The sequence below is a fragment of the Mus caroli genome, unplaced genomic scaffold (assembly GCF_978045245.1).
Source record: "Mus caroli unplaced genomic scaffold, Mus_caroli_1 scaffold_19, whole genome shotgun sequence".
Taxonomy (NCBI): Eukaryota; Metazoa; Chordata; class Mammalia; order Rodentia; family Muridae; genus Mus; species Mus caroli.
In genome coordinates this window covers 34,279,524-34,423,702 of record NW_028227274.1, presented here as the reverse complement: position 1 = coordinate 34,423,702, position 144,179 = coordinate 34,279,524, and the positions used below count along the sequence as shown (strand labels likewise).

Below are 144,179 nucleotides of genomic sequence, written 5' to 3'. Positions count from 1 at the left end.
GCAGCGGCCTGTCCACGATCACCTCCAGGTGGATGCTGCACTCCGCGCTCCGCCCACACAGCTCCTCCCGGTCGATCCGAGAATTCACAAACAAAATGCCATTCTGCAGATTTACCTCCAGAAGGTCCCCGCGGTCCTTGGACGCCACTCTGAACAGGCGGGGCACCAGCTCCGTCAGCTCGAGCCCCAAGTCCTGCGCAATGCGGCCCACGAAGGTGCCGTGTTTGGCCTCCTCTGAGACAGAGTAATGGAGCTGGCCGCTCCCTGCCTCCCAGATTGAGAACAGGAGAAACAAAAACAGCAGACCCCGGGAATCCGGACCTCCTCGCCGAGAAAACACCATGTCAAGTACTCCTTTTGTTTCTTTGAGAAAATCTGGTCTTGATATAAAGATCAACTCTTGGTCATCTGGAATCCTTTAATCCAGTTGAGCGGCTAGTTGAGCGGCAAATGCCATTGTTCGGCTTTTAAGAGATAGACTGCTATGAGAAAGTCTTGAGATCTGAACGAGGCAGACCTTGATAGACAGCGACATCATGTGGTTCGAAAAGGTAATGAGTCCAAAGATTTAACAACCTGGGCAATAATAGGGTTCTTTCATAATATAAATATTTTCTTTTCCTTTTTTATTATTTAATAGTAGACTCTTAGTGTTACAAGTGCGTATACGTTTATCTTCTCTCTGCTACAGAGATACCGTTTCAGTGAGAGATCTCTTCATAAGTAAAAATGTTTCTTCCCGATATTTTAAATACTGATCTACCAGTGATATCCTAATATTACTCTGAGTTCTGACCTGATAATGACATGCATATCACAAGTATAAACTTCCCTTCACACTTGTCTGTGAAAGAATTTGTTCATTGGCAGCTGGTTATTGAAATATATTATTCTATATAAACATATAATTCTAATTTTTCTTAAGTTTATATGTGTTCTTGTGAATTCTTGTTAAATCACTCTTGATGTTTTCAGTGAACATAATTTTTTTAAATATTTTGCTTACAAAATATTGGAAAATTAAGACACATTTTTCCAACAATCAATATATATATATATATATATATATATATATATATATATATATATATAATGTATCAAATGAGCCTCTCACATTTTCCTTTATAGATTCCTCAGCCATTGTAAATCCAAATAGTATTTCAATTTCTGGTCTTTGTTGGATTTGGATCCTTCTCTGCTCCAAAATATGAGCTTAATTCCAAAATTATTACTTTATCCTCTTCATACTCTTTGCTCTTTTCTTAATGAGATTCTTCTCTATGTCAGTGTCTTTACACTAGTTTATCTATTGAAGCATGTTTAAACTTATAACTACAAAAATAGTGATGGTGGTTCATGCCTTCCATTCTAGCAACAGGGAGGCAGAGGCAAGAGGATTGCTGTGAGTTTAAGGCCAGCATGCTCAGGACAGTCATGGCCATATAGAGAAAAGCTGTCTCAAAAATTCCAAAATAAATTTCAATACTTACCACCAAATCTAAATATTTGAACATCACAATTTCTATACCATTGACCATTCTCCAAATTTACTTAGACATATTCCCAAATTTATTTTTATTATTGGCTTTCTGTTGCATACAATATTTAGTTTCCCAAGACCCTTCCCATTTTATATATCACAAATGTTCTTCTTATGACTATAACTTCTACTGGAGTGCGTCGATGCCTCTAGCACACTTGCTTTCTATGGGACAAGTATGAAGACCTCAGACTCACATCAGGTCTTCTCCTTTTGTCTCTGACCACTTTCCACTGTGAATCATAGTTTACAGAAATACACCACATCTTCCTAAAAACCTTCTGTTCAAGAACTTTTACTTCATTTTTACCCATGAAAATGCTACCCTCACAGAAGTAAATTCTCCAAAAACTCGTTGTATTCTTTTTAAACTGGATTCAATAAGATGTATATTAATTGGAAGTCCTCTAGTGGCCTTATCACTAAACTGCTGATTATTTCAAAGAAATCTGTTGTTCTCTTATAGATTTCTATCCTTGCAATCTGTGGAGTACCTACAAAATTACATCACATTGAAAGTTTTAGTGTTTATAATTCTATGTAAATGTAATTCTAACTGAATAGTTTGAAATTCTAAAATTAAAGTATAACCTATGACTTTTTACTTGAGTTCTTAAAAATCTGAATGTTTGGGGATATGATAAACATGTAATTGTGTAATATTAATTGCTTCTTAGCACTTGGAATAAGAATATGTCAGAAGCTACAGATGATGTTAACTGTACTGAAAATGCACAGACAAGAAGATAAAACAGAATAAAGGAATAGAGTTTTCTATGACACTATTAAATTTATCCTCATTTTACTTACAAAAGACTATCTCTATAAATAGCATTAAAGACATCATTAAAATGGACTTACAAAATCTCTGTGAATTTTACAAACAATAAATATATCCCATAGCCAGCAAAGAAAAACTTGAAAGAGTTTATGATCTCCCAACAAAAAATCGTGATAGCTCATGAATATAAATGTTGTGGTAAGGAGGTTCTCCTGTCAACTTCTGAGGTGTCCACAAAATGAATGTATTTTAATTTTTATTAATTTGTTAGGAAGGCTTTAAAATGGTATATCCATGTAAGATAAAACAAAAAATTTAAAATCAATAAGACTATAAAATTATTATCACTATAAAAACCACAAATGTTCTCCATATGGACTATTCTTTAAACAGGATCAGAATTCGGTGTGTTTGTGGTAGGCTTGATGGTTACATCTCCTATGAGACCTGCTCACGAGTTGAGCACATTTGCTTTTATTTATACTGAAAAGAGAAAGAGCAAAATATTCTAAAACTCATCTCAAAGCATATATTAGAATTTAGCCAACTTTGAAAGTTGACATTCAGTGGAAACTAAACAAATACTTCAAATTTTAAAAATAATACAAGTTGCCAAGCAGTGGTGGTGCATGCCTTTAATCCCAGCACTTGGGAGGCAGAGGCAAGCAGATTTCTGAGTTCGAGGCCAGCCTGGTCTACAGAGTAAGTTCCAGGACAGCCAGGGCTACACAGAGAAACCCTGTCTCGAGAAAATAAAATAAAATAACACAAGTTTTGTGATCTACCTTGTGCACTGTGGATGTGTACGATGAGCAACTTAACTAATAAGTCTTGATTTAAATCTGACCAATGAAGTAAGATGCACATACTTGACATGATGAAGAAACAAAAGATGATGTATGCCTTGCAAGAGAAGTGCAAATATGCAGGAAAGAAGGTTTTAAAGTGTCATTATTTTTCTAAAACCGAAAGGCACGTTGCATATGTATTCATAGTTTTGGAATACAAAACAAGCCAAAGCCTCTCAGAATTCAGAGAAGTAAACACTTCAGTTTAAGAACTGAGAATAACTTTCGCTGTACACTAGAGTCAATTGGTCTGCAATTTGAATGTAAATATTACCCCTATATAAACAAGGAGTCAAACAAAAGAACTACTTAAGTCCTAATAGGACTATATTTTTCAATAATACTAATTATCACAAACATGGTAAGTACAATCCTACAAATGAGGTTTAAAAAAAAAAGAAAGTGCTACACAAATATTGTTGGAGAATATAAATTCTTGGAATAAGAAACTGAGATAATTCAACTTGTAAAGAAATTAAACCAATAATGTTGAAACCCATGTTGTGGTAGAATGTGCACAATACAAAGAAGGAGTACTAGGTGCGCATATATATTTAAATTTACTGTAAGATTTATAAAGGATTTTTAAAAGGTTTACTGCCGGATTTATAAAGGTGGATAAGCATTGGAACTCGTTAGAAGTGCTTGCCTAGCATGCTATGGGAACCAGCGTCTATTTAAGAAGTGTAGGCATTGAATAACACACTGGATATGCAAACACCTAATTTTGGGAATCCAATCGGTAAAGAATGTAAAGATGTTATTCATCTTAGCAAATTTTTATCAATATTACTGACCAACATAAATTACCAAATTTAAGAAAAAGAAACCCAAACTAGCCTGAAACTCCCTATGTAAGCCAGCTTGAACTCAAAGCTAAATACCTTTCTGCCTCAACCTCACTAGTGTTGCAATTAATAGGTTACATCATGAAAAATAGCTAAACTATTTTTTGCACGCCTGAAGAAAAAAATATTGAAGACTCACGTTATCTGTAGAACTGGGACCCTGAGGTAGACTGGGGCTGAAGGCCATGAGGTCGGTCTTGGGTGGACCCTCTCCAGAGCACACCCTCTGTCGCCTCTGCTGCGAGTATGACCAGCTCCCCACCGCGCTGGAGCACACCAGCATGGGCTTCCCTGGAGCACAGGCTCCATCGGTGGGCGTCGCGGAACAGCGCAGCGCTGTGTACAGCAGGAGCGTGAGCACTAACAGGCTGGACACTGCGCAGATGGCGATGATCAGATACACGTTGACATCCACCAGCTTCTGATCCACGCTGGAGGCTCCAGCTGACACCTTAGATGAGACCTTCTGTGTTTGGCCGCTGTCTACCAGAGAAAGCAACACCGTGGCTGTGGCGGTCAGAGAAGGTTCTCCGTGATCTTTCACCAACACTAACAAGCACTGCCGCAATGCATCTGTCTCCTCCAGAGCACGTGTCGTGCTGATTTCTCCTGTGTACAGGCCTACACGGAAGGGACTACGAACTCCACCTGCAGCTGGCTGCAGCTCATAAGACAACCATGCATTGTAGCCAGAGTCCTCATCTACGGCCCGGACTTTCGCCACAACCTGACCAGGCACCAAAGCCCTTGATACTACCTCATTCATTGTGCCACCAACCCCGTTAGCCAAAGGCCCCAGCAGCGTGGGTGCGTTGTCGTTCTCATCCAGCACAAACACCTGCAGAGTCACATTGCTGCCCAGGGCAGGCACACCAGCATCCCGCGCGCTCACCTGGAACTGCAGCAGCTCCAGCTCCTCATGGTCCAGAGGCTGCAGCGCGAACACCTTGCCGCTCTCCGCGTGCACAGACACATAGCTCGACAGCAAGCGCTCGCCCACCCTCCGCTCCACCAGCGAGTAGGACACCAGCGCATTCTCCTGCGCATCCGCATCCACCGCTAACACTGTGAAGATGTGCGCACCAGGGGGGTTGTTCTCCTTCACGAACACTGTGTATTCGGGCTGCGCAAACAGTGGAGCATTGTCGTTCACGTCGGCCACCTCCACGGACACGCTGGCTGTGGCCCACAGGGAGGGCGAACCGCCATCGCGAGCGGTCACAATCACATCGTAGTTAGCGATGGTCTCTCGGTCCAGAGCACTATCCAGCACGAGCGAATAGTAATTTTTGAATGTGGACACCAGCTTGAAGGGGATGTGAGGAGTCAGGGAGCAGGTCACCTGCCCGTTGGCACCAGAATCACGGTCAAATACGCTAATTAAAGTGACGACTCTTCCAGGTTGACTGTCCTCGGATACCGGGAGAGACAAGGAACTGACCGTCAACTGTGGAGTGTTGTCATTAGCATCTACAACTTCCACAAGAACCGTACAATGACCAATCAGTGGTGGGAGGCCCTTATCACGTGCCTCTAATGGAATCTTGTAAGCTTTACTCTCTTCGAAATCAATCATTCCTATAACTGTAATCTCTCCACTCACAGCGTCCATGTGGAACTTGGATTTTATATCTGAAGAAACATCACTAGAAAATGAGTACATAACGTCCCCATTCACGCCCTCGTCCAAATCTGAGGCATTGACTTTGATTACCAATGTTCCATTTGGAACGTTTTCTGGCAATTTCACGGTATAGAGAGATCTGTCAAAAACTGGAGCATTGTCATTGACATCCAGCACTGTGATGAGTAATTGAACGGTGCCGGTCAGCTCCGGTTTGCCTCCGTCGGTGGCCGTGAGCAATAAGCGCATCTCTGCAGCTTCTTCTCTGTCTAAAGGTTTCCGCAAAACGAGCCCAAGAGGTTTCACCTGCTCGTGGTTGGGCGGTACATCCAGAGAGAAATGTTCATTGGTGCTCAGTCTGTAAGTCAGCAGAGCATTGGAACCGACATCTGCATCTGACGCGCCCTCTAGTGGAAACCGCGAGTCAAGCAGTCTGGACTCCGGAATAAATAGAGCCTTTTGTGTCGCTGGAAACATGGGAGGGTTGTCATTAATGTCCCTCACCTCCACCTCCACGTGGAAAACCTGCAGCGGCCTGTCCACTATCACCTCCAGGTGGATGCTGCACTCCGCGCTCTGCTCGCACAGCTCCTCCCGGTCGATCCGAGAATTCACAAACAAAATGCCATTCTGCAGATTTACCTCCAGAAGGTCCCCGCGGTCCTTGGACGCCACCCTGAACAGGCGGGGCACCAGCTCTGTCAGCTCCAGCCCCAGGTCCTGCGCGATGCGGCCCACGAAGGTGCCGTGTTTGGCTTCCTCTGGGACGGAGTAATGGAGCTGGCCGCTCCCTGCCTCCCAGGCTGCCACAATTATCAGGAAAAGGAGTAATTGTTGGCTCTTCCAGTTGTATCCTCTCAGGTTTACCATTTCAAATTGCTGACGTTTTATTCTCATTCACGACAGTTTTCTCAAATTCTGGAGGCTTTTTATTTCTTCATTCCAGTCCCGAGATGCTGGCCATTGTGGAGCAACTGAAGAGTGAAGCCCAATGGAATCTTTCTAATGGAAATCGAATGGACTCTTCGTGACCATTTAGTGGCTAAGAGCGACATCATGTGGCCCAAGTAGTAAGTAGAATTTGCAAAATTTACAGTTATGCGTTGAAAAGTATATTCTAAATTGAAATTTTGTTCTTTCTTGTCAACATGTAGAGCAACGTTTCTCGTGCTTCTTCATGGTATTGAGTGCTTAACAGCTTTTAAATATTTAATTTTGACCATACTTTTCGCTTTGAGTACTAGAAAAATCTTTTTCCTACACTGTTTTAATATACAAACAAACCTAAAAGGATCTCTTCAATTTAAGACAAACCTAGTAAATAATTTTAATGTCAAGAAGACAAAGTGATAAACAAATTTCATATACTTTTATTGACTAGAGATACAGAAAGTCTGGGAGTCTTTGCGACAAGATTGTGTCTTAACGTAGCTTCTTAAGAAACAAGTATTGTAAATTTCTCTTTATAAGAAGTATATGTTCCGTTGTAGGAGTTCATGGTTCTCATGTTTATTTTCTCTTTCCACCCAAAACCTTGATTTTATGATTACATGTTTCTTTTCAATCAATATCATGTAGGTTATTTCTTTCTTCATACTATAAACCCATTTCATAAGCTAAATATTGGTGCTGACCCATCTACATTTTCCACAATCCTTTAAATCTTTGAATATTTTAATTTTTGAGAGTTAGTTTAGCAAGTGTAGTTTTCTTAAATGCTTCACCCCAGTGTTCCTAGATGCAAGTAAAACAATTACGTATGTTTTTAATGCCTCATAATTTTGATATTTGCCCACGTCAGTTTCTTAATGATTGGCACTCTGCTTGACGCCGGCAAACCCTTTTGTTATAACGCCTTCATGACTCGCTTAGTCCGTGTGGTTGGCTTTATGAACATTGCCTCAAATGTTCAGCACTTTTTAAATGACTTTACAGAAGAATAAAAAAATCTAATACTTACCCATGATATTCTCTTTATAATATTTTTCTTCTCTCATCTCATACTCTCTCCTGTGCAAAACGTACCCTGCAGCCCAAGTAGATTACACCCTGCTTTCAGAATCACTTGGAATTTTGTTGCACATCCATTTACTTAAAGTTATTTCTTTCCCAAAATACTGATTATTGTCAATATTCTCCCTAAGGAACTTCTCCATTATATAACCATTAATTAACCAAACTTGCCATTAATCTGGACATTTCCTTCATCTAAAGGGATAGGTGGACAGTTACATTCAGCCACACTAGGATGTACTTATTTATTCATTTACCTTTTTGTGACTCATAACACTGTTTTCTCTGACTGTCACATTAATATATATATATATATATATATATATATATATATATATATATGTCAACACAGAGTTTCTTTGTGTAGCCCTGGCTGTCCTGGAACTCACTCTGTAGACCAGGCTGGCCTCAAACTCAGAAATCCGCCTGCTTCTACCTCCCAAGTGCTGGGATTAAAGGTGTGCGCCACCATTGCCTGGCATATATCTTTATTTTTTTATACAAAATTTTGAAGCCATGGGTTGGGTTTTGACTCATTAGTTTTAAACAGAGACTGGACAATGAAATCCTTCTATACATTTTTAAATGTTTTACTTGGTGGATATAGCCATAGTACTTTTGTGAGCTATGTTCTGGTTACTAGATATAATTATCTATACAAATTGTCACTTTTGCTGTTGTTGTTTTCAAGACAACATTTCTCTGTATAACCTAGCCATCCTGGAACTTAGTCTGTAGAATAGACTGGCCTCAAACTCAGTGCTGGGGTTAAAGATGTGAGCCACCATCACCTAGCACAAATTGTGTTCTTTATCGATTAGAATATGCAGGATTAAATTTGTTACTCAAGTTTATAGGAGAGTTTAGAGCATTTTAAATATCATGATGTTATATTAAGTATTAGTTAAAATCACTCTGAATTCCTTTATGAAGAACAAAGAAAACTCGATTAGTGATTTATAGCATTTCAAGAATGAAAAAGAAAAGACAGTAGAAGCACAAATTCCAACTTGGTCATCTTACTGATACTGAGCGCTTCTTAAGTCGAAGAAAATGTAATGTGGAAGCTTAGGGTGCTCTATTTTCTGGGGGGAAGTGCACAATACAAAAAGTTAAAACGTTCTTTGGGAATCACTTCTATGTCTTGGATGTCTTTTAAATTCAAAAGCTTTTCTATTGCTAAAGTCTTCAATATTGAAAATTAACATTAAAAATAATTAACATTGAAAAATAATTGTTTTCAGAATAACGCATGGCACTAAAATGTTAGTGATAGCTCAGAATAATTCGGTAATACTGGCCTTCTTGAAATGAGAAAAACAAATAACTTCACATAAATGGAAATGATATGGAATTCATAATAAATATGCAGCTACTATTTGGCACACGCTATTATAAGCACCTTAGAAGTATCAACTTAGAAATTTTTTATATTTTTTCTGTATGACAGATATTATCATTATTTATATTCTAAATTTTGTAGATTCAGAGGAGGCCCATTAAATGAATTTCAAAGCAAGAGAACTGCAACTCACAGAGGTGCATTGACCTTTATGTTTGTTTCTTTATGGTTTTTCTTGAAGTGGGTAGAATCTAGGGTCTTGAACCTGCTAGGCAAGCCAACAACCACTGAGCCTAACACTGAGGTATTGACTTTATGTGAGTTTATTGGGTTAAAATGTAAGATTTCCCCAACTGCTACTATAGTGTGTGAAGTGCACTGATGAACTCATAGTAACTATGGGTGGGACAGGTTTCCTAAAGAGTACAAAATCTCCTTCACCCATTCTCTTTCGACCAGAGACACTCAACCTAGTCACTGTTCTTTATCCCTGAATGGCTGCAAAAATCAACAGTTAAAAAAGAGCTCTAGTTCCTCTAGGAATAGCAATGACTATGGAAAGAATCAGAAAATAACATAGTATGGATATTCGTTCGAAAGAGCAAAAAATTTGATATTGTTATATAGATCATTCATAGAGTGCTTGCCTGGCATGACCTTGGTTTCATCTTATGTACACCACACAAACACACACACAAACAGAGAGAGAGAGAGAGAGAGAGAGGGAGAGAGAGAGAGAAAGAGAGAAACAAAAAAGCAAGGAGAAAATGTGTGACCCAATTGTGTCCTATAAAATGTCCTATTAAAAACAATATATTCAAAATAATTCTCCTCCTAGTGTTAAAATACAAAAATGTGAATATCCTATGTAACTGCTCAGAAAAATATTAACACCAATATAAACTGTGTGGTAGAAAGGGACAAATGTAACAGATTTTTTAGCTTAATTTTTAAAGCTGTACAGCGAAGAATGTGCATAATAATGCTTAACTCCATTTACATGCAAGACCAAAACCCAATGAAGATTATGAGGAAAATAATAAAATTAAAATGCTTAGCACAATGTAATAAAAATTTTAAATGAGAAAATATGAAACTATAGAAAAACGCAATACAAATTTTAAATAGTTATGAAATCTTGGACTTACTCTTGAGCAATGATCTTCGTTTAAATCCTGCTCACCCACAACCGGACAAGGAGGAAGACTCGGGCTGAAGGCCATAAGATCGGTTTTGGGTGGTCCTTCTCCAGAACAAACTTTCTGTCTCCTCTTTTGTGAGTAGGACCAGCTCCCTACCGCACTAGAGCACACCAGCACAGGCTTGCCTGTCCCGCACACGCCCTCTGTAGGCGGAACTGAGCACCGCAGTGCGGTGTATACCATGAGGGTTAGAACTAGCAGGCTGGACACCGCGCAGATGGCAATGATCAGGTAGACATTGACATTCACTAATGAAACTTCCTGGCCGGTGATGCCTGCCGCTCGCGAAGAGGCTTTTGGAGTCTGGCTGTTCTCAACCAGAGACACTAATACGGTGGCTGTGGCCATCAGTGCTGGCTCCCCATGGTCCTTTACCAGCACTAATAGGCGATGGCGTGGTGAATCAGTCTCCTCAAGGGCACGCGTGGTACTGATCTCGCCCGTGTACAGTCCAACCCGAAACAGGCTCCGCGTTCCACCTGCTAAAGGATGCAGCTCATAAGACAGCCAGGCATTGTAGCCAGAATCTGCATCTACTGCACGCACCTTAGTGACCACCTGGCCAGCACCCACTGAAGGTGACACAAGCTCGCTCACTACACCACTAGATCCTTGTGTCCAAGGTCCAAGCAGCATGGGCGCATTGTCGTTCTCATCCAGCACAAACACCTGCAGAGTCACATTGCTGCCCAGGGCAGGCACACCAGCATCCCGCGCGCTCACCTGGAACTGCAGCAGCTCCAGCTCCTCATGGTCCAGAGGCTGCAGTGCGAACACCTTGCCGCTCTCCGCGTGCACAGACACATAGCTAGACAGCAAGCGCTCGCCCACCCTCCGCTCCACCAGCGAGTAGGACACCAGCGCGTTCTCCTGCGCGTCCGCATCCATCGCCGACACCGTGAAGATGTGCTTGCCCGGTGGATTGTTCTCCTTCACAAACACCGTGTATTCGGGCTGCGCAAATGCAGGAGCATTGTCGTTCACGTCAGCCACCTCCACAGACACGCTGGCCGTGGCCCACAAAGAAGGAGAACCCCCGTCCCGCGCTGTCACCACCACCTGATAGTCAGCTGTGGTCTCTCGGTCCAGGGCGCTGTCCAGCACAAGCGAATAGTAATTCTTGAAGGTGGACACCAACTTGAAGGGGACATGAGGATTCAGGGAGCAGGTCACCTGCCCGTTGGATCCAGAGTCCAGATCCGAAACGCTAATTAGAGCAATGACAGTACCCAGTGCAGCGTCCTCTCGAACAGGCAGGGATAAGGAGGTCAATGTGATCTGAGGCACATTGTCGTTCTCATCCAATACCTTCACTAAAACAGTGCAATGGCCCACCATCGGAGGGTGTCCTTTGTCCATCGCATCAACGCGGATTTTATAGACATCTACTTGCTCAAAGTCCAAATTCCCTTGAATTATGATTTCTCCTGTATCTGCATCTATGCTAAACTGCTCAAGAGTCTTGGGCGGCACCAGTCTATTAAAAGAGTACGAAATTGCTGAATTCGTCCCTTCATCCCTGTCAGAAGCATTCAGTCTAATAACTGTCGTTCCATTGTCTGAGTTTTCCAAGATTCTCACTTCATACTCAGGGTGCTGGAAAGTAGGGGCGTTATCATTCACATCCAGCACAGTGACCAGCAGCTGAACAGAGCCTGTGAGCTCAGGTTTGCCTCCATCCGTGGCTGTCAGCAGTAGCTTATGCTCAGGAGCATCCTCTCTGTCCAAGGATTTTTTCAACAAGAGTTCAATTTGTTTGTTGCCATCGCTGTTTGTTTTCACATCTAGCCCAAAGTATTCGCTGGGACTGAGTTTATAGGTTAACATAGAATTTAATCCAACATCAGCATCTGATGCGCCCTCTAGTGGAAACAAAGAATCTGGCAGCCTAGATTCGTAAATTAACATTCTTTGCTCCTTTACTGAGAACACAGGCGGATTATCATTAATGTCTCTCACTTCCACCTCCACGTGGAAAACCTGCAGCGGCCTGTCCACGATCACCTCCAGATGGATGCTACACTCCACGCTCCGCCCGCACAGCTCCTCCCGGTCGATCCGAGAATTCACAAACAAAATGCCATTCTGCAGATTTACCTCCAGAAGGTCTCCGCGGTCCTTGGACGCCACCCTGAACAGGCGGGGCACCAGCTCCGTCAGCTCCAGCCCCAGGTCCTGCGCGATGCGGCCCACGAAGGTGCCGTGTTTGGCTTCCTCTGGGACGGAGTAGTGGAGCTGCCCGCTCCCTGCCTCCCAGGCTGCAAGGAGCAGGAGCGAGAGCAGCAGACACCGAGTTCCCAGTCGGCCTTCAGTGGTAAAATCCATTTCAAATACTTCTTGCTTTGTTTCCATTAGAAGATTTTTTTCTCTGCATAAAATTCTGTATGATTCAAAATCTATCGATTCAGTTCTTCTGCATTCGCCATCCTTCAGCAGTCTTGGAAAGATCCAGCTACCAGAAAAAAAGGGCTTTGTGTGGTGGTAGATGGAACTCGGTGGTAGACAGCGACACCAAGCGGCTCCAAAAGGTAAGACGCGAATTCGTATAACCCCAATGAAGAGTTATTCTTTTAATTAATATCCTTTACCTTACCTTGATAGTAAATGATCCAAATATTTATACTTTTCAAGGACAATGTCTCCTCGTATAATTTTTGTAACTTAAACTAAGTATGGTCTTTATTCACAGAGAAACAACATTCTTAGTAATGTATTAGACATTTTTATTATCCAGTTTAGAAATAGTAAATGTAGTAAATTATCTAATCTTGGAAATCAGAAGGTAAGCGATTCTCCATAATTTGGGTACACATTAAACTTCTCTGTGTGTATGTGTTTGTAGAGGAAGAAGAGATTTTAAAAGTTTATCTAAACTTGAGATTATTTAAATTTTTTCAAGTTTATCTAAACTTTTTAACTGTTAAAATATTGTTAACGTTTATTGTTACTTTGCTCCACAGATAAATACTGCTTACTGTTCCTTCATACGATGTTTAACATGGTTTTAATGCATTTATGTTCAACATTTTAAATTTATGTGTGTTCTCACTATAGGTCAGGTTTGCCTTAAACTGTGCATCTCAGGATGGTCTCAAACTCAAAATGGTCAGATCTCAGAATTGAGAATAATGAGTAGGATACAGGAATATGCCTCTGTCTCTACAGCATTTCTTGATTAACATTCAGTTTGTACTGATTTCACATTTGTGTATCTTAAACAAATTACAGTAATTTCTGCTCTTATTTCTCGTTTTTGTTGCTCTCTTCTGCTCTTCCTAAAGACTTGATCTTTTTCTCTACACCTCAACTTCATCCTATATCCTTTGTTTTTTCAGAGTCTCATCTTCTCCCATGTTTCAAGAGAGACCTTTCTGTACATTCCCCAACCCACCTCTGTATTTCCCCTCTCTATGTTTCTGCCCATTTTATTAATATATACTGACTCCTAGAAAGCAGTTAGTTTAACATGAAAACTAGTAATTATTAGTAAACTCATAATTTCAAGGCTAAGAAATTGTTGTTTTGTTTTAATGACAGAAACACTCTCTTTATTACTATGATAATTTTTATTTTATTTTTATTTCTGTCTACTTATTGGTCTTATTCAAAGTCTGACTACAGTTTGTCTTTCACATATATCATATTTATCTTTATGAGTAAATTTATTAAATTAGTAAAACTAGAAATTTAATATTAGAACCACTTCTAGATGACTTGCATCTTGATCATAAGCCAACTTTTCGTTTTAATCATAACATTTTCTGTTTCTCAACAGTTTCTCCTTGTTAAAAATTAATTGTATTATTTTGTAAAGTATTTACTTTATATAACGTCTTCAGTAGGTGGTTGGTTTCTAGTAATGCATTGCCAATGTTAAATTCATAAGCCAAATGATTATTTTCAATTGTTCTTTAATATGGATTATATTTTTTAGATAATATAGATTATTTGCATTCTTTTGCTTAAACTTGGTTTTTATTGGCTGAAGATTGAACCTAAGTAGTTGAAAAGTACCCTCAGTCTCAGATGGGGCTTTTAATACTTTCATCTTTCCCTGTAAAAACATTATCATCATACATTAAAGTCATGTCAAATGTAAGCTTTACCATTACTTCATTTTTAATGTCATCAGCTGGGCATGAATGGACTTCTTTTCAAACTTAAGCGAGTCACCAATAAGACTTTTCCCATGAGGCATGTCATGCCACCTTCTTCCACTATTCTGACATACATTAAGCCTCACAATAATGCAGAGCTGCCCCCTTTGTGAGTATCTATGATCAGATAATTAACTCAGATCTATTTGATATTCTTTCCCAGAAACTTTCCATTACAGTAATTTGTGCAAACAAAAACTGCATTTGCTGGCCCAGGAGTGGAAGTGCATGACTTTACTCCCAGCACTTGGGAGACAGGCAGAGGCAGAGGCAGAGGCAGAGGCAGAGGCAGAGGCAGAGGCAGAGGCAGAGGCAGAGGCAGAGGCAGAGGCAGAGGCAGAGGCAGAGGCAGAGGCAGAGGCAGAGGCAGAGGCAGAGGAGGCAGAGGAGGCAGAGGAGGCAGAGGCAGAGGCAGAGGCAGAGGCAGAGGCAGAGGCAGAGGCAGAGGCAGAGGCAGAGGCAGAGGCAGAGGCAGAGGCAGAGGCAGAGGCAGAGGCAGAGGCAGAGGCAGAGGCAGAGGCAGAGGCAGAGGCAGAAGCAGAAGCAGAAGCAGAAGCAGAAGCAGAGGCAGGCAGATCTCTGAGAGTCTGTCTGTCTACAGAACAGAGTTCCAGAACAGCCAGGGTTGAAAAAAGGAAAGACAAACAAACAAACAAACAAACAAAAAGTTGTTTGCTAGCCAATAGCAAACACAAATAAATAGAAGTTTCTTTTTTAGAATAATATAAGCCTCACACACACACACACACACACACCTTTGTCAAAGGTTTTCTATAGTAACTAATACATGTATATTAGTGCAAGTAAAGGTAACTTTGACTGGTAAAAATTAATTAGCATTAAACATATTTACTTTTCAATGTAAGACTTCAAAGTTTCCTGGAGCTTGCTTATACAATCCAACTGGAATAGTTGTGATAATCATATTGGTTCCAAGTTAAAAAAAAATAAGAAATTACTGAAATCCTTTAGTGTGGCTGACAAATTGCTTACCTCTTCTCAATTTCATTTATTCAAATAGTTTATTTGAGTCCAGGGGAGGTTATATGAAAAGATGGTTAGTTGATATCATTGTAAATAACTAGATCCCTCCTCTATACATCTTACAGCAATCATATAAACAGATAAAATAACCAGATTTTTAAAAGTCAGTAGATATATTCAACAGACTAATACTGTAGCAAAAACTAATTCTCAATTCTAAGATATCCCTAAAGCTGGTCAGTGTATTATAAATATCCAAATAGCATGATAGAAGGGATAGCAATAAAAGTAAATACGGACAACCCTCTTCCGGTCAGAAAAGCACCTGAGCAGCTGGGGCGCAGGGTCTGCTGACACTCGCCAACTGCCCACAACACCCGCCACAGGATCTTAAGACTTCTGGTGAGGGGAGCACAGCTTCTGCTCCAATCCAATTGCGCGGGACCTGAGACTGCATTAGTTAGGGAAGCAGAAACCGGCCTGAGTAGGACCACAGGCCTCATCCGGCTGGATCAGCGCCAGGGTAGCGGGAGCGCAGGGTTGCCTGACACCCGCCAGCTACCCACGACCCCCGCCGCAGGATTTTGGGACTGCTGGTGAGTGGAGCACAGCTTCTGCTCCAGTCCAATTGCGCGGGACCTGAGACTGCATTAGTTAGGGAAGCAGAAACCGGCCTGAGTAGGGCCACAGGCCTCACCCGGCCGGATCAGCGCCAGGGTAGCGGGAGCGCAGGGTTGCCTGACACCCGCCAGCTACCCACGACCCCCGCCGCAGGATTTTGGGACTGCTGGTGAGTGGAACACAGCTTCTGCTCCAGTCCAATCACGCGGGACCTGAGACTGCTCTGGTTGGGGAGAGAGAAATCCGGCCCACACAGGGCCACAACCCTCTTCCGGTCAGAAAAGCACCTGAGCAGCTGGGGCGCAGGGTCTGCTGACACTCGCCAACTGCCCACAACACCCGCCACAGGATCTTAAGACTTCTGGTGAGGGGAGCACAGCTTCTGCTCCAATCCAATTGCGCGGGACCTGAGACTGCATTAGTTAGGGAAGCAGAAACCGGCCTGAGTAGGACCACAGGCCTCATCCGGCTGGATCAGCGCCAGGGTAGCGGGAGCGCAGGGTTGCCTGACACCCGCCAGCTACCCACGACCCCCGCCGCAGGATTTTGGGACTGCTGGTGAGTGGAACAGAGCTTCTGCTCCAATCCAATTGCGCGGGACCTGAGACTGCATTAGTTAGGGAAGCAGAAACCGGCCTGAGTAGGGCCACAGGCTTCACCCGGCCGGATCAGCGCCAGGGTAGCGGGAGCGCAGGGTTGCCTGACACCCGCCAGCTACCCACGACCCCCGCCGCAGGATTTTGGGACTGCTGGTGAGTGGAACACAGCTTCTGCTCCAGTCCAATCACGCGGGACCTGAGACTGCTCTGGTTGGGGAGAGAGAAATCCGGCCCACACAGGGCCACAAGCCTCTTCCGGTCAGAAAAGCACCTGAGCAGCTGGGGCACAGGGTCTGCTGACACTCGCCAACTGCCCACAACACCCGCCACAGGATCTTAAGACTTCTGGTGAGGGGAGCACAGCTTCTGCTCCAATCCAATTGCGCGGGACCTGAGACTGCATTAGTTAGGGAAGCAGAAACCAGCCTGAGTAGGGCCACAGGCCTCACCCGGCCGGATCAGCGCCAGGGTAGCGGGAGCGCAGGGTTGCCTGACACCCGCCAGCTACCCACGACCCCCGCCGCAGGATTTTGGGACTGCTGGTGAGTGGAACACAGCTTCTGCTCCAGTCCAATCACGCGGGACCTGAGACTGCTCTGGTTGGGGAGAGAGAAATCCGGCCCACACAGGGCCACAACCCTCTTCCGGTCAGAAAAGCACCTGAGCAGCTGGGGCGCAGGGTCTGCTGACACTCGCCAACTGCCCACAACACCCGCCACAGGATCTTAAGACTTCTGGTGAGGGGAGCACAGCTTCTGCTCCAATCCAATCGCGCGGGACCTGAGACTGCATTAGTTAGGGAAGCAGAAACCGGCCTGAGTAGGGCCACAGGCCTCACCCGGCCGGATCAGCGCCAGGGTAGCGGGAGCGCAGGGTTGCCTGACACCCGCCAGCTACCCACGACCCCCGCCGCAGGATTTTGGGACTGCTGGTGAGTGGAACACAGCTTCTGCTCCAATCTTTAAATAGTGACAACGATAACAACTAACCCCAGAGATTACCAGATGGCGAAAGGTAAACGTAATAATCTTACTAACAGAAACCAAGACCACTCACCATCATCAGAACCCAGCACCCCCACTTCACCCAGTCCAGGGCACCCCAACACACCGGAAAAGCTAGACACGGATTTAAAAGCATATCTCCTGATGATGATAGAGGACTTCAAGAAGGACGTTAATAACACACTTAAAGAAATGCAGGAGAACACTGCTAAAAAGGAAGAAGACAATAAAGAGGAAGCACAAAAATCCCTTAAAGAATTGCAGGAGAACACTGCTAAAGAGTTACAAATCCTTAAAGAAAAACATGATAACATAATCAAACAGGTAGAAGTCCTTACAGAAAAACAGGAAAACACATCCAAACAGATGATGGAAATGAACAAAACCATACTAGACCTAAAAAGGGAAGTAGACACAATAAAGAAAACCCAAAATGAGGCAACACTGTAGATAGAAACCCTAGGAAAGAAATCTGGAACCATAGATGCAAGCATCAGCAACAGAATACAAGAGATGGAAGAGAGAATCTCAGGTGCAGAAGATTCCATAGAGAACATCGACACAACAATCAAGGAAAATGGAAAATGCAAAAAGATCCTAACTCAAAACATCCAAGAAATACAGGACATAATGAGAAGACCAAACCTACGGATAATAGGAGTGGATGAGAATGAAGATTTTCAACTCAAAGGACCAGCAAACATCTTCAACAAAATTATAGAAGAAAACTTCCCAAATCTAAAGAAAGAGATGCCCATGAACATACAAGAAGCCTACAGAACTCCAAATAGACTGGATCAGAAAAGAAATACCTCCCGACACATAATAATCAGAGCAACAAATGCTCTAAATAAAGATAGAATACTAAAAGCAGTAAGAGAAAAAGGCCAAGTAACATATAAAGGCAAGCCTATCAGAATTACACCAGATTTTTCACCAGAGACTATGAAAGCCAGAAGATCCTGGACAGATGTTATACAGACACTAAAAGAACACAAATTCCAGCCCAGGCTACTATACCCAGCCAAACTCTCAATTAACATAGATGGAGAAACCAAAGTATTCCACGACAAAACCAAATTCACACATTATCTCTCCACGAATCCAGCCCTTCAAAGGATAATAACAGAAAAAAACCAATACAAAGACAGGAACCACGCCCTAGAAACAACAAGAAGGTAATCCCTCAACAAACCTAAAAGAAGACAGCCACAAGAACAAAATGCCAACTTTAACATCAAAAATAACAGGAAACACCAATTTCTTTTCCTTAATATCTCTTAATATCAATGGACTCAACTCCCCGATAAAAAGACATAGACTAACAAACTGGCTACACAAACAAGACCCAACATTTTGCTGCTTACAGGAAACTCATCTCAGAGAAAAGGATAGACACTACCTCAGAATGAAAGGCTGGAAAACAATTCTCCAAGCAAATGGCATGAAGAAACAAGCTGGAGTAGCCATTCTAATATCTGATAAGATTGACTTCCAACCCAAAGTCATTAAAAAAGACAGGGAGGGACACTTCATACTCATCAAAGGTAAAATCCTCCAAGAGGAACTATCAATCCTGAATATCTATGCTCCAAATACAAAGGCAGCCACATTCATTAAAGAAACTTTAGTAAATCTCAAAGCACACATTGCACCTCATACAATAATAGTGGGAGACTTCAACACACCACTTTCACCAATGGACAGATCATGGAAACAGAAACTAAACAGGGACACAGTGAAACTAAGAGAAATTATGAATCAAATGGATCTGGCAGATATCTACAGAACATTCTATCCTAAAACAAAAGGATATACCTTCTTCTCAGCACCTCATGGTACCTTCTCCAAAATTGACCACATAATTGGTCACAAAACAGGCCTCAACAGATATAAAAATATTGAAATTGTCCCATGCATCCTATCAGATCACCATGGACTAAGGCTGATCTTCAATAACAAAATAAATAATAGAAAGCCAACCTTCACGTGGAAACTGAACAACACTCTTCTCAATGATACCTTGGTCAAGGAAGGAATAAAGAAAGAAATTAAGGACTTTTTAGAGTTCAATGAAAATGAAGCCACAACATACCCAAACTTATGGGACGCAATGAAAGCATTTTTAAGAGGAAAACTCATAGCTCTGAGTGCCTCCAAAAGGAAACTAGAGAGAGCACACATTAGCAGCTTGACAACACACCTAAAAGCACTAGAACAAAAGGAAGCAAATTCACCCAAGAGGAGTAGACGGCAGGAAATAATCAAACTCAGGGGTGAAATCAACCAAGTGGAAACAAGAAAAACTATTCAAAGAATCAACCAATCAAGGAGCTGGTTCTTTGAGAAAATCAACAAGATAGATAAACCCTTAGCCAGACTCACTAGAGGGCACAGGGAAAGCATCCTAATTAACAAAATCAGAAATGAAAAAGGAGACATAACAACAGATCCTGAAGACATCCAAAACACCATCAGATCCTTCTACCAAAGGCTATACTCAACAAAACTGGAGAACCTGGATGAAATGGACAAGTTCCTAGACAGATACCAGGTACCAAAGTTGAATCAAGATCAGGTTAATGATCTAAACAGCCCTATATCCCCCAAAGAAATAGAAGCAGTCATTAATAGTCTCCCAACTAAAAAAAGCCCAGGACCAGATGGGTTTAGTGCAGAGTTCTATCAGACCTTCAAAGAAGATCTAATCCCAGTTCTTCACAAACTATTCCACAAAATAGAAACAGAAGGTACTCTACCCAACTCATTCTATGAAGCCACAATTACTCTGATACCTAAACCACAAAAAGACCCAACAAAGATAGAAAACTTCAGACCAATATCCCTTATGAATATTGATGCAAAAATCCTCAATAAAGTTCTTGCTAACCGAATCCAAGAACACATCAAAACAATCATCCATCCTGACCAAGTAGGTTTCATCCCAGGGATGCAGGGATGGTTCAATATACGGAAATCCATCAACGTAATCCAGTATATAAACAAACTCAAAGATAAAAACCACATGGTCATCTCCTTAGATGCGGAAAAAGCATTTGACAAGATCCAACACCCTTTCATGATAAAAGTCTTGGAAAGATCAGGAATTCAAGGCCCATACCTAAACATGATAAAAGCAATCTACAGCAAACCAGTAGCCAACATCAAAGTAAATGGTGAGAAGCTTGAAGCAATCCCTCTAAAATCAGGGACTAGACAAGGCTGTCCACTTTCTCCATACCTATTCAACATTGTACTTGAAGTCCTAGCCAGAGCAATTCGACAACAAAAGGAGATCAAAGGGATACAAATTGGAAAAGAGGAAGTCAAAATATCACTGTTTGCAGATGATATGATAGTATATATAAGTGACCCTAAAAATTCCACCAGAGAACTCCTAAACCTGATAAACAGCTTTGGTGAAGTAGCTGGATATAAAATTAACTCAAACAAGTCAATGGCCTTTCTCTACACAAAGAATAAACAGGCTGAGAAAGAAATTAGGGAAACAACACCCTTCTCAATAGTCACAAATAATATAAAATATCTTGGCGTGACTCTAACTAAGGAAGTGAAAGATCTGTATAATAAAAACTTCAAGTCTCTGAAGAAAGAAATTATAGAAGATCTCAGAAGATGGAAAGATCTCCCATGCTCATGGATTGGCAGGATCAACATTGTAAAAATGGCTATCTTGCCAAAAGCAATCTACAGATTCAATGCAATCCCCATCAAAATTCCAAATCAATTCTTCAACGAATTAGAAAGTGCAATCTGCAAATTCATCTGGAATAACAAAAAACCTAGGATAGCAAAAACTCTTCTCAAGGATAAAAGAACCTCTGGTGGAATCACCATGCCGGACCTAAAGCTCTACTACAGAGCAATTGTGATAAAAACTGCATGGTACTGGTATAGTGACAGACAAATAGACCAATGGAATAGAATTGAAGACCCAGAAATGAACCCACACACCTATGGTCACTTGATCTTCGACAAGGGAGCTAAAAACATCCAGTGGAAGAAAGACAGCATTTTCAACAAATGGTGCTGGCACAACTGGTTGTTAACATGTAGAAGAATGCGAATCGATCCATTCCTATCTCCTTGTACTAAGGTCAAGTCTAAGTGGATCAAGGAACTTCACATAAAACCAGAGACACTGAAACTTATAGAGGAGAAAGTGGGGAAAAGCCTTGAAGATATGGGCACAGGGGAAAAATTCCTGAATAGAACAGTAATGGCTTGTGCTGTAAGATCGAGAATTGACAAGTGGGACCTCATGAAACTACAAAGCTTCTGCAAGGCTAAAGACACCATCAATAAGACAAAAAAACCACCAACAGATTGGGAAAGGATCTTCACCTATCCTAAATCAGATAAGGGACTAATATCCAATATATATAAAGAACTCAAGAAGGTGGACTCCAGAAAGTCAAATAACCCCATTAAAAAATGGGGCTCAGAACTGAACAAAGAATTCTCACCTGAGGAATACCGAATGGCAGAGAAGCACCTGAAAAAATGTTCAACATCCTTAATCATCAGGGAAATGCAAATCAAAACAACCCTGAGATTCCACCTCACACCAGTCAGAATGGCTAAGATCAAAAATTCAGGTGACAGCAGATGCTGGCGAGGATGTGGAGAAAGAGGAACACTCCTCCATTGTTGGTGGGATTGCAAGCTTGTACAACCACTCTGGAAATCAGTCTGGCGGTTCCTCAGAAAATTGGACATAGTACTACCGGAGGATCCAGCAATACCTCTCCTGGGCATATATCCAGAAGATGTCCCAACCGGTAAAAAGGACACATGCTCCACTATGTTCATAGCAGCCCTATTTATAATAGCCAGAAGCTGGAAAGAACCCAGATGTCCCTCAACAGAGGAATGGATACAGAAAATGTGGTACATTTACACAATGGAGTACTACTCAGCTATTAAAAAGAATGAATTTATGAAATTCCTAGCCAAATGGATGGACCTGGAGGGCATCATCTTGAGTGAAGTAACACAATCACAAAAGAACTCACACAATATGTATTCATTGATAAGTGGATATTAGCCCAAAACTTAGGATACCCAAGATATAAGATACAATTTGATAAACGCATGAAACTCAAGAAGAATGAAGACCAAAGTGTGGACACTGTGCACCTTCTTAGAATTGGGAACAAAACACCCAGGGAAGGAGCTACAGAGACAAAGTTCGTAGCTGTGATGAAAGGATGGACCATTTAGAGACTGCTGTATCCAGGGATCCGTCCCATAATCAGCTTCTAAACGCTGACACCATTGCATACACTAGCAAGATCTTGCTGAAAGGACCCTAATATAGCTGTCTCTTGTGAGACGATGCCGGGGCCTAGCAAACACAGGAGTGGATGTTCACAGTCAGCTATTGGATGTATCACAGGGCTCCCAATGGAGAAGCTAGAGAAAGTACCCAAGGAGCTAAAGGGATCTGCAACCCTATTGTTGGAACAACATGATGTACTAACCGGAACCCTGGAGCTCTTGTCTCTAGCTGCATATGTATCGAAAGATGGCCTAGTCGGCCATCAATGGAAAGAGAGGCCCATTGGACTTGCAAACTTTATATGCCCCAATATAGGGGAATGCCAGGGCCAAAAGAATGGGAATGGGTGGGTAGGGAAGTGGGGGGCGCTATGGGGGACTTTTGGGATAGTATTGGAAATGTAATTGAGGAAATTATGTAATAAAAATATTAAAAAAAAAAAAAAAAAAAAAAAAAAAAAAAAAAAAAAAAAAAAAAAAAGTAAATACGTAGGAGAACTTTAAAAATCGGCAATGCATTAAAAAAGATTCTAATATTTTTATAGTAGGTATGCAATGGTTATTACATGTTAAGCCCACATGTTTTATATTAGGTATGCAATGGTTATTACATGTTAAGCCCACATGTTTTGCCAAATCAAGAGAGAGGAGCAAAAGAGTTTTCTCTTTTCAGTGGCAAGGACACTCGCCTAGAGTAGACTACAGTGTCCGTAAACAATAAACACGAGAGAAGAGTTTTATAACAGTCAAGTTTTGTTTCCTCTAAACTGAAAATGTAAAGCAATCAACGGTGTGTTTTCTGACCAAACCTGCTTGGACTTTCAGAGCTAAGGGACTTCACGAGTACTTCTCAATACAAATAACTTAAAGTGAAAACACACTCCGGCTCCTGAAAAATGACACCGTTATTCCTCCAGATTCCAATGTTAAACTTTGGTGGGAAATGAATATTCTATATTAGCACAATGCTCTGGGATATGAATGGAAGAGAAATTTTTACTGTACTCCTTTGTATTATAAGAATTTTAAACAATGGTTATGTCTATCCAAATGAAAACACTACTAAAATGAACATTTTCACACAAAGGTTTTAATTTGTGAAACCATTAGTGTGCACATCTATTTAATAGACAAAATTTAATGGATTATTTACTACAAAAATATGACTGAAAAAGAAGTGAAACTGTTATATAAAAATAAAATAATTGCAATCCAACAGAAAGTAAAAAGCATAGTTGTGGACTATTGTAAAAAGACTGATATGTAATCATAAAATAGTATATTAAGAATAAATAATTTAAGCCAGGCTTGGTAGTTCATGCCTTTAATCTCAGCTCTAGGGAGTCAGAGAATTTGACATCTCTTAGTTCCAAGTCAGCTGGTTTACAAGAGGAGTCCCAAGCCAACAAGGGCTACATAGTAAAATTCTGTCTCAAAACTGACAGAAAGAAAGAAAATATTTTAAAGTATGCCTTACAATTTGTTCTACAATATGTTGTAAATTAAATGTGAGTGTTCTTATATAGCAATATACCGTGAAAACATTTTACAAGCAGACTATGGTCTCTCATACCTGTAAATCGGCATTGGGGAACCTAAGACGGGAGGGTTCAAAGTTTGAGACCAGCCTAGGAATCTAGCGATGTCAAGGCTAGGTATGGGTTACATAGTTCCCCTCAGTCTCAGAAAAACAAAAGTGGCTCAACAGAAATATTTCCTGCTATGCAAACACAAGGATCTGAGGTCAAGTCCCAAGAAACCATAAGCCACATATGGTCCTGAATACTTGTAGCCTCAGCATGTGCGGGTGTACTAAAAGGCATTCCTGGGGCTTGCTCACTGTCAGCCAAGCTCCAGGTTCAGTGATAGAAACTATCTCCAGGGACTAAAGCAGAGATAGAGCCTCCTCTGGCCTCCATGAGAACAGGCATGTTCTCTCACACACATACACCACACACATACATTACGTGTCCACAAAAGACTTGAAAATATTTTAGGCTAAGAAAGTTTGGGGCATATTAATAAAACCTCCCACAGAATAATAATGACTGCAAGCCATATTCGTTGCAAAGAAATATCCAAAATTAGAGCTTTTTAAAAACCGTGTATTTATTTTATTTTATGTGTATAAATGTTTTTGCCTGCACTTATGTATGTGTACCATGTGCCTGTGAAATTCAAAATGTGTTGCCCCCCAACCCCCGGAACTGAAGTTATAAATGGTCATGAAATAGCAAGTGAGTAGAGGGAATTGAAGTCAGGTCCTCTTCGAGAAAAAAGTGCTCTTAACCACTGAGCCAATCTCTTGTCGACCCTCGCCCCCAAAAGAAAACAAAAACAAAAACAAAAACGTGTACGTTAAAGAATTGAAAATGGTACAGCTAAAGGTTAACTGACATTTCTAGGCTAATCGTGTGTGTAACGTTGGATTCTTCAAAGCTAAAATAACCCCGGGGGAAACCTTCACATATTCAATGATAAAGAATTAAGAGAAAAAAAAAATTCAGTGAGTACGATTTACAAAACTCACATTCTCTGTAGAGTTGGGTCCCTGAGGTAGGCTGGGACTGAAGGCCATGAGGTCGGTCTTGGGTGGACCTTCTCCAGAGCACACCCTCTGTCGCCTCTGCTGCGAGTACGACCAGGTCCCCACCGCGCTGGAGCACACCAGCATTGGCTTCCCTGGAGCACAGGCTCCATCAGTGGGCGTCGCTGAGCAGCGAATCGCTGTGTACAGAAGCAGCGTGAGCACCAACAGGCTGGAAACCGCACAAATGGCGATGATCAGGTACACGTTGACATCTATCAGCGTGGAGTCTGAACCAGAGGTTCCAACCAACACCCTGGATGAGACCTTCGGGGTCTGGCTGTTCTCCACAAGAGACACCAGGAAAGTGGCCGTGGCTGTCAGTGGTGGCTCGCCGTGATCCTTCACCAGCACCAACAAGCGTTGACGCGGCGTGTCCGCTTCATCCAGAACACGAGTTGTGCTGATCTCACCAGTATATAACCCCACGCGGAACGGGCTGCGCACAGCACCTGTCGCAGGCTGCAACTCATAAGACAGCCACGCGTTGTAGCCAGAATCCGCGTCCACTGCACGCACCTTCGCAACCACATGGCCAGAACTCACTGACCTGGACAACAACTCAATAGTTCCTCCGCTACCCTGAGGCCCCAGCAGCATAGGTGCATTGTCATTCTCATCCAGCACAAACACCTGCAGAGTCACATTGCTGCCCAGGGCAGGCACACCAGCATCCCGCGCGCTCACCTGGAACTGTAGCAGCTCCAGCTCCTCATGGTCCAGAGGTTGCAGCGCGAACACCTTGCCGCTCTCCGCGTGCACAGACACATAGCTCGACAGCAAGCGCTCGCCCACCCTCCGCTCCACCAGCGAGTAGGACACCAGCGCGTTCTCCTGCGCATCCGCATCCATCGCTGACACCGTGAAGATGTGTGCTCCAGGCGGGTTGTTCTCCTTCACAAACACTGTGTACTCGGGCTGCGCAAACGCAGGCACGTTGTCATTCACGTCAGCCACCTCCACGGACACGCTGGCCGTGGCCCACAGGGAGGGCGAGCCTCCATCGCGAGCGGTCACAACAACGTCGTAGTTAGCGATAGTCTCTCGGTCCAGAGCTCTGTCCAGTACGAGCGAATAGTAATTCTTGAAAGTGGACACCAGCTTGAAGGGGATGTGGGGTGTCAAGGAGCAGGTCACCTGCCCATTAGTGCCTGAGTCACGATCTGACACGCTAATCAGGGCGATGACAGTCGCCAATGGAGCATCCTCTTTGATAGGCAAAAAAATGGAGGTTATGGCCATCTCAGGCACATTATCATTTACATCCACGAGTTTCACTATAACTTTGCAGTGTCCTGCAAGTGGGAATGCACTTCTGTCCACGGCATCAATATTAATTTCATATACTTTACAGTCTTCGTAATCCAGCCCTTCCTTAACTTTTATTTCTCCACTAGTAGAATCTATTGTAAATTTAGATTTCACATTGTCAAGGACAAGATTACTGAAATAATACAGTATTTCTTTATTAATTCCTTCATCTGCGTCTGAAGCGTTGAGTTTAATTACTAACGACTCTTTGGGTGTATTTTCCAATAATCTAACATTATAAATAGATTTATCAAACTTTGGAGCGTTATCATTTGCATCCAATACATCAATCAGTAACTGAACAGTACCTGTTAGTTCAGGTTTCCCTCCATCAACTGCAATTAGTAATAAACGATGCTCTTGGGTTTCTTCTCTATCTAGGGGCTTCTTCAAAACGAGCTCTAAAACGTTTGTTTCTTCTTCGTTTCTTTTAAGATCCAAGTCAAAATATTCATTAGGATTTACCTTGTAGCTCAAAGCTGCATTGACTCCTATATCCAAATCAGATGCGCCCTCTACCGGAAACCGCGAGTCTTGCATTCTTGACTCTAAAATAAATAATCTTTGTTCAGGTCGTGAGAATTTAGGCGGGTTGTCGTTAATGTCCTTCACCTCCACCTCCACGTGGAAAACCTGCAGCGGCCTGTCCACGATCACCTCCAGGTGGATGCTGCACTCCGCGTTCCGCCCACACAGCTCCTCCCGGTCGATCCGAGAATTCACAAACAAAATGCCATTCTGCAGATTTACCTCCAGAAGGTCCCCGCGGTCCTTGGACGCCACCCTGAACAGGCGGGGCACCAGCTCTGTCAGCTCCAGCCCCAAGTCCTGCGCGATGCGGCCCACGAAGGTGCCGTGTTTGGCCTCCTCGGGGATGGAGTAGTGGAGCTGGCCGCTCCCTGCCTCCCAGGCTGCGAGAAGCACAAAGGAGATCAGCAGGCGCCGAAATCCCGGACTTCCTCGCTGGGAATATACCATCGCAATCTTGTTCCACTTCTCCAGTCTCTATTGCAGCACCACACAAAGTCCTTTGACAACTTAGTTCCAATTTACGATAGATTTGATTTCCTTGCTTTTTTGTGAGCTTCTATAGCAGATCCAAAAATGGAAGATCCTTTTCCTAAGTAAAATGTACTCTCCGTATCCTTTTTTGACGTTGGAAGTTAAAATTTATCTTGTGGTGTCTAGCGACACCATGTGGATAAAAGGGTAAGTATTTTTCTTTGTTTCATTTTATTCACTTACCTTTTATTTTGAAATTATTTCTCAATAATACTCAATTTGAATTACATGTTTTTATGCTTCTGTATATTTCTGCACTCTGTTCTCTAATTAGATGTCACCTCTTTAACCAGGCTCCTATGTTAGTTGCTTTACTTACCAATCCACTAGATGCTCTGCAGGTGGTCTCCTGACTGAACCCAACTTTATAAACACAATCTAAAGTAAAACATCAATATGAGCAAACCACTGCATATGGATAAATCTTCAGTAGACACCCCAAAGAATTTGTCCATTTATTTATAGAGAGATTTATATCCATACTGATGAAATAACTTCCATTGGTTATTTTTTCAACAGTTTCTGTTGCTCAGTAGTATCCTTTGCATACTTAGCTATAGCCTAATTTTTTTAGCTTGTCTATATTAACCTAATGAAAATAAATTTCCTGGGTATTATTGAAAAAATATTCTAGATTTAGTGTTTATTACTGGCGATTTATTGATTGATTCTATCTTCAAAAAGAATTCAAACAGTTTAAATATTCTAACTTCAGGTCCCCTTTTGAAATCTACCCAAATTAATGAACATTTAATCCTTTTTCGGCACCTAACAATTTTTGGGTTGTATTACTCTAATATGGAGGCTTTAATTGTCCAGATGTCCTACAACCTTAGTAAGCCACTTGGCACTATTTTCACGATACAGTATCTAAGTAGCAACTGTGGAAATTGTATAATCACTTATCTTACATTACCTAACAAGTTGGAATCCCGATATTGATTAACATGTAGTGTGCCACAAAAATATTTAGGTTTTAGTAAAGGTAATGACATCCTCAATGAAGAAAAGGCATACCTAGTATGGAAAATAGTTTGCATTTTATTCAGCTATATGGGAGATAAAAGTCTCTGAACTTTGGTTCATCTTTGCAGCTGTTGGAATTATGACCTGTATTTGTCGTTCTCTAGTTGAGGACTTGAGGGTTGCGTTCTCAATCATGATATTCTAAATCCCACAGAAGACACAGGAATCTTCTCAGCCATTTTTTCAGTCAGATAGTAGAGAATACATTTTTGGCTCGTCTAACTCACTGCTCTCTTTTTCTAGGCATTTTAGTTGTAGCGAGGAGTGGTGGTATACATACCTTTAATCCCAACACTCTGGCTAATTTTACTTCATAGTACCATATGAAGTAGAATAAAAGTAATGAATAAAAGATACAAAATTTAAATATTCAGAAGACTTATTAATTATAGATAGTTCAGGAGGAAAGAAAGAATTAATATTTATTTCAATTCCGTCTTTCTCATTGATAAAACGCATATTTTATAAATGCATATCAAGCAAATATTTAAATAGATTATAATTTTCTGAAAGAAAATATCATTCAAGACAACTACAGATTTTCTAGTAGTGTCTAGAATTTAATTCAATATTACTGAACTTAATAAGAAGAACATTATGAAAAGAAAAACGTTCTATAGGTGATGATTCAGTGACATGAGAGACCACAAATAACTATAATTATTATGTTGATTAAATTCATTAAAATGAGATAATTTCACTTAAAAACTCTACTTTTTTATAAAGCAAAGCAAGGTGCTAAAATTTGGAGGGCACTGACAGAAGCTAGGAATTCAGTTGATTGTGTAGTAGCCTAGACTAGTAAGAAAGGAGTTCATGCCTTTAATCCCAGCATTCCAGAGGCAGGAAGATCTCAGGGATCAAGGCTATTCTGGTCTATAGAGCAAGTTTTGGGACATCCAGGGCTACACAGAGAAATCCTATCTCAAAAAACAAAGAAGAGAAGGAAGAAGAAACAATTACTATGTAAGGGATATGTTGCAATAACATAAGCATCATCCAGCAAAGAGTGTGAGTAACTTACAAACACAAATAGATATAAAATCTATGAAGTATATGGTGTAAAGATTTAACATATGTACAGTGATTCTCAGAAGAAGAGATTAATGTAAAGTAGAAGCAATATTTGAAGGAATGCTAATAAATATTATTTTAAATTGATAAAGGATCAATTCACAAATACAAAAGGTCATAAAAACTTCAAGGGAGATTTTTAAAAGTAACCCAAAACTGATCTGGTAATATAGGTTGTTGATAATTTTCAAGCAAACAAACAACAAAAAAGAATCTTCTGTTTTGTTTTTTCCAGACAGGGTCTCTCTGTATAGACCTGACTGTCTTAGAACTCACTCTGTAGATCAGGCTGGCCTTAGAGATCCACCTGCATCTGTCTCCCAAGTGCTCTGATTAAAATTGTGTGCCACCATCACTTCACCAAAAAAGAGTTTTTAAAACAGCGAAGAAGAAGAAGAAGAAGAAGAAGAAGAAGAAGAAGAAGAAGAAGAAGAAGAAGAAGAAGAAGAAGAAGAAGAAGAAGAAGAAGAAGAAGAAAAAGAGGAAGAAGAAGTCATTACTGTGATGGTTTGAATGTGCTTGAGCCAGGGAGTGGCACTATTAGGAGGTGTGGCCTTGTTCGAGTAGGTTTGTCACTGTGGGTGTGGGTTTTAATGCCCTAGTAGTCTTCCACAAGCAGCCTTCAGATGAAGATGTAGCACTCTCAGCTTTGCCTGTATCATGCCTAGCTAGATGCTGCCCTGCTCCCACCTTGGTGATAATGGCCTGAACCTGTGAACCCATAAGCCAGACAATTAAATGTCATCCTTTATAAGACTTGCTTTGGTCATGGTGTCTGTCCACAGCAGTAAAACCCAAACTAAGACAGTCACAATACATCAATGATAAATTTGGTAGTCATCTTCTCATGAAGGGACTATAGAAAGTTATCTTCAAAGTGATAGGAAAAAATAACTTCCCAATTAAGCACTAAATACCTAACAAAACTATTCCTCAAAGGTGGCATTTAAATGCTACATCTAAATACAAAAACATGGGATTTCTTTCCTATCAGACCATAGGAAAATACTCAAGAACCTTTTTCAGAAGAAAGAAGAACTCAGAAACGCAAACATAAATGAGTATTTACAGTACAAAGGTAATAATTGTATGTCAAGGATCTATGCATAATTCAAAAGCACAAGTGTAACATAGATTGGGGGAGAGGCGGTTACACAGAGTGATTTCCTAAGCTGTGGAATTCTCTCAACATTACAATACATTACAAGTATTGGTTGATGCCTTAGCAAGTCAACAGTGTGCCTTACAATCTCTAGGAAATGGAAGAGAAAAAAAATATGACTTTAAAACACACATCAGAGCTACAGACATCAGTAAGGTGATGTCATATAAAGTTCTAAACCCCCTTTTCCCTAAGGGGGAGAGAGACACATTGTCAAGAAGAATACACAGCCCTATTCCAATCCTGAGGAACCTAAAGATGAAGCAAAAAGCCCCTACACTCCAGACAAGCTCAAAACTGCCATTTCAAAGCAGGTGAAAAACACCGGGAACTTCTCATCAGTCTTTTCTCCTAGCACAGCACTGCTCTGGCAGGAGGAAGCAATAGCTTCTAGCTTCTCTCCAAGGAGTGTGGAAGAGTGGACTTCGAAGTCTACATCCTGACATTTCAGATGGCAGAGCGCTACCCAGAGGCTTGGTTTCTGTCTCACTACTGGAAGTACAAGTGGAGCACATTTGTGTGGACAATTAGCAGCATTCGAAGCTGATGCTCCAGAAGACCTAACAGCCTCTTCCCTATGAGGAAATGAGAAGGGCAGAGCAAGGAGCCAATTTCACTGCTTCTCATTGGGCAGATCAAGAAACTCTTTTCTGTCTAACCTGTATCTCACATTAATAGGAAACAGCAGATTCTAATGCCTGAAAGCTATTCAGAACAACAAAAAAGAGGCATGCATCCAGGTGTGGATTAATACATTAATCCCATCACTTGGGAGGCAGAGGTAGAATGGTCTCTGAGTTCCAGATCAGCCTGGCCTGCTTAATGAGTTTTAGGCCAGCCATAATGAGACTGTGTGGAAAAGAGGAAAGAGGTGAGTAGAGACTTTACTCCAGGGCATCTGTACAGTGAACAGACATCTAGGGGAGTCTTTTATCAACCCCTGAAAAAGAGAAATCAGTAGATGCCCCCTGCTAGGCGTTTGTGCATAAAACTACAGAGAGCACACATCTGCCCAAATGGCTTGGAGGAGCCCAGATTCTCAGACAACTGACAATGAGAACCTGCTAGAAAGATTGAGAGAAGTGGCTGCTTTTTTTCTACAAATAAGAGAACATTGACACCAAATAACAAAAGGGGAGAAAAGCAAGAGAACACAAAAGAATTTCTGTGATCTACAGAAACCAAATGTAAAGAGGTAGAGGCAAATGAATTCTGGCAGACTTTAAACTAGCCAACACAAAATGCTCAATGAGCTCATGAAAATAAAGTATTAACAGAGAGGAAACTTCAACAGAGATGGAGTTTTAACCAACTGCAGAGAAATTTTGGAATTGAAGAACACAATTGACTGAAAACTTCAGGAGGACAATTATAAATACATGACCAAGCAAAAGGAACAGTGGCCTCAAGGATGGAATATTTGCTTATGAAGAGAGTCAAAGCTAAAAGAGAATGTTAAAGAATGAAGAAGGACTAAGAGACTTGGTGGTTGTTGTTTTTTTAAGCGAGCTAATAGTTGTATTGTGTTATTCACAGAGAGAAGAGAACAGCAGAAATCTTAACTTCGGAATTATGGCTTAAACCCTCTAAATCTGAGGGTGAAATGGATAGTCGAAGCCAAGAACCTTAGCATAGTTCAGAGAGGAGGAAACTAAGCAATGCCACAACTAGAAACTAATTGTTAAGCGTCAACAATGAAGACGGAATTTTGACAGCAGATGGAACACCGTAAAGCTAATCAGCAGATTTCTCGGCAGAAATTTTTGCATGCCAGAAGATATAGTCAAACTCCCAAAGGAAAACTATCGCCACGCAAGAATTCCATATCCAGTAGCAAATAAATCTGTGAAGAAAGTGATAAGACACTTAAGAAAAAGTCAAGTTGAAGACGATAGTAAAACTAACCTTTCCAGAGGTGTCCTCTGCAGACTGCAGTTGATCCTCTCTGTCCCTTGAATCAGATAAACTGGGGCTGAAGGCCATGAGGTCGGTCTTAGGTGGGTACTCCCCAGAGCACACCCTTTGCCTCCTTTGCTGGGAGTATGACCAGCTCCCCACGGCACTGGAGCACACCATTACCGGTTTTGGAGGCCCGCACACGCTCTCATTGGGGACAGTGGAACAGCGCAGCGCTGTGTACAGCAGCAGCGTGAGCACTAGCAGGCTGGACACCGCGCAGATGGCGATGATCAGGTACACGTTGACATCTACCAGTGACGCCTCAGAGTGTGTGACACTCGTGGATACTCGCGATGGAGCCTTTGGTACCGGGCCATTCTCTACCAGCGACACCAACACTGTGGCGGTAACAATCATTGCTGGGTCACCATGGTCCTTCACCAGCACCAAAAGGCGCTGACGTGGCGAATCTGCTTCATCCAGGGTGCGCGTAGTACTAATCTCGCCCGTATACAAACCTACGCGGAAAAGGCTACGGGAATTGCCTTCTGACGATTGCAGCTCATACGAGAGCCATGCGTTGTAGCCAGAGTCTGCATCCACCGCGCGCACCTTAGCCACCACATGGCCTGCACCCACTGATCTGGACACCAGCCGGCTCACGATTCCACCAGAGACTCCTGCCTCAGGTTCCAGCAGTGTGGGCGCGTTGTCATTCTCGTCCAGCACAAACACCTGCAGAGTCACATTGCTGCCCAGGGCAGGCACACCAGCATCCCGCGCGCTCACCTGGAACTGCAGCAGCTCCAGCTCCTCATGGTCCAGAGGCTGCAGCGCGAACACCTTGCCGCTCTCCGCGTGCACAGACACATAGCTCGACAGCAAGCGCTCGCCCACCCTCCGCTCCACCAGAGAGTAGGACACCAGCGCGTTCTCCTGCGCGTCCGCATCCATCGCCAACACCGTGAAGATGTGCGCTCCTGGTGGATTGTTCTCCTTCACAAACACGGTGTATTCGGGCTGAGCGAACACTGGAGCATTGTCGTTCACGTCAGCCACCTCCACAGACACGCTGGCCGTGGCCCACAGCGAGGGCGAGCCCCCATCCCGCGCTGTCACCACCACCTTATAGTCTGCTGTTGTCTCTCGGTCCAAGGCGCTGTCCAGCACGAGAGAATAGTAATTCTTGAAGGTGGACACCAACTTGAAGGGGACATGATTTGTCAGGGAGCAGGTCACCTGCCCGTTGACACCCGTGTCCCGATCAGACACACTGATGAGTGCGATGACAGTGCCCACTGGAGAATTCTCTCGTATTGGAAGTGATAGAGATTTGAATTCCAGTTCTGGGACATTATCGTTAATGTCTTCAACTTGTACAATGACTTTACAGTGCCCAGAGAGTGGAAGTTGTCCCTTGTCAATTCCCTCTATGAGAATTTCATAGGATTTGCACTCTTCAAAATCAATGTATCCCTTTACAATAATCTCTCCGCTAACAGGATCTATGTGAAATTTGTATTTCACATTTGGTGAATTATCTGTAGAAAATGAGTACATAATATCCCCATTTACCCCTTCGTCTAAATCTGAGGCATTAACTTTGACTACCAATGTCCCATTTGGAACGTTTTCTGGTAATTTCACGGTATAGAGAGATCTGTCAAAAACTGGAGAATTATCATTGGCATCCAGCACGGTGATGAGTAACTGAACACTGCCAGTCAGCTCTGGCTTTCCTCCGTCCGTGACAGTAAGCACTAAAATTATCTCTGGAGTTTCCTCCCGGTCTAAAGATTTCCGTAATACAAGTCCAAGACCTTTTACCCGTTCGTCGTTGGATGGTTTTTCCAAAGAAAAGTAATCATTTGGACTCAGTCTGTAAGTCAGTACAGCATTGATTCCGATATCTGCGTCTGAAGCGCCCTCTAGTGGAAACCAAGTGTCAAGTGGCCTTGATTCTGCAATGAACAGATTCTTTTGTGTTGTTGGGAACCTGGGAGGGTTGTCGTTAATGTCCCTCACCTCCACCTCCACGTGGAAAACCTGAAGCGGCCTGTCCACGATCACCTCCAGGTGGATGCTGCACTCCGCGCTCCGCCCGCACAGCTCCTCCCGGTCGATCCGAGAATTCACAAACAAAATGCCATTCTGCAGATTTACCTCCAGAAGGTCTCCGCGGTCCTTGGACGCCACCCTGAACAGGCGGGGCACCAGCTCCGTCAGCTCGAGCCCCAGGTCCTGCGCGATGCGGCCCACGAAGGTGCCGTGTTTGGCCTCCTCTGGGATGGAGTAGTGGATCTGGCTGTTCCCTGCCTCCCAGATTGCAAGAAGCAGAAAAGAAAGAAGCAAGCGCTGGGATTCCTGGCCACTTCCCCAGGAAAATTCCATTTCAAGTGCACAGTGCTTTGTTCTGATTAGGGATTCTCTCAGAGCTAGGAGAATTCTTCTAATCCGTTAGTCCATCGCCACTGCATCCGCCATTGTTCCGATTCGGACTGGTAAATACAGCTTTCCGGGAAGAGTGGAAATGACTTTTTCTTTTAGTCTGCCTTCTGTGGGATCTATTTGACGGTAAAGAGCGACATCATGTGGCTCCAAACTGTAAGTATGAATTCCAGAAATCCTCACCACTAAAAGCTGTCTTGTTTATTCCTTCACCTTTTCCAAATAGGTTTCCCGTTTTGCAAAATAGAGACATATTTTGTAGATATGCATTCTCACCAGTGACTGTATGTGATCTTTCTTTTTATCAGAGCACAAACTTCTAATACAGTGGAACTTCATGTAGTTTTTTTTCTCATGTGGACTTTTAGTATTTAGAGAGACCAAGCTGTCGTTAATATAAACTTTGTAAACATGTAGTAATGAGGTGCAGATCAGGAAAATTCAAGACAGATTCCGAATGAGCCGTCAAGTTTGTAACAATTTAAAAGCTCCCCCAAACTATAGAAGTTTCATGATTAAAGCAACTGGACAGTTATTTTGTACCCTCTTTGAAAATTTGAATCACCAAGACCGCATGTTTGGTTCTTTTGTTTGATTTTAATTACTCCTTTGCCACCACTTAAGTATGTGTGCACTCCTTTGAAATAATACTTTTAAAGATAATTGTTGTGTTTTAATATTAGTACCTCAGAAAAATTTGAATACTGTTTACTGTTACCCAACACAACTGGTTTCCCTTTCTTTTCATTTTTGAGACTGGGTATTATTTATCTTAGGCTATCTTGGAACTCACAGTGTACCAAAGTTTACCCGAAATGTCTGATTCTCCTGCCCGAAGTGCTGGACTGTGGGCATGCACCACCACAAGTTTCATGGAATGCTGGGCATAGAACTCAAGCTTCTTACAGACTAGGCAAGCACTGTAGCAACTGTGGACTGCATCACTAGCCCAGTGTCAGCTCTCAAGTTCTAAACATATGGTGTCTCAACACTTTAATTTTATAAAGATACAAAATCCAAGCTGAGGCTGTGGTGGCACAGGCCTTTAGTCCAAACACTTGAACGTCTGAGACAAACCGACCAGAGACAAGAGTTTGAAGCCAGGCTGGTCTAGAGAGCAAGTGCCAGGACAGCCAGAACTACACAAAGAAAACCTGTCTTTAAAAAAAAACTAAAAATAAAATAAAATTAATATATCAAAAAACAAAAACAAGCAAACTAAAACTACATAATATTGACCTAAAGATAATATATTTTAACATAGAAAGGTTGTATTTTACCTTACTTTTCAAACCAAAATTTGCCAGGTGTGGTCTTGATTCATCCATGGTCTAAGTGGACAATGGAGATATTCTCGGAAAGAAAAATAATTTCCTGTACAACCTTAACAAAGAAAGTATGGGTGGAAGTGGCCATCTGAGGACTCCTATTGAACCATAATGGGGGAGGGTGTGGTATAAGTGGCCATCTGCAGACTCCCTTTTCATCCTAAATTCATAACTTTCTCTCTTCCATATTTCTTTAGAAAACATCTTTTCTTTTAGAAAAATCAAACTATCAAAAATAATTTCAAGATCCTCCTCTCTATCAAGGTCGTCTCTTTCCCTCTCTCTCACTCACATACGACTAATTTCTGAGTCAAGACAGAAACAAGCAGACCCTCACTGAGAGCCCAAAGGGTTTTTTGTTTTAATTATCAAAAGTCTGTAATTATCTTCCATGGGTAAGACACTGGAAGAAGTTAGAAGAAGTACCCTTCCTTTGTTTTATTTACAGAGCCTAGAGATACCTAGATTTGAGATCCAACAGGGTAAAAACGAATATTTGTGACAGTTGATCTTGTTGCTAACTTGATTTTCAACAATCCTAATAGAAACAAACCTCAGTACATGCCTGTGAGGGATTTGCTAGATTGTGTTAGTTGAGGTGAGAACATTGATCCTGAAGGTGGGCAGCAGCATTCCCCTGCAGGAGATGTGCTTTAGCGAAAAAGTGGGAATCAACAGAGGACCAACGTTCATCATTCTCTACTTCCTACTACAGGACAGGCTGACCTGCTGCCTGGTGATTGGGCAGTAGTTACCCCAGAACCGTGAACCAAAACAAACCCTTCTTTCCTTAAGTAGATTTTATTAGCACTTTGTCACCACCACAAGAGAAATAACTAATACAATATTCATTTGAAATAATTATTTATTAATATTCAGTATGGGGACAATGAGATGGATTAGTGGGCAAAAAGCACTTGCCATGCAAAACTGGCAATCTTAATTTGATTCTTAAACTCAGAACACATAGAGGAAGGATATTGTCAACTCCCACAACTTGTCCTCTGATCTCTATATGTGACATATACATTAATTAATTAGCTAGTGGATTATTCACTTTTTAGAGTATATATGTATATATCACTCAAAACTCTTTTTTTACAAGATTTATTTATTTTATTTTATGTGAATACACTATAGCTCTCTCAGACACCCAAAAAGAGGGCATCGGATCCCATTACAAATGGTTGTGAGCTACCATGTGGTTGCTGGGAATTGAACTCAGAACCTCTGGAAGAGCAGTTGGTGCTCTTAACTGCTGAGCCATCTCTCTAGCCCACTCAAAACTCTTCAAATCATATTTGCCCAAGTTCAAGAACAACATGGGCTGCTTGAGACTCTATCTCAAAAACTTTCAAAAATGTCCTTTTGAAAGTCTTCTTAAGAATTTCAAGAAGATCTGCATTAGAAGACTGAAGTCCCAAATCAAGGAACAAAAACTCTGAATGACCCTGTAACCTACCACAGGATGATAGCAGACTGATAAAATAAGTATCGAACTGAGGTTGAGCATGCTGTGGCAAATACTTAAATGGAGAAAGAGAAAAAGATGATTCTAGGAAAGAAAATGGAAATAAGCAAGAGGAATAATAAAGAAAATATGTATTTCAGCCAAGTGTATTGGTGCACCCCTTTGATTCCAGCACTCAGGGGGCAGAGACAGGCAGATCTCTGTTAGTTCAAGGCCAGCCTGATCTACCTAATGAGTTCCAGGACACTCAAAACTACATAAGAGTTGTCTTTAATAAAGAAAAGCCATGTATCTCTTTGTGAGTGCTGCTCTCCTGGAGTGTGCTGCAGGTACCTAGCACCTGCACTTTCCCACTCTATGACCCCAAGAGCACTGTCCTTGAGCATTGCCAGGCTTGAATGAACCCCATGAAAGTAAAACATCATAGGGACTGGCAATGTTGCAGAGCAAGTCTGTCTCCATGTATGACCCCTGACATGCAACCAGCACGCACTGCTGCTGCTGACAAACATAAACAGAGGGAAGAAAGAAAACAGAATCCAGAAGCAGGAGCACTGACGCTCATCCCTTCCACTCCATGTCTCTCTTAGATTACCCACAATGCCATGAGTGTTCTCTCCAGAAACAAGGAAAATTGAACATGACTCCATGTTCAATTTTGTAGACCAGGCTGGCCTCAAACTCAGAAATCTGCCTGCCTCTGCCTCCCAAGTGCTGGGATTAAAGGTGTACTAGTACAACCAGCAGAAATTAAAATATTTTTCAATTGGGAAAAATTAGGACAACATAGCATTTCCAGAACTTTGTTTTGCTTTGATTTGTCATATTTTTAATGGAAATATTTAAAATATCGACTTGGAGGGGCTGGAAAGATAGCTAGTGATTAAGAGCACTCATGTGTATTGTACATATCACTCACACACATAATCTTAAATTTTTAATTAAAAAACACTGTAGAATAAAAATTTAATACTCCCACAACATATTTAAATGTTTTTAAAATAATGTTTTAAATCTAATGACACATTCTTTTCCATTTGAGTAATTTGTTGAAAATAAGTCTCTATGTAATTTTTAAACTACTATACCAGTAAAACTTCTTCGTTGTTAACCTCTTTTGTGTAGTTGTAAGAATGCTAATGTCCCATGAGTGATAAGACAAAGAACCCATAGCTTTAATGACAATACTAGCGAGTGTAAAGTGCTCTACAGAAAGAACATAAATAGAATAGTTCATTTTAACGCCATCTCCCCCAAAAAGGAAAATACTGGCATATAAATAAGAATATTTTAGAGGGAAAATTTACTCACTTTGACGGAGAAATCAATGTCTCCAACCAGTTTGTCTTCTTTATCTTGATTAACTGGGCATGGTGTAAGACTTGGGCTGAAGGCCATGAGATCGGTCTTGGGCGGGCCCTCTCCAGAGCACACCCTCTGTCTTCTTTGCTGCGAGTATGACCAGGTCCCCACCGCGCTGGAGCACACCAGCATGGGCTTCCCAGGCCCGGCCTCCATGGGCGCTGTGGAGCACCTGAGTGCAAGGTACAGCAGCAGCGTGAGCACCAACAGGCTAGACACGGCACAGATGGCGATGATCAGGTACACGTTGATATCTACAAGCGAAGCCTCCCTGCCGGCAGAATCCACCAAAGCCCGGGATGGGGTGTTTGACGTGTGCCCACTCTCCACCAGAGACACCAGCAAGGTGGCTGTGGCTGTCAGCACCGGCTCGCCATGGTCCTTCACCAATACCAATAGACGCTGTCGCGGAGCATCTGTTTCATCCAGGACACGTGTGGTGCTGATCTCACCTGTGTACAGACCCACGCGGAAAGGAAGACGTCCACTGCCCGCTGCTGACTGCAGCTCATAAGAGAGCCATGCATTGTAGCCAGAGTCCGCGTCCACAGCGCGCACCTTCGTCACCACATGCCCTGCACCCACTGTCCGTGACACCAGTTCGCTCACTGCGCTGCCTGCGTGAGGCCCCAGCAGCGTGGGCGCATTGTCATTCTCATCCAGCACAAACACCTGCAGAGTCACATTGCTGCCCAGGGCAGGCACACCAGCATCCCGCGCGCTCACCTGGAACTGCAGCAGCTCCAGCTCCTCATGGTCCAGAGGCTGCAGCGCGAACACCTTGCCGCTCTCCGCGTGCACAGACACATAGCTCGACAGCAAGCGCTCGCCCACCCTCCGCTCCACCAGCGAGTAGGACACCAGCGCGTTCTCCTGGGCGTCCGCATCCATCGCTGACACCGTGAAGATGTGTGCTCCAGGCGGGTTGTTCTCCTTCACAAACACTGTGTACTCGGGCTGCGCAAATGCAGGAGCATTGTCGTTCACGTCAGCCACCTCCACAGACACGCTAGCCGTGGTACACAAAGAAGGAGAGCCCCCGTCCCTGGCAGTCACAACCACGTTGTAGTTAGAGATGGTCTCTCGGTCCAGGACACTGTCCAGCACAAGAGAATAGTAATTCTTAAAGGTGGACACCAGCTTGAAGGGGACCTGGGGGGTCAAAGAGCAGGTCACTTGTCCATTGGCTCCAGAGTCACGATCGGACACACTGATCAGGGCGATGACAGTGCCGGGTGCAGAATTTTCTAACACAGGAAGTGATAATGACTTGATGACCAATTCAGGCACGTTATCATTGACGTCCACAATTTCAACTAGAACCGTGCAATGATCTGTCATTGGAGGAGTTCCCTTGTCTGCTGCTTCTATCTGGATTTCAAAAGATTTGGTTTCCTCAAAATCTATGTTACCTTTTACTGTGATGTATCCACTGATTGGGTCTAAGTGAAATTTTGACAGGATTTCAGGTGACATATCCTGGTGAAAAGAATATACAATGTCCTTATTTACTCCTTCATCCAAATCAGAGGCATCAACATCCACTACTACAGTACCATTTGGAGCATTTTCGGGTAATCTGACTTTGTAGAGCGTCTTCTCAAATGCTGGGGCGTTGTCGTTCACATCAAGAACAGTGATCTTCACTTGAGTGGTGCCAGTGAGCTCAGGTTTCCCACCATCAACTGCAGTTATCAATAAATTATGTTCAGGAATGTCTTCTCTGTTTAAAAGTTTTTTCAACACGAGTCCCAGGGACTTAATTTCCTCATCTTTTCTTTTGACATCCAAAGAAAAGTATTCACTTGAGTTAAGACTGTAAGAAAACAACGAATTGGTTCCTACATCTGCATCTGATGCGCCCTCTAGCGAAAACCGGGAGCCCAGCGGCCGAGATTCATAGATAAAAAGATTCTTTGTGGCTACTGGAAATACTGGAGGGTTGTCGTTAATGTCCCTCACCTCCACCTCCACGTGGAAAACCTGCAGCGGCCTGTCCACGATCACCTCCAGGTGGATGCTGCACTCCGCGTTCCGCCCACACAGCTCCTCCCGGTCGATCCGAGAATTCACAAACAAAATGCCATTCTGCAGATTTACCTCCAGAAGGTCCCCGCGGTCCTTGGACGCCACCCTGAACAGGCGGGGCACCAGCTCTGCCAGCTCCAGGCCCAGGTCCTGCGCGATGCGGCCCACGAAGGTGCCGTGTTTGGCCTCCTCTGGGACGGAGTAATGAAGCTGGCCGCTCCCTGCCTCCCAGGCTGCAAAGAGAAGAAGCCAGAGCAGCAGATGCCGATCTTCTCTCTGAGAAAACACCATCGCAAGACCCTTCCGAATGTTTGGTTGCTCTCTCGCTGATCCAGAATTTCTTAAATATTTTTAGTTTCTTATTCTTCACATCTTAAACACCTTACCGTTACCATTTTGTCTGAGACAAAGACGGAAAGGATCCTTTGAATGTGTAATACCGGCTGTTTCTTCTTTGAAGGAACTTGTGGTGGACAGCGACACCAAGTGGCTAAATGTGTAAGTATTTAATGCACTTATTTTTCGTTCTTGTATGCCTAATTTGAACTGTTGCAACATTTGTATTTTGACCTGTGATTTCCTTCGAACAGTCACCAAAGTTTTTGTTTTATCAAAACGTAGTCTTACAATTTCATACTCTCCAGTTCATGTCATCATTACTAATAATGGAACTTCCTGTATTATAGGCAGCACACTGTTTTCTGTTTCTCTTCGGAGTTTTCCCATTAAATTTTCACAACAGTTTTTTTAAGATGAATTTTAATATAATTCACTGTTTACAAGTATATACAGACTAAACAATTTAAAAGGAGCTTTAACTGATGGTGTCTGAGTGAAATCTCCATTCAAGATGCCAGACATATTATAGAAAGATAAGTCTTTGATATTTGTGACAATGAAGGTATAAGGCATGAAAATATATGATAAGTGTGTGCATATGTACTAATATATGTTTTATATAATTCTGGCAATTTACAACTTACATGGCAATAAACTTACCTGCATTTATTAATTTAGAACATTTGTAAATCACCCCAGGTCCTTTATTGAAGCATGGTATCCTTGATAACTGTCTTTTCTAGTGCTTTTATAAATAAGCCGGGTCTCATTCATTCGATTTCTTACTCACTGGGGATTTAACCCAATGCCTCGAGAATCTAGGCAAGAACTCTGACACTGAGCTGTATCCCCAGCCCAGAGTCAGTCTTATACAGTGAAGTTCTTTTATAAATAAATTTCCTCTCACAGGACACCGTGTGGTTGGGATATTATACTCATATCACACCAAGTAAGACCTTTTTTTAAATGTCCACACACTGTTTACATATTACAATTTGCATGTATGTATTTAAATGATCACAAAATGAAATGATTGTGGTTTTAGTGATCAACACTCGGGATGGATTTCTGTATCAAGTGACTTTAAAGGGTTTTACATAGCTTAGTACTGTGATGTACACCCATCACATAAAGAAAGAGCTAGTGACCCTCTTTCTTTGATAGTCCCTCCTAACTCAGAACGACATCCTGGGACTTACGAGGCTACGGCAAAAAGATCTTGAGTCGAAGGTCAGCCTAAAATGAGGACCCAGACCCAAAATAATCAAACAGGACCTGAGAGATGGCTCAGTGCAGTCAAGCCTGCCGACCTGATTTCAATCCCTGTGACCCAGTGAGTCCTGAAAATTGTTGTCTTCTAACTGGCACACTCACACCACGGAATGCATGCACACTTACACATGTACATACACACAAAATAAATAAATGTTAAAGAAAGAAAGGTTGAACACATTGTCAATTTTAAAAACTACAAAAGGAAAAATAATTTTGCAACATGAGTCACTAGGCAACATATACAAGACTGGGTAATGACATATTCTGAAGACTGATGTGAATTCACTGATAAACATAAGAGATGAGTCCTCCAAGCATCTTAAAGTTGGGCCAGAATATTCAGTGGAAAGTGCAAATTTAGGTATTTATGTAGAAAAAAGTGCAGATTTTTGCTTATAGGCAAAAGACTTTAAAGAGAAATATAGCACATAACTGAAGTATTAGAAGAAAATGTCCCCATACAAGGTTTAGTTTCCTGTGTTTCACTGAGTAAAATCCAGTGTTCAATTAACTCAAGTTTATTATCTAGATTTAGAATAAGATAAATTATAATTATACCAAAAATTAATGAATATTTAAATTAACCCTTCAAAAATGATAAGTGAAGAGTTGCTTTAATGATATTTGTTAATAACAAACAATTTCTGATAGATTCTGCTGTGACAGCTCCTAAAATACTAGAAACTTGACTCTAAGTAGAGTGTCTTTTGTTTGTTTGTTTGTTTGTTTGTTTGTTTGTTTGTTTCGGTTCTAGTGACTGAATCGAGGGCTTCTCATCCATAATCGGATTTTTACTGTTGTTGCTTTGTTTTGAGGAAGGGCCTCACTGTATATGTCTGGCTGGAACTCACTTTGTAAACCAGGATGGCTTCAAACTCAGAGATCTACTTACCTCTGCCTCCTGAGTGCTGGGCTTCAATGCACCACCATGCCTGACCTCATCCATTAAAGGGCAAGCGTCCTTCCCCTCAGCTATCCCCCTAATATAAAATTATTTTTTAAAGATTTTTATTTATATGTACAAGTGATTTGCCTACATCAATGTATATGCAGGCTTGATGCCTAAGGGAGCCGATGGTTGTAAGTCACAATGTGGCTCATAGGAACCAAATGCAGGTCCCCTGTAAGAGCAGAAGTTATCGTATTTCTGAACAGTGTGTTTCTAAGAATCAACTATAGCTATTACTATACCTGTTAGCACTCTGATGATCATATCTTAGAAGATTAATTTGAAAATGAAATACAAATTTTAAAACATTAAGGACTTCAAATTTATGGCAAACTTTTCTCATTATCAAGGAAATAACGTACTTCTAATTTTAAGACTTTTCAACTCTGGGAAGATAATAGATTTCTGTTAAGAGTGAAGTCTACTTAAAGTTCAAGATACACCCACCAAATTGCCAACTCCAATAAAACCAGATTCCCAGACTGAAATGGATAGTGTGAGCAGTGGCTGAGGCTAAGATCACTTAGTGGCAGTCGTGTATTTAGGTCATCAATATGCTCATGAACCCACCGAAAGACAGCAAGTGATTAAATGCCAGAAAACAGTTTTAGACAATTATCTCACCTAAATACATCTTTCTTTGAAAGGAAAGAGAAGAAGATCCTTCACACATGTAGCATTCACTGGTCAGGTCCTGTGTTTTAAGTACCCACTGTAGGAGTTTCTGGTGGAAATGCAGCCATACAGCCAGACCTTCCATTTTGGGCAAGCTCCAGTTCCACAAGGAACAAGCTAGTCAAATAAAAGGGTAACTCGGGGTGATGGGAAGTGTAACCCGGCTTAGAGTGAGCTATGGTTGGGCATCTTCACAGAAGGAAGCCTGCACGGATCAACCCAAGGATGCTGACACTAGGATGATGACTGTTGACCACTCTTATGGGTCCTTTATGTGTAAGTGAATACTCTTCACTTACATAAAGAGAAGGAAGAGACCTGGGTGCTTGGCCAACCCAGTTTGTATTCAGACAAGGTCTAATTACTCAGCCCTGTTGGCATGGAACTTGCTAAGTAGGTCAGGATGGAACTGACCTGACTCTACCTCCCAAATGCTCTGCTCTAACCACGTGCTTCACCACACCCAGGTTGATGCAGTCTTTTAATACTAAAAGTTGAAGGGGCTCCTTTCTCTCTTTTGCCCGAAAACCTAAAATTCTTACTATTATTATCTTTGTGTTTAGTTGATCCAATAGAGGGTATTTTTTTTATTAAGACACATAGAAGTTTGCCACACATTCCTGAGTGTTGACATGTACTGCGATGGTCAATGATAGATAAGATTGGAGTCCTGGAGTTTAGAGTTCAAAGAGCAAACCTGGGAAATGTTCAGAGTAAAACTAAACTACTCTAAACAGACTCTGCTAAGAAGATAGAAAGCGGTGTCTAAAGATATTTAAAACCCTGTAAGTTGTCTAATTTGTAGGGGATTCGATCTTTGGCTTTTGTTTGTTTTGTTTTGTTTTGTTTTGTTTTGTTTTGTTTTGGTTTGGTTTGGTTTGGTTTGGTTTGGTTTGGTTTGGTTTGGTTTGGTTTGTTTTGGTTTGTTTTGGTTTGGTTTGGTTTGGTTTGGTTTGGTTTGGTTTGGTTTGGTTTGGTTTGGTTTGGTTTGGTTTGGTTTGGTTTGGTTTGGTTTGGTTTGGTTTGGTTTGGTTTGGTTTGGTTTGGTTTGGTTTGGTTTGGTTTGGTTTGGTTTGGTTTGGTTTGGTTTGGTTTGGTTTGGTTTGTTTTGGTTTGGTTTGGTTTGGTTTGGTTTGGTTTGGTTTGGTTTGGTTTGGTTTGGTTTGGTTTGGTTTGGTTTGGTATTATTTTTTCGACTGGATTTCAGTATGTAGCTCCAGCTGTCCTGGAACTCACTATATAAAGAAAGCTGTCCTTGGACTCAAAGAGATTCTCCTGCCTCTGTCCCCTGGGTGCTGGTATTAAAGGTGTGTCCCACTACACCTGGCTCTACTTTTGGCTTTTACGTTTCTGAGAGGAAAACATTTAGGAGCAATAGCCAATCGTTATGCTTTGGGGCCAGTGAGGTGGCTTAGCAGGTAAAGCTTTCACTTTGCAAACCTGGTAGCCCGCCTTAGATTTCTGCAACCCACAAGTAGGTAGAGAGAGCTAGTTACTGAGGCACACACACACACACACAGTAGGAATACAACTGCACACCAACATCATGCATACCCATAATAAATAAATAAATAAATAAATAAATAAATAAATAAATAAATAAATAAATAATCAGGTTTCCCCCTTTTCAATTATTCAAGGTTAAGTTATTCACACAGAGATTTAGTTATGAGCCTAACTATGAAAGTAAGAATGCTTAAGAGAATTGTTCAATGTGCAAGAATTTGATACTTAATTCATAAGTATCCCATGACAGCACAGTGATATAAAATAAAAGTACAGCTTTAGGTCTAAGTAATGAAGAGGAATCATTAATAATACAGAAATAGCGATGTTCTTAACAAGAAAAAAAATATTAAAGACCTACCTTTCCTAAGCATTCGGCCTCTAAGGGTGGTTGTCTCTCTTCTGCTGATTCCGGACCTTGGGATAGGCTAGGGCTGAAGGCCATGAGATCAGTCTTAGGGGGGCCTTCTCCAGAGCACACCCTCTGTCGCCTCTGCTGCGAGTATGACCAGCTCCCCACCGCGCTGGAGCACACCAGCATGGGCTTCCCCGGAGCACAGGCTCCATCAGTGGGCATCGCTGAGCAGCGCAGCGCTGTGTAAAGCAGCAGCGTGAGCACCAACAGGCTGGACACGGCACAGATGGCGATGATCAGGTACACGTTGACAGTCACCAGAGACGCCTCTTGGCCAGCAGCATCTATCAACGCTCTTGATGAAGTTTTTGGAGCTTGACTATTCTCAACTAGAGAAACTAACACTGTGGCTGTGGCAGTCAGCGAAGGCTCACCATGGTCCTTCACCAACACTAGCAGGCGCTGGCGTGGCGCATCCACTTCATCTAGGGCTCGCGTGGTGCTGACCTCGCCTGTATACAGACCCACGCGGAACAGGCTACGCGTGCCCACTGTGGATTGCAGTTCATATGACAGCCACGCGTTGTAACCAGAATCCGCATCCACTGCACGCACCTTGGTGACTACATGGCCCGAACCCACTGACCTAGGTACAAGCTCGCTCACTGAGCCGCCAACTCCCACAGCTCCGTGAGGCAGCAGCAAGGGTGCATTGTCATTCTCATCCAGCACAAACACCTGCAGAGTCACATTGCTGCCCAGGGCAGGCACACCAGCATCCCGCGCGCTCACCTGGAACTGCAGCAGCTCCAGCTCCTCATGGTCCAGAGGCTGCAGCGCGAACACCTTGCCGCTCTCCGCGTGCACAGACACATAACTCGACAGCAAGCGCTCGCCCACCCTCCGCTCCACCAGCGAGTAGGACACCAGCGCGTTCTCCTGTGCATCGGCATCCATCGCTGATACCGTGAAGATGTGAGCTCCTGGTGGATTGTTCTCCTTCACAAACACGGTGTATTCGGGCTGAGCAAACACTGGAGCATTGTCGTTCACATCAGCCATCTCCACAGACACGCTGGCCGTGGCTCGTAGCGAGGGCGAGCCCCCATCCCGCGCTGTCACCATTACCTTATAGTCAGCTGTGGCTTCCCGGTCCAAGGCGCTGTCCAGCACGAGCGAATAGTAATTCTTGAAAGTGGACACCAGCTTGAAGGGGATATGAGGACTCAGGGAGCAGGTCACCTGCCCATTGACTCCCGAGTCACGATCTGACACTGAGATGAGGGCAATGACAGCACCCAGGGGAGCATTCTCTTGCACAGGTAGTGAGAGAGATGTTATTGAGACTTCTGGCGTATTGTCATTGATATCCACAAGTTTTACTGAAATTTTACAATGTCCTGACATCGCTGGGGTTCCCTTGTCAGATGCAATGACCTGGATTTCATAGGATGTCCTTTCTTCATAATCTAACTCTCCCTTAGTTCTGACTTCTCCTGAGTTGGGGTCTATTTGAAACTTTGTCCGTGTGGTGGAAGACACATCACTACCGAGTGAATACACAATCTCGCTGTTTGATCCTTCATCTGCATCAGAAGCATTTAATTTCATCACTAAGGTTCCGTTTGCAGTGTTCTCTAACAATTGTACTTTGTAAACGGATTGGGGGAAAGTAGGTTCGTTGTCATTCACATCTAACACCTTGATGAGTATTTGAACAGTGCCGGTGAGCTCAGGCTTGCCTCCATCAGTAGCTACCAGTAACAATTTCACCTCCGCATCCTCCTCTCTGTCCAGAGATTTTCCCAGCACAAGAAACAGAGATTGGCTTAGTTCGTCGCTTGTTTGAACATCTAGAAAGAAAAATTCACTGGGGCTGAGCTTGTAGGACAGAAGAGCATTTACTCCGATATCTGCATCAGAGGCTCCCTCTAAAGGAAACCTTGAGTCAAGCAGCCTAGATTCGTGAAACTGGATAGTTTTTTCTGTCATTGGAAATCGCGGCGGGTTGTCGTTAATGTCCCTCACCTCCACCTCCACGTGGAAAACCTGCAGCGGCCTGTCCACGATCACCTCCAGATGGATGCTACACTCCGCGCTCCGCCCGCACAGCTCCTCCCGGTCGATGCGAGAATTCACAAACAAAATGCCATTCTGCAGATTTACCTCCAGAAGGTCCCCGCGGTCCTTGGACGCCACCCTGAACAGGCGGGGCACCAGCTCCGTCAGCTCCAGGCCCAGGTCCTGCGCGATGCGGCCCACAAAGGTGCCGTGTTTGGCCTCCTCGGGGACGGAGTAGTGGAGCTGGCCGCTCCCTGCCTCCCAAGCTGCGAGGAAAGGAAGCAAGAGCAGCAGACACTGCCTGACCTCTGGGCCCCCTCTCAAAGAAGGCATCACTTCTAGTCCTCCGTGAGTTGATCAAATTAAATGATCATTTTTTAAAATAAAGTAAAATAAAATATAAGTTCTAACACCTGCTCAAATCCTGCTGCTTCTCCTGTCGTTTTTTATCTGGAGTAACAAAGAAGCTCTGGGTGTTTTCTTTCCAAGAGAGAGATCACTCTCTGGTAGACAGCGACACCCTGTGGCTAAACTGGTTAGAATTTTACCTTATTAACTGAAAATATGAGTTTACCGTATTTAACTGTCAATGTGAAACTTATGCATAAATTCAGTGTGAACTTCAATAGCACTACGTATATTCACGATGTTGCAAATTTATCCTCTTGTAAAGCTTAAATTTTATACAGATTAGATAACAACTCCAGTTTCCCTGACCTTGCCCATGGTAACCACCATTCTACTCTTGTATAAGTTTCACTACCGTGTAAGTTAAACCATAAAAGATTTCTTGAAGTTGTTGCTCTGCCGTTGAGTTCGTTTTCCTTTGTTTTGAGACTGGCTCTTTCAGCTTTCCACAATGTCCTGAAGTTTCGCCGGTGTTGTTGCGTGTTACACGATTTCTTTCCTTTTTAATGCCGAATGGTTCCATTGTGTATACAAAGCATTTTGTGTATCCATTCAACCATTAATGAGCGTCTGTTTGCCTCTTGTAAATAGTGATGATACAAACACAGATGTACAAGTAGATCTCTTGTATACCCTGGTTTCAATTCTTTTGTAATATTACAATTTTTATTGCTTCTTCAAGTCAAGTACAACAGAATCAATGAGTATTTCTGTTTATTGAAAATATGTTTAAATACACCTTTGTTATTTATAATTTTGAGCTTTAAATTGTTGGCGGATTACATTAGTTTCTTATATAAAATTGTTTTTATGTTATGATCATTCTCTTATCTATTATTATATTTGAATTATCATGCAAGAATAAATGGATTTCTTTTTAGTGTTAGTTACTTGAGAATATCTTTATTAATTTGTAGTTGGCTTCTTCATATGTAAAAATATGAAGCTCAAATAAAGATGGTGTGGGATTATTTGAAATGAATGGAGGAATGTCAGTTAGCAAAGTTCTTGTCAAGTTGCACACTTGTAACTTTGTGTAAGATAAAATTTTTGCGTTTAGCATTCTTAGAGGAAAATAAAATGAACTGCAAAATTTAAACTGTCAGTTAAAAGCAGCAATGGAAGATAGATTTTTCCGGAGCTAGATCATTAATAATTTTTCTTGGAATTGGGTATGGTGGTACATGCCTTTAATTCCAGCACTTGGAAGGCAGAGGCAGGTGGGTCTCTGATTTGAGCCCAGCCCAGTCTACAAAGCGAATTCTAGGAAAACCAAGGCTAAAAGAGAGGAAATTCTGACTTGAAAAACTAATAATGGCACTAATAACTTTTCTCTGAGTCCAGTGTCTTAAACTTATTTCACTTATTAATTTTTGCAGTAAGATGAATTCAACTGGAAATAACTATATTTTTAAAATATATTAATACTGCTTCAGACAAAAAAATATCCCATGTGTTTTCTTAATAGTGGTTCCTAGATTTTATATAGATACATAAAATCAGGTATAAACACACACATACATATAAGTACTTATAGCATTATATATATATATATATATATATATATATATATATATATATATATATAGAGAGAGAGAGAGAGAGAGAGAGAGAGAGAGAGAAGAAAACACTATCTTAACGGAAGGGTCTAGTGAATGAGGAAGAACAGTGGGAGAGAGAGGAAAGGAGCCTGGGAGAAATATTCAATGCGCTTTGTATACCTGTATGAAAATGCCCTTACATAAAACAGTACTCTGAACAATGAATATGCACAATGAAACTTTTAAAATAAATTTAAAGAATAGGACATGAAAGAATGCATTTCATTTAAATGATGTGAAGGAAGAAAAACCATTGAAATATTCTGAGTGGGACAAGAACATCAACTAACAATGGAAAATCCATTCATGTTTATGTTAAATATTAATTCACAACATTGCTCCATATTTATGTTTTTCCTTTATATTACAGTAGCTTTCCAAAAACAACAGTCGCCTTCCAAACTTTGTCATTCTAAACCCATGTCTTTTTATAATATCGATTAATATTTGAGATTCATCCTCAAGTTAGTAGAATTAACCAATCCAAAAACCTTTTAACCTTTATATAAGTCATTATAACACAGAAAGAATAGTCTTCCTGTACTTATATCTACAATGTGTTCATCTTAAACTTTGTGATTACAATGTAGTTGTATGAAGGCATATCCAAATACATTAAGGTCAAATTTGTTTGATTTGTGTTTTATTATTGTTATTAGTGGCTTTTGTGCCTTCATTTACTTGTTAAGGCAGTTTCACTTATATCTTAGGCTAGCCTGAAACTTGTTCTGTAGCACAGGATAGCCTTTAAATTAGGATCCTGCTGGGCAGTGGTGGCACACACCTTTAATCCCAGCGCTCGGGAGGCAGAGACAGGTAGACTTCTGAGTTCGAGGCCAGCCTGGTCTACAGAGTGAGTTCCAGGACAGCCAGGGCTACACAGAAAAAAACTGTCTCAAAAAAACTAAACAAACAAACAAATAAATAAATAAATAAGCATCATATTGCCTCCACCACTCAAGGATAAGTATGTGCCAGTAAGCTGAGCTCTTCCAGACAAATCATTTGGTACTATCAAAGGATGTTGGGTTCTAGTACTCTGAGATAACTGCATATCCAAAAGAGTGCACCAGATCTCTGAGAACTAGAATTACAAATAATTATTAACCACCATGTGAGAGCTGGGATTCAAACCTGGGTCTTCTGGAAAGGCAGCAAGGGCTCTTAACCACTGAATAATCTCTCCAGACCAGTACAAATAAACTTATTAATATAATGAGTTATGTCATTCTACCCTCAACTGTCAACCTTATTCAAGTTTATCTGAGTTAAAAGAAAGACAATATTGTTTATCTTCTACTTACAATTTTTCAGTTTAGCTTTAAAATTTTCTATCACTCCCAGTTGTTTCATCTTTTTTCTGAGATGGAGTTTGTGTGTGTAACCATGGCAATCCTGGAACCTGCTTTGTACACCATGGTAACCTCAAACTCGGAAATCTGCTGTCTCTTCATCCAAAGTGTTGGTATTAAAGGTATACACCACCATGCCTAGTTGGTTTTATTATTTTAATTTCTCCTTTCAGAGAATTTTTCATGGACTTGCTTTCGTTTATTCTTCACCTGCTACCACAAGAATTACAGTTTTCCAAGAATGATTTGCATAAAGAAAGTTATAATATGTACCATTTCTAGAAAACATGTTAAGCATGTTCTGCTTTTAAAACATCACATAAAGTGGAAACTTCTGCTTTCTTTGGCAACTTAGTTGTGCCATGTGAGGTTTGTCTGGGAACTGCCTTATGTTTTGCTGACAACAGATGTGTGGTGTTTTGCTGGAAGCTGCCTGAAAAGGGGGCAGTGATATTTTGCTAGAGCAATGCTTGAGAGAGCACATGATATTTGGAAAGGGTATAAAATATAACTGAACAGACAGTGGAACACAAGTGTGTCCTTGGTTCTCCTGGCAACTCTTTGCTGGTCTTCGTTGGGCTTTGCTGATGGAAGTTTTCACTGAGATTGCTATGGCATTGGTTCGCCTTGCCTTCTTTACTGACTTCCTAGAGAGGAATGCGCCAAAGAACTTCTTGTGATATTCTAGTGGCTTCTTGGCAGAGCCTTGTGGTTTGTTCTGGATTGAGCTGCCATTGCTGATTCATGAATGGTGTTTGTAAGTGGATTGAGCTGCCACTGCTGATTTGTGTGAACTGAACTGCTGATATCTTGACAATTAAGGTTGTAATCACCCCTAAAGAGCTATTTCTAAACAGGCCCACATCTTCTTTTGCCATATTAACCTTTCCTTTCTACTACCTCTGGTGGGTGATGGGCTAGAAGGGAGGTTAAAGCACTTAAGAACCCTTATTATGATTAGTTTTGAAAAATATAAGCCTACATACAGTCACATATAGGATGGTATTTACTTTTATAATGTGTTGGCTGACAAAGAAAATTGAAAAGGGAACCTTACACCAAATCCAACCCCTTCTCTAACTCAGTTATTACTGTAAGCAGGATAAATGAACTCTTGAGGCCAGGAACTTAGATTATACTGTGAGTGTTACTGTGTGCTTTGGGTTCTATTGCAGGGATTTTCATATGCCAGGCTGTCAATATACAATTGTTGAGTGAATGATGGTAAATACTGAATGTCTCTCTAAAGACGATAATCATGCATATAGCTATGGAGACATAATAATGTAAGTGAGGAAGAAACTTTTCATTATGATTTCTGAATATATTCTTTCCAAATGTATAATCCTATAAGGTTTATGTCACAGATAGAGGAAATTGGAATGTTATTTTTTAGCATTATTACTCCAAAATTACTTTGGTTATTCTTGCCCAAAGACTGTGTGCCATAATATTAATATATGGAAAGTTGCAGAAACATGCTTTAGGCTTATGTCTTCGAATGCTCTAAGCAACAATTTTTCATAGACTATTTTACATTTCTCCCTTTTCCTTTATCTTTCTAAACTTTCTTATATACCCTCCCTTGTTCTGATTTAAATTTATGGCTTATTTTTCTTTACTTTTTCGCGTGTGTGTGTGTGTGTGTGTGTGTGTGTGTGTGTGTGTGAACCTAAATACAACCTGATCGGGCTATATAGTGTTACTTGTATATATGTTTTCAGGGCTGGCCATTTGGTATTGAATAACCAGTTGGTGTGCTCTTCCCTGGGGAAAACTGTAACTCCTGCTCTCAGCATTCCTTGGTTGCCTGTAGTTCTTGATCTAGGGTTAAGACCTCCTGAGCTTCCTTCCTTCCATATTAGCACATCTATTGGTGTTGTACTTTTTTTTTTTTTTTGGTTTTGGTTTTTCGAGACAGGGTTTCTCTGTGTAGCCCTGGCTGTCCTGGAACTCACTCTGTAGACCAGGCTGGCCTCGAACTCAGAAATCCACCTGCCTCTGCTTCCCAAGTGCTGGGATTAAAGGCGTGTGCCACCACTACCAGGCTGGTGTTGTACTTTTACAGAGGAGATTTTAAGGGGCTTTTCAGTATGTTTGTTTGGATGTTTATCCAACAAGACTCACTCACTTAATTATTATGTAACTTCAGAATTTAATGTAAGAATTAAAACATTATGTTAGAGGCTGTGGAGATGGCTCAGTGAATACAGTGCGTGCTGTGCAAGCTTAAGAACCTGACTTCAGATCTCTAGTATATGCATACCCTAAAGTCTAGCCAAAAAAATGAGCTACCTGATTCAAAACAAAATGTACAGAATAATTGAGGAAGATAACTATCATTAACTACTGACCTCCACACCTACATGCACAGGTGATTATACCCATACATACACATATATCTCTGTGTGTGTATCATTCACTCACTCACTCACTCACTCACTATCTATCTATCTATCTACCTATCTACCAACCTATCTATCTCATGCACACACAAAGAAACATTCACAAATTTAACATGCTTTTGACTAAATGGTTTAAAAAAGAGACCTATATTAAATGTATATCAGTTGTTTATTGAAACTGCTGTAAAATACTGCCTAATATGTTACTCATTATCTCATTATTGATCAGCATAGTGACTATGAATCAAACTTTGAAGAGACCATTATTCCTCATCTGAACAACTGGTGTAAAGAATTCCCCTTTCAACCTGGTAGTGCCTCTAATCCCAGCACTCAGGAGGCAGAAGCAAGGAAATCTCTTGAGTTCGAGGCCAGCCTGGTCTATACAGTGACTTGCAGGACAGCCAAGGCTACACAAAGAAACCCTGTCTCAAAAAATTAATTTTCTTTCTTTTTTATTTCTACATTCATTTCTCTACAAAGATATACATTAGAGATTTGTATGTCGTAAAATTTGGTTTGGAAAAATTACTACTATCTTTCTCTTGGTGTTTTATCTTGGATTTTAAACAATATTTAAATTTTGATTTCTGCAAAGGTATTGCATTGAAAGCAACTTTAAATATTTAGTCAAATGCAATGGACTGTAAAAAAAAAAAAGCAAATAAAAATAGTAATTATCCTAAACTTAGTTTTTCTTGCCTTAGGTAATCTGTTAAGGGAATAAAATTTTCATCTAATAAAGTATCAGGAGTAAAAGAAGAGAAGAGTTTGGGGATGTTGGCAAATAAATGGGTGGGAGTCAACTGACTGGATTGCTTAAGACACAAGTTCACATAGTAATTATTCTTCTAAACAAGGGAATGGTACCAGGAAATTGTTGGATATTTTAATGTGGAAACCAATTTGGACCATAGAGATTAAAATTATTATTTAATTCCAACTTTGAAATTTAGCAGTGTAGATAGAAAATGCATGGGTTCTATAACTTTTTCTACAATGATTTGTGCAGAGCAAGACACTTGACAAGAAATGAGAGACCATGTTAAAAGTGACCAGCCTTTCTGTGCTTGTCTACCATTTATGAAGCACTTGGCTCCGTCCCTAACACCACCACTACCCAAAAATAACACTAATAGCACTGAATTTTTAAGAAGTATTCGACCATGTAAATAAAAGAATAGAATAATTTGTACAAACACTGCTTGATTCTTAGATATATTTTTGCAGCTGCAAATACTAGAGTGTTCGAAAAGACAGTTAACAACATGTTCCTGAACACTCTGAATATACTCTAAGTTCCATTTAAAGAATGACTTAAAAAATAAAGTTAAATCTAAAAAGAAGTTCGAAGCCACAGCTCAAATTTGCACTTACATTACCAGAAAGATCTGAATTTACTTCTGCGTGGTCACTTCTTTCCACTATGTTCAAACCTGGGGCTAAACCGGGGCTGAAGGCCATGAGGTCGGTCTTAGGTGGACCCTCTCCAGAGCACACCTTCTGTCGCCTCTGCTGCGAGTATGACCAGCTCCCCACCGCGCTGGAGCACACCAGCATGGGCTTCCCCGGAGCACAGGCTCCATCAGTGGGTGTCGCGGAGCAGCGCAGCGCTGTGTACAGAAGCAAAGTGAGCACTAACAGGCTGGACACGGCACAGATGGCGATGATCAGGTACACGTTGACATCCACCAGCGATGCCTTGGAACCCACTGCACCGGTTAATACAGGCAAAGAGGCTTTCTGGATCGGACTGCTTTCCACCAGAGATACCAACACCGTAGCAGTAGCAGTCAGCATTGGCTCTCCATGGTCCTTCACCAGCACCAAGAGACGCTGTCGTGGAACATCGACCTCATCTAAGGAGCGTGTGGTGCTGATCTCACCAGTGTACAGACCCACGCGAAACGGGTTGCGCGCACCACCTGTAGGAGGTTGTAGTTCATATGACAGCCACGCATTGTAGCCAGAGTCCGCGTCCACCGCGCGCACCTTCGTCACCACATGCCCTGCACTCATTGTCCGTGACACCAGTTCGCTCACTGCGCTGCCTGCGTGAGGCCCCAGCAGTGTGGGTGCATTGTCATTCTCGTCCAGTACAAACACCTGCAGAGTCACATTGCTGCCCAGGGCAGGCACACCAGCATCCCGCGCGCTCACCTGGAACTGCAGCAGCTCCAGCTCCTCATGGTCCAGAGGCTGCAGAGCGAACACCTTGCCGCTCTCCGCGTGCACAGACACATAGCTCGACAGCAAGCGCTCGCCCACCCTCCGCTCCACCAGCGAGTAGGACACCAGCGCGTTCTCCTGCGCATCCGCGTCCACCGCAGACACCGTGAAGATGTGCGTGCCAGGCTGGTTGTTCTCCTTCACGAACACGGTGTATTCGGGCTGCGCAAACACTGGAGCATTGTCATTCACGTCAGCCACCTCCACGGACACGCTGGCCGTGGCCCACAACGAGGGCGAGCCCCCGTCGCGGGCTGTCACCACCACCTTATAGTCCGCTGTGGTCTCTCGGTCCAGGGTGCTGTCCAACACAAGCGAATAGTAATTCTTGAAGGTAGACACCAACTTGAAAGGGACATGAGGAGTCAGGGAGCAGGTCACCTGCCCATTGACACCTGAGTCAATGTCGGATACCTTGATGAGTGCGATGACAGTGTTAAGTGGAGCATCCTCTTTGATGGGCAAAGACAAGGATGTGATCGCCAGCTCTGGAGCATTATCATTTATATCCAGTACTTTCACCAAAACCTTGCAGTGATTTGACATGGAGGGAGTCCCTTTATCAACTGCCTTTATTTGAATTTCATAGGATTTTGTTTTTTCATAATCTAGATCACCGATCACTCTAATTTCTCCTGAAAGAGAATCCACATTGAATTTTTCTTGAATGTCAAGAGAAACGTCATTGCCAAAGGAAAACACAACTTCACCATTGACACCTTCATCAGCGTCAGTGGCATTTAACGTGGTCACTAATGTCCCATTCACTGTAGATTCTACTAACTGTGCTCTGTAAATGGCCTGGTCAAACAGTGGGGCGTTGTCATTAACATCGAGCACAGTAATCTGCAGCCGAACTGTCCCCTCCAGCTCTGGCTTGCCCCCGTCGGTGGCTGTCAGTAATAACTGAAGTTCTGGTGTTTCTTCTCTATCCAAAGATTTTCTCAGTTCAAGAGAAAGGGATTTACTGAGTTCGTCTGTTGTCTCTACCTTTAAAGAAAAGTAATCAGAGGGGCTCAGCGTGTAAGTTAAAAGAGAATTGGCACCAATGTCTGCGTCCACGGCGCCCTCTAGTGGAAACCGTGAATCTAGTTGCCTATTTTCAGGAATAAAAATCCTTTGCTCTGCGCCTTTGAAAACCGGTGGGTTATCATTAATATCTTTAACCCTCACCTCCACGTGGAAAACCTGCAGCGGCCTGTCCACGATCACCTCCAGGTGGATGCTACACTCCGCGCTCCGCCCGCACAGCTCCTCCCGGTCGATCCGAGAATTCACAAACAAAATGCCATTCTGCAGATTTACCTCCAGAAGGTCTCCGCGGTCCTTGGACGCCACTCTGAACAGGCGGGGCACCAGCTCCGTCAGCTCCAGCCCCAGGTCCTGCGCGATGCGGCCCACAAAGGTGCCGTGTTTGGCCTCCTCGGAGACAGAGTAATGGATCTGGCCGCTCCCTGCCTCCCAGGCTGCGAGAAACAGAAGCGAGAACAAGAGCAGGCGCCGGGCTCTCAGGCCTCGGAGCCTGGAAAACAGCATTGCAAAAGTACTGCACCTTCCGTATCGCTGTCACACCAAGATCATACTTTGCACCTTCATGTTTTCAGCCATCCGTCTCCTCACCATTTTTATCTTTTCTCGGTTGGTGACGAAATGAAGCTTCCTTCCCTTCTTTTTTAATTATCACTGCTTCATTTCCAGCTTCAAGAATTTGTGGTATACAGCGACACCATGTGGATAATGTAGAGTTTACATCCAGCAATGGTCTTTGCAATTTTGTTATTTCCAGTGCATATGAAATTGCAATTCATCAATGAAATAGGACTTTCTAGCAAATAAACAGTTAATAAAAATAACAGAAGATAATTTAGTATTGAAAATACAATAACCACCATAACATGTCCCATATTTTCATATAATATTGTTTACTGCAAATCGTCACCCCACTCTAACAATTACATGCATATATCAAGTGGACCTGCAATCCTTTAGAGTTGCAATATATGTGGAGCATTTATTCTGAACACATCCCTCTCCCTTAAGTTGATTACCATATATAGATACTCAGTTTCATATAAAATGGCATAGAACTTGTACATGACTTGTGCATGTCCTCCAAATCACTTTATATAACCTCTGAATTATTTACAATAACTACAGACATAAAAATGCAAACAGCTGTTAAACTGAATTGCTTGGAAAGTAAATCCTTCCCATGTTCATCATAGATACAATATTTTTTAACTTTTCTGTTCATACTTGGTTTTATTCATGAAACCCACTAATCCAGAGAGTTGCAAATACAGAGTTCTTAGTGTAGGACTAAACATGAAACTGAATAGATCTCCACATACCTGTTCTATAGTGTTCTTTTCACCAAAATTATAAGAAAGTGTAAAATAACAACAGCTGCATTAATTACCTTGGAAATTATCTCAAAGATATAAAATTATTTAAATTCAGTTGCTTCAGCCAATTATTGGAAGAGCTCCAAATAGGACAAATAGAAAGAAAACAACAGACACATCACAGGAATAGTCCTGAAAGCAATGCAAAGACAGTAAGAAACCCTTTTAGTCTCTGGTAGTGGAACCTACGAACTTGACCACACTTAAGAAGTACACTACAGGGCTGGGGAGATGATTCAGCAGCTAAGAGAACTGGCTGCGCTTCCAGACAACCTGGATACACTTCCCAGAATCCACACGGAAGCTCCCAACTGTCTGTAACTCCAGTTCCAGGGGATGCAACCCCCTCACAAAGACATAAATGAAGGTAATACTCCAAAGCACATAAAAATAAGCATAAATAAATATTTAAATAAAGAGGTATTCTACAACTGAACTACAATCCTAGCCTCACGAAAGAGTAAAGCCTGAAATAAGACAGGCAGAGAACCGAACATGTATGCTTAAAAGTGAGACTTTTTTTATTCCTTAAATGTGAAGGCAAATAAGATGACCAGCCACTTTCCAGGAAAGGCAATATAGGCTAGAAGGCAATGTGATAATAACACTCTCTGCAGAAAAGAAGTGTCAACAAAATATTCATAGCTGTATCTCAAAAATAAAGTAAAATGAAGGTATGTCCATATGGAAAAAAAAAGACAAATACAATAGCCAAAATAAAATCCCAGTCAGAGAATGGATTTTCAAAAGAGAATAAGTAAGCTAGAAGATAGAAAGAAATTCCGTGAGAGAGAAAACAACCAAAAAGAAATACAAAATAGAACCACAGAGACATTCAAAATGATAACACAACATCCAGCATTTGTCATTCTGTCATGAGGGGAGAGAAGAGAAGTAGGTTGATAAAATATCAAAATAAATAATGAGTTTTAAAATCCTACCCTGGTAAACAAAATGGGGAGATAAGGAAACACCAAATATGGTGAACCCAAACAGTTGAAGCACAGCAGATGGCAAGTATATTTCTGAAAAAAAAAAAGACAAATAATATCTTATGTACACCTTAAGAAAAGAACTGTAATACCAGTGAATTACCAAGAGAAACTAAAAACAAAGAACCATTACAATATTTTTAATTGTTTAATGAAAAGAGCTATCAACTCAGAAGTCTAGATACATGAAGAAAAGCATTCCCAAATGAGAGGGAAATGGAAACATTTTTATGTGCTTCAAACTATGGTAGTTTGTTATTGGTACATCTACTTCAAATAACCATGAAAGGGTATCTAAGTAGAAAGAAATACATGAGAGAAATTATCTTGAAAGATTAAGGAAGAAGAAAGAAACTGGGAATGGCGCTCCTTGTCTTTGATCCCAGCATTCAGGAGGCAGAGAGAGACAGATCTCCAAGTTCTAAAAGTCAGCCTGGTCTACAGAGCTAGTTGCAGGAGAGCTGGGGCTACTCAGAAAAGCCCTGTCATGAAAAGAAGGAAGGAAGGAAGGAAGGAAGGAAGGAAGGAAGGAAGGAAGGAAGGAAGGAAGGAAGGAAGGAAGGAAGAAGGAAGGAAAGAAGGGAGGGAGGGAGGGAGGGAGGGAGGGAGGGAGGGAGGGAGGGGAGGGGAGGGAGGGAGGGAAGGAAAGAAGACAAGAAAAAAGGAAGAAAGGAAAAGTACAGCACACAGAAATATGTATAACACAAATGTTTCTTGTCTTTCTAGACCATACTTGGTAGTCATAACACGGATGAAATTTTAAATTAATATAGAGGAAATACTCAAGACAACTACATTATTGAAATGGAAAGGTGGAGGAATGCAAAGGAGGTAAATATTCTAAATTTCATGTAACTGTTGAAGTAATGACACATTTCATCACAATTTCATTAGTAAACTGATAAGATGTATATATGATATAAATATATAAATTAAATCAATAAGATCTATACAAAAATGAGACAACAAAATACTAAGGTACACTTCAATAAAACACTTGTTATATATATATATATATATATATATATATGTATATATATATATATATATATACATATATATATATATATATATATATATCACTCATACTCAACATATGCACTCTTAACTCTCTTAGCTGGAGAAGTAAGAAATCTTGGTCAGATCATAAAGACAAAAGAAAAATCATAAAATGTACACACACCCTCCAAAGGACCAGGAATCAATTCTGAAGAGGACAGAAAGCATATAAGAGCCCAAGAATGTGGGTGACTACAAAAAAACATAATTTTAAAGCACATCAGGGCAGCTTCATATTTGAACTCAAAATGTTTGCAATGCCATGCACAAAACCTGTGCAAGACCAAGCCAGAATAAATCCCAGCATCAAGAGAGAAGTTGGGCACATGATCCCACCCTATAAGGCTATTGACAAATGTTAACTGCTGGGAGATGGAGAGACTGGTTTTTCTAAGAGTATAGCTCCTGGCAAATCAGCCACTCTCAAGAAAAAGACCACATATCCAGAAACATTTGGGCATCACAGATCAGTTTGGAGGACTTTTTAAAATGAAGACATAAACTTAGGTATGTAAGAAAGGAGTGACAAATAGAAGAAGATTGATACGATCTTTTTTAATTTGTTGTAATTAGTTGTATGAAACTGTCAAAAAAATTTTTAAATGGCATAAAAAGAGAAAATGAAGTTAAACTATTCATTTTATATGTAATATGATTCTATACATTAAAGACCTATAGACTCTACCAGAAAACTCAAATATAAAAAATACTTTCAGTAAAACTACCAAATACAAAATCAATATACAAATATTAGTATCCTGGGGCTGGATAGATGGCTCAGTAGTGAAAAACATCCACTTCTCTTCCAGAAACCCATTGTCAATACCCAGAACCCAAATAATATCTCATACCATGCATAATTCCAAGTTCCGGGGGATCTAATGCCTGTCTTTCTATGCCTGCCCCAGTTCCCAAAAAGTGACACAGAGACTATATTTATTTAAGCTTTTGGCCTTATGTCTAAGCATTTTTCCACTAGCTTGTAACTTAACTATGCAATTTATTTTATTTATTTATTTTTATTTATTTATTCATTTATTTATTTATTTATTTATTTATTTATTTATTGGTTTTTTGAGACAGGGTTTCTCTGTGTAGCCCTGGCTGTCCTGGCACTCACTTTGTAGACCAGGCTGGCCTCAAACTCAGAAATCCGCCTGCTTGTAACTTAACTATGCAATTTATTTTTTTTATTTATTTTTATTTATTTATTTGTTTGTTTGTTTGTTTGTTTATTTATTGGTTTTTTGAGACAGGGTTTCTCTGTGTAGCCCTGGCTGTCCTGGCACTCACTTTGTAGACCAGGCTGGCCTCAAACTCAGAAATCCGCCTGCCTCTGCCTCCCGAGTGCTGGGATTAAAGGCATGCGCCACCACGCCCGGCTAACTATGCAATTTATAATAAGCTAATTTCTTCCACGTGGCTAGTTAGTTACCTCTCCTTCCTGGCCTGCTTCTTCCTTCATGTCCAGATGGCAGAATCTCTGATGTCTGACTCCTTCCCCAAGATTGTCTCTGTCTCTAAAAGTCCCACCTTACTATTCTGCTTTTTTGCTATATGCCACTAGGCTTTTATTTTAAACAACCAGAAAGTGGTAGACAACACTGTTTACAAAACACTATGGCAGGAAATGCTTAATAATAGAAAAATATGGCTTATAACCAGATCTCTGCTGGTTCAGAAATCAGCATTAAAATAGTATAAGGTGACCCTCTACACAATGCACAAAACATTACTCTAACATCTCCCTCTTCTAATCCAATAAAAGGTTCAATTATATATATATTTGTGTGTGTATAAAAATTATAAAAATATAAAGTAAGAATTACATTCACAATGTCTAGTCCATTTTTATTTTTCAACCTTAGAGAAAACACTCTATCATATCTTAGAGAGTGCAAACTTCTGTACCTAATTCACTTTCTATCAATACTCTCATTTATATACCTAAAAATATCTTCTTAGTCCTTATTTTCTTAAATCCTAAACAAGTTAAGCTTAATTACAAGACTGTAACTATATAGTCTTCAACCCTAAAGACCTGAGAAGGATACATGTTACCTGAGTAAAGATGAAGTGTAGCACAAGCAACTTCCAAAACTATAGAAATTTTAGAGGTTACTGGCTACTGAACAGTCATCCAAGGCTTCTCCACAATGCTGGAACATCCATCCTTAGCCTACTGGCCCAGTGTATCAGATAAACATTTTTGTGAAGCAGGAAATATGAAAGACTTGCCTAACTTGTCCTGGAAACGTTCAGCAGTCAACTTCCATTATGTCCTGCTTGTCCATTGTTTGGACAGCATGCTGTCTGCTGTTGAAGCAAGGGCATTTTTTGAGTGGTGGCTAACTTCACCATATTTAAAGAAAACTCCATAAGGAGGTTCTTTGATTCTCATCATGTTCTTTGAAGAAGTATGGTTGTGCTGCCAGGAGTAGTCTTGTCTCACTGGCCTTTTATTGGTAAAACATTTTTAAATGCCATATCTTATAGATTTTTGAGGATTTGAAGACCATCTATCTATCTATAGTATATTGGAATAGGCAAATGTTGCTTTGTTTCTTGCTGCCTACTATCTTCTTAACTTTGAAAACATCTACAGGAGGATAAATAAAGCTTGTTTCTGTAATTAGCTACACTATTATCTATCACGACCATAGGTTTGACCATAGGTTTTGTTTGGCTACCAACTTGCATTTTTATATCCTTCAGTTTGCAATAGCACCTTTCAAGGACTAGAATGTCACATTACATTTATAAATGAGTTGCATGGGTGCAATACCATAAACAAAAGTTGAAACATATATACAGCATGTTGTAACAAACTATAACCTTAAATTATATTAATATACAGAATCTATAACAATGTAACATATTTGGGGCTTGCCATTGCTTTCTAGTCTAAAAGTAGATTCAACAACTTACCCTTATATCCTATCATTCTTTTTTTTTTTTTTTTTTTTTTTGGTTTTTTGAGACAGGGTTTTTCTGTGTAGCCCTGGCTGTCCTGGAGCTCACTCTGTAGACCAGGCGGACCTTAAATGCAGAAATCCTCCTGCATCTGCCTCCCAAGTGCTGGGATGAGCCACCACTGCCCAGCTATATCCTATCATTCTTATATCTTCATTTTTTTCTTTCATCCCTTTCTCCCTAACACTAGATAGGAGAGAAAGAAGGATAGAGGAAATAAAAAGAAAGAGAAAAGGAGACTCCTGAATCTAACTTCCTTTAATTTGTTTAATCCCTGGAAAAGACCATTAAAATTTTGCAATCAACCACCCTTAAATAATTAAAAACATCCATCATCCATCAAATGACCAAAGCCCACCAACCCAACTTTTAGGGAGTGGGGTGTTATTCTCTTAAAATTGCTTCCTACTGTCTGGGGCAACATTCTTTTGGGGGCACCCTAAGAAAATTGGGACATTGGCCAGGTCCTAAGAAATCTTGCTGTAACATTTGCAGTTCAGTTTCTGAGAGATGGGAAAGTACAGGGATTAACTGAATTCCTGGCTGAAACAATCTATAAGACCAGATAATCTTAGCTAGCCATTTTGAAGTTGTTCTGGATGCAGACTTTTGAGGAAAAAACTATGGAGGCAGTATGTGAAGTTGGATCATCTGGGTTATTTGTCTTGTCTTCTTTGGTGTCTGGATATTTTGCTCTGTAAACATATAAATTTTTAAAGGTGATATACATTTCTGCATTTACACATATGTGGAATGTGCAATTTTGTTTACAAATCAGCTAAAGGTGATACTCTGCTCTTTGTTTGAGCAGGTGAAAGACATCAAACGTTATAAATCCATTTGGACTGCGTAACTAAACTATAATATAAATTTCCATCCATACCATATAAAAGGATGGCATGTAGTAATAATTCCGAATGACTCTGTAGGCAAAAAGATTTATTGGCTATGCAAAGACATGTCTTAGCCAGTCTCGGAGCTTTTATCGTATAGAGATGATCATTCATGTTACCTGTTTTGTTGTTCTTCTTGGTTTCTTTCTTCATTTCTGCAGCCAATATTTTCAGGATGTTCCCCCAGTCAAGTCAAGTCTTTATTAAAGGAATCCATAGCTTTTTTTTCTCCTGTTGAAAAAGATGCACCCTCTCCCCCAATGCAACACATTTCCAACCTTCAATTCTGTAGTTAAGATGTCCTTTCAAATAAATGGACTAGTTTATTTCAGCAGGATTTTTTTTTTTGCATAATCAAATGTTTCTTTGTTATCAGCTTTTGGGTTTTGCTCATTAGCATTTCAAACATAAAGTTAATAAAGCACTATGTAACTTATCTGGGGGAGTTTTGTTACCCCTTTCTGTATATTAAACATATCTTTGAGAGTATGGTTGGATCTTTCTAAAATTGCTCATTCTGTAGAAATGTGTAGTATACCTGTAATATGCTTTATGTGATAATATGCAAAAATGTTTCATTTTACTAAAGACATATGTTGTGGCATCAGTTTTAATTTTACAGAATTTCCCATGATAGCCATAATGTCTAATAAATGTGTAATCACAGAATTGACCTTTTCAGAACTAAAAGCAGTTACCCATTGAAATCCTGAGTATGTATATATGGTACAGTGCACATACGTTAATTTTCCAAACTCTGAAAAATGAAACACATCTATTTATCAAATGGGTATCATGGAGTACTCCCTGCAGGTAATGGAGCTTTGTTATACAAATACCAAGTAGGAGATTTATTTATAATTTCCTTTGACTGTTGCAAAGTGATAGAAAAATTCTTTTCTTCAAATCTTTACTGTTAGCATGGTGTTTCTTATGAAATTCTAAAGCTTCTAGCACATTTCCTATTAATACCGGATCAATTTCATCATTACCTCATGCCAGAGGGCCTGGTAGATCCATATGTGTTATATACAATGGATGATTTCTACTTCTGGTTATTAATAATTGAATAAATAGCAAAGGTAATTCTGACTCATCCTAAATAAATTCAGTAGTTTCTATATGCAAAACAACTCTTTCTGTATATTGAGAGTCAGTAACTATATTAAGAGATTCAGGAAAACCTAATAATATCATAAGAATGAAATACAACTCTGCTTTGTGAACTGAATTATAAGGGGCCTGAATCACTTTATTTACCATTTCTTTATAACCTGCCATTTCTGATTTATTTACATCGGTATAGAATATAGGAGCTCCAGAAATTGGTGACCCTTTTACTACATGAGGAACAATCTAATTATTTCATTTAAAAAATGAAGTCATCTGCTTTTGAGGTATTGATAACTTCTCAAAAACTTTTGAGGTATTGATAACTTCTCAAAAACTTCTGCAAGCTATTTGCCAATGTTCATTTTCTTAATGAAGCAATTTCAGCATTAATAAAAGGCACTGCAATTTTTAACCAGTCTATTCATGCTAATAGACAAAGTCTCATTTTTCTTTTTAGAATCAATTCAGAAATCTTTCTATATAACTCTTTGCTTTTTACTCTGTTTTTGTGCTTAAAAATATCCATTCTAAGACATGATCTTCTCCCTGCATAAGAATTACTATGGGAGAATGAGTAAAAGGGAAAATAACTAAAATGCAATCCCGTTTTGGATACAAACAATCTACATGTGCATCCTTGTAATTTTTTTCTATCAGAGCCAATTCTTCTTCTGCCTCAACTGATAACTCTCTTGGACCTTATAACCTATAGGGTTGAAATAAATTTTGTAACTCTTGAGTAGTCAATCCAATTATAGGTCTTAGTCAATTAATCTCTCCCAACAACTTTTTTTGGAGTTAAGATTTTTTACTAGATATTAGTTCAGGCAGGTGCCCTGGTTCAGTGGATCACCTCTCCCTATAGGTCACAGTGAGCAGGTTTCTTCAGAAGAGCCTGTGGGTATGAGAGTGCTGAGCCCCAGGGTCGGAAGCAGAACTGGAAAGCCTCCAATACATGCTGCTTCCATGTTTCCAGGATGGGCAGCAGAGAGGAGAGGCCCATGACATGCCAGAGCTCTCAGTCAGACACCATGGAGGTTTGGTAGGACAGCAGCTGTACACCCGCCTCTGCCAGGAGGCCGATCAATAGTGGGCAGCATCACAGGGTTGGAGGGCTGAGCCCGGAATATGAGCAGGGGTTGGCCCCTGCATAGTGGCACCTCTGGTCTGAAGACAGCTCCGTTTATTGCCCGTGCTTTTGTTCCCCCTGGTAAGATCACACTCAGGGCAACCGGAATCTTCTGCAGCACAAGCTTTATTGCTTACCCCATCAAGAGCCAGTGGCGAAGAGAGCCAGAGAGAGAGAGATAGAGAGATCCCCTGAATGGCGAAAACCCGTCCCTTTTATGGAGGACTGTCCTCCGCCTCGGACGTGTCGCTCCCTGATTGGCTGCAGCCCATCGGCCGGAGTTGTCCTCACGGGGAAGGCAGAGCACATGGGGTGGGAAACTACCCCAGCGCATGTGCAGATGGTTTATTTACACAGGTGCCAGTGCCATCAGCGCCATCTTGTAATGGCCAATGTGAGGGCGGCTCCTTACATCCGTTGAGCATCTGCAGCATTGGTGTGGTGCCCTGGACCAAGCCCACATCTTGGTAGGGGGCACCTGCCAGGGCCACAGTCAGAAGGCATTCCCCGCTGTCCTGCTTCCCTGGAACCCCAGGGTTGTGGAAGGTGGTGACATTGAGGCCAGCCTCTTTCACTAGTAGCTTAGCGCTCACCAAGTTCACATCTGCCTGCTTAGATGCTTTTCTCAGAAGGCCGACAATGACTGCAGGGCTCAGGCAGGTCCCAGCATTCTTCAGAGATGTTCCTGGGGACACAGAAGGATGCCCTTGTGTAGTAACCACCTGGATGGTCCCTTTAGGGGAGCCAGCCCAGGTGTGCATCAGTGTGCCTAATGCTTCTGCCAGGCCAATCCAAGGCTTGGGGTGTGGAGAGAAGGCACTGTTGAGGGACTGGACGTTCACGACACCTGTCAGAGATTTCCCCTTCACCATGTCCACAAACTGGACTGCTATTTCCTCCCCACAGTGGCTCTGGGCTTCCTTGGTGCTGGCACCCAGGTGGGGACAACTGATGACATTCTTGTGGTCCACTAAGGCCCGGTCCTGTGGTGGCTCTTCTGTAAACACATCCAGTGCAGCCCCAGCACACTGACCAGACTGCAGGGCTCAGAGCAGAGCAACTTCATCCACAATGCCTCCTCGACCACAGTTCACCACTCGCATGCCTTTCTTGCACTGAGCAAAGGTGCTGTCATTCAGCAAGCCTGTGGTGGAGGGCAGGAGTCGGGTATGGACAGTTATGAAGAGAGGCCAGATCTCCTCCAGCGGCAGCTGCTGAACACCAAAGGAGGCCACCACTTCAGGAGAGATGATGGGATCATAGCCTACAGTCTTCATTCCAAAGGACTGCATTCGGATGGCCACCTCTCTTCCGATTCTACCGAGGCCAAGAATTCCCAGTGTCTTCCCGTTTAGTTCTGTCCCTATGAACTTCTTCCGGTCCCATTTGCCATCTTTCATCGAAGCTGTCGCTTGGGGTATCCGCCTGGCCGGGCACATGATCATCCCACAGGTGAGTTCCGCAGCACTGAGGCTGTTCCCGTTGGGGATGTTCATGACTAGGATGCCCTTCCTCGTGGCAGCCTCCAGATCCACATTGTCCACACCTGTGCCAGCCCTGCCCACCACCTGGAGCTTCTCTGCTGCATTGATGACATCAGCAGTGACCTTAGTAGCTGACCGGACAATGAGGCCTTCACAGTCCTGGAGTTCAGCTATCAGCTCCTCCTTGCTCAAGTTCTGCTTCTCCACCACCTGCAGCCCGCCATCTTGCAGGATCTTCCGGCAGCAGGGGTCCAGGCTGTCACTGATGAGTACTTTGGCAGATTTGTGAAGGCCGTTGCTAGAGTGGGGCCTTAGAATCAGTTGTTCTGGGTTCAGGAAACTGCAGGCAGGGCTGGCTCCGGTGACTGGGCCAACAATTTTTTAAATCATTAAGAGTTTGTAATTTGTCTCTCTAGATAATTAATAGAATAGCCACTGTGTGTTTTTTTTCAGGAGCTATTTGTAATACCCAGCCAGACAAGACTCTTCATCAAACATTTTTCCTAAGGTATCTGCATCTGAATCAGACAGTAAGATTCACATAATGGTAAATTATGGGTTAGAGAAACTGCTTACAAATGACTGTTTTATAAAATTTTGACATAAAATCAGATTATTAAACATTCTTTGTGGAAGAGCTTTTCAATGATAACTTTTTACTAGACAACTATTATTATAAGTCAATACTGAGAAATCAAACCTTTCCCTATCATGCTCATGCAAAGGTATTGTGAAAAGGCAGTTTTAAAGCAATCACTATAATAGGCCATGCCTTAGGTAACAAAGAAGGCAATGAAATTCCAGGCTGTAAAGAGCTCATTTGGCTGAATGATTTTACTGATTCTTCTCAGATCTGTTAACTTCCTCCATTTTCCAGATTTAGTTTTAATGTTAAATACAGGAGAACTCCAAGGGACTCATCTATATGTTGAGCATCCAGCTGCACTTGGACTAGCTTTTCTAGTTCCTATAACTTTTCCTTTGTCATAAGCCATTTTTCTAACCCAAATATGTTTGTTAGTTTGCCATTTTAGTGGTAGAGCAGGTAGTTTCCTTCTAGCAGTGGCTCCCTCATATACAGTTGAAGAGTCAGTCTCTCCTGTATCCTATTTATGGACAGCCTGGACAGTCTGTAACTGTCTTTGATAACATTTTTAAATTTCTTTATTAGAAACTTCTCTTTTACAGCATGTCTCTAAAGTTCGAGGAATGCTAACCTTTTATTATCACTGTTGAGATAGATTCCTTTGCCATAGATTTATGACTATATTAGTCACATGTGGCCCTAATTTTCATATTTAACCTTCTGGTCTTATGCATTTAAGCATTTTAGACTTTGTTTTACCAGAGACAATATCCGAATTTCTAAGAGTTGTGTAGATAACCTTTGAAGTGGCCAAGCCAGATTCCAGGAATCTTGTGATATTATCGTTACATCTTCTTGTGGATACACTAAGCCTTCAATCTCAACTCCATATAACTGTAGTTTTAACTTTTGTCTCTTATCATTTATAGTAGTTTGACAAAATATCTGGTTTGGGTACCTGTGGAATCTCTTGTTTTATCCAAAGGAGCTGCTCTATCTCTGTTAAATAGTTTGTTTAAGTTTTAAGCAGTTGTTTATCCTATCAGGCTTTGATTTTTCTAGTTGTTTTTCAGAACAGACTTTGCTTGGTTGACAGGAAAGGAACGGACCATGCTGTTTTTGGTTGGGCCTTGAGTGAGGCCCCTTAGTCAGCGCTCTGACATTAAGGAATTACTTCCAGTATCTTTCAATGACCTACGTTCATGAGCTCTATATCTGTCCTTTCCATATCTTCTACATTTCATGGAAAATGTTCTCACTGAATTGTTATTAGTAAAAAATATATTCTTAGGACCTGTTTGTCTATGGTCCTTTAGGGAATGAGCTGATCTTTCATGGTCACAGCAATGGGCATTTTGTGTTTTTATATCTTCTGTAATTTTTTTGTCCAACCACAACTGAATTTTAGAACATTAGATTCTAGATATGGGGTAGTTTTAATCCATTCATAAAGAAGTGTGGATCTGGCCCTTATAGTCTAACAACTCTTTTGCATTCAGCATCAACACATTCAAAAGCTAAAGATTTAATTAAAATGGTCTCTATACATTGGACCTGATATTGCTCTATTTAGAGCTATAGATAATCTTTGTAAAAAGCCAATGAAAGATTCATTTCAGCTTTGGATTATATTTGTAAAAGATTCAGATCATCCCTTTTGTTCAAACTTATCCCAAGTACCCAAGGCTATTGTATAACAATGTTCTAAGATGGCATCTTCAAAGGTAATCTCTAATCTTAATTTGGAATATGGACCTTCACCTAGTTACTTATCCTTAATAATGTCAATGCCTCTAGACCAATTTCGTTGCTTCAAAATTGAAACCCCATCTTTCTACCATGTTAGCCATTGTAATTGAAGACAAGGCTCTAACAGGGCTGCCAACAAATTTCTCCAGTCTTTTGGAACTATACCATTTTGTGCAGCCTAGTTATTATGTATGTTTTACATGTGGCAAATATAAGCCATAGGTTGTTACTTCTTCCTTAAATCTCTTTAAGCCTTGTGTCTTTGTGGGCCACAACTCAAATTTGTAATAACCTTGTGGATTTTTTTCATCTGGTCAATTTCCTTATCAAGGTGGGAAAAATAATTTTACTTTTTTAAGGGATGCAGACTGCCTTTTTGCAGTCTTGACACAAGGTAGTGTTGCAGGCTTTTAGATTGGGTTCATCAGTTTTGTTTTGTTTTTTTTTGTTTTGTTTGGTTTTGGTTTTGAGACAGGGTTTCTCTGTATCTCCCTGGCTGTCCTGGAACTCACTTTGTAGATCAGGCTGGCCTCGAACTCAGAAATCCACCTGCCTCTGCCTCCCATGTGCTGGGATTAAAGGCGGGCACCATCACACCCAGCTAGTAATTTCTTCATGATTCAGAGAATTGTCTATTTTGTTCCATTGTTTGTAACTTAACAAGAAATTTTGTAGTGTTTACATTATCTAAGTCTGCTTTCTTCTGATCTCTATTTAAAGGGATATATAAAATTGCAATTATTATTGAAAATACACTTATTTCTATGCTTATAAGTGAAATAAAGTTATACAGAATCAAGATGCCCTGTGTCATTATGGTTATTCTCTATTTTTAACACAGAAAATATTTTCTCATAAATAAATCGCACCTGCATATTCATATGCATATACCCATATTAGTTCCTATATATATTACACAAACATACACAAAAAAATGAAAAGAAAAAGAAGAAATTATGCATGGTGATAAATACCTGCAATATCAGTCTTAGCATGCAGAAGGAGAAGGATCAGAAACTGAAAGTCATTTGTGGATACATAGTGAATTTAAGGCCAGCCGTGGATATGTGAAGCCATGACTCAGGTTGGATAGAAGAAAAGAGAAGAAAGGTAAGGGGGACAATTCAATAACACACTGTCATATAATCCAGTAACTTTACTCCAGAATTTCCATCCAAAAGAAATAAAAAATAGTTACATAAAAAACTTTACCCAGATCCTCTGCTCCAGTACCCCCACCCCACCCACTCCCAGAGACAGCTTGACCATTAGGAGTTCTGACACCCCCTCGTCCATTAGGAGTTATGACACCCAGGCTCACATATGAGTCCCCCTGTACTGCCACAATACCTGGCCTAACTGAGAAATACCTGGCCTAACTGAGAACCACCCTGGGCCCATAAGACACAGAACCTCCCACCCTGCCAGTGACAGACCTTCATTCTGCTTCACATCTGTGCCCAGGAGGAGATCCTGTGGTCCAGTCCTCCCACACCCAGCCCATCCACACCCAGAGATAGCTTGAGCCCCCCCAGGAGCTCTGATACAGCCAGGCTCACAAATCAGATGCTCCAGACACATGCCCATACCCAGAGACAGCCTGATCCCAGGAGACCCAACATAACAAAGCTCAGAGGAGGGACAGGCTCCAGTCAGAGACAGCAAGGCCAGTTAACTCCAGAGATAACCAGATGGTGAGAGGCAAGTGCAAGAACAAAAGCAACAGAAACTAATGCCACTTGGCAACATCAGAATCCAGCTCTCCCATCACAGCAAGTCCACCATGACACACCTGAAGAACAAGACTCTGACCTAAAATTCCATCTCATAAAGATGATAGAGGAATTTAAGGAGGACATAAATAACTCTTTAAATACAGAGCAGAGGTTTATCAGGTAGAAGCCCTTAAAGAAGAAACACATAAATCCCTTAAACAAGTACAGGAAAACACAATCAAACAGGTGAAGGAATTGAATAAAACCATCCAGGATCTAAAAATGGAAATAGAATAAAGACATCACAAAGAGAGAGAACCTTAGAGATGGAAAATCTAGGAAAGGGAGTGGGAGTCACAGATGCAAGCACCACCAAAAGAATACAAGAGATAGAAGAGAGAATCTCAGGTGTAGAAGATACCATAGAAAACATAGACATAACAATAAAAAAATACAAAGTACAAAAAGGTCCTAACCCAAAACAATCAGGAAATTCAGGACATAATAAAAAGACCAATAAGAATATCTATCTCTATCTCTATCTCTATATCTAAGGATAATAGATATAGAAGAGAGTGAAGAGTCCCAACTTAAAGGGCCAGTAAACATCTTCAAAAAGATTATAGAAGAAAACTTCCCTATCCTAAAGCAAGAGATGCACATAAACATAGAAGAAGCCTAAAGAACACCAAGCAGATTGGGCCAGAAAATAAATTCCTCCCATCACATAATAATCAAAACATCAAATAAAAAGAACAAAGACAGAAAATTCAAAGCGATAAAGGAAAATGGTCAAGCTACATACGAAGGCAGACCAACCAGAATTGCATCAGACTTCTCAGCAGAGACTCTAAAATCAAGAAGATCTTGGGCATGTGTCATACAGATACTAAAAGAACAAAAATGCCACCCAAGACTATTATACCCAGCAAAAGTCTCAATTACCATACATGGAAAACCCATGCTATTCCATGACAAAACAAAATTTAAACAAAATCTTTCCAGTAAACCAGCCTTACAGAGGACAATAGAAGGAAAACTCCAACACAAACAGGGAAACAACGCCTAAGAAAATCTAAGAAATTAATCTTCTCACAACAAACCCAAAAGAAGAGAACCATACAAACATATTCCACCTCTAACAACAAAAATAACATGAAGCAACAAACATTGATCTTTAGTATGTCTCAACATCAATGGACTGAACTCCCAATAAAAGACATAAGCTAACATACTGGATGTGTAAATAGGACCCAGGATTTTGCTGCATACAAGAAACACACCTCAGTAACAAAGGCAGACCCTACCTCAGAGTAAAAGGCTAGAAAAAATATTTTCCAAGCAACTGGTCCCAAGAAACAAGCTGGAATAGCCGTTCTAATGTGCAATAAAATGGATTTCCAACCAAAAGTTTCCAAAAAATATGGGTAAGGTTATTTCATATTCATCAAAGGAAAAATCCACCAAGATGAATTCTCAATTCTGAACATCAATGAGTCCCATATTTATAAAAGAAATGTTACTAAAGCTCAAAGCATACATTGAACCTCAGACAATAATAGTGGGAGACTTTACCACTCCACTCTCACCAATGGAAACTAAACAGAGACACAAGGAAACTAATGGAAGTTATTAATCAAATGGGTTTAATAGATATATGCAGAATATTTTACCCTAAAAGAAAAGAATATACCTTCTTCTTAGTAATTCATGGTACCTTTTTAAAATTAACCGTACAATCAGTCACAAAACAAGCCTCAACAGACACAAAATTGAATTAATCCCATACATTCTATAAGATCACCAGGGACTAAGGGGGTGGGGGGTTCAATAAGAGCAAAAAACAAGAAGAAGAAAAAAAAAACAGAAATCCCACATACTCATTGAAGCTCAACAACTCTCTATGATAACATGGTCAGGGAAGAAAGAAAGAAGTTAAAGACTTTGGAGAATTTAATGAAAATGAAGGCACAGCATAGTCAAACTTATGGGGCACAATGAAAGCATTCCTAAGAGGAAAACACATAGCTCTGAGGGCCTTCATAAGGAAAATGGAAAGATCAAAAAATAACATCTTAAAAGCACATCTGAAAGCTCTAGAATAAGAAGCAAATACACCCAAGAGGAGAAGATAGCAGGAAATAATCAAACTCAGGGCTGAAATCAACCAAGTAGAAACAAAGGGAATGATACAAAGAACAAATCTGGAGGCTGGTTCTTTGAGAAAATCAACAAGACAGATAAACCCTTAGCCAAACTAACTAGAGGGCACAGAGACATTATCCAAATTACAAAATCAGAAAGGAAAAGGGAGAGATAACAACAGAAACTGAGGATATTCAAAAAATCAGCAGATCCTACTACAAAAGCCTATACTCAACAAAACAGGAAAATCTAGATGAAATACATGGTTTTTCTAGACAGATACCAGGTACCAAAGTTGAATAAGGACCAGATAAATGATCTAAACAGTCCCATAACACTAAGTAAATAGAAGCAGTTATTAAAGACTCCCAATCAAAAAAATAAAAATCTCAGGGTCAGATGGTTTTAGTGCAGAATTCTATCATACCTCCAAAGAAGAGCAAATACCAATACTTGTCAAACTATTCCACCAAATATAAACAGAAGGAATACTACCTAATTCATTCTATGAAGCCACAGTTATGGTGATACCTAAACCACACAAAGACTCAACAAAAAAAGAGAATGTCAGGCCAATTTCTCTTATGGATATTGATGCAAAAATACTCAATAAAATACTTCCAAACAGAATGCAAGAACACATCAAAATGATAATTCACCATGATCAAGTAGGCTTCATCCCAAGCAAGGAAGGATACAGGGATGGTTCAATATACAGAAATCCATCAACATAATCCACTATATAAACAAACTCAAAGGGAAAAAATACATGATCATTTCATTAGATGCTATGATGGTTTGTATATTCTTGGACCAGGAAGTGGCACCATTTGGAAGTGTGACCTGGTTGAAGTAGGTGTGTCACTGTGGGTGTGGGCTTAACACTCTCACCCTAGGTGCCTGGAAGTCAGTCTTCCACTAGCAGCCTTTGGATGAAGACACAGAACTCTCAGCTCTGCTTTTGCCATGCCTGCCTGGATACTGCCATGCTCTCACCTTGATGATAATGGACTGAACCTCTGAACCTGTAAGCCAGCCCCAATTAAATGTTGTTATTTTTTTTATAAGACTTGCCTTGGTCATGGTGTCTGTTCACAGCTGTAAAACCCTAACTAAGACAGAAGTTGGTACCAGGGACTGGGGTATTGCTGTGATAGGCCTGGCCATGCTTTTATTTGAAAGAATGTGGATTTTGGGACTTTGGATTTGAAAGCAGTGGGATGCTTTAAATGGGGTTTAATGGGTCATCCTAATAGGAATATAGAAGACTTTGTTGCTGGGAGTAATTTGAACTGTGTTGACTGGGCCCAAGAGATTTCAAAGGAGAAGACTTTCAGAATGTGGCATAAAGACTGTTTTTGTGATATTTTGGTGAAGAATGTGGCTACTTTTTGCCCTTTTCTGAAAAGTCTGCCTGAGGCTAAGGTGAAGAGACTCAGATTAATTGCATTGACAAAGGAAGTTTCAAAAAAGCCCAGCAGAGACTGTGTTCTCTGGTTAAGTCTTATGAAGAGAAGTTTGAACAAGCATAGCAAACTTAGAAAGGAAAAATATAAAATATATGGTTCAAGTATTAAAGGGGTACCAGGAAGTGAAATGGAGCAAAATCCTGCATTTTAAGATTAAGGGAGTAGGACCTTGGGACAAGATCCTACCCAGTTAAATTTAGATCCAGGCATGGTGGCACACACCTTTAATCCAAGGAGACAGGCATGCTGATCTCTATGTTTAAGGTCAATCTACAAAGCAAGATCCAGGATAGCCAAGCTTAGGCAGTGAAGAGTTTGAAAACAGAAAGCCAGTGAGTATAATAGTACAAGTAGGTCATGTTCTAATTCCTGCAAGCAGCAGAACTCGGCAGCTTCAGCCATGTGGCTCTGGCTCTAGAGTTAAGAATGGAAGGAAGTATTGGGACAATTGATGCTGGTTAGCTGGAGCTAAGAAATTAGCAGTGATTATGAAGAGACCAGCATCCTGAGTCAAGTAACCCAGACCCAAGAGTAAACATATAAGTGTATATTAGCCATAAAATACAGGATATACATATTACATTCCATATACCCAAAGAAATTAACAAGGAGAAAGACCCAAACAAGGATGCTTGAATTTCACTTAGAAGGAGGAATAAAATGGTGGTAGGAGGCCAATGGAGGAAGGGAACTAGGTGGGAGAAGGGAAGAGGAAGAATGGGGGGAGGAGTTAAGGAACAGGTATAGGGAGAAACAGGAAATATGGCCAGATAATCATGAGAATCAATGGAAATCTGTAGCTGACAGGGTGGGGGTGGGGAGAGTCAAGGGATGAGCCAGAGAACAGAGATAAAGGAGGCTCCCAAGAATCAATGGGGGTAACTTAAGCTGAGACTCACAGCAGTGGGGATGTGGAACATGAAGACACCACCTCCTGTAGTCAAGCAGAAACCTCAGTGGAGCAATAAGGACACCAACAACAGAACCTTCAACCCAAAAATGTATCCTATCTACAAGAAATACAGGTATGGGGTTACGGTGGGGGATGGAACAGAGACTGGGGGAATGGCCAAGCACAACTAAACAACCAGCACAACTAAAGACTTATCCATGGGCAAACACCATCCCTGACACTATTAATGATACCGTTATGCTAGGAGACAGGAGTCTAGCATGGCTGTCCTTTGAGAACCTCCACCCAGCATCTGACTCATATGAATGCAAAGACCCACATCCAAACAGTGGATGGAACTTGAGAATTATTATGGAAGAGTTGGGGGAAGGACTGAGGGTCCCGAAGGTGATAGGAACTCCACGGGAAGACCAACAGAGACCTGGAAACTTGGGGGCTCTCAGAGACTGAACCGGCAACCAAAGAACATATTCCAGCTGTATGTAGGCCCCCTGCATGTATGTAGCAGATGTTCAGCTCTGTCTTCATGTGGGTCTGGAACAACTGGAGCAGGGGCTATCCCTAAAGCTGCAGCCTGTCTGTAGAATGCATTCTTCTAGCTGGGCTGCCTTGACTGGCTTTAGAGGGAGAGGATATACCTAGCCCTGCAGAGACTTAATGTGCCATTGTGGTAGTTTGAATATGCTTGGCCCAGGGAGTGACACTATTAGAAGGTATGGTCTTGTTGGAGTAGGTGTAGCCTTGTTGTAGGAAGTGTGTCACTGAGGGGAAGGGAAATGAGACCCTCCTCCTAACCACATGTAAGCCAGTCTTCTTCTGGTTCCCTTCAGAATACGATGTAGAACTTTCTCTCCTTCAGCACCATGACTGCCTGGACACGGCCATGCTTCCTGCCCTGATGATAATAAACTGAACATCTGAATCTGTAAGTCATCCCCAATTAAATATTGTCATTTATAAGATTTGAATTGGTCATGGTATCTCTTCACAGCAATGGAAACCCTAAGACAGCCAGGGTGGGGGAATACCCAGGTGGGGCCTCCATCCTTACAGAGAAGAGGAGGGGGATGACAAGGTGGGCAGTGATTGGGATGTAAAGTGAATAAGTAATTTTCTTTTAAATGGAAATAATTGAAGCCAGGAGGTGGTGGCACATGCCTTTAATCCTATCACTCCAGAGGCATGGGCAAAAAGATTTCTGTGAATTCAAGGCCTTCCTGGCCTATAGAGGGAATTCCAGAACAGCCAGGGCTGCTACACAGAGGAACTGTCTTGAAAAACAAAACAAAACAAAACCCTGTGTCTTGGGTATTCTGAGCTTCTGGGCTAATATCCACTTAACCGTGAGTGCATATCATGTGTGTTCTTTTGTGATTGGGTTACCTCACTCAGGAGGATATCCTCCATCCATTTGCCTAAGAATTTCATAAATTCATTGTTTTTAATAACTGAGTAGTATTCCATTGTATAAATGTACCACATTTTCTGTATCCATTCTGGTTGTGGTGGTGCACACCAGTAGGATTTGCTGAAGGAGGCAGAGGCAGGAGAATCACGAGTTCGAGGTCAGTCTGGGCTCATTTACGTTTCAAATGATATCCCCTATCCTGCTTACTTCTCCACAGCCCCCATATCCTATTCCTCCCTCTCCCTTGTCTCTATTATAACCAGTATTGTTGCATAGTGAATTGTTTTCAACATAAATATTTTTAAAGATTTATTTATTTATTATATGTAAGTACACTGTAGCTGTCTGCAGAAGAAGGCACCAGATCTCATTACAGATGGTTGTGAGCCACCATGTGGTTGCTGGGAATTGAACTCAGGACCTTTGGAAGAGCAGTTAGTGCTCTTAACTGCTGAGCCATCTCTCTAGCCCCCAACATAAATATTTAAAAACTTTTAAAATAAAACAATTGTTTCATGTCATCTTCATAGTATTTACAAATATTATAAATGTATATATTATATATACATAATATATAATATATATAAACAATAAACAAAAAAGAAAAGAAGGTCAAAAGAAATTGTTTTAGGGCTAGAAAGGTGTCTCAGTCAATAAGCCAAGCAAGCAAGTGGACAAGTGACCATAAAGAAGCTAAGCATGGCAGTCTGAGATTAAATCTCAGTACAGAGAAGGTAGGGACAAAAAGCTCTCTAGAACTCACTAGCCTGCCAGTCTAACTGAACTGGTGATCACAGTACAATGAGAGACCCTGTCTTAAAAAAAAAAAAAAAAAAAAAAACCACCAAGGTAGAAAGTTGTATTAGGTAATTTTCTATTGTTGGGATAAAACACCATGACCAAAAGCAACTTATAGGAGGAAAGGTTTACTTGAACTTACTGTTCCATAGGGATAAGATTTCAGTATCATCATGATGAAGGAAGCATGGCATCAGGAAGGACTGGGACTGGAGAAGGATGCTGAGAGTTCATATTTAAAAAAAAAAAAACTTCATGTGTATTAATGTTTTGCCTGTATTTTTGTGTCTGGTGCTCCAAGATATCAGAAAGAGGCATAGGATCCCCTTGAATTGTAGTTTCAGGTGATTGTGAGATACCATGAGGATTCTGGTAATGAAACCAAGTCCTTTGTGAGAACAGAAAGTGCTCTTGACTGCTGAATGGTGGTATATGCATACAATGCATGCAATACTTGGTAGAATTAAACAGGACGATTGAATGAGTATGTAGTTCTAGGATGTAATGTGCTATGATGAGTGGCTGTTTGCTATCTTGCATTTGTATGGTCACTTTGCAGATGAAGGGTGAACACCATATTGTTTAATGGTCCATACTAGACAAAGAAAAGCTAAAAATTCCCATGATGGTAAAAAAAGAAATATTTCATATCAATTGGCTAAGCATACATCTTTAAACCATGGGGAGAAAAGAGAAGACAGTAAACCAAATCATGTACAAGGTAATAATTTTTCACTTCATTATAAGCATATATATGATAATACCATAAATTAATACCCGTGTCTTAATGGCATGGTAGTCATCTTAGTTTGTGTAAATTATTTTATAATGTTCTCACAACAATAAAATCATCTATTGATTCATCTCTTAAAACATAATATCATTGATCAACAGATAGATGCAGTAACAAACATAAAGAACAGAAATTGTGTTTGATACCACCATTGATAAAAAGGACACAAATTAGGGAAATCAATAGCAACAAATATTATTGTCATGCTTGCCATAATGGTGCACTTGAGAGGCAAAGGCAAGTGTGTATATGTGAGTTTGAGGCCAGTATTACCTCCAAACTGATTTCTAGACCAGTTAGGGGTACATGGTAAGATTCTGCCTCAAAAAAAAAAAAAAAAAAAGTAAATTTGGTCCATCAGATTCTTTCAAACACCCAATACCCTGCTAATATTATAAACCAAATTACAACTGGAAAAGGTTTTTTAGAAATAACTAATAAATATAAATGTAAGAACATTCAAGAACATACTATTATAAAAATCCACAAATGTCCCTGAAGAATATGAATGATTACAGTGGTGGGTTGAATGAGAATAACTCTATAGGCTCATATGTATAAATACTTGGTCCACAATTAGTGCCTAAATCAAAGTCTATGTAAACTACAGGAAGCATAGCTGGATGTGAGGGGTATCTAAGCCTTTTGAGGCTCAAATGATTCTAACATAAAATCCAGATGCCAAGCATATAACTGAAGGGCTTGGTATTTGCCCTTTGGGATTTTTATTATGTTGATTTGGTTCTATTTTCCATTCTATATCCCAATTCTTCCATTTTGGAATATTAACCCTTAACTTATGATATTGTATGCAATTTTTATTATTATTTTCATTGTTGTTGTTGTTCTTGTTTTGAGACAGGGTTTCTCTGAGTAGACTGGCTGTTCTAGATCTCACTCTGTAGAAAATGCTAGCTGTTAATTTTGAGATCCCCCTGCCTCTGTCTCCCAAGAGTTAGGATTAAAAGCATAGGTTATCATGCCCAGTCTGAAGCTTGAGTTTTCCTTTTAATGTTAAAATATTTATTTGAGCCTGGAGAGAGACATTAGACTTTTAAAGTATGGGGACAGTTAAAAAATACAAAGATTTTGGAAGTGAGATTAAATTGTTATTTGCATTATGGAACAAACCTTGAATCTATAGGGAAAAGGAGAAAAAGGTTTTAGCATAAGTATGATGTGTTTGTATGACATGTTAACAAAAATTAAACTTGTGATAATTAATATTGAGTGTCGACTTGATGTAATCTACAACCAACCATTTAAGAAACCTCTGAACATACCTGGAGGAATTGTCTAAATTATGTGAGTCTCTGGACAAGCCTGTGAGAGATCGTTTTAAGTTAATTTAAGTGGAAAAATCCATGAATTTGGGCACCAACCTACCATGGGATTAAGTAGCAAACTACACAAACTAGAGAAAGCTTGCTGAACATGAGCTTTCGCCTGACTCTATCTTATGGCTTTAGATATAATATGACCAATGATCTCAGTTTCATAACTTCCCTGCCTTGATAGACTGAACTCTGAACTGTGAGTCAAAATGAGCTGCATCTGTCTGCCAGGTAATTTGATTATAGCAAGTAGAAAAGTAACTACTAGAATATCAAATGTTCTTTACAGTGACCTCTGTGATTCCAAACTGTATCTGCAAAACCATGTACCTTAGAGAGATATGTGTGAGCTTAAGGTAGCATAAAAAAATTCTGTTTCCCAGTTTGTCTTGAAAATTGATATTATGATATTCTGCAAATATGCCTAATAATGAATGCAGGATAGGCATTATAGTACACACCTTTAATCCCTGTACTTGGGGGCCAAAGGCAGGTGAATTTCTGTGTATTTGAAACCAGCATAGTCTAACTATCAGCCAAGGCTACATAGTGAGATACTATCTCAAAAAAAATTTTTATCACTAGTTTAATAATCACATGGAACAGGTTATATAATCATAGGATTTTTATCAATATGAATTCTCTTTTGTATGTTAAGATTTTTTTCTTTATTAGACAAAACAATTTCTTGCACAGTGTTTATATCACAGATTTCTAATGCTGAGGAACAGGTACATGTTGGTCATTGTCCTTCCTATGGGCTTTATATACATTTTTGCTAGAATCAATTATTTAATTAAATACTTCATATTCATGTTTTCGCTCATGTATGAATTCTCTTTTTTTGGGGGGGGGTGTAAACCAATGTACTTTATTTAACACTACAGAGAGATAATAAAAATCGAGATTGCAAAATATGGAACGCTTCACGAATTTCACGAATTTGCGTGTCATCCTTGCGCAGGGGCCATGCTAACCTTCTCTGTATCGTTCCAATTTTAGTATATGTGCTGCCAAAGCAAGCACGAACCCAGTGTCCAGCCGTGGACTATTTAAGGACTCAGAACTCCTGATTCTTTAAGTTAGGGTGATTCTGGTGCTCAAGATTTTCTAACTCCTCCGTCACCCTAAGACGAAGGAGAAGTTTTTCAGCAGAACTGTGTGGCTAGGCTCTTGAAACTCCCCTGCTGCTGAGGGAATTGCTCTGGCAGCGTGGGTCCGTGTGGTTTACCACGGGGTATGCAAATTAGAGCCCGGTGCATGTCGGGTAATAGCCTTCCTCTGGAGGCCTAGGGAAGGTAGTGAGTTCGGGACTCTCTCCCCGCCGGCATGCCGGGACTGAGGGCGGTGAAGCCTCTCTACTTCTGTGAGCGGGCAGCCTCCGTACCGCACAGCTCTAGAGTAGGTGGGTTTTTTTTTTGATTTTTAATATTTTTATTACATATTTTCCTCAATTACATTTCCAATGCTATCCCAAAAGTCCCCCATAGCGCCCCCCACTTCCCTACCCACCCATTCCCATTCTTTTGGCCCTGGCATTCCCCTATATTGGGGCATGTAAAGTTTGCAAGTCCAATGGGCCTCTCTTTCCATTGATGGCCGACTAGGCCATCTTTCGATACATATGCAGCTAGAGACAAGAGCTCCGGGGTTCTGGTTAGTACATCATGTTGTTCCAACAATAGGGTTGCAGATCCCTTTAGCTCCTTGGGTACTTTCTCTAGCTTCTCCATTGGGAGCCCTGTGATACATCCAATAGCTGACTGTGAACATCCACTCCTGTGTTTGCTAGGCCCCGGCATCGTCTCACAAGAGACAGCTATATTTGGGTCCTTTCAGCAAAATCTTGCTAGTGTATGCAATGGTGTCAGCGTTTAGAAGCTGATTATGGGATGGATCCCTGGATACGGCAGTCTCTAAATGGTCCATCCTTTCATCACAGCTACGAACTTTGTCTCTGTAACTCCTTCCCTGGGTGTTTTGTTCCCAATTCTAAGAAGGTGCACAGTGTCCACACTTTGGTCTTCATTCTTCTTGAGTTTCATGCGTTTAGCAAATTGTATCTTATATCTTGGGTATCCTAAGTTTTGGGCTAATATCCACTTATCAGTGAATACATATTGTGTGAGTTCTTTTGTGATTGTGTTACTTCACTCAAGATGATGCCCTCCAGGTCCATCCATTTGGCTAGGAATTTCATAAATTCATTCTTTTTAATAGCTGAGTAGTACTCCATTGTGTAAATGTACCATAATTTCTGTATCCATTCCTCTGTTGAGGGACATCTGGGTTCTTTCCAGCTTCTGGCTATTATAAATAGGGCTGCTATGAACATAGTGGAGCATGTGTCCTTTTTACCGGTTGGGACATCTTCTGGATATATGCCCAGGAGAGGTATTGCTGGATCCTCCGGTAGTACTATGTCCAATTTTCTGAGGAACCGCCAGACTGATTTCCAGAGTGGTTGTACAAGCTTGCAATCCCACCAACAATGGAGGAGTGTTCCTCTTTCTCCACATCCTCGCCAGCATCTGCTGTCACCTGAATTTTTGATCTTAGCCATTCTGACTGGTGTGAGGTGGAATCTCAGGGTTGTTTTGATTTGCATTTCCCTGATGATTAAGGATGTTGAACATTTTTTCAGGTGTTTCTCTGCCATTCGGTATTCCTCAGGTGAGAATTCTTTGTTCAGTTCTGAGCCCCATTTTTTAATGGGGTTATTTGACTTTCTGGAGTCCACCTTCTTGAGTTCTTTATATATATTGATGAATTCTCTTAAATTGAGCAAATTGATAGCCAATTATTATCACTTTCTTTGGATAAATTTAAAATGTCTTTAATGAATTACATATAGAGGTTTTTGAACTCCATTGTGAGTAATTGTTTTGGGATGTTATGCAAATTTTAGGAGCTGAACTTTAGCTGACGTAGGTTTTATGTATAGTGTCATGGTATACATCTCCTTGTCTCTTATTCTTAACTTCATGTCCATTATAAAGTGAATACCTGTTGCGGCCTGCCCGCAGTCCACAACACGAACGGTTCAACTGAGAATGGCAGTTCAAGCTGAAAAGAGAGGAATCTAGACGGGGCGGAAGAAAGAATGGAGCTAAGACAACATTCTGATCAAAGCTCAATTTTACTATTTTCAGACACTCAGTTATAAAGGAAAGGGGAGGGAACCCAATATCCCGCCAAGTAACTCAGGGTCCAGTAGCAGGACGAACACGTGTGTGCCTCCAGGCAGCAAAGGCAGGTTCCAGCAGGACGAATGAGCAGGTAGCTCCACCCTTGAGCAAGCAGGTTCCAGGCTGGGGGAAGGGAGGCCACAAATACCAATGTTTTTACAGATATCACACACACCATGATAGGCCCAATGACGATGGAATTAACTCTCTAAATCCATGAACCCCGATAAATTTATCTTCTTTATTATTTCTATGTGAGGTATTTGATCATTTATGAGGTTATTTAGGTAATGAATCCCTCTACTGTTTCTATGACCATAGGATTTTATCAGTAATACAGTGTATGGAAGGAATGGTCTGTAGTAGTAGATAACAAGCAATGCACTTAACATCAGAGAACTCATACTGATGAAAAAAACCACAATGACAGAATGAAACAATTTGAAAACTTGTTTATATTTAACCAGTCTTTACCAGAGCATAATATATATATCTTAGTGAGAAACCACAAATATTTAGAACATGAGAATAAAGTATTTAATTTAAATAATCAGTATCTGAGAATTCATACTGGGTTAAAAAATGGAAATAAGAAAGATAAAACATCTATTTAACTAATTGAATTTGTTCTGAAAATTAGAGAAATCATACTGTGTATTGTCATGTATGATAGGAATATGAGGAATCCTTTATTGTACATAATAATAAATCTATTTTGTATAATAAGATTTGCCTTTTCTTTTTGACTAAAGGCTTTCTTTGGTTATACTATACACACATAATTTACATAAGTATAAATTTTATATATCCTAGGGTTTGTCTTATATCTAGAATCTTTCACCAGGCGGTGGTGGTGCACACCTTTAATCCCAGCGCTTGGGAGGCAAAGACAGGCAGATTTCTGAGTTCGAGGCCAGCCTGGTCTACAAAGTGAATTCCAGGACAGCCAGGGCTATACAGAGAAATCCTGTCTCAAAAAAACAAAAACAAACAAACAAACAAACAAACAAAAACCAAGTAGAATCTTTCCTGAATTCCTTACATAAAAAGACCTTCTCTATAATAGTGGTTCTGAGTCTGTCAGTGCATAGTAATAATCTTATCAATTTTCTTATAATGAATTTTAAATGCAATATAAATGTTCAAATTTTATCAAATTTATAAAGCACAGTAAGGGCTTTATTGCAATTTTTACTAAAAATATAAGAAGACACCAGTATGAGTTCTCTGGAATATAAGAAGAACAAAATAAAGTTTAAATAATTCTAGTATTTCTTACATTCACCAGGTTCTCAACAGTATGACTTCTCTATTAAGCAATTCACAAAGAATAGAGACAGTTAAATATTTAATACACTGAAATCTTTATCAGCAGTATAACTGAAGTTTTGTAAGAACTCAATTTCATATAAAAACTTTATTGTATTGCATTCAATCAGGGAATTTTTGAAATGTGTGAATGCTATAGTGTTTAATATTTACCTACAGCTCATGAAAATGTTACTGTATTTCTTACATCTACAAGTCTTCTTATCAGTATGAATTCTCTACTACATAATAAAAATAACCCTGAGGATCTATGTGCATTAAATTCTTTACTTTTCTCACTGATATTAAATTGTTTTAATATTTAATAAATTATCACATACAATAAAGGATTTCCCACATTCCTACCACCCATAACAATACACAGTATGAATTCTCTCATTTTCAGAACAAATTCAACTAGTTTAATAGATGTTCCATTTTTATTATTTCTGTAGATTTTCTTAACCAGTATGAATTCTCAGATGCTGGTTATTTTAAATGATGACTTTTTTCTCATGTTTTTAATATTTATGGTTTCTCCCTAAGATAAACATATTATGCTCTGGTAAAGACTGGTTAAATATAAACATGTTTTAACATTCTTTCATTCTGTCGTTGTGAAATTTTAACAGTATGAGTTCTCTAATGTTAAGTGCATTTCTACCCACTACTACAGATTATCCCATATTCTTTATTATCACAAAATATTTAATCAGAAAAAAAATTCTCTCACCTTTAGAAGAGTTTGATATGTGGTATTAAATACAAAGACATTCTATTATGAATTACATAAAATAACAGAATATTGATATATGATCATATAACATCAAAAGATTGATTAAAGTAAAATATTCCTTCCAAATCCAGTTAATACAATGTCATAATTTCTTTTGTTGTTGCTCTTTTAAATTAAGTCTTTCTACATATTTCAGGTTGAATTTGAACTTCTGGTACTTATCTCTTTTCCTTCCAAGTGCAGAGGCTACAGATATGCCCTACAAAACATCTATTTTTAATCATTAAAAAAATGTGTATTAGTTACTTTTCTATTCCTGTGATAAAATTCAATTGCCAATGCAAATTATAAGAGAAAGCCTTTAATTGAGCTTATGGGCTCACAGAGTTGGGGTTCAGGATGATTGAACAAAGATATAAAAGCAGAAACAGATAAGACCTCACATCTGAACCTACAAGCAGGAAGCAGAGAATACACTGGAAATAGTGGGATTCATTTAAAACATCAAAGCTCACACTCAATGACATATGTCCAACAGGACCATAATTCCCAATCCTTCCTAAACAGTTCCAACATCCAAGAACAAAGCATTTAAATACAAGTGCCTATGTGTGTCATTCAATTAGCATATTACAACTACCATAACATGGAAGCCTTACAAAGGTAGTATTTCTTGGTATGTTTTTTAATTCCTTGTTGACATATTTACTGTCTTTTCATCATAATACAGGATTGGTTTAAGGGCTGTCAGGAATCTGCATGACTCTTCTACCAATTAAACACATTTGAAGCTTATAGTTGTCTTTATTTCTGTGATAAAACAACATGAGCAATGTAACACATAAAAGGAATGGGTTATTTGGCCAAAAGTTACAGAAAATTGAGAGTCCTTTATGAAGGGGAAGTGTAGCATCAAGCAATAGGCATAGTAGCCGGAACTGGATGCTGAGAAATTCACATTTTAAAACTGCAAGCATGAAGTAGAGAAAGAAAACTAGAATTGGTGTGAGTCTTTAAGCTCTCAAAGCCTGCCTCCACTGGCAAGTGCCTTGCAAAGAAAATTGAACCTTTTAATCTTACCTAAACATCACTACCAAGTGAGGCTGCAATGTTTAAATTCCTGAGTCTACATGAGACATTTTTCATTCAATCCCAATGATATCTTTTTTTGGCACTAAAGTGGACTGAATTAGCTAAAACATTAAAATGAAATAATATGGAAAAGCACTTGTATTCATTTTCATGCCTACTAACCACATGTGTGGTGACACAATATAAAAAATATCAAATTCAGTCTTTCACAGTTCTACAGGTAAAATTTATGAGGTTGATAAATTAATAAGGCTGTATTCCTTCTCAAGGCATAAGAAGAGATTATGTTCCTTACCATTTTGATTCTGTTCTGTTGAACACTAGTATTTCTTACAACTATATTACTCCATTATATGCTTTAATTTTACAAAGCTTTCTACTCAAACTATATCATCTGCCTTTATAAGGATACTAATCTTTGGATTTAGTGCACATCATGGTAAACAAAGATAATCCCACCTTAATAACCTTAACTATAATATATAATCTAATAATTATATATGCAAATGCTCTTTCCCACATATGTAACATTTTTAAAACACACTAGGGAATGGATTGACCATGTTGAGGAATGTTGTGGGGAAGGTAGAGCATTAAGTAAGATTCACTTCTTTTTTTTTTATTAGGTATTTTCCTCAATTACATTTCCAATGCTATCCAAAAAGTCCCCAATACACTCCCCCCCCAGTCCCCCACCCACCCACCCCCACCCCTTGGCCCTGGCATTCCCCTGTATTGGGGCATATAAAGTTGGCAAGTCCAATGGGCCACTCTTTCCAGTGATGGCCAACTAGGCCATCTTTTGATACAAATGCAGCTAGAGTCAAGAGCTCTGGGGTACTGGTTGCAGTTCCCTTTAGCTCCTTGGGTACTTTCTCTAGCTCCTCCATTGGGGGCCCTGTGATCCATCCAATAGCTGACTGTGAGCATCCACTTCTGTGTTTGCTAGGCCCCGGCATTGTCTCACAAGAGACAGCTATATCTGGGTCCTTTCAGCAAAATCTTGCTAGTGTATGCAATGGTGTCAGCGTTTGGAAGCTGATTATGGGATGGATCCCTGGATATGGCAGTCTTTAAATGGTCCATCCTTTCTTCACAGCTCCAAACTTTATCTCTGTAGATAAACCCTTAGCCAGACTCACTAGAGGGCATAGGGAAAGTATTCTAATTAACAAAATCAGAAATGAAAAAGGAGACATAACAACAGACCCTGAAGAAATCCAAAACACCATCAGATCCTTCTACAAAAGGCTATACTCAACAAAACTGGAGAACCTGGATGAAATGGACAAGTTTCTAGACAGATACCAGGTACCAAAGTTAAATCAAGATCAGGTTAAGGATCTAAACAGTCCCATATCCCCTAAAGAAATAGAAGCAGTCATTAATAGTCTCCCAACCAAGAAAAGCCCAGGACCAGATGGGTTTAGTGCAGAGTTCTATCAAACCTTCAAAGAAGATCTAATCCCAGTTCTTCACAAACTATTCCACAAAATAGAATCAGAAGGTACTCTACCCAACTCATTCTATGAAGCCACAATTACTCTGATACCTAAACCACATAAAGACCCAACAAAAATAGAGAACTTCAGACCAATTTCCCTTATGAATATTGATGCAAAAATCCTCAATAAAGTTCTCGCTAACCGAATTCAAGAACACATCAAAACAATCATCCATCCTGACCAAGTAGGTTTCATCCCAGGGATGCAAGGATGGTTCAATATACAAAAATCCATCAATGTAATCCATTATATAAACAAACTCAAAGACAAAAACCACATGATCATCTCGTTAGATGCTGAAAAAGCATTTGACAAAATCCAACACCCATTCATGATAAAAGTCTTGGAAAGATCAGGAATTCAAGGCCCATACCTAACCATGATAAAAGCAATATACAGCAAACCAGTAGCCAACATCAAAGTAAATGGTGAGAAGCTGAAAGAAATCCCACTAAAATCAGGGACTAGACAAGGCTGCCCACTCTCTCCCTACCTATTCAACATTGTACTTGAAGATTCACTTCTTTTTTTATTTCTTTATTAAATTGTTTCATTTATAACATTACAAATGTTGCCCGCATTCCTGGACCTCCCACTAAGAGTTATTCACACCGTTCCCCACCCCAACCCTACTTCTGAGAGTCTATTCCACAAGCCAACAGCCCATCCACTCCCCTTATGAACCTACCCACCACAACCTCACCATTTCCATGGTGTATCAAGTCTCTACAAGATTAGGCACATCCTCTCCCACCAAGACCAGAAAAGGCAGTACTCTGCTACATATGTGCCAGGGGGCACAAACCAGCCCATGTATGCTCTTTGGTTGGTGGCTTAGTCTCTGTGAGCTCTAAGGGATCTAAATTAATTGACACTGTTGTTCTTTGAAGGGGTTGCCATCCCCTTCAGCTCCTTCAATCCTTTCCCATACTCTTCCATAGGGGGTCTCTGACCTTAGTCCAGTAGTTGACTGTAAACATTTGCATCTGTCTCAGTCAGGAGCTGGTAGATTACCTCAGAGGAAAGCTATGATAGGCTCCTGTCTTCAAGTACAACATGGTATCAGTAATAATGTTCCTGGTTTCAGTGAAATTGCTTCAACTTTCTCTCCATGTAATTTGTGTTGGCAGTTGATTTGCTGTATATTGTTTTAATTATGTTTATGTATATACTGTGAATTCCTGATCTTTCCAAGACTTTCAATGTGAAAGGCTGTTGTATTTTGTCAAGTGCTTTTTCAACATCTGATGAGATGACCATGTGACTTTTTTTCTTAGAGATTGTTTATATAGTGGATTACGTTGATGGATTTTTGTATATTGAGCCATTCCTATATCCCTGGCATGAAGCCTACTTGATAGTGGTGAATGATCATTTTGATGTGTTCTTAGATTCAAGTTGTGAGAGGTTTATTGGGTACTTTTCATCAATATTCATAAGCAAATTTGCTCTGAAGCTCTCTTTCTTTGTTAGGTCTTTGTGTGGTTTAGGTATCAGAGTAAATGTGACTTCATACAATAAATTAGGTAGTGTTCTATTTTTATTTTGTGGAATTACTTGAGGAGTATTAATATTAGTTCTTTGAAGGTCTGATAGAATTGTGCACTAAAACCATCTGGCCCTGGACTTTTTTGTAGTTGGGATATTTAAAATGACTTCTCTTTCCTGAGGGATTTTGGGACTGTTTAGATAGTTACCTGATAATGCTTTAACTTTGGTACATAGTATCTGTTTAGAAAATCACCCATTTCATTTAACTTTTCCAATTTTGTTGAGTATAGGCTTTTGTAGTAAGATCTGATGATTTTTTTGAATTTCCTCAGTTTCTGTTGTTATGTCTCCCTTTTCGTTTCTGATTTTGTTAGTTTGAATACTAGCTCTGTGCCCTTTAGTTAGTTTGGCTAAGGCTTCATCTATGTTGTTGGTTTTCTCAAAGAATCAGTTCTTTGGTTTCTTGATTCTTTGTATTGTTCTCTTTGTTTCTAATGGTTGGTTTAATTCCTGAGTTTAAATGTTTTCTGTCATCTACTACTCTTGGGTATGTTTGTTTCTTTTTGTTCTAGAGCTTTCAAACGTGCTTCTATGTGGTATATGACTCCATATGGTATATGACCCCTCCAATTTCTTTATGAAGGTATTTAGTGCTATAAATTTTCCTCTTTGCACTGCTTTCATTGTGTCCCATAAGTTTGGGTATGTTTTGCCTTCATTTTCATTGAATTCTATAAAGACTTTAATTTCTTTCTTTAGTTCTTTCCTGACCAAGTTGTGTAGAGAGTTGTTCAGTTTCCATGAATATGTTGGCTTTCTGTTGTTATTGTTGTCCAGCCTTAGTCCATGATGATATGATAGAATACATGGGATTATTTCAATCTTCTTGTATCTGTTTTCTCTTTATATTATTTATCGTAATTCTCTTTATGATTATTTCCTGATGTGCACTGAAAACCTGTTACCATATCCCTAAATCACAAGATCAAGAAACTCAGACCCAACCAGGAATGAATGCTTTCTTTGATCATTATTTGTCCAGAGCCTATTTTTCCTGCCACTAAAATCACATGCTTGTAATTCATGAATGCTCACTGTACTCTTTTGTTTTATTCATGCAGCTCTAGCAAGCCTGTGAGGAGATGGCACATCCTATTCTCTAGTCTAACTTTAATCTTTCTATCAACTACCTTAATTTCTCCCAATTATTTATATTAAGTAATCTTCCTAAAACTACTTAAGTCAAATCAGAAAGTCCATAAAATCATTAATTCATATAAACAGCATTATCTCCAGAAATTTCATCTTCATGTTGATCTGCAGAAAACTTTCCTAGCAGAGAGAGTGGACTATCACCCAGGAAGTAATCACACTAGGCTTTAGTGAGGGTCTCACAGTGTCCACTTAAAGGAAGCCAAATAAATAAGGAGTATGGCAATGACAAACATGAGAAAACACATCAGTAGCAAAAATCAATCCTGGGGGAAAAGTCTCTGGGGCCATGCCTTTCCAGAGTGCAGCTATCATAGCTGAGCAAGATGGCAGGCTATCTCCAGAGAGTTCACTTGCCCACTGTAGCACTTCCTACATGGTACCTGCCAGATTAATAAACAGAAGAAGGTGGGAAGATAGGTAAACTGGAATGACAGGATACAAGTGGTTTCATAGGAAAATGGGAAAACAGGGAGCTCTTTATGGAAGAGGGAGGGAAATAAATACAAGAGAAGGAGTGGTGGGTAATATAACAATGTGGATATCTGAAAAAGTCATAAGAAATCATACTATTAACTATGTATCTTTAGAAAACCTATGAGAAAAACAACTCAGTATATGTGTGTATATATAGGTTTTTTTTAATTTAATGCAATTTGTAATTCATTTTTTACACTCCATATTCCATTCCCCACCTCTCCCCACCCACCCTCTGACTGCTCCACATCCCAACTCCCTCCCCATCCCATCTCCATGTGGATACCCCACCCCTCACCCCACCTCACCTCTAAACTCCATGGGGCATTCAGTCTCTTGAGGGTTAGGTGCATCATCTCTGAATGAACACAGACCTGGAAGTCCTCTACTGTATGTGTGTTGGGGGCCTCATATTAGCTGTTGTATGCTGTCTGTTTGGTGGTCTGCCACAGATGGGCCTCAGTCAGCCCCCCCCCCCCTCAATCTGCAGGAGAAATCAGGGTTCTGGTACAGGTGAGCAAGGATTTGGCACAGATGACAAACAAATACAGACACAGAGAGAGTGTATATCTGAATGTAATTTTGTCAAAGTGAGCATCAGTCTTATATACTACAGAAAACAGAGAAGTTAAGTGATACATTAAGGCCATCCAAGGTACATTGAAGTTATCTGATGCAAAATTACTTTTACCACAAAACAGAGGAATGTGTACTTAAAAGCTAACAGGAACCAACTGGGATAAAATCAATGTTAACAACTGGGATCAAAAGAAGCCCCACCTAAGGTCAGCTTAATCTTAGAAGCCAGGGGCAAGGGCTTCATGCCCTTGCCATAGTTCCAATTCTTGTCTGTTGTATAGTACACCTTCCCCATAGGCCATTGTAAATTCCTGTGTATGGGAGTGGCTCAGCTAGTTCCTTCTTAGACCACAACCTTCCTTCTTCCTAGGTCACTGTAAATTCTTGCATATGGGAGTAGCTTGCCCTGAGATTTCTAACTCTTATCCAGTAAAATACAGTAAGAAAGCATGAAAGACCCTCCACATTATCACAGGGACAAATTTGGAGCATTCATGCTATGGGAATGCCAAGATTCCAGGAGACTAAGTTTCCGTGAGCTTTTCACCTCGGGACTGCGTCCAAGTTTCTAGGCCTGTCATGAGAGTCACTACTGGGGTGGATGTAGCAGAGGTCCAGTGTTTGAAAGATCTCAGGGATCCAGATTAATTAAGACTCTTGGTCCTACAGACTAGCCCTTCTCCTCAGCTTCTTTTGGCCTTCCCTAATTCAACAACAGGGGTCAGCTGCTTCTGTGCATGGGTTGAGTGCAAAGAACTGTATCTGACTCTTTCAGCAGCTTGTTGGGTCATTCAGAGGGCAGTCATGAGCGTTCCATAGCCTCAGTCATAGTGTCAGATCATAGGATCTCCTCTTGAGCTGGATCCCACGTTAGGCCTGTTGCTGGACCTTCTTTTCCTCAGGTTCCTCTCCATTTCCATCCCTGTAATTCTTTCAGACAGAAACAATTATGGATCAGAGGCATGATTGTGGGATGGCAACACTTGATGTCCTGTCTTCCTGTCTTCCTGTCTTCCTGCTGGAGATGAGCTCTATAGTTCCCTCTCCCTTCATCAAAGTTCTCTCCCTATGATTTCTAGTGAAAAAGTGAAACATAAAAACATAAAAACTAGACCTTTAGGCCCAGGTTTGAGAATGTGACCCTTGTGACTCAATGCCCCAAGGTATGCTAATCATAAAACAGATGGTGACATTCCTCCACCCACCTCCTTCCTGGGTTCTGAGAGTTTTGTTCAAAAAGGACCACCCTGACCATTTATGGAACCTGCTATGCAAATGTGCCTCATAGAAACTGTCTTGAGAAATAACCGCATAATTATCAGGTATTTTTCCTTATGACTTGTGACTTCCTCGTGACTCTTAACTGGTATTTTTGGTATTTTCCAACAACGCCCTCCCTTGAGTTGTGGTTTCTTCCTTTAAATACCCCCCCTTACCCAGCTACTAGGGGTGCCACAGTCCTCTACCCCTGTGTGGTGGATGACTGTGGGTCCAAGAACGCTCTTGAAATAACGCAGTTTGCAGCAAGAACGTTTATCATGAGTGATTTGGGGTGTTGCCTCTCCTGAGTCAGAACGTGGGGGAGTCCTCACATTGTGGGTCTTTCACTAGGAGTCTTTCACCTCCCAGGTGCATTCTGGAGGTCCCCATTAAACTACCTCGTGTATTTACATTAAGAAGGTCTGTTCGTGATTCTTGGGTGCGGACTCAATTGGGAGTTGAGTGGGGTTTTCCCCACTAGGTTCTTTCATTTGGAGGTCCCACCAAGATCTGCATGACACTCAGGAACCCCGAAAGACCCTTTGGAGGTACGTTTGTTTGTGTAAGTCTTACATGTTGTCTGTTGTCTAAGTGTGGCACCACTGAATTTGTGTCTTGGTTTTTCAGTTCTGAGATTGTGGATTTGTGTCTTGGCTTTTCAGTTCTGAGATTGTGGGTTGGAGTCCTACCTCATGTCTTGGTTTTACAGTTCTGAGATTGTGGGTTCAAGTCCTACCTCATGTCTTGGTTTTACAGTTCTGGGATTGTGGGTTTGAGTCCCACCTTGTATCTTGGTTTTACAGTTCTGGGATTGTGGGTTCGAGTTCTGCCCAGGTCCCCACTTCTGGTATTCTGTATTCTGGCAGCTGCCACTGTGGGCCGTAAGGACCCAGTAGCCGTGGGAGGGAGATATCAAGAAGGCCCTGCAAGCTGCGACTCCTGGAAGACGTTCCAAGGGTGAGGGACAGTCAAAAAGGTCTGACTGTCATCTGGCAGAGTGAGGAACGAGTGTGCTTAGATACTGGTGTCTTTTTTTTTTCTCTGTTACTGTCTTGTTTCTATTGTGGTTTTCATCATGGGACAGACTGTGTGTGTATCAACCCTTTGTATCTGACTGTGGACTTGGACTGACATTAGGACAGAATTTGCCTGTGATAGTTAAGAAAACTAACTCGGCGCTGTTTTCCCGAGAACAGGCCTGCTCCCCTGAGTGTGTCCCTGACTGCTCAGAGGAGCTCCAGGACACAGCCACAAGGCTGGACTGGGGACTTCCAGCTTCAGCTGCAATGGTGCGCCCCTGGCGAGGTGAGGCGCCACGCAGGAAACTGTGGCCCAGGGGGGGAACACTGATGCAGAGGTTTTCCCAGGATGTCCGCCCCACCACCACCCACGCATTTTTCCACCAGCAGGACAGACAATAAAAGAAAGAGGGGCAAGGCTCCCTAGAGCGGCCTCAATGCCTGCTGCATCTGGGGAGGGGCCGACTAGAGTCGCCACCTCCGCAGCCTTCCCCCCTCTAGTGTCTCCCCCCTCCCCGGGGGCCTGCTGGTTCCTCCCGCCCCCAGGAGTCCACGCCTTGAGCAGACCTCCCTCACCCCTGACCCCAAGCCCCACCTCCACAGGACGGACAGAGGAGAAGAAGAGGAAGACACTGTGGAAGACACTGTGGGAGTGGCCAGCCAAGAGTGCCGCAGGTTCCCTGGCTGCTTCTCGTCCCCTTTCCCCTGCATCCTGTATCTTGTTAACAGAAAAAGTGCTTTCACTTTGAGATATCAGTGGCCTGGTGCAGCCAGCTGTGAAAGCTGCACTCCTTTCCCTGCCCCACGTGATTTCTCTTCTAGAGCAGCCCCGCCCTAAGCTGCTAACCAGAAAGGGAGACATCCACCCACTTAAAACTTCTGTCCCGGGTAAGGAGCACCTAGGAGTCTAATCACCAGGCTCTGACAAATGTGTATAGAGGTCTAGAAAAAGGTGAGTTTAGACTGTAAGGAAGAGCAAAGCTTCAGCAGACTCAGGAGAGATAGATGACAGTGGCAAATAGGGAGGATAACAGTGAGGAGAAGTAAAAATAGAGATGAAGGAGATTAGAGAGGTCTGAGATGAGAGAGATACCCTGAATGAGAATATTTAAAGGAAAACCAGTAAGTAAGAGACAAGCAAGAGGAAGAGTTGAGGAAACATGAGGCTGACAAAGACAGAGACCAGAGTCAGAATCAGATATGTGCAGTGAGGCAGGCAGACTAGAACCCAGCAAAGTGGCACATGCTGATAATGCTAGCACTTAGAAATGATCCGTAAGGAACAGGGAGCCAGGGAATTTAAAAGCATAAGAAAATAGTACCTGGCAACTACAGAAAGCTCTTGGCTAAAGATCAATGTGTTTACTGTAAAGAAAATGGGCACTGGGTAAGAGACTGCCCCAACAAAAAGAAGAGGAGCCCCCCTCATGACCAAACCCTTCACCTGTTCGTGGCTAAAAGTAAAGAGATAGCAAAAGGGTTGCGAACACAGAAGCTGAGTCCTTAGAAGAGGCCAGTGGCCTACCTGTGGAAGTAGCTAGAAAAGAGACTGTGTTTCATATTCCTCCACCGACCAGTTCAAAACAAATTAGAAAAGCTCCTAGGTACTGCGGGCTTTTGCAGATTGTGGATTCCAGGTTTTGGAGATAAACAGCCCTTCATATAGAGAAATAAAGAACAACAGGCCTTGGATGCCATTAAGACTGCCCTAATGTCGGCCCCAGCTTTGGGCCTCCTAGATGTGACTGAGAACAAAGATATTGCCAAAGAGGTTTTTACTCAGAGATTGGGGCCCTGGAAAAGACCTGTGGCATACTTGTAAGAAATTGAACCTGGTGGCTGTAGGATGGCCTGCTTGTCTGCACATAGTGGCTTCTGGTCAAGGACACAGAGAAATTGACTCTGGGACAAAACTTGGCGCATGACCTAGAAGGTATGGTCTGTCAAGTCCCCTGACTGATAGGCACATTATCAGAGCTTTTTGTTGACTGAATGAGTGACCTTCACTCTCCCTGCTGTCCTCAATCTCACTACCCTACTGCCTGAGACTTCACCTACTCATCACTGCACTGATATTCTGGCAGAAGAAATTGGTACTCGAAATGATCTGAAGGATCAGATCAGCCTTGGCCTGAGAGTTCGAGCTGGTACACGGATGGCAGTAGCCTCGCGGTTGAAGATAAATGGAATGTGGGGACAGCAGTACGGTGGTGGACAGAAAGCAAGTGACCTAGGCTAGCAGCCTCCCTGAAGGGACATTGGCCCAGAAAGCTGAACTTGTGACTTTGATAGAAGCTCTATAAATGGCAAAAGAAAAGTCTACACTGACAGCAGATATGCTTTTGCCACTGTACAGAGCAATATACAGACAAAGAGGGCTATTGACATCTGCAGAGAAAGACCTAAGATGCTGTGGATAAAGGAAATCAGATGGCAGATCTAACTGCCAAACAGGCAGCCCAATGAGCAATGATCCTGGCAGTCAAGGAGCCTAAAGATTATTATGATGTCAGAGATCAGCTTTAGATACACCCCTGAGCACTATCAAGTTATGGACATTACTTGACCCACCTGGGGGCCAAGAAATTAAAAGGTGTGGTTAGGTCCTTTGACTACTATGTTACAGGACTCTCTGACTTAGCAGAAGAAATAGTCAAAAGCTGCAAGGCCTGTGCTATGACTAATGCAGGATACTCCATGTATATACTCCTGAGAAGAGGCTCAGGGGCAACTGGTTGGAGGCCTACTGGGAGGTAGATTTTACAGAATCTAAGCCAGATAGATATGGCAACAAGTACTTATTAGTGTTTATAGACACCTTTTCAAGGTGGATAGAAGCTTTTCCTAACAGGACTGAGACGGCCAATGTGATAGCCAAGAAGATCCTAGAAGAAATCTTCCCGAGGTTTGGGATACCCAAGGTAATCAAGTCCAATAATGGACCTGCCTTTGTTGCCCAGGTAAATCAGGTACCGGCCAAGATATTAGAGACTGGTTAGAAGTTACTTTGTGCATACAGGCTCCAAAGCTCAGGACAGAAAAAAAAAAAGATGAATAGAATTCTAAAAGAGCCCTTGACAAAAATTAACCAGAGAGACTGGTGCAGACTTGGTGCTCCTTCCCCATGCCCTATTTAGAACTGAAAATACTCACTCTTGATTCAGTCTTACTCCTTTTAAGATCCTTTATGGGGCTTCCATGTCCATCACTGTCTTAAATGATGTGTTTAAACCTACATGTTGATTCAGTTTGCAAGAATCTTATTGAGTATTTTTGCATCAATATTCATAAGCAAAATTGGTCTGAAGTTCTCTTTTTTTGGTTGGGTCCTAGAGTGGTTTAGGTATCAGAGTAATTGTGGCTTCATAGAATGAGTTAGGTGGTATTCCTTCTGTTTCTATTTTACGGAATAGTTTGAGGAAAATTGTATCAGGTCTTTGAAGGTCTGGTAGATTATTGCACTAAATCCATCTGGCCCTGGGCTTTTTTGGTTGGGAGACTTTTAATGACTTTTTCTATTTCGTGGTGTGATATGGGCCTGTTTAGATCGTTTACCGGCTCTTGATTTAACTTTGGAATGTGTCATCTGTCTAGAAAACCATTCATTTCATCTAGGTTTTCCAGTTTTGTTGAGTATAGACTTTTATAGTAGGATCTGATATTTTTAAATTTCCTCTATTTCTATGGTTATGTCTCCCTTTTCATTTCTAATTTTATTAATTTGGATACTGTGTCTTGACCATTTAGTTAGTTTGGCTAGGGATTTATCTATCTTGTTGACTCATTCAAAGAACCAGCTTTTGGTTTTGCTGATCTTTGTATTGTGTTTTTGTTTATATTTGGTTAATTTCTGCCCTGAGTTTAACTATTTCCTGCCTTCTACTCCTCTTGGGTGAGTTTGCTTCTTTTTGTTCTAGGACTCTCAGTTGTGCTATTAAGTTGTTAGTGTAAGATCTCTCCCATTTCTTTTGTTTGTTTGTTTGTTTGCTTGCTTGTTTGTTTATTTGTTTGCTTTTACGACGCAGGGTTTCTCTGTGTAGCCCTGACTATCCTGGAACTCACTTTGTAGACCAGGCTGGCCTCGAACTCAGAAATCTGCCTGCCTCTGCCTCCCAAGTGCTGGGGTTAAAGGCGTGCATCACCACCAGCCAGCCCTCTCTCCCGTTTCTTTACCAAGGCAGTTAGTGCTATGAACTTTCCTCTTAGCACTACTTTCATTATGCTACATAGGTTTTGGTATGATGTGTCAAAATTTTCGTTAAATTCCAGGAATTCTTTAATTTCTTTCTTTATTTCTTCCCTGACCAGGTATTCACTGAGTAAAGACCTGTTCAGTTTTCACATGTATGTGGGCTGTTTTTGCTGTTATTGAAGACCAGACTTAGGCCATGGTGGCCTAATAGGAGCCATGGTATTATTTCAATCTTCTTGTATCTGTTGAGGGTTGTTTTGTGACCAATTATATGGTTGATTTTGGAGAAGGTACCATGAGGTGCTGAGAAAAGGGTGTATTCTTTTCTTTAGGGTAAAATGTTCTGTAGATATCTGTTAAATCCATTTGGTTCATAACCTCTCTTAGTTTCACTATGTCTGTTTACTTTCTGTTTCAGTGACCTGTCCATTGATGAGGGAGGGGTGTTGGAATCTCCCAATATTAATTTGTGGAGTTCAATGTTCAATGAGTTTTGAGTTTCAGTAAAGTTTGTTTTGTGAATTTGGGTGCTCTTGCATTTGGGGTATAGATTTTCAGAATTGATAGTTTCTCTTGGTGGATTTTCCCCTTGATGAATATGAAGTGCCCTTCTTCATCACACTTGATAACCTTTGGTTAAAAGTCTATTTTATTGGATATTTGGATGGCACCTCCTGCTTGTTTCCTTGAACCATTTGCTTGGAAGACCTTTTTCCATCCTTTTACTCTGAGATAGTGCCTGTTTTTGTTGTTGAGGTGTGTTTCTTGTATGCAGCAAAATGCTGGATTTTGTTTGCATATCCAGCTTGTTAGCTTATCTCTTTTTATAGGTGAGTTGAGTCCATTAATATTAAAGAGAGATGACTGTTGGTTCTTGACATGTTTGTTTTTGTAGGTGATTTTATGTGATTGCAGCTCTCTGCTTTTGACTTTGTTAGGAGAGGCTTAATATCTTGTCCTTTCTTTGGTGTATGTATCTTCCTTGTGTTGCGAGTTTCCCTTCCAGGATTCTCTGTAAGGCTGGGTTGGTAGATAGATACTGTTTGAATTAGGTTTTGTCCTGGAATATTTCGGTTTCTCCATCTATGTTGATTAAGATTTTTGCTGGGTATAGCAGCCTGGGCTGGCATTTGTGTTCTCTTAGAGTCTGCATGACCACTGACCAGGCTCTTCTGGCTTTCATAGTCTCTTGAGAAGACTGGTATAATTCTGATAGGTCTACCTTTGTATGTTACTTGGCATTTTTCCCTTGCAGCTTTTAATATTCTTTCTATACTCTATGCATTTAGTGTTTTGATAATTGTGTGATGAGAAGATTTTCTTTTCTGGCCCCATTTATTTGATGTTCTATAGGCTTCTTGTACCTTTATGTCCATCACTTTCTTTAGGTTAGGGGGCGTTTTCTTCTATGATTTTGTTAAAGACATGTTCAGGTCCTTTGAGCTGAAAATCTTCATTCTCCTCTATTCCAAGTATTCTTAGATTTGGTCTTTTCATTGTGTCCTGAATTTCCTGGATGCTTTAGGTTAGGAATTTTTTATGTTTTGAATTTTCTTTGACAGTTGTATCAATCTCTTCTACTATATCTTCTACACCTGAGATTCTCTCTTCTATCTCTTGTATTCTGTTGGTAATACTTACATCTGCAGTTCCTGACCTACTTGATCATGGTGAATTATCATTTTGATGTGTTCTTGGATTTGGTTTGCAAGAATTTTACTGAGTATTTTTGCATCAATATTCATAAGTGAAATTGGTCTGGCATTCTCTTTATTTGTTGGGGCTTTGTGTGGTTTTGGTATAAGTGTAATAGTGGCTTCATAGAAATAATTGAGTAGTGTTCCTTCTGTTTGTATTTTATGGAATAGTTTCAAGAGTATTGCTGTTAGGCCTTCTTTAAAGGTCTGATAAAATTCTGCACTAAAACCATCTGGACCTGGACTTTTTTGGGGGGGGGAGTTTTAATGGCTACTTCTATTTCTGGGGTGATAGAACTGTTTAGATAGATTATCTAATCCTGATTTAACTGTGGTACCTGGTATCTGTCAAGAAAATTATCCATTTCATCCAGATTTCCAGTTTTGTTGAGAATAGGCTTTTGTTGTAGGATCTGATGATATTTTTAATTTTATCAGTTTATGTTGTTATAGTTCCCTTTTAATTTCTGATTTTGTTAACTTGGATACTGTCTATGTGACATTTGGGTAATCTGGCTAAGAGTTTATCGATTCTGATGATTTTCTCAAAGAACCAGCTCCTGGTTTTGTAGATTCTTCATGTAGTTCTTTTTGTTTCCACTTGGTTGATTTCAGCCCTGAGTTTGATTATTTCTTGCAGTTTACTCCTCTTGGGTGTATTTGCTTCTTTTTGTTCTAGAGCTCTCAGGTGTGCTATTAAGCTGATAGTGTATGCACTCTCCAGTTTCTTTTTGGAGGCACTAAAGACCGAGTTTTCCTCTTAGCACTGCTTTCATTGTGTCCCATAAGTTTATGTGTGTTGTGCATTCATTTTCATTCAATTCTAAAAGGTCTTTAATTTCTTTATTTATTTCTTCCTTGACCACGTTATCATTGAGAAGAGTGCTGTTCAGCTTCCATGTGTATGTGGGCTTTCTGTTGGGTTTTTTTTAATTAGGTGTTTTCTTCATTTACATTTCCAGTGCTATCCCAAAAGTCCCCCATACCCTCCCCACCTCACCCCCAAACCCACCCCTCCCACTTCTTAGCCCTGGTGTTCCCCTATACTGAGGCATATAAAGTTTGCACGACCAATGGGCCTCTCTTTCCACTGATGGCCGACTAGGCCATCTTCTGATACATATGCAACTAGAGACACGAGCTCCGGGGGGTACTGGTTAGTTTATATTGTTAGTCCACCTATAGGGCTGCAGATCCCTTTAGCTCCTTGGGTACTTTCTCTAGCTCCTCCATTGGGGGCCCTGTGATCCATCCAATAGCTAACTGTGAGCATCCACTTCTGTGTTTGCTAGGCCCTGGCATAGTCTCACAAGAAATAGCTATATCAGGGTCCTTTCAGCAAAATCTTGCTAGTGTATGCAATGGTGTCAGCGTTTGGAGGCTGATTATGGGATGGATCCCTGGATATGGCAGTCTCTAGATGGTCCATCCTTTCGTCTCAGCTCCAAACTTTGTCTCTGTAACTCCTTCCATGGGTGTTTTGTTCCCAATTCTAAGAAGGGGCAAAGTGCCCACACTTTGGTCCTCGTTCTTCTTGAGTTTCATGTGTTTCACAAATTGTATCTTATATCTTGGGTATTCTAAGTATCTGGGCTAATATCCACTTATCAGTGAGTACATATCATGTGAGTTCTTTTGTGATTGGGTTACCTCACTCATGATGATGCCCTCGAATTTATTTGATTCAAAACTTCTGTACGTTTCACTGTGTCTCTGTTTAGTTTCTGTTTCAAAGAGTTATTCATTGATGAGAGTAGGGTGTTGAAGTCTTGCACTCTTATTGTGTGAGGTGCAGTGTGTGCTTTGAGCTTTAGTAAAATTCTTTTATGAATGTGGATGCCCTTGCATTTGGAGCATAGATGTTCAGAATTGAGGGTTCATACAGATCCTAAGAGCACACAAACACCAGCCCAGGCTACTATACCCAGAAAAACTCTCAATTACCAGAGATGGAGAAACCAAAGTATTCCATGACAAAGCCAAATTCAAACAATATCTTTCCACGAATCCAGCCCTTCAAAGGATAATAAAGGGAAAACACCATCCCAAAGATGGAAACTACACCCTAGAAAAGGCAAGAAAGTAATCCTTCAACAAACCTAAAAGAAGACAGCCACAATAACATAATCCCAACACTAACAACAAAAATAACAGGAAGAAACAATTACTTTTCTTTAATCTCTCTTAACATCAGTGGACTCAATTCCCCAATAAAAATACATAGACTAATAGACTGGCTACACAAACAGGACCTAACATTTTGCTGCTTGCAGGAAACCGACCCCAGGGACAAAGACAGACACTACCTCAGAGTAAAAGGCTGGAAAACAATTTTTCAAGCAAATGGTCCAAAGAAACAAGATGTATTAGCCATTCTAATATCAAATAAAATTGACTTCCAACCCAAAGTTATCAAAAAAGACAAGGAGGGGCACTTCATACTCATCAAAGGTAAAATCTACCAAGATGAACTCTAAATTCTAAATATCTATACTCCAAATGCAAGGGCAGCCACATTCATTAAAGAAACTTTAGTAAAGTTCAAAGCACACATTGCACCTCACACAATAATAGTGTAAGACTTCAAAACACCACTCTCACCAATGGACAAATCCTGGAAACAACAACTAAACAGAGACACATGCACACTAACAGAAGTTATGAAACAAATGGATTTAACAGATATCTACAGAACATTTTATCCTAAAACAAAATGTCGCTACCGTCTCCGACCAGCAGAAAAGAAGTGACAAAACCAATGTCCTTCTCAAGGCAGTTTATTCAGGAACTTTACAATGTCCAGGAAAAAAGAATGCAAGTGGATACAAATGTGTTCAATAGTTTGCTAGTATTAAATGTTTTCTTGAAAACCATACGCCGAGTGGTTATTTGAAAGGATGTTAAAGTGGAGCAACATATAGCTTCTGCTTCTATTTAAAATGATGCTGTGTTTGATTGTGGTCCAAAGCTTTGAAGCACTACTTGGCATCTCTTTCCTTGGAGGTCTCACCATTTAAACATAACATTTGATAACATGTTGGTAAGGTGAGGTCTAGCTTGTCTCCACTAGGTCATCTTCATATGAATCCAGTTGGTGTCACATCCAACTCGGCTAGCAAAAAAGACGCAACAACCGGTTCTTCTTAAAGCAATTTACTCAGGCAGCTTCTCTCTTCAAATCCCCCAGCCTCTCTGGTTACAAGTGTTTTTTCCCCTCCAGCCACAACCACGCCCCCACCAATCACCACAGGTCACTTCACCTCACCAGGCAGGCGTGCTCAGCCAATCAGGGATTAGGGGCGTGCCATCCACCAAATATGGGCTTGTTTACTGCCTGGAATAGATTTCCATCCAGCTGGCCAGGGAGTCCGGAATGGCTTCCCACATAGTGGGTATACAGTTTTGTTTTAGGGATAGTTCATTTTTTAATGACGGTTTTTAGCTGACATTCATGGAGAGAACGAATCCTTAGAACTGTGCCGCTAGTGAAAGGAAATCCTATCTAAGAGTGTTTCTTTACAGAGCAGTGTCACACCATCCTTTGGGCCCTCTGCTGGAAACGTAGAATCAAGTCTCAAATAATGCCTTTTAAATTGTGTCCTCTGGTATTATAGATGTAGGACAGTACTGTATCATACCTCTGTGAATGTAAAATAGCTTGTACCTGCTTTATGATACGTAGTGGTGACTGTGCTTTATCAGAGCTCTTTTTAATGATGTTGCTCAGAATGTTTTCTTTCCAGATGATGATTGAGAAGCTAATTTTAAAAAAACAGAAACAAAAAATGGTGCCAGGTACCACAAGAGTAACAGAACTGTGTTGTTTTCTGGGGTTTTGTTTTTTACTTTTTTTTTTATAGAGTGTGCTGGATGTCTCTACAATTTTCATCAAATGACTGCAGAACCTGGAAAAGCTGTTGCTGCTATTGATGCATAACATACTGTTATTATTGGTCTTTTTATATAAATATAAATATGTATACATATATATATAATTTGAATTTTTTGGAAACTTTAGCTGTGCTGTCAACTTTGGAAAAACGTATCCCAGTATACTGTGTTGAGTTGGCAATGTACAGAAATTAACAGCCGTATTGGTCTAGAAATGTTGAACTTAATTTTTTTTCCATTTGTACAGGGGTAATGCACTATATTAAATATGTAAGGTCTTATCTACGAGGGTTTGGTTACAAAAACTAATAAAGTATTCTCTAAATAAAAAAAAGAATGCCCCAACCTCTCTCGGTCATCCCCCTTTATGCCCTCTCGTCCACTCCCCATCACCCCAGTTCACATAGGCACAGCTCATTGGCTCAGGACTACATTCATCACATCATCCAATCTTATGCCATGGTGCATCTGCGCAATGCAGCTTGAGGTATGTGGCTATCTTGAGGGATCTGAGGAAGTCAAGTGCCAGTCATAAGACTTGGTAGCAGTCCCAGGCGCCAACTTGGGGCCACAGCCACACCCGCTCCTCACATCTCCCCCTTACTCTTTAAATTGGCAGAGAGAATGCCTGTTTTAGGCTGCCCCCTGCAACAATGCTTCTTACCTGTCATTGGGAGACAGACAGCAGTGGTCTGATCCCTGTCTTAGGTTGGTAACATGTCCAGGGAGTCTTACCCGTCATTGACTACTTCTCTAGCATGCCAAGCCACACTTGAGGAGATTGTCCCATCTCTATAGCTGCAAAGGCTTGTATCAACAGAGCTTGAGCCCTGCAATGGCAATGTTGCATGCAGCAGATTCACCAAAGCGCCAGTACACTGATGAGCACGCAGCACAGTTCAAATCCACCAATACCGGCCCATTCCTTTAGGTGTGACATAGCGATGGCAATCCAATTTGCAAGTCCTTCAGCCATGGATACCTCCACCCAAGTGGAATTGATATGGACTATCCCAAAATCTCTTTTGGGTCTAAACAATGTCATAACCGAAGGGGCCTGCACAGGCCATGGTAACAACCTAGGCATCCTGGTCACAATAGCTAAAGAAAACATAGAAGCATTCCAACCAACACATACTATAAAAGCAACTATCCTCCTTACATTCTACAACATCATCAAAATAACTACCATTATAAACTAAAAATACAAAAGGAGGCCAAATGCATACAGGCGTGGCTTTAAAGAATACATTCTTCCCATACGCAAATTGAATAACAGAAGACTCAGATAATACAGATCCATTCCAATAAAAGCTAGCATTTCCCCATGCCCCACCCATCAACATACTCAAAGAAGAAGGATTTGTACAACTCCCAATTTATCCCACACAACAGCCAAACATTAAAGGGATTGCTTGCCCCTCTCTGGGCTGGATTTTGATACATCCAATTAAACCCTGAAAACGTTTGATTATGACTGGTACTAATATAAGGGGAAAAGGTAAAATATTTTTTTCACGGCCCACGCAGCTTTCCTGGACTGGCAGCCGGTCCATGGGGGCAGCGAATCTTGAATACCCCTACATAAGGGGGCCCATTGTAGATCTTCAGTCATCACTGCAGGCAGCAGCATCACCCCCAGGAGCAGCTTCATCAGGGCACCTCCGTCTATCTTAAACTACCCTCGTCAATTGCTCCGGAACCCACAGCAGCTGGCGATGATCCTGTGGAAACACACAAACAGACCCTCTCGCCCAGACCAACACAGGATCGGGCCCATGCCATCGTCCACTCAGAACATCCTTCCACATGACTGTGCCTTTGTAGGATGCCTCGGGATTGGCAAACTGTTCCAGAGCAGTCAAGTCATTTTTATCTTTATTCAAAAAATTCAAGGTAAAGAGAGCAATGGCTAATCTCTCCCTAGGAGTAGTGCCAGAGGCTACTCCCCTTTTCTGTTTTATTAGACACTCTTTCAGAGTGCGATGGGCTCTTTCAATGATGTCCTGGCCCTCAGGATTGTAGGGTATACTGTGCACCAAGTGGACACCCATCATTTTACAAAAGGAAACAAAAGAAGCTGAAGTATAAGCAGGTCCATTATAAGTCTTAAGCTCTCTGGACTGACCCCATGCACCCCATGCCTCAAAGCAATGGGCAATGACATGGCGTGCCTTTTCACCAGTATGCAAGGAGGCAAGCAACACCCCAGAGGCTGTATCTACAGAAACCTGAACAAATTGCAATTTACCAAATTCTGAAAAATTAGTCACATCCATTTGCCAAATGTGGAGGGGAAGCAGGCTGCGAGGGTTTACTCCCACACTCGCCTGAGGCAATAGCGGGGCACAGGCTTTGGAAGCCATAACAATATCCCTTGCCTCTGCTCTAGTAATATGAAATCGAGAAGAAAGTGTTTTGGAATTCACATGAAACTATGAATGAAATTCACAAGCCAGTTATACAGGTGTTTGAATCAAAAAGGCAGAAGCAGCTCTAGCAGCTTTATCAACCAAATCATTGCCCTCTGCTAAAGGAGCAAACCTGTATGAGCTCAAATGTATTGGACAAAAAATGGAGAACTTCTATTTAAAATTAAGGATTGCAATTTATTTTACAAATCCCCTATAGTGGATCGAAAATTCACCTTCCCCACCACTTCCAGCACTGCTAACGAATTAACCACATACTGACTATCTGAAATTAAATTAAAAGATTCAGAATACAATTCAAAAACTTTTATAGCAATCTGCAACTCAATAACTTGGGGAGAAGCAGGGGGAAACTGTAAAGTTACTGGCGTGGAGCCATGGACCAAATATGCTCCGCGGCCTGTCTTAGACCCATCTGTAAAAATTAAAGGGCATCAGGCAATGGCACTTGAGAAGTAATTCGTGGAAAAACAATTGGATGAGCTTTAATCAGCTGCAAAATGGGATCCTTAGGGAAATGATTATCCATCTTTACCAAAGCTACATCTCAAAATTGCCCAATCATCAACAGTAGCTGATAATACTTCTATTTGCTTCATATTATATGGAACAATCAATTCCTGAGGGGGATTGCCAAAATATTGAATACATTGTTGTAGGCCAATCAAGGCCAATTGTGCAACCGAGGCAGGGTAATAAGACAAGATTTTTGCAGGTGAAATCTTGGGATGTATCCATAGCAAAGGGGCACCCTGCCAGAGGACTCCAGTAGGCTGGGTCTCCGAGGGCAGGATGCACAAAATAATAGGACTGAACAGATCTCTTCTTTTTAATGCTGCTGTTTGAATACCCTATTCGACCAAACTTAACGCTACACGGGCAGAATCAGTAAGCTGCTGGGGAGAATTTAATTCTATATCTCTTGGTAAAATATCATATAATGGTTATAATTGATTGTTGGTTAGGCCCAAATAGGGACGTACCCACTGTATATCCCCCAATAGCTTTTGAAAATCATTCAATGTCCTCAAATTATCCGTCTGAATCTGAATTTTCTGGGGAGATACTTGACTATCAAAAATTTTGTTCCTAAATAATTCACCACTTTTCCTTTCTGAACCTTTTCCGGGGCTACAACCAATTGCTTTTCTTTTAATTTTTGGATCACTACACTATATGCGTGTGTAACTTTAATTGTCTCACTCCGAGAAACTCAATAGTCCCTAATCTGGGAACCTAATAGTCTCTAGCCGAGAACTTGAATCATCCCACTTACCTGGGAGCTTTCCAGCCGGCTATCCTGACTGCCAAGAGTTCTAGACTCGTTAGTCCCTGTACAGGTTCCACCACTTGTCACTACCATCTCCGACCAGCAAAAAAGAAGCAACGAAACCGATGTCCTTCTCAAGGCAGTTCATTTAGGAACTTTATAATGTCCAGGAAAAAAGAATGCCCCAACCTCTCTCGGCCATCCCCCTTTATGCCCTCTCATCCACTCCCCATCACTCCAGTCCACGTAGGCACAGTTCATTGGCTCAGGACTACATTCATCACATCATCCGATCTTACGTCGTGGTGCATCTGCGCAATGCAGCTCAAGGTACGTGGCTATCTTTAGGGATCTAAGGAAGTCAGGTGCCAGTCATAAGACTTGGCAGCAGTCCCTGGCACCATCTTGGGGTCGCGGCCACACCCACTCCTCATAACAAAAGGATATACCTTCTTCTCAGCACCCCATGGTACCTCCTCCAAAATTGACCATATAATCAGTCACAAAATAGGCCTCAAAAGACACAAAAATATTGAAATTATCCCATGCATCCTATCAGATCACCACGGACTAAAGCTGATCTTCAATAACAGCATAAATAATAGAAAGCCAACATTCACGTGGAAACTGAACAACACTCTACTCAATGATACCTTGATCAAGGAAGAAATAAAGAAAGAAATTAAAGACTTTTTAGAGTTTAATGAAAATGAAGCCACAACATACCCAACTTATGGGACACAATGAAAGCAGTCCTAAGAGGAAAACTCATAGCCCTGAGTGCGACCAAAAGAAACTAGAGAGAGCATACACAAGCAGTCTGACAGGACACCTTGAAGCTCTAGAATGAAAGGAAGCAAATTCACCCAAGAAGAGTAGATGGCAGGAAACAATCAAACTTGGAGCAGAAATCAACAAGTAGAAACAAAAAGAACTATTCAAAGAATCAACCAAATCAGGAGCTGGTTCTTTGAGAAAATCAACAAGATAGATAAACCCTTAGCAAGACTAACTAGAGGGCACAGGGACAGTATCCTAATTAACAAAATCAGAAATGAAAAATGAGACATAACAACAGAACCTGAGGAAATCCAAAACATCATCAGATCCTACTACAAAACTGGAAAAACTACTCAACAAAACTGGAAAACTTGGATGAAATGGTCAACTTCCTAGACAGATACCAGGTACCAAACCTCAATGAGAATCAGAGCCAAGTGTGGTGACACATGCCTTTAATCCCAGCACTTGGGAGGCAGAGGCAGGCGGATTTCTGAGTTTGAGGCCAGCCTAGTCTACAAAGTGAATTCCAGGACAGCCAAGGCTACACAGAGAAACCCTGTTTGAAAAACAACAACAACAACAAAAAATTGAGGGTCAGATTAACAATCTTAACAGTCCCATTTCCCCTAAAGAAATAGAAGCAGTCATCAATAGTCTCCCAACCAAAAAAAAAAAAAAAAAAAAAAAAAAAAGCCCAGGACTAGATGGGTTTAGTGCAGAGTTTTAACAGACCTTCAAAGAAGACCTAATTCCAACTCTCCTCAAACTATTCCACAAAACAGAAAAAGAAGGTACTCTACCCAATTCATTCATAAAGCCACAATTACTCTGATACCTAAATCACAGATCCAACAAAGAAACAGAACTTCAGACCAACTTCCCTTATGAATACTGATGCAAAAATACTCAATAAAATCCTCACAAACCAAATCCAAGAACACATCAAAACGATCATCCATCATGACCAAGTAGGTTTCATCCCAGGGATGCAGGGATTGCTTAATATATGGAAATCCATCAATGTAACCCACTATATAAACAAACTTAAAGACAAAAATCGCATGATCATCTCGTTAGATGCTAAGAAAGCATTTGACAAAAATCCAACACCCCTTCATGATAAAAGTCATGGAAAGATCAGGAATCCAAGACCCATATCTAAACATAATAAAAGCATAATACAGCAAACCAGTAGCCAACATCAAACAAAATGGAGAGAAACTCAAAGCAATCCCACTAGAATCAGGGACTAGACAAGGCTGCCCACTTTCTCCCTACCTATTCAATATAGTACTTGAAGTCTTAGCCAGAGCAATTCGACAACAAAAGGAGAACAACGATCTTGCGCGCGTCTGACTCGACCAGCAAGAACGATGCTGCAACAGGATCCTTCTGCACACGTTTATTGGGAGAGCTTGATTGTAGAGGCGAAAAGACCCCAAGCCCAGCACTGGTGCTGCTTTATATAGGCCTAGGAGAGGCGTGTCTCACACCCGGATTGGTTGTGCTTGGTTGATGCTTACCACCTCATTTGCATGCCTACATCTGATTGGTTAATTTCTCTCTCATCTGATTGGTTAACTTCTCTCTCTTCTGATTGGTTAACTTTTCTCTCATCTGATTGGTCAACTTCTCTCTCATCTGATTGGTTAATTTTGGTTAATTCTCAAAACCTCATCTTGGCAAAAAACTTTCCTGCCTATGTATGCGTGGTGGCCAGCAGAAGCCTGTGCCACTCTGCAACGGCACATGTGGCTTCCCACATCTCCCCCTTTTTGTTTTAATAAAATGAGGCTGGACTAGGCCTGTGCAATTATGTCCATCTGCTGTGGCTCCTGTTTTAGGTCGTTCCTCCAATGTCACAGTCTTTCCCATTGTAGGGTAACCCTATCGCCACCGGGCCCCGTGTCTTAGGTTGGCTTGTGCATGAGGAAAGTTGCCCGTCTCTGGATACCCCAGTGCTGTGTGACAGTAACTGCTAAATGACCTAGGGCGAACTCTGCAAAAGAGGCCAGCCAAAAAATGAATCAGTGGGGAAATCATGATCACCCTGTTGTGTGCAGCAATGTGCAAGGGCCGATCAATGATTGTTGAGTCTCTCTCATGCACAAGAGCAGAGAACTCAGAGGCCGACTAATTCTTGAGCATAGATAACCAAACTTTAGGGGAGGCGCCGTTTTCAATAGCTAATAGTGCCTGAGTTATAATCACCTTGTCACGTTTTTGTTGGGTTCTAAATTTGCATACCAACCAGAGCATGAACGCCAGTCCACAGCATATGGCAGCACCAAACAAAATCACTCCCACCCATTCCTTAAAGTAAGAGAAAGCAGAGGAAAGCCAAGAAGTAAAGTCTCCAAAGGTCACAGGTTCCACTCTGGTTCCATTAAGGTTCAGGATCTGTATTTGCAGTCTCTTCTGCAGCCTGTCCAGCTCCTGTGACCAGTTCCCCTTCAGATAATTCGATAGGTCTGTACTTTTAATAAAAGAATTATTAATATACCTATTGGGAGTAATGCATACATGCGGAGTGGATGCCACACAACTCATTCGAATGACATCCATCATCTGTTCCATGTTATGCTGTAAAATATCCACTCTCTGATTCACTAACATTAATCCTGAGGCGATATGAGAATCCACCCTTTGCAGAGTGAGCAATGCCTCAGACGTTTTTTCTGCTATCTGACTTATGGTATCAGCACTATTAACTTGATTGGCCATAGCAATTCCTGCGGTAACCGCTGATGCTGCAGACACCACAATGGCAGTGACAATGGCAGCTGTAATTCCAAAATCTCTCTTCTGTCTAACTAGACTCATTATTGGGAACTTCTCTGGATCTGCCTCAACAGGTACAGGGACCAAGATTGGTAGCTGTACCACTAAGGCTAAGAATTTGGTTCCATTCCAACATTGCATCAAAAAACAAGTGATATTTGTACAATCTAACCATTCTGTATCATTTTGAAATTCAGCCAATATAAAGAAAAATGGAGGACTAACACAAACTTCTACTGGAGAGGTAGTCATATTTCTGATAGCTCTATTAGTTGTCACATTATCTAAATGAGCAGAAGTATTGGAAAGTGTGGCAGAAACATTCAATATCTCATGAAAGGTTCCAGTCAGCAGTGCAAAGGCTGACAGACTGGTACTAGCACCTGCCTCATTACTTAAAATCCATTGGTAATATGGCCAAATATTTTCTTTTCCTGTAGCATCTCCTTTATATCATTCATTACAGTAAAATCTAATGGAGGTGACAAAACAAAACCCTTTGCTATCTCTTTTCGAGGAAAAATTTTTGATTTACAAGGTGAAAAAACTATAGGAAATGTGAGGTCCGGATGACACCAGGGCACGCTGCGTTTAGGAGTAGCATTGCCAACAGGCCATCGTGATCTTTTGGGAATAGTCACCTTTCCCTTTATCATAATAGTGGTGATGTTTATAGGTGAAGTTATATTATTTCCAACATCACCTGAGCCTAATTGCGTTCCTTGGACGACTTGTGTTAAAGCATTAAGTAACACTCCAGAGCTCACTTTATTTTGGATAATGGGGTCTGCCCAATTAGAGATAATCTTTTTCTTTAAAAATATACAGGGTGTAAAAGGTTAATCCACATTATGCACAAAGCATAGTGTATAATTTAAATGAAAACCCGTACTATTATTCCCTGGCTCTTGAGGAGTTTGTCGTGCACAAGGCACATCCAGAAAACATTCTGTTGCATAAAACAAAGGCAAGGTAGAAGAATTGGAATGTACCGGTAAAGGTACTGGCCATGATCTTACTATGGCCCACAAAGGTATACTTATCCTGGTCTCAATCATCAGGAGCAGGAATAGCAGGATCATCTTGGGATTCATCTTGCTCTTTCACGGTCCTTGTCAGTTGCGTCGGAACCCAAAGTGGATTTTCTTCACCCTGTGGAAAAACACAAATAGCTCCCCGGGATCTGATTAAGATAGGATCCGGGCCATACCACTTATTATCAAGGACATTTTTCCATTTGACCATTTCATTGGGCGATTGAGGCCATTGTCCGTGCCTTTCAGCTGGTGATCTTCCGGCATCATACAATTTTTAAAAATTAAGAGTAAATATTGTAAGGGATAGAGCCATCTTTGGCGTCATAGCCTCTATTCCCCCTTTCTGTTTTTGCAAATATTGTTTCAAAGTATGATGGGCTCTCTCAATGATGCCTTGGCCCTGTGGATTATAGGGCAGTCCAGTAATATGTTTCACTTGCATTTGTTTGCAAAATTGGCTAAACTTAGAAGAAGTATATGCAGGACCATTATCTGTCTTTAGCACTAGGGGCTTACCCCATGCAGCCCAAGCCTCTAAGCAGTGAGATATGACATAAACTGCTTTTTCCCCTGACAAGGGAGAGGCATGTAGGACACCAGAACTGGTATCAATGGACACATGTACATATTGTAATTTCCCAAAAGCTGGGATATGCGTGACGTCCATTTGCCAAACATCTAGGGGTCGCACTCCACGAGGATTAACGCCCATGGAAGGTGCATTAATGAATTCTACGCACCTACCACACTGTAGGACAATATCTCGAGCTTCTGTTCGTGTGAGCTTAAACTTTTGTGGTAATGTAGAAGCAGAGACATGATAAAGTTGATGAAAATTTTTTGCACTTTCTATAGAATTTTGTGATAGGAAAACCATATCTCTGGTGGCTGAATCAGCAATTGCATTTCCCTTAACCATAGATCAAGGTAATGATGTATGTGCTCTAATATGTTGAATATAAAAGGGATGCTCACGCATCAAAATACAATTTTGTATTTTCATCAAAGTTTCAGTTACTGGACTAGACTGCTTAAAATTTCCAGCAGTCTCTAACGTTAGTACAGCATTAACCACATAAACATAATCAGAGATAATATTTATGGGCATAAGAAATCTTTTAAAGACTTCTAAAACCACCAAACATTCTACCAATTGAGGGGCTCCTGGTGTAAATTGCAACCTTACAGCTTTTTCATTAATCACATAACTTCCAATTCCTGTTTTGGATCCATCTGTATAAATATCAATGGCTCCCTTTATAGGAGTGTTAGCCGTTACCTTTGGAAATATCACTGGATGCAATAACAGAAAATGTAATAAAGGATGTTTAGGATAATGATTATCAATTAAACCAGAATAACTGCATCTAAGAATAGCCCATTCATCTATAGTCGCACACAATGTTTGCATTTGTGCAGCACTATAGGGAACAATTATGCTATCAGGCATTTTTCCAAAGTGAGTAATTGAACTTTTTATGCCTTTATGGGCCATATTTGCCACCATGGTGGGATAATGCTCTATAGTCTTATTAGGGGATATATGTGGATGTATCCATACTAGAGGACCATCTTGCCATAATACAGCAGTTGGCAAATTTATGGTTCATGATATGTATAGGCAAAAAGGTTTTTGCTCATTTATACGATTTAGCTGTGCTGTTTGGATCGCTTCTTCTACCTTCCTAAGAACATCAGAAGCCTCAGGTGTTAATTGTCTCAATGAGGTAATATGTGATTCTCCTTCTAGAATTTGAAATAAAGGTTTTAATTCCGAAGTAGGGATCCTTAAATAAGGTCGAATCCAATTTATATCTCCTAATAATTTTTGAAAATCATTTAATGTCTTTAGATGATCTTTTCTTATACTAATCTTTTGTGGGGTAACACACCGTAAAGTAATAGTGGCTCCTAAAAATTGACTAACATTAGACTGCTGTACCTTTTCTGGTGCAATAATCAAGCCATTATTTTTTAAAGTTTCATTAAGAAAGCCATAAGCTCGCTGTATACTTTCTTCTTCAGGTCCACAAATCACAATGTCGTCCATATAATGACAAATTTTTAAGGAGGGGAAACCATCTCTAACTGGTTGTAAAGCTTTTCCTACATATAATTGACATATGGTAGGGCTATTTGCCATTCCTTGGGGTAACACTCACCATTGATACCTTTTATCAGGCTCCATATGATTAACAGAAGGTAGGGTAAATGCAAATCTAGGTTTATCTTTCTTGTTTAATGGAATGGAAAAGAAACAATCCTTAATATCTACTACTATAATTTTCCAATCCTTAGGTAGAGCTGAAAGTAGGGGGAGTCCTCTTTGTACAGGACCCATAACTTGCATTTGTGCATTAATGGCTCTGAGGTCATGTAACAATCTCCATTTACCTGACTTTTTCTTTACAACAAAAATAGGGGTGTTCCAGGGTGATTGTGTGGGTTCTACATGCCCCAGGTCTAATTGTTCTTGTACTAATTCTTTAGCTGCTTTTAATTTCTCAGAGGATAAAGACCACTGAGGCACCCACACCGTGTCCTCTGTACACCACGGAATGGGCAAAGGCTCCTCAGCGACCCCTAGAAAAAACCCAGCCCTTTCTTATCTGCTTTTACATTGGCTTTAGCTGGTGAAATTCTACCTTGTAAGTTTTTTCCTAGACCTAGTCCAGGTATATATCCCATTCCTTTCATCATTTCCTTGCTTTTCTGAGAATAATCATTAGTCAGTATAAAGTTCATGGCTGACATCACATCTCTTCCCCATAAGTTTACAGGTAAAGGGAGTACATAAGGTTGAAAAAACCCTGTCCTTCCTTCTTTATCTTTCCACTGTAAGGATTTTGCACTTATTGTTGGGGTAGCCTCATATCCTAATCCTTGTAAGCTATGTGACGATTGATTAACAGGCCAAGAAGCAGGCCACCAATTACTGGATATAATGCTTTTATCCGCTCCTGTATCCATTATACCTTAAAAGGTTTTTCTTTCTATTTGTAAAGATATGTACTTTCTTTTCAAACCTACTCTTTCTACCCTTTGTACACTGCTTTTGCTTATGACCTGTTTTCTTGGGTTCGTTCATGTTGTTTAGAATGACTCCAACCTTGAGTTTCCAATTTTAAGCTAACTTTCTGTTACAAGTAAAAGGCTGCCTGCCCCTTTAAAAGCTCCATTTGCAATTGGCCCTCAGCAGGGCTTTTTCAGCTGTACTTGACTCCCAGCCACCGTGCAGCTAACTTGTCAATTTTTGCTGTGCAGACTGAGACTGCTTTTTATATTTTTCAACATGAAACACAGAACAACAATCATTCAATCATCCAAACATGAATTGACAAACATATAGACAATTTGGTGCACCAAAAACAGACAATACACAGCTCAAAGGGACACAGATATCCTAACCAGAGCTAAGAATATCTCCATAGGAGTCAGAGAGGAAGCAGGACGTCTCCCGTTTTCCTTCTGTCCCTAGGAGGGCTCTGAAATAGCTTATTTTCATTTTTTCTCTTTCTTCTGGGAATTCTGCACAGTGGCTGCTTCTAATAGTTACTCCTCTTTCCCTGAGAGCTATCGTTAAGCCTTTGATGAAGGCTGCCTCTTTAGTCAAAGTCCTCGAGAGGAGGGTAAATTGACTTAATTTTTGTTCTTCATTTTTTATATTATCCTTCATATCTTTTTATTTTATATTATCCTTTGTATCTTTATATTTTATATTATCCTTTGTATGTTTATTTTTTTTTTGCTTCCTTTCTTTTTCTCTTTTTATATTTCTTAAGTTACTTATTTTTCTGCGCGCGTCTTCTTTTTCCTTTCTCTCTGTTTCTGATATGCCTTCCTGGTACTCCTACAAAATCGCTGCCCTTCCTTAACAGCTGGTCCCACACAAACCCAGCAACAATTACCAGACCTACTGCGTAAGAAAGCATACCTCGCCGGGCGTGGTGGCGCACGCCTTTAATCCCAGCACTCGGGAGGCAGAGGCAGGCGGATTTCTGAGTTCGAGGCCAGCCTGGTCTACAAAGTGAGTGCCAGGACAGCCAGGGCTACACAGAGAAACCCTGTCTCGAAAAACCAAAAAAAAAAAAAAAAAAAAAAAAAGAAAGCATACCTCTCAGAGACTTACCTTAATTTCTTTATACTTACCGGTACCACCATTCCTCAGCTGAAGAGTTCTGAATCCACGCAGTTGAATCCTTCTCAGCAGTCTGTTTTGCAGGAACACTTTATTAACACCGTTCCCCAGCTGAAGAGTTCTGAATCCACGCCGGATCCTTCTCAGCATCCTGTTTTATGGGAACCTTTATTAACCGCTCCTTCCCCTAGCAGGGGGTCTTCGCTCGTGCCTGAAGATGTTTTGTCCAGGGTTCTCGGCACCACTTCTTGCGCGTGTCCGACTTGACCAGCAAGAACGACCCTGCAACAGGATCCTTCTGCACACGTTTATTGGGAGAGCTTGATTGTAGAGGCGAAAAGACCCCAAGCCCAGCACTGGTGCTGCTTTATATAGGCCTAGGAGAGGCGTGTCTCACACCCGGATTGGTTGTGCTTGGTTGATGCTTACCACCTCATTTGCATGCCTACATCTGATTGGTTAATTTCTCTCTCATCTGATTGGTTAACTTCTCTCTCTTCTGATTGGTTAACTTTTCTCTCATCTGATTGGTCAACTTCTCTCTCATCTGATTGGTTAATTTTGGTTAATTCTCAAAACCTCATCTTGGCAAAAAACTTTCCTGCCTATGTATGCGTGGTGGCCAGCAGAAGCCTGTGCCACTCTGCAACGGCACATGTGGCTTCCCACACAACGATATACAAATTGGAAAGGAAGAAGTCAAAATTTCACTATTTGCAGATGATATGATAGTATATATAAGTGACCCTAAAAATTCCACCAAAGAACTCCTAAACCTGATAAACAGCTTCAGTGCAGTAGCTGGATATAAAATTAACTCAAACAAATCAGTGGCCTTTCTCTACACAAAGGATAAATAGGCTGAGAAAGAAATTAAGGAAACAACACCCTTCACAATAGTCACAAAAAATATAAAATACCTTGGTGTGACTCTAACTAAGGAAGTGAAAGAACTATATGACAAGAACTTCAAGTCTCTGAAGAAAGAAATTGAAGAAGATCTCACAAGATGGAAAAATCTCCGAAGCTCATGGATTGGCAGGATTAATATAGTAAAAATGGCTATCCTGTCAAAAGCAATCTACAGATTCAATGCAATCCCCATCAAAATTCCAACTCAATTCTTCACTGAGTTAGAAAGGGCAATTTGCAAATTCATCTGGAATAACAAAAAACCCAGGATAGCAAAAATTATTCTCAACAATAAAAGAACCTCTGGTGGAATCACCATGCCTGACCTCAAGCTGTACTACAATTGTGATAAACACTGCATAGTACTGGTACAGCGACAGACAGGTAGATCAATGGAATAGAATTGAAGACCCAGATATGAACCCACACACCTATGGCCACTTAATCTTTGACAAGGGAGCTAAACCATCCAGTGGAAAAAAAACATCATTTCCAACAAATGGTGCTGGCACAACTGGCGATGATCATGTAGAAGAATGCGAATTGAACCATTCTTATCTCCTTGTACAAAGCTCAAGTCTAAGTGGATCAAAGACCTCCACATAAAACCAGAGACACTGAAATTTATAGAAGAGGAAGTGGGGAAAAGCCTCAAAGATATGGGCACAGGGGGAAAATTCCTGACTAGAACAGCAATGGCTTGTGCTGTAAGATCAAGAATCAACAAATGGGACCTCATATAATTGCAAAGCTTCTGTAAGGCAAAAGATACTGTCAATATGACAAAAGGGCCACCAACAGATTGGGAAAGGATTTTTACCAATCCTAAAACTGATAGAGGACTAATATCCAATATATACAGAGAACTCAAGAAGCTGAACTCCAGAAATTCAAATAAAACCATTAAAAAATGGGGCACAGAGCTAAACAAAGAATTCTCAACTGAAGAATACCGAAGGGCTGAGAAGCACAACATCCTTAATCATAAGGGAAATGCAAATCAAAACAACCCTGAGATTCCATCTCACACCAGTCAGAATGGCTAACATCAAATATTCAGGTGACAGCAGATGCTGGCAAGGATGTGGAGAAAGAGGAACACTCCTCCATTGCTGGTGGGATTGCAAGCTTGTACAACCACTCTGGAAATCAGTCTGACAGTTCCTCAGAAAAATGGACATAGTACTACCGGAGGATCCTGCAATACCTCTCCTGGTCATATACCCAAAAGATGTTCCAACTGGTAATAAGGACATATGCTCCACTATGTTCATAGCAGCCTTATTTATAATAACCAGAAGCTGGAAAGAATCCAGATGCTCCTCAACAGAGGAATGGATAGAGAAAATGTGGTACATTTACACAATGGAGTACTACTTAGCTATTAAAAAGAATGAATTTGCCTTTAATCCCAGCACTTGGGAGGCAGATGCAGGCAGATTTATTTCTGAGTGCGAGGCCAGCCTGGTCTACAGAGTGAGTTCCAGGACAGCCAGGGCAACACAGAGAAACCCTGTCTTGAAAAAAAGCATCAGCCATCATTGGGAAGAAAGGTCCCTTGGTCTTGCAAACTTTATATTCCTCAGTACAGGGGAACGACAGGGCCAAGAAGTGGGAGTGGGTGGGTAAGGGAGCAGGGGAGGGGGAGAGTATAGAGAACTTTCGGGATAGCATTTGAAATGTAAATGAAGAAAATATCTAGTAAAAATTGAAAAAAAAAAAGAAAAGAAAAACAAATCCCATCTTCAACATGAACGCAGCAGAGGATCCCACAGTCCCCAGAGGACTCTCCATGCCACAGGCGCCCTAGCACACCCAGGATCTTGGGATCATTTGTGGAAAGCCGTGCAGCGTGCAGCGTGCAGCGAGCAATCGCTGTGGAGAGCCGTGCGCGTGCCGCGAGCAATCACCATTATAAGATGGCGCTGGCCTCCGCTGTGACAAACTAGTAAACAAGCCTTGTGCGCAAGTGCGAGAGTGAACTCACTCCTAGTCACTGCCCATTCTCGGGGTGTAATAGTGGTGTGATGAGCGAGCAACGAATCAAGAGCTGTCACGCCACATCAGGTGCTGAAACGTCATGACTGAGTGCTATATAAGGGACTCCATTTTCTGGGGTCGAGATTCTTCCTGAGAAGTAAGCAATAAAGCTTTGCTGCAGAAGATTCCGGTTGTCCTGAGTGTGTTCTTGCCGGTGGGGACAAAAGCTCGGGATAAGTGGCTCCGAAGACCCGGGAACTACCATCACACCGGCGCAAGGAAGATCCCTCGTTCGCGGGGCGGAATCAGAACTGCGGGACACTACAGCTCTGCAAGGTAAGTATTGTCTTGAAATTTCTCCAGAGTTAGATGCCCTTTTGATTGTTTGCACAGCGATCGCACTTTCCCTTTCAGTTTCGTTTTGTTTCCACCGCTGGAACTGCTGACTGGTTCCCAGTCGCAGTCAGGCTCGGACAGCACCTGGACAGTGCCTGGACAGTGATTAGTTTCAGTCACGGTCAGGACTGGATAGCGGCAGAATGGGAATTTCTCACTCTGTAGTAGTGGCGTTAAGGTCAGTCCTGAAGCAGTGTGGCCTAAAAATCGCCACTAAGAGTATAGAGGCATTTGTCAGGGAGGTAGACCGTGTGGCACCATGGTATGCTTGCTCAGGTTCGTTAACTGTCACTTCTTGGGATAAACTGAAAGGAGATCTAGTTAGGGAACAGCAGAACGGCAAACTTAAAGCAGGGGTCATGCCGTTATGGAAATTGGTGAGATCGTGCTTAACAGATGAGGATTGTGAGCAGATGGTAGAAGCAGGGCAGAAGATTTTGGACGAAATTCAAGACAGTCTATCAGAGGCAGAGTGGGGAGAGAGATTGAAAGTTGGGACGAAACAAGGTGCACCGAAGAATTTAGGCCTTTCCACGGGCCTTGAGCCCGAGGAAAAGAGATACAAAGGAAAGAATGCCTTGGGAGAGATTAGAAAAAGGGATGTAAAGGGAGAGAAGAAGAGAGAAAGAACTGGAGAGGCACATAAGGAAAGGAGCTTCTACCCGCCATTAGATGAGTTTAAGGCACTAGCTGTCAGTAGCTCAGAATTGGATAAGGAACTTAGCTCCTCTGAGGAGACAGACTTAGAGGAAGAAAGATACCAGCCAGATGAAAGACGAGCTAATCAGTTACAGAATAACATAAAGAAAGCAAAAGTAGCTAGAGACAAATGTCAAATCACTATGCGATCTTCAGATCCGCAACCTCTGGGTCCTAGTACACCTCCGCCCTACGTGCAGAGGTATCAATCAGACTCATTCATTTCAAAAGAGGAACAGAGAAAAGTGCAGCAAGCGTTCCCAGTCTTCGAAGGCGCAGAGGGTGGACGCGTTCATGCCCCAGTGGAGTATATACAGATTAAAGAATTAGCAGAGTCAGTTCGTAACTATGGAGTCAATGCCAACTTTACTGTAGCCCAAGTCGAAAGGCTTGCTACTCTGGCAATGACCCCCGGCGATTGGATGACCGTAGTAAAAGCCGCATCTCCTAACATGGGAATGTATTTAGAATGGAAAGCTTTGTGGCAAGACTCCTGCCAAGCACAGGCAAGGGCCAATGCCAATGTTGAAGGGGACCAAGGAACATGGACTTTTGAGTTGCTTACAGGTCAGGGACAACACGCTAATAACCAGACAAATTACCATTGGGGAGCTTATGCTCAGATCTCAGCTGCTGCAGTTAAGGCATGGAAGGCACTCTCTAAGAAGGGAGAGGCAAGTGGGCATTTGACCAAGATCACCCAGGGCGCACAGGAGTCATTCTCAGATTTTGTGGCTAGAATGACAGAAGCGGCAGGGAGAATTTTTGGGGATCCAGAAACAGCTATGCCTTTAATTGAACAGTTGATCTATGAACAGGCTACCCAGGAATGCAGGGCGGCTATTACACCTAGAAAGAGCAAGGGACTGCAGGACTGGTTGAAGGTTTGCCGTGAGCTTGGAGGGCCACTCACTAATGCAGGTTTAGCAGCTGCCATTCTACAAGGGCAAAAACACCCTGACATGGCTGAGCTCAAACTCTGCTATAATTGTGGCAAACTGGGACACTTAAAAAAGGACTGTAGAGCCCTTGTCAAAAGGAAAGCACCAGGACTGTGTACTAAGTGTGGAAAAGGATATCATTGGGCTAGAGATTGTCGTTCAGTCAGGGACATTCGAGGCAGGCCCCTGCAGCCAGGATTCCCTCAAGCAGTAGATAATGAGACCATTCCAAAAAACCAGTACAGGGCCCTCAGGTCTCAGGGCCCGAAAACATATGGGACCTCGACAGGCAAAAGGTGGACCCCACAGTCCGCAGGGCAACAGAAGGATCAGCTGGGTTGGACCTCCGTACCACCACCCGATTCATGCTAATGCCCCAAATGGGGGTACAGCCTATTCCTACTGATTATAAAGGACCTCTGCCATCCGGGAGTGTTGGCCTAATATTGGGCCGGGCCTCCCTTACCTTACAAGGTCTTATTGTTCACCCTGGAGTCGTAGATCAAGACTATGAAGGGGAACTTCAAGTTCTCTGTTCCTGTCCTCAGGGTGTCTTTTCTATTTCACAAGGGGATAGAATAGCTCAGTTAATAATTTTGCCAAGCCTACATGGCTGTTTTCCTTCCTCTGGTGTCCCTCGAGCTACCAGAGGGATTGGTTCTACTGGAAATGATTCTGCTTACTTAGTGATGCCTCTTGACTCCAGGCCATTCTTAGAATTAGTTATAGAAGGAAAACAATTTAAAGGGATTTTAGACACAGGAGCAGATAAAAGTATCCTGTCTTCCCAATGGTGGCCAAAAACTTGGCCCGTTACTCAGTCATCACGTTCTTTGCAAGGTTTAGGTTATCAGTCCTGTCCCACTATTAGTTCCCGTTCTTTGAGCTGGACAGCTCCTGAAGGTCAAACAGGACGATTCACTCCCTATGTTTTACCACTCCCAGTAAATCTCTGGGGAAGAGACATTTTACAGGCACTAGGACTGACCTTGACTAATGAATACTCGCCACAAGCTGTTCAAATAATGAAGAAAATGGGCTATAAAGAAGGAAGGGGATTAGGGAAAGGAGAGCAGGGTAAACTTGAACCTATCCCTCAAAAAGGTAATAATGGGAGACAAGGTTTGGGTTTTTTCTAGGGGCCGTTGAGGGCTCCATGCCCATACCATGGCTTACAGAGGAAGTTGTATGGGTTCCTCAATGGCCTCTCTCCTCTGAAAAGTTAGAAGCAGCTACAAAACTAATTTCTGAACAGCTATGCTTGGGTCATTTAGAGCCCTCTACCTCACCCTGGAATACACCTATTTTCGTAATTAAGAAAAAATCTGGCAAATGGCGCTTATTACATGATCTTAGAGCCATTAATGCACAAATGCGTCTATTTGGACCAGTTCAGCGAGGGCTACCATTGCTTTCTGCCTTACCCAAAAATTGGGAAATTATAATTATAGATATTAAAGATTGCTTTTTCTCTATACCTTTATGCCCTCAAGATAGGCAAAGATTTGCATTTACCATCCCAGCCATTAATCATTTAGAACCGGATCAAAGATACCAATGGAAGGTCCTACCTCAGGGGATGGCGAATAGCCCCACCATGTGTCAACTGTATGTGCAATTGGCACTTAAGTCAGTTAGAGAGCATTTTCCATCATTACAGGTGATAATTTATATGGATGACATTTTGATTTGCCATAAAAATTCAAAGTTATTGCAAGATGCATACCCTATATTAATAAAAACGTTAGGGCAATGGGGATTGCAGGTGGCCACTGAAAAGGTGCAAGTTGCTCGAATGGGAGCCTTCCTAGGGTCACTCATTTATCCTGACAAAATTGTTCCTCAAAAATTAGAGATTCGCAAAGATCAACTACATACCTTGAATGATTTCCAAAAATTGCTAGGAGATATTAATTGGCTAAGACCATTTTTGAAAATTCCATCAGCAGAATTAAAGCCCTTATTTGACATATTAGAGGGAGATACCCACATCTCCTCCCACAGAGCACTTACCCCAGCTGCATGTCAAGCTTTACAAACGATAGAAAAGGCCTTACAAGATGCTCAATTACAACGCATTGAGGAGTCAAAATCATTTGAATTGTGCATATTAAAAACTGCAGTTACCAACAGCAGTCTTATGGCAAAAAGGACCCTTATTGTGGGTCCATCCTAATGCTTCCCCTGCAAAAATCATTGAGTGGTATCCTAATGCAATTGCTCAACTTGCACTTAGGGGGATAAAAGCAGCTATTACTTATTTTGGGAAAGAACCTCATATGCTAATCGTACCTTATACTTCTGCTCAAGTTCAAACCCTGGCAGCAACAACTAACGATTGGGCAGTCTTGGTTGCCTCTTATTCAGGACAAATTGATAATCATTATCCAAAACATCCAATTTTACAATTTGCCTTAAGCCAAGCCATAGTGTTTCCAGTAATAACAGCCAAACACCCACTTCCGGATGGGGTAGTAGTGTATACAGATGGATCCAAATCTGGCATAGGTGCATATGTAGTAAATGGCCAAGTAACATCTAAACAATATAATGAGACATCACCCCAGATTGTAGAGTGTTTGGTAGTTCTAGAAGTCCTTGAAACTTTCCCGGGACCGCTCAATATTGTATCTGACTCTTCATATGTGGTCAATGCAGTTAATATGCTTGAAGTTGCTGGCTTAATTAGACCCTCTAGCAAGCTTGCTCACATTTTTCAGCAAATTCAGTCAGCCTTGTTACATAGAAGACATCTTGTGTATATTACTCATGTTAGGGCTCATTCTGGCCTTCCTGGCCCCATGTCTCATGGAAATGACTTGGCAGACAAAGCTACTAGAATAGTGGCTGTTGCTCTGTCCTCGCAGTCAGAGGCTGCAAGGGAGTTTCATAAACGCTTCCACGTGACGGCTGAAACATTACGCCGCCGTTTCACTTTAACTAGGAAAGAAGCTCGTGACATTGTCACCCAATGTCAAAACTGTTGTCAATTTCTGCCTACTCCTCATGTAGGGGTAAACCCCCGAGGCATCAGACCATTACAGGTCTGGCAAATGGATGTCACTCATATTTCCTCCTTTGGAAGAAATCAATATTTACATGTTTCCATTGACACCTGCTCTGGTGTTATGTTTGCTACACCTTTAACAGGTGAGAAAGCCTCTCATGTTATACAGCACTGTTTAGAAGCATGGAGTGCTTGGGGCAAGCCCACAATTCTTAAAACTGATAATGGGCCAGCATATACCTCTACTAAATTTCAGCAATTTTGTCATCAAATGGATGTCACTCACTTGACTGGCCTTCCTTATAATCCTCAAGGACAAGGCATTGTGGAACGTGCTCACCGTACACTTAAGTCTTATCTCATAAAACAAAAAAGGGGAGTTGATGAGACTCTGCCCTCAGTGCCAAGAGTAGCTGTATCTATGGCACTCTTTACACTCAATTTTTTGAATCTTGACGAGCAAGGTCGCTCTGCATCTGATCGACATAGCTCAGACCCTGATAGACCAAAAGAAATGGTCAAATGGAAGGATGTCTTAACTGGTCTGTGGAAAGGCCCGGATCCTATTTTGATAAGATCCAGGGGAGCTGTTTGTGTTTTTCCACAGAGTGAAGACAACCCATTTTGGCTGCCGGAACGACTCACCCGCAAGATATTCATCAAGGATGGTGCAGAAGATGCAGACCTCCCGAGGACTGCTCCTGATCCTGACAATGCTGAACTTGTCTCAGGTTCCTAGTATGAGGGGCGAACAGAGATGGGCCATTCTCTCGACTTTCCCTAAACCAATGCCAGTTCGCCATAATGCTATAGTTTTTCCAAAATTCTTTACTACTAATAAAACATTAGATTTGCCATATCTACCCTATGATCCCACCCGAGCACCATTAGGGGAAAATCGCTCTTTATTAGAACAGGGTTCTTTATGTTTTCAAATGAATGGACCAGGAAAATGTATCAACCTCACAGCTCGAGCTTTGGGGAAGTTTAATGAGCACCGAGGAGGTTGGGTAAGCACAACCCAAGATACTTCCAATGCAGATATAACCTTTACAAATCGGACCTTTTGGCAGGAGGCAATTTGGGTTAATGGTACATTTCTACCACCTAACTTTTCAGACAAAGAACGTCCCCACCAACCAAAAATAGCCCCTCATTGTAGCTTGGAAGATGAAGGGCTGATATTGCCTTGGTCTGATTGTCAATCCTCCATCACTCGTTGGGCAGATCAGAGTAAAACCTTTTCCTTTTCTCCCAACATGATAGATGATCCAGAGAAGGAATTTGTTATGAAAAAGGGACTTTTCATACAGGACTTTAGAATGCATCCCTTTCACAAGTGGGTGCTTTGTGGAGTCAATGGCAGTTGTACAGAACTCAATCCTTTGATCTTTATCCAGGGAGGAGCAGTTGGAAAAGCTTCTTTTAATGGCATCTCAAGATTTGCTCAGTATTGGGGAATACATGCTGCCTCCCAGGATTCTTATGGATATACTAATACCAGTGTAGAGATCACTGGGTTCAATAAAACTTTGGTAAACCAGATTAATTATCCATCTACCCCAGTCTGTGTTTACCCCCCTTTCTTGTTTATTCTTTCAAATGATTCATTTGAAGTCTGTTCCAATGATTCTTGTTGGATTTCTCAATGTTGGGACATAACAAAGAACACCCGTGCCATGGTAGCACGGATCCCACGTTGGATCCCGGTTCCGGTGGAAACACCCTCCACCTTATCCCTGTTTCGACAAAAAAGAGATTTTGGAATTACTGCTGCCGTGATCATAGCAATTTCAGCCAGTGCAGCTGCTGCTACAGCTGCAGGGTATGCTATGGTTAGTACGGTTCAATCAGGCACAAAATTAAATCAGCTTTCAGCAGATCTGGCTGATGCCATCACTGTCCAAACTTCTGCTAGTACCAAGTTAAAGGGAGGGCTGATGATATTGAATCAGCGCCTTGACTTGGCAGAAGAACAGATAGGAGTTCTATACCAGATGGCCCAGTTGGGTTGTGAAAGAAAACTGGAAGCCCTGTGTATTACCAGTGTCCAATATGAAAATTTTACTTATGCAGCTAATCTGTCTAGACAGCTTTCCTTGTATCTTGCAGGAAATTGGTCTGAGGGATTCGATGAGACTCTTGAGGCCCTGAGGGTGGCAGTTTTAAAGATCAACTCAACGCGAGTGGACCTGTCATTGACAGAGGGCCTCTCCTCCTGGATTTCATCTGCATTTTCTTATTTTAAGGAATGGGTGGGGGTGGGTTTATTTGGCGTTGCCACCTGCTGTGGACTTGTGTTCATGCTCTGGTTGGTTTGCAAGCTCAGAACCCAACAAACACGTGACAAGGTTGTGATAGCTCAAGCACTTGCTGCCATTGAGCAAGGCGCCTCCCCCGAAATCTGGCTATCTATGCTCAAAAATTAGTTGACATTGGTGGCTGGCCTCTTTTGTAGAGTTCGCCCTAGGTCATTTAGTAGTTACTGTCACATAGCACTGCGGTATCCAGGGACGGGCAACTTTCCTCATGCACAGATCATCCTAAGACACGGGGCCCAGTGGCGATAGGGTTACCCTATGACAGGAAAAGGCTGTGACATTGGAGGAACGACCTAAGACAGGAGCCACAGCGGATGGGCATAATTACACAGACCTAGTCCAGCCTCAATTTAATAAAATAAAAAGGGGGAGATGTGGAAAGCCGTGCAGCGTGCAGCGTGCAGCGAGCAATCGCTGTGGAGAGCCGTGCGCGTGCCGCGAGCAATCACCATTATAAGATGGCGCTGGCCTCCGCTGTGACAAACTAGTAAACAAGCCTTGTGCGCAAGTGCGAGAGTGAACTCACTCCTAGTCACTGCCCATTCTCGGGGTGTATGGTGTGATGAGCGAGCAACGAATCAAGAGCTGTCACGCCACATCAGGTGCTGAAACGTCATGACTGAGTGCTATATAAGGGACTCCATTTTCTGGGGTCGAGATTCTTCCTGAGAAGTAAGCAATAAAGCTTTGCTGCAGAAGATTCCGGTTGTCCTGAGTGTGTTCTTGCCGGCGGGGACAAAAGCTCGGGATAATCATTGGTGAGTGGAATGCAACATTTATTCCAAAGAAGGGTCTTGTGCCAGCAGGAACAGGGACAAAGGAACCCCACCCAACCAGAGGCTGGGAGTCCTTCTGGTGGCTCCAGCCCCACACCATCTTGGGCGTGAACTGGGCAGACCCTAACACACCCAGGATCTTGGGAACACTGAGACCAGTCTACACAGGAGGAGGGAGGAAGAATAAGATGCTCAAAGGAAAACTACACCATTGAATACGTTCTGGGTCATGGAGCTGGAAGGATACCTGGAGCTATAGATTGGTATTTGCCCCATACTTTTTGTCTGACTCACGGAAGGTCATTTGCAGAAAACAGAAATCAAGGGATGTTGCGTCCAACTTGACCAGCAAGGAAAATGCAACCACTGGTTCTTCTTAAAGCAGTTTACTCAGGCAGCTTCTCTTTTTCAAATCCCCCAGCCTCTCTGGTTACAAGTGTTTGTTTTTCCACTCCAGCCACAACCACACCCCCACCAATCACCACAGGTCACATCACCTCACCAGGCAGGCTTGCTCAGCCAATCAGGGATTAAGGACGGGCCATCCACCAAATATGGACTTGTTTACTGCCTGGAATAGATTTCCGTCCGGCTGGACAAGGAGTCCGGAATGGCTTCCCACAAAGGAACTGTCACCATGTACAAATAAAATGTTCATAGGCCATATGTGGAAATAATATCATCCTTGGAAGTGAAAGGTTGATAATGTCTAAGGAGGAGCTGACTAAAATTTTATGTTTTTATGTGTTAAATATTCTTGGTCAAGAAAGACAGGTAAGGAATAGAGGGGTAAAGAATAATAGAAGAAGAATGATAGAGTGTGGACCAATCAAAGGCCAGACACAATTTATTAGGGGAGACTGGTACCATCTTGTACAAAGTCAAGCTGGAGTCAAAAAAGAAAGCCCCTTTCAGAAGCTCCTCAAAAAGATGAATTAGCTTATAAACATTTTCCCCTACCAATCCTGATTTGTTGACATAATAGCAATTTGTGATCTAGGGCTCAGAGGGTCTGGAAGGAAATTTGGGCCAGAGAAGTAAGCTGTCATTTTAAAGAAGGGCAGAGAGTCCGCTGTAGAAAACTTTTAATTCAGAAACATGGCTATTCTGGCAAAGGATCACATCCAAAGATATGATACCACTGAAATGCAGACATATCACACACCTTTAATCCCTCTGGCAGGGATACATACCTTTGATCCCAAACAATGACACTTAATTGAGGGGAAGACAAAGTTACGAATCAAAGAAAGTTTTGACAGAATGAATCAGATAGGATATGCCCAACTCAAATGAGAACAGAGGAGAGACTACTTAGAAAGCAGTGAGGAAGAGAGAGTAGAGTTCAGCAGATTGGAAGAGTTAGGTTCAGCTTAGCTCAGCTGAGCTTGGTTCACTTCAGTTCTGTTCAGTTCAGTTCAGTCTGCAAAGTTCAGAGCCAGTCTTTCCAAACAAAGCAATTCAATCAGAATCTGAGAGAAACCAATTTGAATTAGTTAGCCTGATCCAGAACAGCTGAGAGTTCAGAGTTCAGCCAACCAGAGTTCGAAAATAGCTAGAAAGGGTGAATTTATTCAGCAGTAAGTCTCTGAGGTTGAAACATTTTTGGCCTAAGTTAGCAGGCAGAGGTTGGAAACTGAAGCCTTCAAGGTCTGGGCTTGCAGATTAAATTGTATGGAAGCTGGAAGCTTCCAGGCCTAGACCTGAGTATAGTTAGATAAAAACACTCTGGACTCAGCCCAAGCCCTGTATTCATAAAGTTGGGTACAGCTCTCATCTCATCTAAGGAAATAAAAGTAACTGTGAGGAGCCGCCCTTGCAATCGCCATTACAAGATGGCGCTGACATCCGGTGTTCTAACTGGTAAACAAGTAGTCTGCGCATGTGCTGGGGTATTTTTCCATTCCTTGTGCCCTGCCTGTCCCGTGGCGTCATCTGGGCTGATGGTGAGCAGTCAGTCAGGGCAAGACACGTCTCCAACCTCTCTTTGTGGTCTATAAAAGGACCGAGTTTCCTGTGTTCTGGGTCTCCTCCTTCCCAGAAGCTGATCATCTATCTCTCGAGATGCATTAAAGCTTTGCTGCAGAAGGATCCGAGTTTGTCCTGTGTGTGTGTTCTTGCCAGCGAGACTCAGAGACACAGGGACAAATTGGTGCCAAAACCCAGGATCTACAACATCGCTGGCACTGAGGAGATCCCCTGGAAACAGGGCGGATTCAGAACTGCAGTGGAAGGTAAGTTCAGAGAGGTATGTCTGACCGTGAGCCTGTTGATCCTTTTGACTTTGGTCTCAATCTAGGAGAACCGTGGGACGAGTTGGTAGAAGCTTTGGTTTTTGTAACCCTGGTGCTTGTCTTGTTTCTCCTGGTGACTTATTGTGTCCATCATGGTTGGTGTTAATTTTGAGGTGCGGTTAGTCCAACGTACATAAGCGGTGGCACCGTCAAGCTCTGTCAGTCTCTCGTAAATAAGGGAGCAGAGCATGACATTTTACTTTCACTTCTGCTCCGGGAGCAGACTTCTGCTTTAAGAACAGACCTCTGCTTTAAGAGCAGACTTACTTCTGTTTTGAGAGTAGACTTCTGCCTTGGAAGCGGACTTCTGCTTTCGGAGCGGCTGCTTCAGGAGCGGACTTCTGCTTTTGAAGTGAAGTGTGGTTTTCTACTTTCACTTCTGCTTCAGTGTGCCTTAAGTTGGACGTACATAAGCCACAGGCACAATGGGGTCATCACAATCAGTCGTAAACACGCACTACACGCTGTTCTTAAGCAGAGAGATCTTAAAATTGCCACATGCACCCTAAAAAACTTCGTCATGGAGGTTGACCGTGTTGCCCCATGGTATGCTTGTTCAGGTTCCCTGACCATAGCTTTGTGGAATAAACTGGGAAGAGACCTAGATAGAAAATTTGGGCCGGGCGTGGTGGCGCACGCCTTTAATCCCAGCACTCGGGAGGCAGAGGCAGGCGGATTTCTGAGTTCGAGGCCAGCCTGGTCTACAAAGTGAGTTCCAGGACAGCCAAGGCTACACAGAGAAACCCTGCCTCAAAAAACCAAAAAAAATAAAAAATAAAAAAAAAAAAAAAGAAAATTTGAGGAAGGAGACTTGCCCCTAGGCACTAAGGCAATCTGGAAGTTGATAAAGAGTTGCTTAGAAGATAAGACCTGCCGACCTGCAGTGGTTGGGGGACAAGAAAGGTTAGAAGAGGTTCAGGACAGCATGTCAGAAACCAAACGGAGTGAGAGAATAGGAGCTCATAAAAAGAAAGACATGTCTAAGAAAAAAGGCCCTCCCCGGAAGTTAGATAAGGGGAGAGATAAAAAGGGGGAAGGTGAAAACGCGCCCCCTACAGGTAAACTTAGTAACATTTACCCCACCCAAGATTTAGAAGCCCTAGAACTTGATAGCTCAGATTCTGATGATTTAGGTCCTAGTGAAGAGGCAGAATTAGAAGAGGAAGCAGCAAAATATGAGGAGGAAAGGTATGGCCCTGATCAAAAGGTACCGCAAAAAATTAATAAAAAGGGGGGCATACAGCTGTCACCCAAGCCCTCAGCGCCTCCACCATATGAATCAAGATATGGTGCTAGTTCCTTTCTGCCTCAGGAGGAATTAAAAAAGATTCAGATGGCTTTTCCAGTCTTCGATACAGATGCAGGACACATGCATGCTCCTATTGAATACAGACAAATTAAGGAACTTGCTGAATCTGTCCGTAATTATGGAGTCAATGCCAACTTTACCTTAGTACAGGTTGAGAGATTTGCTAATATAGCAATGACTCTGGCAGACTGGCAAATGACAGTTAAGGCTGCTCTACCTAATATGGGACAATACATGGAGTGGAAAGCATTGTGGTATGAGGCTGCCCAGAGTCAGGCAAGAATTAATGCTGTGGCAGAAGATGATAATCAGAGGCAATGGACTTTTGAATTGCTAACGGGTCAAGGACAGTTTGCTGCCAATCAGACTAACTATCCTTGGGGAGCATATGCTCAGATATCGGCAGCTGCCATTAAGGCTTGGAAAGCTCTTACAAGAAAGGGAGAAGCTGGAGGCCACCTTACAAAGATCATCCAGGGCCCCAGGGAGCCATTCTCAGACTTTGTAGCAAGAATGACAGAGGCCGCAGGGAAGATTTTTGGAGACCCTGAACAGGCCATGCCTCTAATTGAACAGCTTGTTTATGAGCAGGCCATACAGGAATGCAGAACAGCAATCATGCCAAGAAAAAACAAGGGATTGCAAGATTGGATTAGGGTATGTAGAGAGCTAGGAGGCCCACTTACCAATGCAGGGCTGGCTGCAGCCATATTACAATCACAAAAGCGCCCCTCTACCAGCAAACAAAGAGCTTGCTTTAACTGTGGAAAAATAGGCCACTTAAAGAAAAACTGCCCCCTCCTAGAGCAGGTTCGAGTGGCTACTCTTTGTTCTCATTGTGGAAAGGGTTATCACAAAGTTAGTGAGTGCCGCTCTGTTCAATATATAAAGGGGAGGCTTTTGCCCCCAATCAATGAATCTGACAACCGCCTACCAAAAAACGGGGTTGTGGGCCCCCGATCCCAGGGCCCTCACAAATATGGGAATCACAGATTTGTCAAAAGCCAGAGCAACTTAGAGGAAATGAACCGGGGGGAGTCTCAGGAGTGGACCTGCGTGCCTCCACCGACTTCCTACTCATGCCACAAATGAATGTCCAGCCTATTCCAGTTGAGGCCCCGGAACGTTTACCTCCAGGAACAGTGGGCCTGATAATAGGGCGAGGATCGCTGACTATGCAAGGACTTATAGTTTATCCTGGAATAGTAGATCATCACCATTTACAAGAAACCCAGGTTCTTTGCTCCTGCCCTCAAGGAATTTTCTCCATTACATCAGGAGATAGAATTGCACAAATGATCCTATTACCCACAGGGAGAGAGGAAAGCACACAAACACATGGAAGCAGTTGTATGGGCTCTTCTGGTCAAGATGCAGCATACCTAGTTATGCCACTAAACAATAGACCCACACTGCATTTAACAATCAATGGTAAAGGTTTTCAAGGAATTATGGATACAGGGGCCGATAAGAGCATTATCTCCACACATTGGTGGCCCCGGGCCTGGCCTGTAAATAAATCTTCCCACTAGCTGCAGGGCCTGGGATATCAATCATGTCCTACAATCAGTTCTATACAATTGAAGTGGCAGACTTCAGAAGATCAGAGAGGCTTATTTACCCCTTATGTCCTTCCATTACCAGTCAATCTTTGGGGGAGAGATGTTCTCTCAGAAATGGGTCTGACCTTAACAAATGAGTATTCTACACAAGCTGTTAAAATCATGAATAAAATGGGTTACAAAAAGGGATTAGGGAAAGGAGAGCAGGGTAGACTTGAACCTATCCCTCAAGAAGGTAATAAAGGGAGACAAGGCCTGGGTTTTTTCTAGGGGCCATTGGGGGCTCTATGCCCATACCATGGCTTACAGAGGAAGTTGTATGGGTTCCTCAATGGCCTCTCTCCTCTGAAAGATTAGAAGCTGTAACAAGAATAGTCAAGGAACAGGTACGCTTGGGACATTTAGAGCCCTCTACCTCACCCTGGAATACTCCAATTTTTGCCATTAAGAAAAAATCAGGCAAATGGAGGCTTCTCCATGATCTCAGAGCAATTAATGCCCAAATGAACCTTTTTGGCTCCATTCAACGGGGATTGCCCCTATTATCTGCCCTGCCCAAACATTGGAAAGTTGTTATTCTAGATATTAAAGATTGCTTTTTCTCTATACCTTTGTGTCCTCAAGATAGGCCACGATTTGCCTTTACTGTTCCAGCTCTTAACCATATGGAGCCTGATAAGCGATTTCAGTGGAAGGTACTCCCTCAGGGAATGGCAAATAGTTCTACTATGTGTCAACTTTTTGTACAAGCAGCCCTGAAACCTGTAAGACATTGGTTCCCCACCTTGCTTGTCATACATGATATGGATGACATTCTCCTTTCACACAAGGACATGACAATTTTGCAAGAGTCTTACCCATTTTTGGTACAGATATTGGCACAATGGGGATTACAAATAGCAGCAGAAAAGGTGCAAATTTCAGAAGTGGGCACATTTTTAGGGTCTATTATAACTCCCACTAGAATAACTGCTCAAAAATTAGAGATTCGCAGAGATCATTTACATACCTTAAACGACTTTCAAAAATTATTGGCAGATATAAATTGGCTAAGACCATTTTTAAAGATTTCCTCGGCTGAATTAAAACCTTTATTTGATATTCTGGAAGGGGATTCTCATATCTCCTCCCCTAGGACTCTTACTACTGCCGCTAATCAAGCCTTACAAAAGGTAGAGAATGCCTTGCAAAAGGCTCAATTACAATGCATTGATGAGTCACAGCCTTTTGATTTGTGTGTCTTTAAGACAGCCCAGTTGCCAACCGCAGTCTTGTGGCAAAATGGACCTTTATTATTGGTTCATCCAAATGCATCTCCTGCTAAAATAATAGATTGGTATCCTAATGCAGTTGCGCAGCTTGCACTCCGAGGAATAAAAGCAGCTATTACTCATTTTGGACAACATTCTAATTTCTTAATTGTGCCTTATACTGCTGCACAGGTTCAAACCTTGGCAGCTACATCTAATGATTGGGCAGTTTTAGTCACCTCCTTTTCAGGACAGATTGACAATCATTATCCAAAACATCCAATTTTACAGTTTGCCCTAAATCAGGCTATAGTATTTCCACAAGTAACAGCTAAGGAACCACTTAAAGATGGGATTATAGTATATACTGATGGATCAAAAACTGGTATAGGTGCTTATGTGGTTGATAACAAGGTGATATCAAAACAATATAATGAAAACTCACCCCAAATTGTAGAATGCCTAGTGGTACTGGAGGTTCTTAAGACCTTTCAGGGCCTCTTAACATTGTATCAGATTCTGCTTATGTAGTCAATGCAGTTAACCTTCTTGAAACAGCTGGAGTAATAAAACCTTCCAGCAGGGTTGTTAATATTTTTCAACAAATACAATCTGTCTTATTAAATAGAAGATTCCCTGTTTATATTACTCATGTCAGAGCACATTCGGGCCTTCCTGGTCTTATGTCTTTGGGAAATGATTTGGCAGATAAAGCCACTAAGGTTGTGGCTGTTGCTCTGTCTTCTCAGACAGAAGCTGCAAAAGAATTTCATAAGCGCTTTCATATGACGGCTGAGACTTTATGTCGCCACTTCTCATTAACTAGAAAAGAAGCTAGAGAAATTGTTACTCAATGTCAAAATTGCTGTGAATTCTTGCCTATCCCTCATGTGGGGATAAACCCACGTGGCATAAGGCCTTTACAGGTCTGGCAAATGGATGTTACTCATATCTCATCCTTTGGAAGACTTCAGTATTTACATGTTTCTATTGATACCTGCTCTGGTGTCATATTTGTTACACCTCTAACAGGAGAAAAGGCCTCACATGTAATTCAACATTGCCTCGAAGCATGGAGTGCTTGGGGACAACCTAAAATTCTTAAGACAGATAATGGACCAGCCTATACTTCTCAAAAATTTCAACAGTTCTGTCGTCAGATGAATGTGACTCATCTGACTGGTCTTCCATACAACCCTCAAGGACAAGGCATTGTAGAACGTGCCCATCGCACTCTCAAGTCCTACTTAATTAAACAAAAGTGGGGAGTCAAGGAGGCTTTACCCTCAGTACCAAGAGTAGCTGTTTCCATGGCACTCTTCACTCTTAATTTTTTAAATCTTGATGCTCAAGGCCATACTGCGGCTGAACGTCACTGTTCAGAACCTGATAGGCCCAAGGAAATGGCAAAGTGGAAAGAGGTCTTGACAGGAAAATGGAGAGGCCCGGATCCTATTTTAATAAGATCCAGGGAAGCTATATGTGTTTTTCCACAGGAGGAAGATAATCCCTTTTGGATTCCAGAGCGCCTCACTTGAAGGATCCACCTCTCGGGCAATGAGTCACAAGAACAAGATCCCAAGACTCCTCATGCTGGAGATTCTGGTTCCTAGTATATCTGGAGAGTTTAGATGGGGAATTATGTCAACTTTTCCTCTTCCTATGCCAGTTATGCATAATGCACAAATATTTCCATGCTTTTTTACTACAGATAAAGAACTGGGACTTGCCTATTTACCCTTAGATGAACAGATTCAGGCTTTACAAGAAAATAGATCCTTCTTCCTAGAGGGAAGCCTGTGCTTTGTGCTAATTTCTTCATTGCAAGATAGGAGTCAATGTATATCCTTGTATAATCAATCAGCAGCTGGTTAAAAAAGGCCTCTTTTGGCGGAGCGGCTTTTGACATGAAGGCTGATACCATAGTTATAAGAGGATGGTGGCCCAGCCAAAAAGGTGGAAAATCTGGAAATAAGCTGCCTTCACAACCTAGAATGGCACCCTTTTGCAAGGAAGGATCTATGGAAGATGTAATGCTACCTTGGACAGGCTGCCAAGCTACAAAATATACTTGGGCAGTAGAGAAATATTTTTCCTTTTCACCATATATTAGTAGAGAGTATAATGATACTTTTGCTGGATATGATTTTAGTATGGACCCCCCTCCGAAGTAGTGTTAACCCTTTTGATCAGTGGTTGCTTTGTGGAGTTAATGGAAGCTGTACTGATCTCGCCCCCATGGCAATGATTGGAGGAGGTTCTAGTGAAAATGGAGAAATGACCTTTGATTGGAAAGGTACCCCGCGCCGGAATGAAAAACAGGGTTCAAATGTTAAATGGACCACCTCTAATGTTAAATATAAAAAAACAAAAAGAGGTAAATTTTACCGCCACCCCGGTATGTGTATGGCCTCCGTTTTTGTGGGTGGTAAGTAAGAAAGCTTAAATCAGAATCAGTTAGAGATAGATTGATCACAAGAAAAGTGTTTTTATGCCCTATGCTAGGATGCTAAGAAATATCCTTTTGCTTTGGTTACGCGCATGCCTAGATTTGTCCCTGTTCCTGTAGATGCCCCTAATAGCTTGAGTTTGTTTTGAGAAAAAAGAGATTTTGGTATTTCTGCTATCATAGTTGGACTGGTGGCCACAGCGGCGGTTGCAGCCTCTGTCACAGCCTCGGCACTCACTCTATCTTCTACTGTTCAAACAACACAAACTATTAACGAGCTTTCTATGATGGTCACAACGGCCTTGAATAAACACACCACAACCAACTCACAAATACAAGGAGGGTTGATGTTGATAAATCAGCGCATCGACCTAGTCCAAGAGCAGGTGGATATTCTTTGGCAGTTGGCTCAATTAGGTTGTGAATACAAGATGCCTGGCCTTTGTGTTACTTCAGTTCAGTTTGAAAATTTTACAAGAGCAGCAAATTTGTCAAAAGCTTTATCTCGTTATATGTTACAGAATTGGACCATGGAATTTGAACAAACACTTCGAGAATTGAGAGTTGCTATTCTGCAAGTGAATTCTATGCGTCTTGACCTTTCGCTGACGAAGGGTTTCTCCATCTGGATTTCCTCTGCATTTTCCTACTTTAAGGAGTGGGTGGAGGTAGGCTTGTTTGCCGTACTCCTATGATGTGGAGCGTTGCTTTTGCTCTGGATGGTCTGTAAACTTAAAGCTCAAACAAAAAGGGACAAGATGGCCATAACCCAAGCACTTGTGGCACTAGAACAGGGTGCCTCCCCTGATTATGGTTAACTATGCTTAAGCAATAGGTCGCTGGCTGCTCAGCTCTTGCACCCCACGAGGCTAGTCTCATTGCACGGGATGGAGTGAGTGTGCTTCAGCAGCCCAAGAGAGTTGCACGGCTAAGCACTGCAGTAGAAAGGCTCTGCGGCATAATATGAGCCTATTCTAGGAAGACATGTCATCTTGTATGAAGGTTGAGTGTCCAAGTGTCCTTCCCCCAGGAAAAACGACACGGGAGCAGACCAGGACCCCTCCGGGTGATGAGCCTGGGAGGAGGTTTTGTGTAAAGCCCCTATTTTTGCACACTGGGGATTTGACCTCTATCTCCACTCTCAATATATGGGTGGCCTATTGCTCTTAAATAAAAGAAAAGGGGGAGATGTGAGGAGCCGCCCTTGCAATCGCCATTACAAGATGGCGCTGACATCCGGTGTTCTAACTGGTAAACAAGTAGTCTGTGCATGTGCTGGGGTATTTTTCCATTCCTTGTGCCCTGCCTGTCCCGTGGCATCATCTGGGCTGATGGTGAGCAGCCAGTCAGGGCAAGACACATCTCCAACCTCTCTTTGTGGTCTATAAAAGGACCGAGTTTCCTGTGTTCTGGGTCTCCTCCCCAGAAGCTGATCATCTATCTCTCGAGATGCATTAAAGCTTTGCTGCAGAAGGATCCGAGTTTGTCCTGTGTGTGTGTTCTTGCCGGCGAGACTCAGAGACACAGGGACAAGTAACATTTACATTCATCCATTGAGTCCAAAGAGTTTGTAATTTGGCCTCAAAGTCCTAAACTGTGGTGTTAGAGTGATCCAAAGAGCCACCAGCCTTAGCTGTTACAGTTACGGCAGTGCCCAGACTCATGTCAACAATAATAGGCAAATGGGCATCCCTGGGAAGATGAATTCTTGAGAGATGCAAGAAAATTCAAATTGGCTACATGAGATCAAGTGAGGGAAGAGTGTCACCAGAAAACATTATCCAGTTGTGATAGGAAGAATATAATTTGAGGGATTTCTATTATACCAGAATAACCTTCTATGGCAGGATTTTTTTTTTAAATATTTTTTATTATGTATTTTCCTCAATTACATTTCCAATGCTATCCCAAAAGTCCCCCATACCCTCCCCCACCCACTTCCCTACCCACCCATTCCCATTTTTTTGGCCCTGGCGTTCCCCTGTACTGGGGCATATAAAGTTTGCGTGTCCAATGGGCCTCTCTTTCCAGTGATGGCCGACTAGGCCATCTTTTGATACATATGCAGCTAGAGTCAAGAGCTCTGGGGTACTGGTTAGTTCATAATGTTGTTCCACCTATAGGGTTATGGCAGGATTTCTTGAACCCACAAATAAAGATAAATAAAGATATGGAGACTTTATTATTATTATTATTACTATTATTATTATTATTTGTAAAAGCTTAAGCACTATAGCTGTACAGATTTTCAGCTAGCTCATAAAAATTTCCCCTGACTATTCCTGGCCTACATTCTGCCATGTACCCTATTACCTCTCTCTCACTCAGTCCTAGAACTTGTGTCATCCTGGTGAGTCCTCCCATGCTTGATTTTTTTTTCCAAAAAGACCCTCTCTCAACCCGGAAGTCCTGCCTTCCCTTTCATGCCCAGTTATTGGTCATCAAATCTTTATTAAACAAAGCAGCCAATGTGAAAGTTGTATGCTTACAAAATACTGAGGCAGGTGATGGGCCATAAGAATAACAATACCAAAATCTGGCCAGAAATCAGCTTCCTGACAGTACTGCAATTAACAACTGAATAATATAAAGACACCTTCACACAGTGCACCCCATCTCCCCTTTTAGTCTAATAAATGGCTTTTATTCTAACATCAACAAAAATATACAATAAGAACATTTATGAAATATATCAGGTAAGAAATACATTCACAACTTCTAGTCCACTCCTCTACCTACAGCTGCAGATCCACATACTCCCTCCATCTCACAGTTCCACTTAACTCCCAGGAGGCCTACTCTAACCCTCAACACACAGGTGACATGTCTGCCTCAATCCACCTATCTACTGGAACCCCTCCAAGACCAGCAGATGTGGCCTGTGCCCCACACTGTCAGACCTCCAATTTGCTTCCTATCCATGCTCCACCTTCAGTTATGGACTAACACGCTACCCCACACACACACCTTGCAGCTCTGCCTGCCTCCCAGGAGGCCAACTCTAACCCAACACACAGCTTCACATGCATCTTAAGAGACCTGCTAAAACCCCAAACGTCCTGGCCAGCTGATACCAAGAAACAACCAAATGGTGAAAGGCAAGCACAAGAACATAATCAACAGAAACTAATGCAAGATGTCTCCATCCGAACCCAGATCGCCTACTACAGCAAACCCTGCATATCTTAACACAACTGAAGAGCAAGATTGTGACCCTAAATCCCATCTCATGGAAATAATATAGGACTTTAAAGAGGATATAAATAATTCCCTTAAAGAAATACAGGAAAGAGCTGGTGAGATGGCTCAGTGGTTAAGAGCAGTGACTGCTCTTCCTGAGATCCTGAGTTCAATTCCCAGCAACCACATGATGGCTCACAACCATCTGTAATGTGATCTGGTGTGTCTGAAAACAGCTACATTGTATTCATATACATTAAATAAATAATATTTTAAAAAAGAAATACTGTCCGGCAGTGGTGGTACATGCCTTTAATCCCAGCAGTTGGGAGGCAGAGACCGGCAGATTTCTGAGTTTGAGGCCAGCCTGGTCTACAGAGTGAGTTCCAGGACAGCCAGAGCTACACAGAGAAACCCTGTCTCGAAAAAAAAAATCTATTCTTTGATATTTTTCTGGATGGAAACAGGCAGCTTTTTTGTTTGATTCCCACTGCCTCCCTCTTAGTGTTCAGAGAACCAGTCAGCCTGTCTGCACAGACGGAGTTCTCAGCCTCTTGGCTTAAGCTCTTGCTGGAGGGTTATGTTCCTTTGTTCTAGTTTTCACATGCTGGAGCCACCTGACTCAGGTCAGTTTGCTGAGAAATCAATTCTACCCTCCTCCTAGACTTATATCATTTGCGTGTGTGTATATACTATCTGAGAATTCCTAAATTAATAGTGGGTTCTCGGGCTGGTGAGATGGCTCAGTGGGTAAGAGCACCCGACTGCTCTTCCAAAGGTCCAGAGTTCAAATCCCAGCAACCACATGGTGGCTAACAACCATCCGTAACGAGATCTGGCGCCCTCTTCTGGAGTGTCTGAAGACAGCTACAGTGTACTTACATATAATAAATAAATCTTTAAAAAAAAAAAATAGTGGGTTCTCCTTCCACATGGCATGCCATCTGTAGTATGTACCCCACATTAAGCTCTGGGCAGACCACACTACCAGCCACACCCGGGTTCCCTTGGATCTGCAGTTAAAAGACAGATACACACATTAGCTTATTTTTTAAGCTCATTATGAGCTCAATGGCCAGGCTGTTCTAAGCCTCCCTCAGCTAACATACCCTTCTCTTCACTCCCAGCTCAACACTTCTGTCCTTAGCTTAGTTGCTCAGTTACCTTTAGTCTTAGCTCAACATCTCTAAGTCTGCTCTCAACTTAGTTGTGTTTCTAATCTCCTGCCTTACCCCAGGCCCAGTCAGAGAAGTGGCCAATGGCCACTCCACCTGAGATCTCACATGGCTGGTGGCTCTCTCTTCCTCTGAAGCATGGCAAATCCTCTTTCCTCCTCCTACATCTCTTGGCCTGCTTGTGGGAACCTGGAAACACCACCTCTTTGGCCCAACCATTGGCCACTAGCATCTTTATTGATTGATCAAGAGCCAATTGGGGAATAGGATCTTCAGTGTTCACATATAGATTCCTGACCAAAGCATCAGAACAACTCCCTTCAGGGTTCAGCTGCAAATAGATCCATATCAGACCCTAAAAATGGAGAGTAATTGATAGAAATATTGGCATTTGAAAAGGCAAATACCAAATTCAAGAAAGACCATTGAAATCAGAGACCCAGTAGAAAGGACAAGATATTTTGGGAACTGAAAAACGTGTGTTCTGGCAAACAATAGTTAATAATCAGAGACCCAATTACTGGTACAAATGACTAGTGTTGACATAGAAGGTTTGGTGGATACAGGAATTAATGTTAGTATACTTCCCCAAAACTCTTGGGATACAGACTGGCCACCTCAGAAAGTTTACACATAATTTGTACAAATTGATAATCTATAGTGAAAAGGACAAAGTATCTGATGGATTACCTGTATGGAAACAGAAAGTCAAACAGGGTATTTATTGTGGCTGATGTACTTAAGGAAAAATGGTCTTTTACAACAATGTGGTACTCAAATTAATATTCCTGGAATTCTAGGGAAAAGAAATGAGGAAAATAGGGGTAATAAAGTAGATTCTAAGAGAAGGAATTGAAATGGGTTGTTAAGAACAAACACAAGCTGTTCCCATTATCCAAACACAAGACTTCACAGGGATTGATGTTTCTAACTTACCAAAGGGGCCACTGCTCCCTTCTGGGTTGCACCTGCCCCCAGAGCAGAGCCTTGCTCTGGATCCCCACCTACCCAGCCCACACTCAGATGCAGTTTGATCCCCAGATGTTTTGACACATCAAGGATCACAGGTGAGACCCCCAACCCCTGCCCCAGTACCTGGCCTAACTGGTGCCTCCAGGACCTAAGGGACAAAGGGACCCTGCCTGACCAGAGACACAGTCTTCTTCCAGTTTGCACCTGTGTCCAGAAAAGAGTCTGTGATCTGGATCCCCACCTACTCAGCCCACACCCAGATGCAGCTTGACCCCAAAGTGTTCTGACACATCCAGGATTACAGAATCACAGGCTCGAAGGCTCACAGGAAGGACAGCCTCCAGTAAGAAACAGCAAGGCCACTTAACAGAAGACATAATCAAATGTCGAGAGGCAAGCACAAGAACATAAGCAACAGAAACCAATACTACTTGGCAACATCAGAAACCAGTTCCCCCACCTCAGCAAGCCCTGGATACCCTAACACACCTGAAAAGCAAGATTCAGATTTAAATTCCAATCTCATGAAGATGATAGAGGATTTTTTTTTTTTTGGTTTTTTTGAGACAGGGTTTCTCTGTATAGCCCTGGCTGTCTGGAACTCACTTTGTAGACCAGGCTGGCCTCGAACTCAGAAATCCGCCTGCCTCTGCCTCCCGAGTGATAGGATTAAAGGCGTGCGCCACCACGCCCGGCGATAGAGGATTTTTTAAAGAATTATTTATTTATTTATTTATTTATTTATTTATTTATTTATTTATTTTATGTATATGAGTACACTGTCCTTCTCTTCAGACATACCAGAAGACGGTACCAGATCCTGTTACAGATGGTTGTGAGCCACCATGTGATTACTGAGAATTGAACTCAGGACGTCTGGAAGAGCAGTTAGTTAGTGCTCTTAACCACTGAGCCATCTCTCCAGCAATGATAGAGGATTTTTCTTTTTTTTCTTTTTTTTTTTTTTTGGTTTTCGAGACAGGGTTTCTCTGTATAGCCCTGGCTGTCCTGGAACTCACTTTGTAGACCAGGCTGGCCTTGAACTCAGAAATCTGCCTGCCTCTGCCTCCCAAGTGCTGGGATTAAAGGTGTGCACCACCACCACATCTGGCAAATGATAGAGGGTTTTAAGA

At 41.4% G+C, this 144,179-nt stretch overlaps 1 protein-coding gene and 8 pseudogenes across 1 annotated transcript in view; 6 read left to right on the top strand and 3 right to left on the bottom strand.

Moving 5' to 3' along the window:
• The window catches only part of LOC147000248 (protocadherin alpha-6-like), a 154,285-nt gene extending 141,651 nt beyond the window's left edge, over positions 1 to 12,634 (bottom strand). Inside the window, exon 1 of the mRNA XM_085833743.1 lies at positions 10,145 to 12,634. Within this exon, the coding sequence (XP_085689869.1) occupies positions 10,145 to 12,550 (2,406 nt within the window). The 5' untranslated portion in view covers positions 12,551 to 12,634. The remainder of the gene's footprint in view (positions 1 to 10,144) is intronic.
• LOC147000249 (uncharacterized) lies at positions 4,784 to 5,554 on the top strand (annotated as a pseudogene).
• Positions 12,635 to 25,440: 12,806 nt separating the features above from the next.
• Positions 25,441 to 26,942, top strand: LOC147000247 (uncharacterized; annotated as a pseudogene).
• Positions 26,943 to 33,067: 6,125 nt separating this feature from the next.
• Positions 33,068 to 34,311, top strand: LOC147000246 (uncharacterized; annotated as a pseudogene).
• A 5,437-nt stretch (positions 34,312 to 39,748) lies between these two features.
• Positions 39,749 to 40,845, top strand: LOC147000245 (uncharacterized; annotated as a pseudogene).
• Positions 40,846 to 46,809: 5,964 nt separating this feature from the next.
• Positions 46,810 to 48,195, top strand: LOC147000244 (uncharacterized; annotated as a pseudogene).
• Positions 48,196 to 56,010: 7,815 nt separating this feature from the next.
• Positions 56,011 to 57,320, top strand: LOC147000243 (uncharacterized; annotated as a pseudogene).
• Positions 57,321 to 67,635: 10,315 nt separating this feature from the next.
• On the bottom strand, positions 67,636 to 109,177 carry LOC110285150 (D-3-phosphoglycerate dehydrogenase-like; annotated as a pseudogene).
• LOC115029938 (U6 spliceosomal RNA) lies at positions 82,646 to 82,761 on the bottom strand (annotated as a pseudogene).
• Positions 109,178 to 144,179: the final 35,002 nt, after the last annotated feature.